The sequence below is a fragment of the Caretta caretta genome, chromosome 4 (assembly GCF_965140235.1).
Source record: "Caretta caretta isolate rCarCar2 chromosome 4, rCarCar1.hap1, whole genome shotgun sequence".
Taxonomy (NCBI): Eukaryota; Metazoa; Chordata; order Testudines; family Cheloniidae; genus Caretta; species Caretta caretta.
In genome coordinates, this window is record NC_134209.1 from 6,407,595 (window position 1) to 6,551,773 (window position 144,179).

Below are 144,179 nucleotides of genomic sequence, written 5' to 3' on the forward strand. Positions count from 1 at the left end.
GGTGGCAGTGACATCACAAGGGCCTTTTGCAGCGCTCAGCTGATTGGTGAAAGGAGGTTGGGAGGCGGTGACCTCACAGAGAGTCCACGACAACGGCCAGGGAGGACAGGCTGCAGGGCAGGGGGATCTCAGAGACCCCCGGGGCTTTGCTGCAGGGAGTCTCCTTCCTGAGGTGTCTCCTTGAGGACTGAGAGAGAATTCAGGGTCTCGTATATGAGCGCGAGGTGGAGCCTCTCTGGAGTTTTCTCCTTTCCCACTGCTCATTGAGCGAGAAGACAGACGTCCCTGTGGAGAAGGGAAGAGCCCCAGAGAAGTTTAGTACCGAGGCAGCCTGATCCGCCCGGTGCTGGCCAAATTCTCGGCACGGAAAACAGGAGGTTAAGGTGGGACAATTTTCCCCCAGCTTGGCCTTTGTCCCTTCGAGTCCTTGTGGTTTGTCTTTTTTGGTTTCCCTTTTCCTGCTTCCCTCCCTCCACTGGCAAGGAGGGGGTACTCTGTAGCCCTCATGGTGGGAGGCCTCCCAAAGAGATGGGACAGGAAGCGTGCTCTGAGAGTGATCCTCACCGGTGACCTGAGCCATCCCTGGGCCATCTGGGGAACCCTCAGCCCACCGCCAGAGTCTCCACGCTGATTGGCTGAGCAGGGGGTCTCGTGGCAGGGTGGAGATTCAGGACTTTGTTGTTCTCCTTTAAGGCCCAGCAAATAAGCCAGAACCAATCATCTGCTTGGTGAATTGTTCTCCTTCTCGCTGCTGATTGTCTCTGAGCCGTTCCTGGTTCTCGCTGGTGTTCTCCTGCTTCTAAAACACTTGCTGAAGAATCAGTGTGAATGGTTGTTGGTCTGTAGCTCATTGCAGATCCCTTTATTCTGATCATTCAGTGTGTGAAACTCCAGACTGATGGTTTGTTTGAAAGTGAGGACACCCGGGTCCTGTTCCCAACTCTATCCCGACAGGTTGTGTGATGGAAGACAAGGCCCTTCGCCTTTCTCAGCCTTTGTTTCTCCTTCTGTCAGTTGGGGAGAACAATCCTCTCACACCTGCCTCCCGGTGGGGGGAGACTGGGGAGCTGTGGTGACCTGTTTGAGAGCGTCACTTGGAGCAGTGTATCGCAGGAGGTGTCCTGTCGGGTTGAGTCATTCCAGAGGATGATGTCGTGCAGCAGAACCCCATTTTCCCAACCTGGCGTGACACAGCTTTGCATGTGAACCGAACCAAGGGTGCACACAGGTCCAGAAGCCGGCGATTTCTCCTTTGGCCGCTAGATGGCACTGCAGGCTCCCACTTCCCCCTTCTCCTGGTCAGCGCAATGGGGGTTAGTCTCCCCAAAAAGAACGCCCGTCTCGCTTTGAACGTTCCTTGATGTGCACCCTGTGGACTGTCGGGATACGTGTCCAAAAGTTGCAGGGCTTGTTTCATGGTCTCCACAACGACAATCTTTCTTCCTTTTTAGACGTGACGACCTTTTTGGTCAAGATCCTTGATTATTCGGGGACTTATCCCGGAAGACCCAAAGTATATGGGACATAAGACTTGTCTGGAAGGGCGCACAGGGCTAAATTGTTTTTCGCCATAGCAGGTGCCTTGTCGCAAGAATGACGTCCATCCCCCTTCCAAAGAAGCCCCAAATGAGCTGTTACCAGAATTGCCCTTCACCTTGGGGTACGCCCATTTGTTAGGGTTACTCTTCTGGTGGGGGGAGATTCTGCAATTCTGTCAATGTGCTGCTTGTGTCACTTGTGTTTTCCTATGGATCGCTACTCCTTCCTTCTGCAAGTTCCCTCCCAATGGAGCTACCCTGCAGGACCTCGGTTCCCCGGGGCTGGGGTCTTCCAGCCCCCACATGTGATGAACATGAACAGACACACAGGCACACACACATGAAGTTAGCATGTCAGAGAGGACTGGGTCATCAGCACTCGCAAGCTGACCTCTGATGTGTCCCGGGACTCAGTGGGCTGGATCGAACAGCAATTTAAAGCTGGTCCCCTCGTATGTCCTTGGACTCAGCGGGCTGGGCTGAGCAACAGCTAAATCTGCCACCCTCCTATGCCCCAGGTTCAGCACCTCCCTATCCCCACCTTCACCCCACAACCATTCTGCTAGTAACCCACTTGCTGAGCAAACCCCCGAGGATTTTTGGGGCTGCAGGGATCTTTAGCTTGGGTACAAGGAGCGTTGCTGCAGAGTGAATGGAGAAGCCAAAAACACCCATGGAGGTGGGGTGGGGGGCTAGCAAACTATAACTGATCACAGGAGGCAGGGTCAGGAGGCTATTCCTAGAGAGAGACAGAGGCACAGAAAGAGACAGATGGATCTCAGCACTCCTTGAAGCTGGAATCGATCAGGGTTCCCAGGTGGCCTTGGTCGCTGAGGGACCGGAGCGCTGGAGCCAGGCAGAGCCCCCAGCACAATCAGTCAGGAAAAGCGAATGAGGAGGACTTGTGGCACCTTAGAGATGAACCAATTTATCTGAGCATAAACTTTCATGGGCTAAAGCCCACTTCATCAGATGCATGCAGGGGAAATACAGCAGGAAGATATAGATATAGCGATACAGAGAAGATGAGAATATGGGGGTTGCCATAGCAACTTTTAATGAGACCAATCGATGAAGGTGTGTGACGTGGTGTGTGTGTGTGTCTGTGTGACATGTGTGTCGTTGTGTGTGTTTGTGTCTGTCTGTGTGACGTGTTGTGTGTCGTGTTGTGTGTCACGTTTTGTTTCATGTTGTGTGTGTGTGAGACCTGTTTGTGTGTGTGTGTTTGTGCGACATGCGATGTGTTGTCTGTGCGATGTGCACCGTGCAACATAGTGTGTGTGTGACGTGCAATGTTTATGTGTGTGACGTGCAACAGGCGACGTGTTGTGTATTCGATGTGCGGTGAGCAACGCGTGACGTGCCATGTGCTGAGTGTGCGTGCTACGTGCGATGTGTTGTGCCTGACATTTGAAGTGTTGTGTGTGTTACGTGCGACGCGCGACGTGTTGTGTACGCAGGTGTGACATGCGACATGCGACGTGTGATGTGCGAAGTGTTTGTGCGATGTGCGGCGTCCAATGTGTTGTGTGTGTCCGTGCGACGTGCAACATGCAATGTGTTGTATGTGTGACGTGTTGTGTGTCATGTGTGTGTTACGTGTTGTGTTTCGTGGTGTGTGTGTCTGTGTCTGTGTGAGACAGGTTCTGTGTCATGTTGTGTGTGTGTGAGAGATGTGTTTGTGTGTGTGACATGTTGTGTGTCATGTTTCTTTGTGTCTATCTGTGTATCATGTTGTGTGATGTGTTGAGTGTGTGTGTGTTGTTGTGTTTTTGGTGTCATGTGATGTGTTGTGTGTGATGTAGTGTGTGTGTGTGTGAGATGTGGTGTGTGTCATGTTGTGTGTGTTTGTGTCTGTCTGTGTGACATGTGTGTTTTATTGTGTGTGTGACATGTTGTGTGTAGTGTTTTGTGTCTGTGCGACGTACGGTGTGCTGTGTGTGTGACGTGTTGTGTGTGTGTCTATGTGTTGTGTTGTGTGTGTGATGTGTTGTGTGTGTGTGTATTGTAGGCCATTTTGTGTGTCATATTCAGTGTGTGTGTGGTGTTGTGTGTGTGCTGTCATGTTACGTGTTTTCTGTGACATGGTGTGTGCAGTGTGTGTGTGTTATGTTGTGTGTCATATTGTGTGTGTGATGTGTGTGTGACGTGTGTGTGTGTGTGTAACATGTTGTGTGACGTGTTGTATGTGTTGGGTGTCGTCTAGAGTGTTGTGTTGAGTGTGTGTGATGTTTTGTGTGTCATGTTGTGTGTGTGACTGTGATGTGTTGTTTATAAGGTTGTGTGCCTGTGTTGTGTTTTGTGTGTTGTGCTGTCTGTGTGACGTGGTGTGTGTCGTATTGTGCGTGTGTGAGATGAGTTTGTGAGTGTGACGTGCGACGTGCTGTGCGTGCTTGCGACGCACAATATGTTGTATGTCTGAAGTGCTATGTGCTGTGTGTATAACGTTCGATGCGACGTGTTGTGAGTGTGACGTGCGAAGTGTTGTGTGTGTCAATGCAATTATGTGATGTGCATCGTGCGACAGCTAACGTGTTGTGTGTGTGCGTGTGAGGTGCGATGTTTTGTGTGTGTGATGTGCATGAGCGTCGTGTTGCGTATGTGATGTGTTGTGTGTGTGTGCTACATGCGACGTCTTGTGCATCTGACATGCGATGTGTTGTGTCTGTGCGTGCGACACACACCACGTCACACACAACACGTCTCATGACACCACAACCACACAACACACACTCAACATGAGACACAAAACGGCACACAAGTCAACACACACACAATACGACACACAACACATCACAGACACACATCACAACACTCACCACACAGACACACACACAACATGACACACAACACGTCACACAACACTCTAGATGACACACAACACTCAACTCAAAACACAACACATTACACACACACTGAACACATGACTCTGGACGACACATAGCACACACACAAGACATCACACACACAGACGTGTCTCACACACACACGTGGGCAAACGTGGCTGGTTGCCGTCAGGGTCTGCGTCTCCCTGCGGGTCCAGGGGCCTGGCTGCAGCTCCCGCCCCAGCCCTCCCCCCGGGGGCGTTGGCTGCTGCCCCTTCCCGTGTCCCGGCCCCTCCGGCCTGGGTGTGTGGCTGGTGGCTGGTCTGTGGAAACGCCTGTGGGATGCGGCTTCCTTCGAGTTCCCAAAGGGTTGGTTGGAGTCGGGCACGAGTCTCCTTTCCCGTGCGAGAGATCCCGGCGTCACCTTTCCACCACGTCCTTGCCAAGGCTCCCTGCGCAGCTGAGCCGGGAGGGTTTTTTCACCTGTGTTTTTCTCCACCATCCTGCCTGCAGAGGGAGAGCTGCATTCGGGTCTCACTGTGGTGTGTCGGTCAAGGGGTCGGATTCTCACTCGGGGCGGGAGAGAGTGCGGAGAAGACCTTGGAAAGGTGAAGTCGGGGGCAGGACTTTTCAGGTGCCTGTTTTTGTGGGGGTTTGTTGAATGTTGTTTTTTGCTGAAATGGAGAGAAAGGTTGTTGGCTTTTCGGCCTGAAGGCTTGTTCTGTCCAGCAGCCCAAACTGCCAGCCTTGTTTCACCTCTTTAATGTTGGACAGGGACAGGGACACGTGAGCACCTTTGACTCTTTTGGAGCCCCTTGAGTCTATTGAAATGACCACAAAAGTTCCCACCCCCTGTGTGAGTAGCATGTGGGACTGAGCCTCTTTTTTCCTTTCTCCCCTCTCGGATGTCAGAAGCACCCTAGACAGGTGCATTGCTCCTTCCCCTTCACGTGGCATGATAGTGGGCACAGGCTGAGAGAAAACAACTATCCCAGGGCCAAGTGCAAACTGGGGAAGGTGACTGGTGGGGTCGGACTCTCCTTTGGGTTATTACAAACCCGGGGTTCCTGCATTTCCTCCAAAACAAAACCTGTTTTCTAAATCGCTTCTCTGCTAAGGCTGCGTCTACACGCCCCCTTGTGTCGGTAGAACGTATGTCGCTCAGGGGTGTGAAGAAGCCACCCCCCGAGTGAGACAAGTTACACCCACCTAAGTGCTGGTGTGGACAGTGCTCTGTCATTGATTTCCCTGCAGTAATAGGCTTCATCTCTCGCTCTGCAGAGCCAAGCCTCTCAAAGCCTTTCAAGGAATCCTCGGGTGCTTCAGGGGTGTCTGTGCTGAGGACAGCTGAATTAATGTGAACTGGCTGAGGCTTGGTTTTTCTCAGCTCAGGGCCCTGATTTATCTGGTGCTCTGGGTAGTTCCCCTGATCACACTTCCTCAGGCTCTTCCTTGAGAGGAGATTTATCATGGGAATTACGCGGAGAGGAATGATCCTGGGGAACTCAGTGCCGAGCCTCCCAAATCTGCACCTTTGTCTTTCTTTAATGAACAGATGGAAGAACAAAGCATTGTATTCAATCCTTGAAGTGTCCATCCCATTTCTGTGCAGATTGGACTTGAAAAGTTGTCCTTCTTCGTCTGTACACCACACGTGTCCATTTTAAATCAAAAGATGCATAATGAGCCATGGGCTACTTCCCTATGACACAGAAGGTCACAAACATGGTAGTGAAGAGGACAGATTACTAAGTAATCCCAGTGGTTTTCAGGCCTGTAGGATCACCTGGAAGGATTTTTCCTTCCTTTCAAAAGGGCAGAACCCAAACCCCATTCAGAAGATGCAGGGAATCTTACAGTAAATTCTTCCCACATGGTCCCCTTTGTAAAGCCAGTCTGTCAGAGCTTGCCTTAGCACAAGAAAATAACGCCAGGCAGTGGTAAGCACACAAACAAGACTTTATTTACGAGAGGGAAAAGGACTAGGCTAGGCTAGAGAAGGGGGGGATTAACAAAACTTGAACTCTGGAAGTGCTCCAGTCTCCCAAACAATTACACCCATGTTGATGTTGTCTCTCCCTTCTCTTGCAGGGACAGCAATGGACGGCTGCTGCTCTCTTGACATTGGACGTCAGGGAGGGACTCCATGATGGACACAGGAATGGGTGAGTAGACCTAACTAAAAACCGTCCCTATCCCTCTTTGCGTCGTCTCTGCCTGGATGTTAGACCCTGTCTACGCGGATTCAATCAGTGCGTGGGAGTGTGCTTCCCAACCCAAACTAATATAGCAAATGGCTAAAGGTCACCAGCTTCTTTTCCCAAGTCCAAGATGGCCACCTGACAGATAACCCAAAAGGTACGTGCCTTTCTTCCCTTCTTTTAGGAAAATTTGGCGGGGGCAAGCAGCATTTTACACAACCGGAGACTGGATTTGACCAATCAGGGTTCGTTGTGGGGCAGGGTGAAACACGCAGAAGGGGGTTGTATATCCCCTCTGAGAACTCCTCCCTGTGTCCTCTACCAATTGAAGTGGGCGTCAGCCCCGTAGGACCACCCCGAGAGGGGATTTGACCAAAGAAGGGAAGTGCTGCAGTGGAGTGACCTGCCTGCAACAGGATCCCGTGGTCCCTCTAAAACGTCCCCACACCACCCTCTAGCAGTTGGCGAGGGTTTCACTCCCACCTTAGGCCCAACAACACTTCAATGGTCACTGAATGAGGGGCCTGTGGAAAAAAATAGTACAATTGTGCAATTAAAGACTGTGTCAAAATGCACGTGCACAGTACTCAGACTCCCTGAATCCTGGCGTTTCCGAATTTTCCATTGCACAGTTTTGCAAACTTACTAATTGTTATTTTAATGCAGATTTTTATATATTTGTTGGGCATCTAAAGATATAAAAATACAGACATCAATTCATATCATTGTCTTGCAAACATCCCCATTTCATTGTTTGTTTTTAAAGAAAAAAGTACAGGACTAGGTTCTGGCAATTTCTGTATTGAGCTGTAAAGAAAGATATTTTTTAAGGGTTTGAACTGTTGAAACAGAGGCACAGAGATTGTCTCACACAGGGAGGATTGGTGATGCAGTGCACACTTTCCCAAGCCAGCAGAGTTGCTGGACCCCCTCTATTCCTGAGTCAACCTTTGCCAGAAGCAAGCAGACAGAAGGACAAAAGTAGCTCTCCATTTTAATAAAGGCTCTTGTAACTTCCTGGGTAAACTGGTCCCTTCCATTCTTTAGCTGACTATTACTCAGGCTCTTTTCTCACTGGCAAACTTGAATTTTGATTTTTCTACGTCATGGCCAGTCTTTATCGTCTCTCTTGTAAACCTGAATGTGCCAATCCCTGAGAGGACATGCTTTCTTGTTTTTTCCTGATTCGGCAATCATAGCTCTGGGGATTGAGCTCCCATTTAAGGTACTTTTAATGATGACCCCCAGTCCTTTATTTCATCTATCAGGATGTTCAAAGAGAGCAGCTACCCTTCACTGAACGCCACTGCTCTGACTTTGGATTCCCTTGTAGAATGTGTGGGGCTGGGGTAGTTGTCTCAGCTGGATTCTTAATCCAGAGGAAAGACGCTCTCTCCTGTTCAATCAAGATCAGGAATGGCACATAGATTTGGGAGAAAAAGTACATTTTACTTTTACTCTATTTTCTTATTTCTCAAAAGGAACAGTACAACAAAGATAAAAACCCCATTGTGAATAATCAATATCGGTATTGATGTATCTTGTCTGAAATGGGACAGCTGCTCTTCTACTCTCGGGATGGATGCCATATCAATAGATAAGATAAAAAGACAGGCCTAACTGAGAGACTGAACCCATATTAGAGCCAAATTCTGCTCCTCGGTTACATGAGTACGTCGCTTTCCGACTAGGGCCCAAATCTGTGTAAAGAAGAGTAAATTTGGTCCCGAGGGAATATCGAACAACTTCCAAACTGTTTAAGAAGGGTGGTTGAGTCTAAACTATAAAGACAGTTCCAAATATGGACCGCAGTTCAGGAAAGCAGCCTTATTCATCCGAGCATATGAATATTGTAAGAAAATTCTGAAAATGTGGATCTTAGATCATGGTCATAATTTAAAAAAATTAATTGACACAGCTGGACACCATTCACATTTGAAACATAAAGTAGCTTAAAACTGTCCTAGCTTGAAGTGGTTTGAAACTGCTTCAGGAAATGTGGTCCTCTTAGAAGTGTAGATGTGAGGTTGCATATATGGTAAAGCCATGTATACAGAATACATGTTGATTTTAATCTTACAAATTTCCTAAACACTAATTGCTTATTTTTAAATCCTAATAAGAGAAAAATTAAAATGATTTGTGCAAATAATTGAATTCTAAGGATTGTGTAACAACAAACACTTATTTTCTAGATCTACTGAGAGCTAGCTCTGAGAGAACAAAACAGTATTTTCAGCGTTTATGGTTCTTTACTGAAGCAGGTCTATTCTTTATCTAAGAACAGGAAAACAAAAGAATTCACAATATTGTTATCCCTTTTGACCTGAGCAATTAGTGACTATTTTGGGTCTTGTGAGTTGTTTCCATGAAGAGGGGAAATGGATGACGGAGTCAGGTACTTTTTTGACACAACCCTGCTTATTTACAAAGAATGTACCCAAAGTTCTATTTCCCTAACGACAGCAGGAATAGTTTCTTGGCTCACAATTCCTAGCCTCTTTCTATCCAGCAGTCTACCCTAAAGCTCTCTCTCTCTCTCTCTCTCAACTTTTTCTGAGATCACACTACAAATACTTCTCTGGGGCTCCTTTGTGCTTCTGCGGTGTCACACTCCCTCTCTTCCTCCCCACCGCCCCGAACCCCATCCCCCTGCATTTGCATTCAGACCCTAGTGAAAGCCCCGTCCACTGTATGGCTCAACTCCTATTCCAGCTTTACTTGATGGTGACTTCTATTAAGTCAGCCATCTATTCCACAAAAGAGCTTGATTGTTTTTACATTGATCCTGAATAAAGGACAACTGGTATGCCCACCAGCTTCAATAAGGCTTCCCCTTTCCCCAGCGTAACTACCTGTTTTCATGTTGTTTTTATAAATCTGTATCTTGTACACGTCTGCAAAACCCACAGCATTCTTTTATTTTTACTAACCTGAAACAGGATATTGAATGCATCATTTCAGTTACACCAATGTAAATCTGTGGTAATTCATTAGAATTATTCCATCTTTATCCTTGTGGCAAAATATGTTAGCACGTCACTAGAGAAAACATGACACTTTTTGATAATTGTTATTGTTGTCGGCACCCAGTGCCGAGAGGCTAAACAACAGCTGGGGTTGGTTCACTAACCGGTGTGCTACACCCAATAATCACAACAGGGTGGAGAAGCAGAAAAGTTTATTTGCAGCTGCAAAAAGGTCCAGGGAGAATAGAATCTCAAATGCTGCACACAGAGCAGGAAGTTACACAGGCTTTTATACATCCTTTTTCCCAGCATACCCTAAGTATCCATCTAGCCAGCCAATCCCGTTCCCAGCTAGTTCCCTTGTTCTCTGTATCATTTGTTAAACTATACATAAAGCTGCTTTATTCAGCATTGTGCTTCCATATCTGCCCTGTTTGGCCTTGTTTAGTTTCAGGCAATCTGACTCTGCAACATATTGTTGCAGATCCTCAACATAACTGCTGCGAGTGCCTCCAGGCCGGGGGGCCAAGGACACTTGGGCCTAGTGCGAGGGGGCTTCATCGTCACTCGTGGTCTTCCATCCCCTCAAGTTACTTAGTGGCCATGCCCCAGTGTCCCCAACAACTCCCTCCTTTGAGAACACTCAACAGCCTTGGCTCTGAGTTTTCTCACTTGGGCTACTTATTTCTTTACAATAGGACTTTGCATAAGCACTTTGTGATAGCCCTGAAGAGAATGACTTATTAACTTTTGCAAAAGGGCCCTAACACATGAGACTGCACAGCATAATACCAGTAATATAAGCAATACAGGAAAGAGAAGTCTCAATAACAGGCTAAATAAACCACCAAGCCGAGACGACAAACCCCAGCCTGAAAACAAGGTTTGCAACCAATCGCTCTCGGGGGCAGTATAGGCAACCTGTGCTCCGCCTCGGGCATGGGCCTCAGCCTGGGGACAGGGGAGTCGGAGCACATACCCAGTAATCAGTCTGGTTTGTTAAAATAGCAACATGGTGCGCAAGCAAAACAAAGGAGTTATGCTCCCGATATGCACAGTTTGGAAATAACAATACAGAGAATAACAATGTTACCCAATTAATTATCACCCGAGTCTTCCCAACCCAGGGTCTCCAGGACCTGGGTGGGCCCATTTTAGCGTTAAGCTGCCTGCTATTTGTGTCTTTTAAACAGTAGCTTCAGCCCGAGATCATCTGATGAAGTGAGCTGTAGCTCACGAAAGCTCATGCTCAAATAAATTGGTAAGTCTCTAAGGTGCCACAAGTACTCCTTTTCTTTTTGCGAATACAGACTAACACGGCTGTTACTCTGAAACCTGTCAACTAGATGAAGAGTCAGCAGGTTGGACGGTCCATTGTTCCGCTGACGAGGGGGCGGGTACTGCCTTCAGACGAGAGTGATGGATCCAGTTCTTGTGTCCCTCGGTCTTTGCCGCTGTATGGGAGATCAGCAGGACGGTACAGGGTCCTTTCCACTTTTCCTGGAGAGGCTCGTCTTTCCAGGTACGAACAAGCACAGAGTCACCGGGCTGTAAGCAGTGGACGGGAGAGTCCAAGGGGAGAGGCTGGGAATCCTTGGTATACCTGTGAAGAGACAAGAGAACAGCAGACAGGGAACACATATACTGTGACAAAAAACCATTACCCAACTCCCATTCCCCTGACAGAACTCGGGTGCCATTCATAGGCCATGCCCTTCCAAACATAATTTCAAAGAGACTAAGCCCTAATCTACCCTTTGGGAGAACACGGATACGAAGTAGGACAAGGGGCAAAGCATCAGGCCATCGCAGTGAGGCTTCTTGGCACACTTTTGAGAGATGCCGTTTAAGGGTCTGATTGGTACGCTCCACTACCCCACTGGCTTGCGGTCTCCAGGGCGTATGGAGTTTCCAGGGGATCTGTAAGGCATGTGAGATGCTTTGGATGATTTTTGACGTGAAATGTGTCCCGTTGTCAGATTCCATCCACTGGGGGAGTCCAAAGCGAGGAATGATCTCCTTAACAAACTTGAGGGCCACTGTTCTGGCAGTGCAATTACGGCATGGAAAGGCTTCTGGCCATCCGCTGAACCGATCCACTATGACAAGGAGATATTTGAACCCTGGGGTCCGGGGAAACTCAGTAAAGTCTATTTGCCACACTTGTCCGGGGCCCGGAGTGGGTTCCAGGGCAGCTGGTGGCACAGGATGTCCCGGTCGGGGATTATTCTTTTGGCAGACTAAGCAGTCCGCTTGTACCTGGGCAGCCAGGGGTTGGAGTCCGGAAGTGATAAAGTATTTTCCCATTAGCTGGATAAGTGCTTCCCTGCCAGCATGAGTGGTTTGATGTAGTTTCTGCAGCACCGGCTGGATCAGGCCCTTTGGTAAGAGGACCTTCCCTTCTGGGGAATGGAGCCATCCCTCCTTTTCCCGGAGACCAAGTTTGTCAGTTAGCTGTCTCTCCTCCCCAGAGTACTGAGGGGTTGGAAGCTCCCCTCCTGATGGGATAAGGGCATGCATATGGGCGTTCTCAGCCTGAGGGGATGGCAGGGTGGCAGCATGCTTAGCCTCTCTATCTGCCCGGGCGTTACCTCTGGCCACATCTTGATCCTCCCTTTGATGGGCTTTACAGTGTACCACCGCCACTTCCGAGGGAAGTTGTACGGCTTCTAGGAGCCAGAGGATTTGGGGCCCATACTTGACTGGGGAGCCTTGGGCTGTCAGCATTCCGCTTTGCTTCCATAGGCCAGCATGAGCATGCAGCACACCAAAAGCATACTTTGAATCAGTAAAAATGTTGACCCGCTTTCCTTTTGACAGTTCAAGTGCACGGGTCAGGGCTATTAGTTCGGCCAGCTGGGCAGAGGTCCCAGCAGGCAAACCTTCAGCTTCCACAGTGTCATGGAGGGTCACAACAGCATAACCCGCCCTCCTTTGCCCATCTATTACAGTACTGCTACCATCAGTGTACCACTCATAATCTGCATTTGGGACGGGTGCATCCTTTAAATCCGGACGGCTGGAGTACTGGGCATCTATGATCTCTAAACAGTCATGTTCCTGTTCCTCTGTTTCTGGCAAGAGGGTGGCTGGGTTAAGGGAGGGGCAAGGCTGTAAGGTGACTTCAGAGTTCTCTAACAGCTTTGCCTGGTACCGAGCAATCCGAGCCTGGGTGAGCCAAAGCCCTGCCTTTGTAGCCAATAAGGCTCGGACCATATGGGGAGTATAGATTTGCATAACCCCTCCCAATGTTAGCTTCTCCGCTTCCTCAAGCACTAGGGCAGTAGCTGCGACCGCCCATAAACATGCCGGCCAACCCTTTGCAACCTGATCCAGTTGCTTAGAAAAATAAGCCACGGGACGTCTCCATGCTCCTAACAGCTGTGTGAGCACTCCTAGGGCCACCCCCTTTCGTTCATGTACATACAACTGAAACGGCTTCGAGAGATCCGGCAGGCCCAGTACCAGAGCTTCCATCAATTTTCTTTTCAGGATTTTAAATGCCCTGTCAGCCTCTGGGGTCCAATAGAAGGGGTCATGATCTGCTCCTTTTACACTGTCGTACAGGGGTTTAGCCCACAGTCCAAACTCTGGGATCCATATCCTGCAAAAGCCTGCCATACCCAGAAATGCCCTGAGCCGGTTACGATTACTTGGGGTTGGATCTTGACAGATAGCTTCCTTTCTTTTTTTTTTTTTTTCGCTTGAAAGCTGTCGCTCCCCTTGCCTTAGCTGTAACCTGATTCCTCTTCACCTCAGACAACAGGGTTCTCAGGAGGATATTACAGTCATCTCAATCCGGCTTGTGACTACCGAGGCACCCCTCAAAGACTGAAATAAACCAGCTTGGGTTCATGGAGAATTCCCCAGCCTGTGTTTTAAAAGCTGCTAGGTCTATTGGATTGAATGGCACATGGGTGTAAACTTGCATAGTGGTAGCCTGACGTCCGTCTGCCCCTGGGCAAGCCACAACAGTCTTGGTAAGCAAAGGATAGAGTCCCACCGAGGGGGCAATCTCTGTAACCCGAGGCATCCTACCCTTATAAGGTGGGGGTTGGGGGCCGAAGGGGACATCGGCTCTGCCATTACAGTGGGGGTGGGGGTCTGGGGACTAACATTAGCTACTACCGAACCAGTCGGAGTCAAACTACAGCTCTGCAGAATTACAGCTCTGTTCTGTTTCTTCAAGCCATAAACGTTTGTGCATACAACTGTTCATTCCATTTACCCATTCACTGACAAAACAAAACTAATTGGAGGATCATGTTGTAATTAATTGATCCTCCTGGTGGCCACCGCTCCTGGTCCTCTAGTTGATATTGAGGCCAGTCAACTGTACAGAATCGTTTTAATTGGCTCTTAGTCATCGGATCCGCACCAAATACCTTCCAGATTGCTAGAATGCATTCTAGGGGCGTACACCGTGCCCTAACCCCCGAGCTCTGTCCCTGTCCCATACCTACAGGGTAACTCTGGGCATCCCCAGGATCCAACAGAGCATACAATCCGGATTTCAAAAGGTTCCTACCTTATCCAAGGGACCGGTTCCTCACCGTCGTCCGCAGCTGCTCCTCCCCCATGTCCAAGGGACCGGTTCCTCACCATCATCCACAACTACTTCTCCACTATATGAGTGCGTTGCACCGTCGTGCCCTCTGGGGTCGATCAAATCGCGTCTCCTCCGAGGCCCCCGATGAACTCACCAGTGCACGCTGGGCGTCGGTTCTCGCCGCAATCCTCGACCTCCAGGAGGGGTCCGGGCAAGGCTAAATAGCAGCCTCATCGCCCACCCAGGGATGCCAAAAGCTGTTGCCAGCACCCAGTGCCGAGAGGTTAAACAACAGCTGGGGTTGGTTCGTTACCCGGTGTGCTTCACCCAATAATCACAACGGGGTGGAGAAGGAGAAAAGTTTATTTGCAGCTGCAAAAAGGTCCAGGGAGAATAAGATCTCAGATCCTGCACACAGAGCAGGAAGTTACACAGGCTTTTATACATCCTTTTTCCCAGCATACCTATCCAATAGGAAGCTGCCCTAAGTATCCATATAGCCAGCCAATCCAGTTCCCAGCTAGTTCCCTTGTTCTCTGTATCATTTGTTAAACTATACATAAAGCTGCTTTATTCAGCATTGTTCTTCCATATCTGCCCTGTTTGGCTTTGTTTAGTTTCAGGCGGTCTGACTCTGCCACATATTGTTGCAGATCCTCAACATAACTGCTGCGAGTGCCTCCAGGCGGGGGGGCCAAGGACACTTGGGCCTAGTATGCAGAGCTGCTGCGAGTGCCTCCAGGCAGGAGGGGGGGCCAAGGACACCTGGGCCTAGTGCGAGGGGGCTTCATCGACACTCGTGGTCTTCCATCCCCTCGAGTTACCTAGTGGCCATGCCCCAGTGGCCCCAACAACTCCCCTGCTCAAAGCAGGACCAATCCCCAACTAAATCATCCCAGCCAGGGCTTTGTCAAGCCTGACCTTAAAAACTTCTAAGGAAGGAGATTCCACCACCTCCCTAGGGAACGCATTCTAGTGTTTCACCATCCTCCTAGTGAAAAAGTTTTTCCTAATATCCAACCTAAACCTCCCCCACTGCAATATGAGATCATTACTCCTTGTCCTGTCATCTGCTATCACTGAGAACAGTCTAGATCCATCCTCTTTGGAACCCCCTTTCAGGTAGTTGAAAGCAGCTATCAAATCCCCCCTCAGTCTTCTCTTCTGCAGGCTAAACAATCCCAGTTCCCTCAGCCTCTCCTCATAAGTCATGTGTTCCTGTCCCCTACTCATTTTTGTTGCCCTCCACTGGACTCTTTCCAATTTTTCCACCTTCTTCTTGTAGTGTGGGGCTCCAAACTGGACACAGTACTCCAGATCTCCAGAGTAGATATGTGGACAGAGTTGGCAATGGGTTTGTTGGAAGGATCGGTTCGTGGGTTAGTGTTTTTGTTGTGTGGTTGCTGGTGAGTATTTGCTTCAGGTTGGGGGGGCTGTCTGTAAGCGAGGACTGGCCTGTCTCCCAAGATCTGTGAGAGTGATGGGTCGTCCTTCAGAATAGGTTACAGATCCTTGATGCTGCGCTGGAGAGGTTTCAGTTGGGGGCTGAAGGTGACGGCTGGGGGCGTTCTGTTCCTTTCTTTGTTGGGCCTGTCCTGGAGTAGGTGACCTCTGGGTATTCTTCCCTTCAGCAGGTAGTTTTAAGATCACTTGATAGAGATCCTGTAGGTGTTTGTCTCTGTGCGAGGGGTTGGAGCAAATGAGGTTTTACCATAGAGCTCGGCTGTAGACAAAGGATTGTGTGGTGTGGTCTGGATGAAAGCTGGAGGCTCACCACACGATCCATCGTCTACAGCCGAGCTCTGCAATACAACCGCATTTGCTCCAACCCCTCAGATACAGACAAACACCTCCAGGATCTCTATCAAGCATTCTTACAACTACAATACCCACCTGCGGAAGTGAAGAAACAGATTGACAGAGCCAGAAGAGTACCCAGAAGTCACCTACTCCAGGACAGGCCCAACAAAGAAAATAACAGAATGCCACTAGCCATCACCTTCAGCCCCCAACTAAAACCTCTCCAGCTCATCATCAATGATCTACAACCTATCCTGAACGACGGCCCATCACTCTCACAGATCTTGCGAGACAGGCCAGCCCTTGCTTACAGACAGCCCCCCAACCTGAAGCAAATACTCACCAGCAACCACACACCACACAACAGAACCACTAACCCAGGAACCTATCCTTGCAACAAAGCCCGTTGCCAACTGTGCCCACATATCTGTTCAGGGGACACCATCATAGAGCCTAATCACATTAGTCACACTATCAGAGGCTCGATCACCTGCACATCTACCGATGTGATATATGCCATCATGTGCCAGCAATGCCTCTCTGCCATGTACATTGGTCAAACTGGACAGTCTGTACGTAAAAGAATCAATGGACACAAATCAGACGTCAAGAATTATAACATTCAAAAACCAGTCGGAGAACACTTCAATCTCTTTGGTCACTCGATTACAGACCTAAAAGTTGCAATTCTTCAACTAAAAAACTTCAAAAACAGACTCCAACCAGAGACTGCTGAATTGGAATTAATTTGCAAACTGGATACAATTAACTGAGGCTTGAATAGAGGCTGGGAGTGGAAGGGTCATTTCACAAAGTAAAATTATTTCCCCATGTTTATTTCTCCTCACCCCCACCCCCCACTGTTCCTCAGACTTTCTTGTCAGCTGCTGGAAATGGCCCACCTTGATTATCACTACAAAAGGTTTTTCCCCCCGTTCTCCTGCTGGTAATAGCTCACCTTAAGTGATCACTCTCGTTACCGTGTGTATGGTAACACCATTGTTTCATGTTCTCTCTGTATATAAATCTCCCTACTGTATTTTCCACTGAATGCATCCAATGAAGTGAGCTGTAGCTCACGAAAGCTTATGCTCAAAGAAATTTGCTAGTCTCTAAGGTGCCACAAGTACTCCTTTTCTTCAAGTGAGATGGTAATTCCTTAATTCCCTGGGTTACTTCCTGGCCACTTCTGTGACTTTAGTGCCATTATGAAAACTGTTCTCAAAATCTCTGGGTCCCCTTGCCCTACGCTGTGGTTATGAAAGCTCCTTCTCAGCTCCTTTTACTTTCCTGCTTTCCAGTTACTGTAAATAAACCATTAACACAATTCTTTTTGTTTCTTCCACATTCTTGTCTTAGTTCCAGTTGTTGTGGGCAGAGTCATGAGATGTGTTTGTGACACTCTACACCTTGGGGGAGCGTCTTATGCTTAGAAGAAGCACACGGGATCTTTTCAGGGGAAAAGGCAATACACCGCATTCCTTGAAAATACAACTCTTAGCATACGCATTTAATCACACACACACACACACACACACACACACACACACACACACACACACACACACACACACACACACGTCCTGCAGATGGTCTTACAGTTACCAGTTTGCTGTAGCTCTTGTCAATCTAACGGCCAGTTAGACTGAACACAAGCGAGGAGCTGAGCTCCGTCGGTCGCAAACCCATGCTCTGAGGCTTTGCAGGACTGAACCCAGAGTCTGATGGCAAAACACCCCAGCTTTAGACTTGTAAATTCCAACTTTCGTCTATGGATTTTGCAATGTCATTCTGTAATCGTTAGTCCTCAAGTGGGATTAATCTCCGGGTTTTCCGCTGTTATTGTTTGGTGGTTTTGTTGGCTTCCCATCCTTAGATCTTCTTTGTCTTGCATTCAGGGTGCCTGCCTCGCCGTTGAGGTCATAAATGCTGCTAACATGTTTAGCGTCGGATACGGTGGATGTTTTCTGATTGTCTCCTGCTGTTTCCAAGTCTCTCACGTCTTCTTGACCATCTGGACATTTGTGAGGCCTTTTCACAGACATCAGAATCTGGCTGATGCACCTTTACCAATGGCCGATGAGGCCGTTCCTTCCTGCTCTCAGAAAGGGTGGCAGGCAGAACATGGTCAAATCCTATCCTACATCAATCCATTCAATACATGGTTATCCCTTCTCTTTCATTATGCAAAATGCAAACATTGAATCCTCCTCCTCTAGGTGCCCTGTAACCCCCATATTCCTCACCTTGTATTGAATTGTGTTGTTACCTTGCACGGCATGGTTTCCATGTATCCGGGGAAAGGTTAGGAGATACCAGCAAGGAAGGTCAGCAACCCCCGGGTGGGGTGTGAAACAGCCCATCCACAGCCGTTGCCCAGCAAGGAAGCTCCCACTCAGTGATTCCCCTGCCTGAGGCCACAGCAAGGGAATTGCTGCACCGTGCTGGGAGATTGAGCAATGCCCCCCCCACGCTTCCCCCCCCCCAGACACGCCTGGACTGGGGCTTCCCAAGCACACGGGCTGAGGGGGCAAAACCCAAACCCAAACCCGGGGCCCACGCTTGGCCTTTCTCCTCCCCCCACCGACACTGCCAGCAAGAAGGACACTGAAGACTTGAGACTGCAACTGAGGGGACGGGCCCGGGCACACAGCACGTCGTACGTCACACACAAAATGTCGAATCTCGCACGCACAACTCCTCGCACGTCACACCCACAGAACATATCGCACGTCGCGCACACAGCACGTCGCACGTCGCACGTCGCACACACAAACACGTCTCACACACACACAAAACACGACACACAACCCGTCTCACAGACAGAAAACACCACACACACCACATCACACAAAACACGTCACATGACACCACAGACACAACACCACACACACACTTAACACGACACACAAAATGGCACACAACACACACAAGACGACAGACAACAGATCACACAACACACCACACAGACACACACACAGAACATGTCACACATCGCACCTCACACACAAAGGTCACATGTCGCACACAACACGCCGCACGACGCATGTCGTACACCGCACATCACAATTCGCATGCACACACAGCATGTCGCATGTCGCACGTCACAGTCACGCACACCACACAGCTCACGTCACACGTCTCACACACACAACACGTCGCACGTCGCACATCACACACACAAAGCCCCGTGCATCACACACAACGTCGTTCGTCACATGTCACATATCACACGCCCACACAGCACATCGCATATCGCAAATCAAACACACAGCACGTCGCGTTTCGCATATCTCACACACACAACACGTCCCACACACACAGCACGACACACAACACAATGTGTGTGAGACGTGTTTGTTTGCGTGTGATGTGTTGTGCATGTGTTGTCTGTCGTCTAGAGTGTTGTATTCAGTGTGTGTGGGACGTGTTGTGTGTTGTGGTGTGTGTGTGTGTCTGTGTGGTGTGTTGTGTGTGTGATGTATTGTGTGCAATGTTGTGTGTTTGTTTTGTGTTGTGTGCCGTTGGTGTGGTGTGTGTCGCATGCACAGAGACAACACATCTCACCTCACACGCACAGCACGTTGCACGTTCACATAGCACATCACACACACAGTACATTGCGCATCGCACATGTCACACACACAACACATCGCACACACACAAACACGTCTCACACACATGTGTTGTGTGTTGTGCTGTGTGTGTGTGCTGTGTTGTGTGTGTGTTGTGCAGTGTGTGTTGTGCTGTGTGTTTGTGTGCTGTGTGTCATCCAGAGTGTTGTGTTCCGTGTGTGTGTGATGTGTTGTGTTTCGTGTTGGGTGTGGTGTGGTGTGTGTGTGGTCTTTTGTGACGTGTTGTGTGTGTCATCTAGAGTGTTGTGTGACGTGTTGTGTGTGTGTCTGTGTGGTGAGTGGTGTGTTGTGTGTGTGTGATGGGTTGTGTGTCGTGTTGTGTGTCATGAGACATTTTGTGTGTGACATGGTGTGTGTCGCACGTACAGAAACAACACATCGTACGCCGCACGCCACACGCTGCACACACAACACGTCACACTTCGCTTGTCACACATTGGACATAGACACACAACACGTCGCACATCAGACACACACAACACGTTGCACGTTGCACACATACACACAAAACGTCGAACGTGGCACACACAACACGTCGCACGTCACGTCACTCCCAGCAAGTCACACTTCACACATGTCCCCCGCGTGTCACACGCGCACACACAGCACGTCGTATGTCATGCACAACACGTCGCGTGTAGCACGGACACACAACACGTCGCACGTAACACACACAAGATGTCACGTTTTGCACATCACACACAAAACATCGCATGTCACAGGCACATACACAACACGTCGCATGATGCACATTGCACATAGCACGGACACACACAACACGCTGCCCGTTGCACGCACGCACAGCACGTCACACTCAAAAACACATCTCACACCACACAACACGACACACACCACATCACACAGACACAAAAGCCTACACACATGTCACACACACAACACAGAATACGTCACACAGACAGACACAAACACACACATGACACACACCACGTCACGCACAACACATCACATGACACCAAAAACACACCACCACACACACACTCAACATGGCACACAACATGACAAAACACGTCACAGACAGACAGACACAAACACGACACACAATGTCACACACACACTACACAAAACACGTCTCACACACACACCACGTCACATGTCACCACAAACACAATACCACACACACAATCCACACAACACTCTAGACGACACACAACACCACACACAAGACATCACACACACACACACAACCCGTCACACACACACATATCACGACACACACATGACACAGAAAACGACTCACCCAGAAACACACACAACACGACACACACAGAAATACATCACACGTCCCACAAAACATGTTGCACATTGTCACACACACTCATGTAAGTATGTCGCACATTGCATGCCGCATGACACACACAAAAACCTGTCACACACAAACACACACACAACACACCACACACACAATGTCTCATGCACACACACACAAAACACACAACCCGTCTCACACATACACACACATAACACGACACACACAACACGTCACACACACAACACGACACACAACACGACACACAGACAGACACAAACACACATGACACAGAACTTGTCACGCACACAGAACACTACACAAAACACGTCTCACAAACACACACCATGTCATATGACACAACAAACACCACACACACAATCTACACAACTCTAGATGACACACAAAATGACACACGTCACACACACACAAAACGTCTCACACACACACAAAACACGACACACAACCCGTCTCACACACAAACATAACATGACAAACAGAACACGACACACACCATGACACACACAGAAACACATTTAATGTCCCACACAATACGTCACATGTTGCATAGATACATACAACACATTGCACGACACACACACAGAAACACATCATACACACAAAAACAAACAACGCGACACACAACAAGACACAAAACACATCAAACACACACAACATGTCACACATATACAAAAACGTTTCTCTCACACACAAGACGACACAGAACACATACAATACGACAAACATAACATGAAACACAACACACACAACATGACATACAACACGTTACACATACAACACATCGCATGTCACACGTTGCATGGACACACACAACACATCTCATGCCTCAAGCTGCACAAACACTTCACACATGGCACATCGCATGTTGCACGTCACACACACAACACGTCGAATGTCGGACACACAACATGTTGCACGTCGCACGCGCACACAGCACATCGCACATCGCGAATCAAACACACAATACGTCGCACGTCGGACAAGCACACACACAACGCGACACACAACACATCACACACACAACACGACACACACAACATGACACACAATATGTCACACACACACACACACACCACGTCACACACAACACATCACATGACACCACAAACACCTCACCACACACAAACACACACTCAACACGTTGCACAACACGACACACAACACATCTCACACACACACACACACACACACAACATGACACACAACACGTCACACAGACAGACACAAACACACATAACATGACACACAACACATCACACACACAACATTACACAAAACATGTTTTGAAGGGGGATGGACGTCATCCTTGCGACAAGGCACCTGCTATGGCCAAAAACACTTTCGCCCTGTGCGCCCTTCCAGACAAGTCTTATGTCCCAAATACTTTGGGTCTTCCGGGATAAGTCCCCGAATAATCAAGGATCTTGACCAAAAAGGTCGTCACGTCTAAAAAGGAAGAAAGATTGTCGTTGTGGAGACCATGAAACAAGCCCTGCAACTTCTGGACACGTATCCCGACAGCCCACAGGGTGCACGTCAAGGGACGTTCAAAGCGAGACGGGCGTTCTTTTTGGGGAGACTAACCCCCATTGCGCTGACCAGGAGAAGGGGGAAGTGGGAGCCTGCAGCGCCATCTAGCGGCCAAAGGAGAAATCGCCGGCTTCTGGACCTGTGTGCGCCCTTGGTTCGGTTCACATGCAAAGCTGTGTCACGCCAGGTTGGGAAAACGGGGTTCTGCTGCCCGACATCATCCTATGGAATGACTCAACCCGATAGGACACCTCCTACGATACACTGCTCCGAGTGACGCTCTCAAACAGGTCCCCACAGCTCCCCAGCCTCCCCCCACCGGGAGGCAGGTGTGAGAGGATTGTTCTCCCCAACTGACAGAGGGAGAAACGAAGGCTGAGAAAGGCGAAGGACCTCGTCTTCCATTACACAACCTGTCGGGATAGAGTTGGGAACAGGACCCGGGTGTCCTGACTTTCAAACGAACCATCAGTCTGGAGTTTCACACACTGAATGATCAGAATAAAGGGACCTGCAATAAGCTACAGACCAACAACCCCAATGACTCGAAGGGACAAAGGCCTAACTGGGGGAAAATTGTCCCACCTTAACCTCCTGTTTTCCGTGCCGAGAATTTGGCCAGCACCGGGCGGATCAGGCTGCCTCGGTACCCAACCTCTCCGGGGCTCTTCCCTTCTCCACAGGGACGTCTGTCTTCTCGCTCAATGAGCAGTGGGAAAGGAGAAAACTCCAGAGAGGCTCCACCTCGCGCTCACATACGAGACCCTGAATTCTCTCTCAGTCCTCAAGGAGACACCTCCAGAAGGAGACTCCCTGCAGCAAAGCCCCGGGGGTCTCTGAGATCCCCCTGCCCTGCAGCCTGTCCTCCCTGGCCGTTGTCGTGGACTCTCTGTGAGGTCACCGCCTCCCAACCTCCTTTCACCAATCAGCTGAGTGCTGCAAAAGGCCCTTGTGATGTCACTGTCACCCCCACCCCTGCCCTGCAGGGCTCATGTCCTGCCCCGAGCCGGCTCCTGTGCGTGTCTGAGCTGCTCCCCCTGGGTCACCCCCACACACTCAGTGGTCGTGCAAGGGTTCACGCAGGCCACACGTGGAACCATCAGAGGATGCTCAATGTGCCGCACTCGGTTTTGCAGAGGTTTGGAGACTTGAAGGCCAGAAGAGACTGTTAGATCATCTCATCTGGCCCCCCGACACATCACAGGCCTCCTGTATGGCGCAGTCGCGAGTTTTGGACCAAAGCAGACTCGAGAAAGGCATCTCATCAAGGGATGGAGGAAGCACCACTTCCCTTGGGAGTCTGGAGGAAACTGCTGCTGTGGGGGGCAGGGAATTGACCGCAAGGCCACACTTGTGAGTCTGTATCATAACACACATGCACAACAGTACTGCGCGAAGTATGTACACATCACCTTAACTCTGATGTTTCCTAACGTTTAAAGGCCTGGCCTCCAGGGTGTTCTTTGTGCTTACAGATCTATTTTGAGGAGAGATGCACTAATTTATTTCAGAGTGGTAGCCGTGTTAGTCTGTATCAGCAAGAACCCCCCAAAAACGAGGAGTACTTCTGGCACCTTAGATACTAACAAATGTATTTGGGCATAAACTTTCATGGGCTAAAACCCACTTCATCGGATGCATCCACTGGTGTTAAGGTTCCTTCCCCACTCTGAACTCTAGGGTACAGATGTGGGGACCTGCATGAAAACCTCCTAAGCTTACTCTTACCAGCTTAGGATAAAACTTCCCCAAGGTACAAACTATTTTACCCTTTGCCCTTGGACTTCCACTGCCACCACCCAACGTTTATCTGGGTTACTGGGAAAGCGTGGTTTGGAAACGTCTTTCCCCCCAAAATCCTCCCAACCCTTGCACCCCACTTCCTGGGGAAGGTTTGGTAAAAATCCTCACCAATTTGCATAGGTGACCACAGACCCAAACCCTTGGATCTTAGAACAATGAAAAAGCATTCAGTTTTCTTACAAGAAGACTTTTAATAGAAGTAAAAAGAATCACCTCTGTAAAATCAGGATGGTAGATATCTTACAGGGTAATTAGATTCAAACATAGAGAATCCCTCTACGCAAAACCTTAAGTTACAAAAAAGACACACAGACAGGAATATTCATTCTCTTCAGCACAGCTATTTTCTCAGCCATTTAAAGAAATCATAATCTGACACATACCTAGCTAGATTACTTACTAAATTCTAAGGGTATGTCTACACTACGAAATTAGGTCGAATTTATAGAAGTCGTTTTTTTAGAAATCCTTTTTAGATAGTTGATTTGTGTGGGTCCCCACACAAAATGCTCTAAGTGCATTAAGTGCATTCACTCGGCGGAGTGCTTCCACAGGACCGAGGCTAGCGTCGACTTCCGGAGCGTTGCACTGTGGGTGGCTATCCCGCAGTTCCCGCAGTCTCCGCTGCCCATTGGAATTCTGGGTTGAGATCCCAATGCCTGATGGGGCTAAAACATTGTCGCGGGTGGTTCTGGGTCCATATCGTCAGGACCCCGTTCCCTCCCTCCCTCTGTGAAAGCAACAGCACACAATCGTTTTGCGCCTTTTTTCTTGAGTTACCTGTGCGGACGCCATACCACGGCAAGCATGGAGCCCGCTCAGCTCACTTGGGCAATTAGGATCACATTAAATACCACACGCGTTACCCATCATGGTGCACCATGGTGCTAATGGGGCAGGTTCATGCAGTGGAACGCCGATTCTGGGCCCAGGAAACAACCACAGACTGGTGGGACCGCATAGTGTTGCAGGTCTGGGACGATTCCCAGTGGCTGCGAAACTTTTGCGTGCGTAAGGGCACTTTCATGGAACTTTGTGACTTGCTTTCCCCTGCCCTGAAGCGCAGGGGTTTTTGTAACCTTTAAGCTGGACCCCAAGAACGTCACTCTTGGTGCTGAATCCTTGCAGCTGCTCTTTTAATATCTAGCAACTGCCTGAGTCTCCACATGCTTGTTCTTTATTTCTGTCTTAATAAAATTTACATTTGTGAAGACCATGCTTGGATTTCTGTGTCTTTAGAGGTCCGTGCACATTTTTCAGTTAGGTTTCAGAGGAACAGCCGTGTTAGTCTGTATTCGCAAAAAGAAAAGGAGTGCTTGTGGCACTTTAGAGACTAACCAATTTATTTGAGCATGAGCTTTCGTGAGCTACATCCGATGAAGTGAGTTGTAGCTCACGAAAGCTCATGCTCAAATAAATTGGTTAGTCTCTAAGGTGCCACAAGTACTCCTTTTCATTTTTCAGTTAGTTGCTGGCAACAGCTGATTTCTTTTTCTTTTTCTTTTCCTTTTCTCAGCTCTTCCCCGGGGGTTGGGGAGGGGGGTGGAAGAGCTTGGGGGTACCCCACAGGAAAGAATTCCCGAATGTGCCTTCCTGGGCTCTCAGAGGGGTTCTGCATTTGGTGGCAGCATTTCCCAGCCCAAGGCCAGGGGGATCTGGAACCGAGGGAGTTTAATACAAGCCTGGAGTGGCCAGTATTAATGTGTAGAGACCTTGTGGATCCCGGCCTTCTGCGCTCGAAGTGCCAGTGGGGAATCCGCCTTGACAGCATCCCAGATGGGGAAGTTTCCCATGAGCCTGGCTCCCCAGACCAGGACAGACCAGCCCAGGGCAGGATCCAAAACCCAGTGATACTAACGCCCACAGTGACCCAACTGCAGCATGGGGCAACCTTCCCAGGCCCCAGAGCCTCGGAACCTCCTCTCCCCGCCAGAGGAGGAGACGCACCAAAAAGAGTTCCCAGAAATGATGTAAACAGCCGAGTGACCGGCAAAAGCAGAGAAAACAAAGGGGTTAGGTCATCATCTGCCTGTGCCTAGATCAGGGGGCTGGAGCCCGGACTCCTGGGTTCTCTCCCTTGCTCCGGGAGGGAAGTGGGGTCTAGGGGGTAGAGCAGGGGGCTGGGGCCCGGACTCCTGGGTTCTTTCCCTTGCTCCGGGAGGGAAGTGGGGTCTAGGGGGTAGAGTAGGGGGCTGGAGCCCGGACTCCTGGGTTCTCTCCCTTGCTCTGGGAGGGAAGTGGGGTCTAGGGGGTAGAGCAGGGGGCTGGGGCCCGGACTCCTGGGTTCTCTCCCTTGCTCCGGGAGGGAAGTGGGGTCTAGGGGGTAGAGCAGGGGGCTGGAGCCCGGACTCCTGGGTTCTCTCCCTTGCTCCGGGAGGGAAGTGGGGTCTAGGGGGTAGAGCAGGGGGCTGGGGCCCGGACTCCTCTCCCCATGCCCAGGGAGGTGCCGGGATGACCGTGTCTCACTCCCCCAAGGGGAGAGCGGCGGCGAGCGCTTCGTTCACCGGCCCCGCGGAGCGGTTCGAGCCCCTCGCCGGCCGGAGCAGCGGCCGAGCTCCGGGAGAGCGGCGAGAGCCCCGGCCCCGGGGCCCCCGGACCGACCGGAGCCCGAGCTGCCGCGGCCCGTCCCCCGCGGGCTGCGGGGCCCCTGGAGGCTCGGGGGGTCCCCGGCCGGGGGCGGGGCCCGGCCCGGGCTGTGACCCCCCCTCTCCCGCCGGCCCCCCCCGGGCTCCAGCCCCGGCCTCCATGGAACAGCGACCTCGGCCGGGGAGCGAGTCGCGGCTCCGGGCCGGGCAGCCCCGAGGCCACGGTCCCCGCCGCGCCGAACCCTCCGCCCGCCCTCTCCCGCTCGGACTGCCCCCCCCTCCGCCTGCCGGCCCCGCCCCCGCCGGGCTCTGCCCAGCGACTGGTGACGGCACCGGGCCTCCGCGTCGCGATTGGCGGGATGCTCGGGGGCAGGAGCTGGCTCCGCCCCCCGCGGCGTTCTCGGGTCCCGCGCTGCACCCGCCCCTCCTCTCCCGCTCGGACTTTCGCTTTCCCTTCGCCTGCCGGCCCCGCCGGGATCTGCCCAGCGACTGGTGACGAAACCGGGTCTCCGCGTCGCGATTGGCGGAATGCCCCCTCCCCAGCCAATCCCTGCAGGCCGGAGGCTCCCGGGGCAGGAGCGGGCTCCGCCCCCCGCGGCGTTCTCGGGTCCCGGGGCCGCGTCCGGCCGCGCTGCGGGGGGTCCGGGCCTGGCGCTGGCGCTGCGCCTCCTGCTGCCGCTGCTGGGGGCTGCAGCCCTGCCGGGGGCCCGATCCCGTGAGCATCGGGGGGGCAGGACGAGGGCAGCCGGGCTGGGGGGAGCTGGGTGCCGGGGGGGGGGCAGGACGGGGGCAGCCGGGCTGGGGGGAGCTGGGTGCCGGGGGGGGGGGCAGGACGGGGGCAGCCGGGCTGGGGGGAGCTGGGTGCCGGGGGGGGGGCAGGACGGGGGCAGCCGGGCTGGGGGGAGCTGGGTGCCGGGGGGGGGGGGCAGGACGGGGGCAGCCGGGCTGGGGGGAGCTGGGTGCCGGGGGGGGGGGGGCAGGACGGGGGCAGCCGGGCTGGGGGGAGCTGGGTGCCGGGGGGGGGGGGGCAGGACGGGGGCAGCCGGGCTGGGGGGAGCTGGGTGCCGGGGGGGGGCAGGACGGGGGCAGCCGGGCTGGGGGGAGCTGGGTGCCGGGGGGGGGGGCAGGACGGGGGCAGCCGGGCTGGGGGGAGCTGGGTGCTGGGGGGGGGGGGCGGTTCTGGGCTCTGCGTTCAGAGGTGTCGGGAGACCCCCCCCCGCCCCCCCCCGGCACTGAGCGGTCGCTGACAGGGATCAGTGACATTGCTATAGTGACCGGGGGGGGTCCTGGCCCCCTTGTGCCCGGCGCTGCCGGGGGCTGCGGGGACAATGTGCCGTGGGGGGCGGAGCGCCCCTGACCCGAGCGGTGACCCCGGCGTCTCCCGCCGACCGCCCCCAGCCGGGGGGTGCGGCCCCGCTCGGACCGGCACCCATGGGTGCTGCACCCGCCGACGAGCCCCGTGCGGCTCCCGCGCTGCGGGGCATCCCCGGGGCCAGGCGCTGCCCAGGCTGGGTCCCTGCCCGCGTCTCCGGGCCGGGCGGGGCGCTCAGACCCGCGTCCTGTGGGCAGAGCCGGGCTGAGGGTTAGCGGGGGAGTAAATTGACCCCCAGACAGACCAGGGTTCAGTGACGGGAAAAGGCTTCTCGGGTCTCTCGGACCTTTAATGGCTCCCAGACGGTTCCTCACGCCGGGTGTCACCCCAGGGCCTGGGACTCCCGCGTGCGGCTTGTCCTCGGCTCCGTCCAGCCGGGCTCCGTCAGCACCAGTCTCCTCGCACCCACCGTCCCCAATGGGTCCTGTCTGTCCTGGAAGCAGGTCCTTCGAGGCGTCATCCCAGGGAGGAGATGTCAGCCCCGCTCTCTCTCTGGCCGCGTGTTGGCGCCCCGGGGCGGGGGAGAGTTTGGAGCCCCTGGATCTGTGCGTTAGTCGGGTCTTCGTTTGGGCGAGGTGAGCTCCCGCGGCAGAGCCCAGAACAGCTGCTGCGTTTGTGCGGTTGGGGTCTCCTGAACCTGCCGGAGAAAGAGCTTCCGGATCCCTGCAGGGTGGGGTGAGGAGAGGGGAAGGCCCATCCTGCTTTTCCAGGCGTGGACTTGAATCTTCCTTGTGCCCCAGGAGGCAGCAGCTCAGGCCCTGGGGAGCTCAGCAGCCCGTATTGAGCTGGGTGAGGCAGCGGGGTGGTTTGGGGTTTGTTTGAAATGGTTTAAGGCACATTGGTGCTCTTGTGTCACCTCAGTAACAGGCTTGGTTTGACTTAAAGAGGGTTAGGCCCCAGTGCAGCCTGGCCCTACAGGATCATAGGACCATGGAAGACATGGGTTGGAAGAGACCTCAGGAGGTCATCTAATCCAACCCCCTGCTCAAAGCAGGACTAACCCCAACTAAATCATCCCAGCCAGGGCTTTGTCAAGCTGGACCTTAAAAACCTCTAAGGAGGGAGATTCCACCACCTCCCTAGGTAACCCATTCCAGTGCTTCACCACCCTCCTAGTGAAATAGTGTTTCCTAATATCCAACCTAGATCTCCCCCACTGCAACTTGAGACCATTGCTCCTTGTTGTGTCTTCTGCCACCACTGAGAACAGCTGAGCTCCTTCCTTTTTGGAACTCCCTTTCAGGTAGTTGAAGGCTGCTGTCAAATTCTCCCCTCACTCTTTTCTTCTGCAGACTAAATAACCCCAGTTCTCTCAGCCTCTCCTCATAAGTCATGTGCCCCAGCCCCCTAGTCATTTTCGTTGCCCTCCACTGGACTCTATCCAATTTGTTCACGTCCTTTGTTTAGTGGGGGGGGGGACCAAAACTGGCCGCAATACTCCAGATGTGGCCTCACCAGTGCCGCATAGAGGGGAATAATCTCTTCCCTCGATCTGCTGGCAATGCTCCTGCTAATGCAGCCCAGTATGCCGTTGGCCTTCTTGGCAACAAGGGCACACCGCTGACTCATCCCCAGCTTCCCATGCACTGTCATCCCCCGGTCCTTTTCTGGAGAATTGCCACTTAGCCAGTCGGTCCGCAGCCTGTTGCGGTGCATGGGATGCTTCCATCCTAAGTGCAGGACTCTGCACTTGTCCTTGTTGAACCTCATCAGATTTCTTTTGGCCCAATCCTCTAATTTGTCTTGGTCACTCTGGACCCTGTGCCTACCCTCCAGCATATCTACCTATCCCACTACCTTAGTGTCATCCACAAACTTTCTGACGGTGCAATCCATCCCATCATCCAGATCATTAATAAAGATGTTGAACAAAACCGGCCCCAGGACTGACCCCTGGGGCACTCTGCTTGATACCGGCTGCCAGCTAGACATCGAGCCGTTGATCCCTACTCGTTGAGCCCGACGATCTAGCTAGCTTTCTATCCACCTTATAGTCCATTCATCCAATCCATACTTCTTTAACTTGCTGACAAGAATACTGTGGGAGACCCTATCAAAAGCTTTGCTAAAGTCAAGGAATAACACGTCCACTGGTTTCCCCATATCCACAGAGCCAGTGCTCTCATCATAGAAGGCAATCAGGTTGGTCAGGCATGACTTGCTCTTGGTGAATCCATGTTGACTGTTCCTGATCAGCTTCCTCTCCTCCAAGTGCTTCAACATGGATTCCTTGAAGCTCTGCTCCATGATTTTTCCAGGGACTGAAGTGAGGCTGACAGGTCTGTAGTTCCCTGTATTCTTGTTCTTCCCTTTTTTAAAGATGGACACTATATTTACCTTTTTCCAGTCGTCTGGCACCTCATCCCAATGGCCTCAGGTTTTCAAGGATAATGGCCAATGACTCTGCAATCACATCAGCCAACTCTCTCGGCACCCTTGGAGGCACTAGATCCGACTCTATGGACTTGTGCATGTCCAGCTTTTCTAAATAGTCCTTAACCTGTTCTTTTCACCATTGAGGGCTTCTCACCTCCTCCCTATACTCTGCTGCCAAGTGCAGCAGTCTGGGAGCTGACCTTGTCTGTGAAGACGGACAGAAAAAGCATTGTGAGTACTTCAACTTTTTCTACATCATCTGTCACTAAGTTGCCTCCCCCATTCAGTAAGAGTCCCACACTTTCCCTGACCGCCTTCTTGTTGCTAACATACCTGTAGAAACCCGTCTTGTTACCCTTCACATCCCTTGCTAGCTGCAACTCCAATTGTGCTTTGGCCTTCCTGATTACACCCCTGCATGCTCGAGCAATATGGTTATACTCCTCCCTAGTCATCTAGTTTCCACTTCTTGTAAGCTTCCTTTTTGTATTTAAGTTTACCGAAGATTTTCACTGTGAAGCCAAGCTGGTCACCTGCCATATTTGCCATTCTTTCTGCACATCGGGATGGTTTCTTCCTGTGCCCTCAATAAGGCTTCTTTAAAATACAGCCAGCTCTCCTGGACTCCTTTCCCCTTCATATTAGCCTCTCAGGGGATCCTGCCCATCAATTCCCTGAGGGAGTCAAAATCTGCTTTTCTGAAATCCAGGGTCTGTATTCTGCTGCTCTTCTTTCTTCCTTTTGTCAGCATCCTGAACTTGACCATCTCATGGTCACTGCTGCCTAGGTTGCCACCCACTTCTACTTCCTCTACCAATTCTTCCTTGTTGGTGAGCAGGTCAAGAGGAGCAGGGCCCCTAGTTGGTTCCTCCAGCACTTGCACCAGGAAGTTGTTCCCAACACTCTCCAAAAACTTCCTGGATTGACTATGCACTGCTGTATTGCTCTCCCAGCAGATGTCAGGGTGATTGAAGTCCCCCATGAGAACCAGGGCCTGTGATCTGGAAACTTGTTAGTTGTCTGAAGAAAGCCTCGTCTACCTCATCCTCCTGGTCTGGTGGTCTATAGCACAAGCCCACCACGACATCACTCTTGTTGCTCTCTCCTCTAAACTTAACCTAACCATTAGAGAATGGAAAGTTACAGCAAGTCCATCTGGGTCTGTCCAGAACTTTCTCTTTTGTTCCAGTCCAGAAGCTTCTCCTCCCTCCAGCAGCCCACACTTAGCCCCAAGGGGCCCCTCCTTAGTCTTTTGTTCTTGTTTCTGCCAAACATTGTCATCTGGATTCGTCTTCGGCTCTTTGTTTTCCAGCTGGTCACAGCTGGTTGGCTTCCTGCAGAGAATGGGTCATCCATCGTCATTAGTTGCTTGGTGCCAAATGTCCAGGTAGTTGTCTTCTGGGACTCCCCATCAGCAGGGGCTCAGACCCCAGATAGTGAAGCATCAGTCACACCTGGATCTCTGCAGCGTAAACAGCCTTTTCCCCCACCTTGATAACCATGCAGCTTATAGGGGAAACTGAGGCACACACATTACAAATCATGGGGAGAGGTGATTGGTGGGTGATGCTGAGAAAGACCAGGTGATGATCGGAGCAGGGGAGTCCGCACCGGAGAGTTCAGAGAGCAGGGCTTGGTGAACCCAAGTCCAGTGCATGGCCCTTCTGGAGAGTCGGGGAGCTGACCCAGGGCGGCCAGGTGAATGCAGAGGGGAGGGTGAGGAGATGGGGAGCAGAGGGTCGGATGGGCCATCGCCTTGGAAGCTGAAGTTACTGAGGACGAGTGTGGGAAGCTGAGGAAAGGGAGGGAGAGCTGGGGTGGGGACCAGGGAGGGTGACTGAGGGGAGGAGCGGGGTGGATGGCAGACGACAGCAGCGTGGAGAGAGGAAAAGAGAGAAATTAGGTGCAGGGCCCTGTAAAAGAAGAGATGGAGTGAGGAGGGGAGAGGGAGTGGCTGGAAGCAGCAGGCGAGTGGGGAGCAAAGGCCGCTGCAGGGCAGTGTCAGAGGCAGGGAGCCAGATCTCTGAGAGGCAGGAGCGGGATCAGACTCTGATCCGTAGTGTCCCTGTTGCTCCCATCACTGCAGTGTCCAAGGGCAAGAGCCATAAAGGGGCTAAGGTGCCTAAATCCCAGAATCAGGCCCCCCAGTGTTCACAGTTGTGGGCCCCATGCTGCAGGCCAGTCAGCCTCACCTCAGTCCGTGGAAAAATCATGGAGCAGGCCCTCAAGGAATCAATTCTGAAGCACTTAGAGGAGAGGAAAGTGATCAGGAACAGTCAGCATGGATTCACCAAGGGCAAGTCATGCCTGATTAACCTAACTGCCTTTTATAATGAGATAACTGGCTCTGTGGATGAGGGGAAAGCAATGGACATGTTATTCCTTGACTTCAGCAAAGCTTTTGATACGGTCTCCCACAGTATCCTTGCCAGCAAGTTAAAGAAGCGTGGGCTGGATGAATTGACTATAAGGTGGACAGAAAGCTGGCTAGATCATCTGGCTCAATGGGTAGCGATCAATGGCTCCATGTCTTGTTGGCAGCCTGTATCAAGCGGAGTGCCCCAAGGGTCAGTCCTGGGGCCGGTTTTGTTCAATATCTTCATGAATGATCTGGAGGATGGTGTGGATTGCACCCTCAGCAAGTTTGCAGATGACACTAAACTGGGAGGAGTGGTAGATATGCTGGAGGGTAGGGATAGGATACAGAGTGACCAAGACAAATTAGAGGATTGGGCCAAAGGAAATCTGATGAGGTTCAACAAGGACAAATGCAGAGTCCTGCACTTAGGACGTAAGAATCTCATGCACTGGTACAGACTAGGGACCGAGTAGCTAGGAAGCAGTTCTGCAGAAAAGGACCTAAGGGTTACAGTGGACAAGAAGCTGGATATGAGTCAACAGTATGCCCTGCTTGGCAACAAGGGCAAATGGCATTTTGGGCTGTATAAGTAGGAGCATTGCCAGCAGGTCAAAGGACGTGATCATTCCCCTCTATTAGATATTGGTGAGGCCTCATCTGGAGTCCTGTGTCCAGTTTTGGGCCCCACACTACAAGAAGGATGTGGAAAAATTGGAAAGAGTCCAGCGGAGGGCAACAAAAATCATTAGGGGTCTGGAACACATGACTTATGAGGAGAGGCTGAGGGAACTCGGATTATTTAGTCTGCAGAAGAGAAGAATGAGGAGGGATTTGATAGCTGCTTTCAACTACCTGAAAGGGGGTTACAAGGAGGATGGATCTAGACTGTTCTCAGTGGTGGCAGATGACAGAACAAGGAGCAATGGTCTCAAATTGCAGTGGGGGAGGTCTAGGTTGGATATTAGGAAACACTTTCACTAGGAGGATGGTGAAGCACTGGAATGGGTTACCTAGGGAGGTGGTGGAATCTCCTTCCTTAGAGGTTTTTAAGGTCAGAAATCACATTGGGAAAGAAAGCTACTAGAGCCTCGGATAGTGCTTGGGGTGTGCTATAGACCACCGGGATCTGATTTGGATATGGATAGAGACCTCTTTAATGTTTTTAATGAAGTAAATACTAATGGGAACTGCGTGATCATGGGAGACTTTAACTTCCCAGATATAGACTGGAGGACGAGTGCTACTAATAATAACAGGGCTCAGATGTTCCTAGATGCGATAGCCGATCGATTCCTTCATCAAGTAGTTGCTGAACCGACAAGAGGGGGTGCCATTCTAGATTTGGTTTTGGTGAGGAGTGAGGACCTCATAGAAGAAATGGTTGTATTGGACAACCTTGGCTCGAGTGATCATGAGCTAATTCAGTTCAAACTGAACGGAAGGATTAACAAAAATAAATCTGCCACTAGGGTTTTTGATTTCAAAAGGGCTGACTTTCAAAAATTAAGGAAATTAGTTCGGCAAGTGGATTGGATTGAAGAATTTAGGGATCTAAAGGCAGAGGAGGCCTGGGATATCTTTAAATCAAAGCTGCACAAGCTATCGGAAGGCTGCATTCCAAGAAAGGGGAAGAAATTCATAGGCAGGAGTTGTAGACCAAGCTGGATGAGCAAGCATCTCAGAGAGGTGATTAAGAAAAAGGAGAAAGCATACAAGGAGTGGAAGATGGGAGGGATCAGCAAGAAAAGCTACCTTATTGAGGTCAGAACATAAAGGGATAAAGTGAGATGGACCTTGCAAAGAGAATTAAAACCAATAGTAAAAGGTTCTATAGCCATGTCAAGAAGAAGAAAACCAAGAAAGAAGAAGTGGGACCGCTAAGCACTGAGGATGGAGTGGAGGTCAAGGATAATCTAGGCATGGCCCAATATCTAAACAAATACTCTGCCTCAGTCTTTAATAAGGCTAATGAGGATCTTAGGGATAATGGTAGCATGACAAATGGGAAGGAGGATATGGAGGCAGATATTACCATATCTGAGGTAGAAGCGAAACTTGAACAGCTTAATGGGACTAACTCGGGGGTCCCAGATAATCTTCATCGAAGAATATTAAAGGAACTGGCACATGAAATTGCAAGCCCATTAGCAAGAATTTTTAATGAATCTGTAAACTCAGGGGTTGTACCATATGATAGGAGAATTGCTGACATAGTTGCTATTTTTAAGAAAAGAGAAAAAAACGTGATCTGGGTAACTACAGGCCTGTTAGTTTGACATCTGCAGTATGCAAGGTCTTGGAAAAAATTTTGAAGGAGAAAGTAGTTGAGGACATTGAGGTCAGTGGTAAATGGGACAAAATACAAGATGGTTTTACAAAAGGTAGATCATGCCAAACGAACCTGATCTCCTCCTTTGAGAAAGTAACAGATTTTTTAGATAAAGGAAACGCAGTGGATTTATTTGACCAAGATTTCAGGAAGACGTTTGATATGGTGCCACATGGGGAATTATAAGTTAAACTGGCAAAGATGGGGATCAATATGAAAATTGAAAGATGGATAAGGAAATGGTTAACAGGGAGATTATAGCGGGTCCTGCTGAAAGGTGAAATGTCAGGCTAGAGGGAGGTTACCAGTGGAGTTCCTCAGGGATCGGTTTTGGGACCAATCTTATTTAATCTTATTACTGATTTCGGCACAAAAAGTTTGAGTGTGCTAATAAAGTTTGCGGATGACACAAAGCTGGGAGGTATTGCCAATTTAGAGAAGGACCGGGATATCATACAGGAAGATCTGGATGATCTTGTAAACTGGAGTGATATTAATAGGATGAAATTTAATCGTGGGAAGTGTAAGGTCATGCATTTAGGGATTAATAACAAGAATTTTAGTTATAAGCTGGGAACACATCAATTAGAAGTAACGGAGGAGGGAAAGGACCTTGGAATACTGGTTGACCACAGGATGACTATGAGCCGCCAATGTGATATGGCCGTGAAAAAAGCTAATGCGGTTTGGGTGCACCAGGCGAGGTATTTCCAGTCGAGATAAGGAGGTTTTAGTACCATTATACAAGGCACTGGTGAGACCTCACCTGGAATACTGTGTGCAGTTCTGGTCTCCCATGTTTAAGAAGGATGAATTGAAACTCGAACAGGTACAGAGAAGGGCTACTAGGATGATCCGAGGAATGGAAAACCTGTCTTATGAAAGGAGACTCAAGGAGCTTGGCTTGTTTAGCCTAACCAAAAGAAGGCTGAGGGGAGATATGATTACTCTCTCTAAATATATCAGAGGGATAAATACCGGAGAGGGAGAGGAATTATTTAAGCTCAGTACCAATGTGGACCCAAGAACAAATGGCTATAAACTGGTCACTGGGAAGTTTAGACTTGAAATTAGATGAAGGTTTCGAACCATCAGAGGAGTGAAGTTCTGGAACAGCCTTCCAAGGGAAGCAGTGGGGGCAAAAGACCTATCTGGCTTCAAGATTAAACTCAATAAGTTTATGGAGGAGATGATATGATGGGATAACATGATTTTGGCTATTAATTGATCCTTGTCTACTAGTGGTAAATAGGCCCAGTGGCCTGTGATGGGATGTTGGGGGGGATCTGAGTTACTACAGAGAATTCTTTCCTGGGTATCTGGCTTGTGAGTCTTTCCCACATGTTCAGGGTTTAGCTGATTGCCATAATTGGGGTTGGGAAGGAATTTTCCTCCAGGGCAGATTGGCCGAGGCCCTGGGGTTTTTTCGCCTTCCTCTGCAGTGTGGGGCACGGGACACTTGGTGGAGGATTCTCTGCACCTTGAAGTCTTTAAACCGTGACTTGAGGACTTCAGTAGCTCAAATATAGGTGAGAGGTTTATTGCAGGAGTGGGTGGGTGAGATTCTGTGGCCTGCTTTGTGCCGGAGGTCAGACTAGATGATCATAATGGTCCCTTCTGACCTTAGAGTCTATGAGTCAAGCTTGACAAAGCCCTGGCTGGGATGATTTAGTTGGGGTTGGTCCTGTTTTGAGCTGGAGGTTGGACGAGATGACCTCTTGAAGTCCCTTCCACCCTGATATTCTATGAGCTCACACAACAGTGTGGGAGGAACCGAGTGATTTGGGCATCACCTGGGGGGTAGGAGACACCTGGTTTCAGGCTCTCTCTGCCTGTGCGGGAGACTGGATTTGAGCAAGGCTCTGCCACCTCACAGGGTGCCTTAGTCCCTGCGCTGTGGGGTACTCTGCTGTGGGGCCCCCTCCATCGCTCCTGTGGGAGCTATTCCACTGGGGAAAAGTAGAACTGGGCCAGAGAGCAGGGGCTTGAGAATGGCTCTGGAGCCGGGTGGTTGGAGACCCTGGGTCCAGTCCCCCTGCTCCACTGACTCTCTTTAATTAGTTAGCCAGGGAGAAGCAGCATCAGCAGCCCTGCTCGCCGGATCCGGCGTCTGATTGTGACTGAAGGGGAGTGAAATGGACAGTGGCTGGTGCACAGCCGGAGGAGCTGAGGGGAAGAAAAGGGGAGAGCTCTGTCCCCGTTAGATCCGTCTGTTCTTCAGCTCATACATAAGCCAGGTCAGGGCTGTCCCTGTTGTGTGTGTCCAGCGTCCAGCACGGGGGGCGGCCCTCTGGTCTGTAACTGGCCATTAGGAACTAGGGAGCAAGGCCCCGATCCTGCAGGCGCTGTGTGTCACGTTACTGAGGTGAGGGAAGGCTCCAGGAGGCTGTGAGAGTGAGTGAGGGTCCACACTGCGAGGCTGCAGGATCTGAGACTAAATAATCCCTGAGACATTGAGGAACTAACAGGACCAAATAAGTTACCAGCCTGCGTCAGCCTGCCCCCCCGCCTCCCCAGGTCCTGACCCCCCCCAGACGTGTGTGTAACTCCCCTGAGCCATGTCTGATGTCAGTGGGACACTCATGTGGGTGAAGGGATCAGGGATTCAGTCTCTGCATCATCAGGCGCTTTGGGAGCTATCGTCCTTCCCCATCCCCTTTGGCCCTGATCCTGCCTGTGGATCTGTGGGGCCGGGGGATCAGCCTGTGAACTCTGTGGGGCAGGGCCTGTGCAGTGACTGGCATGACAGGGGGCCCGATCCCTACAGGGGACCTGGTGTGCAGCCACAGCATGAATAAGTGAAGACCAAAGCAGACTGTGAAGAGTTACAAAGGGGATTACAGTGGACGAGAAGCTGGAGACGAGTCAGCAGTGTGCCCTTCTTGCCAAGAAGGCTAATGGCATATTGGGCTGCATTAGTAGGAGCGTTGCCAGCAGATCGAGGGAAGTGATCGTTCCCCTCTGTTCGGCACTGGTGAGGCCGCATCTGGAGTATTGTGTCCAGTTTTGATTCCCCATCTACAGAAAGGATTTGGACAAATTGGAAAGACTCCGGTGGAGGGTAACGAAAATGATTGGGGGCTGGGGCACATGACTTCTGAGGAGAGGCTGAGGGAACTGTGTTAATTTAGTGTGCAGAAGAGATGGGTGAGGCGGGATTTGATAGCAGCCCCAACTACCTGAAAGGGGGTTCCACAGAGGATGGAGGTAGGCTGTTCTCAGTGGTGGGAGATGACAGAACAAGGAGCAATGGTCTCATGTTGCAGTGGGGGAGGTCTAGGTTGGATATTAGGAAACATTATTTCACTAGGAGGGTGGTGAATCACTGGAATGGGTTACCTGGGGAGCTGGTGGAATCTCCTTCCTTAGAGATTTTTAAGGCCCGTCTTGACAAAGCCCTGGCTGGGATGATTTAGTTGGGTTTGGTCCTTCTGTGAGCAGGGGGTTGGACTAGATGACCTTGTGAGGTCTCTTCCAACCCTAATCTTCTATGAGTCTGTGATCTTACAAAACTGGGTGACTGGGCAACAAAATGGTAAATGAAATTCAGTGTGAATAAACGCAAAGTAATGTACACTGGAAAACATAATCCCAACTATACATATAAAGTGACAGGGCCTAAATTAGCTGTTACCATTCAGGAGAGATCTTAGAGTCATTGTGGATAGTTCTCTGAAAACATGCACTCAGTGTGCAGTTTCAGAGCGGTAGCCGTGTTAGTTTGTTTATGGAGGACACGTGTCTCAGTGGCTATTAGTCACGATGAGGCAGGGATGGTGTCCCTAGCCTCTGTTTGTCAGAAGCTGGGAATGGGGCGACAATCCCGGCATGATTCCTGTCTGTTCATTCCCTCTGGGGCACCTGGCACTGGCCACTGTCGGCAGACGGACACTGGGCTAGATGGACCTTTGGTCTGACCCCATCTGGCCGTTCTTATGTTCTGAATAAGTTATAGTAAATTGTGTGCACAGCCAGTGTCCTGGCTCCCACCTGTAGCTTGGACACATCCCCCTGCCCACCTTGCCTTCCCCAGCTTCAGCTCCTGCATCTCCCATCCCCCAGTCCTCCTGCCCCACACTGCACTCCAGCCCTGCCCCTCCTCCTGGGCCCCTTTCCTTCTTCACACTTCCCTGCACCCCCAATACACTCTCCCCATATACTCCCCTCCTCCTCACACATGCTCCAGCACCCTGTACGTCCCCACCCCTTCCCCTCCTCATTCCCCCTCCAGCCCTGCCTCCCTTTCTCCTCCTACCCCACCATCTCTTGCTCCCCGGTCAGGCTGGTCTGTGAGCCCTTCCCCAGGTCTCCCTCCCACAGGAGCGCTCCTGTGTATTGCCAGGGGCTCCCTGGCAGGGTCTGGTTGGATCTGACCTCCCTGCCCCCAATCTTTCCCCCCAGGCCTGCACTCCAGGCGCGTATTGGACACGGTGGTGTCGGAGCCCGGCCCGGGGCTTCCCTGGTACAGCCGTGTTGTGTACGTGGACGATCAGGTCAACTACGTCTACACCAGCGGAACGCAGAGGGTGGAGCCTGGCCCAGTGTGGATGGCGCAATACGAGGGTCCGGAGTTCTGGGCCGAGAGGACCTGGTGGGGACAGCGCTACCAGAAATGGTACAACTCGAGTCTGAACACCCTGGGTCAGCTCTACAACCAGAACGAAGGTGAGTGCGGGACACGACACGACCTAGGGACGCAGGGACATGGGGTGGGGGGTGCGGTTGATGTAAACAGGCTGAATGGACACGGGGATGCGTGTTGGGGATGGGGGGAAGGGACAGCCCTCAGGGGCATTTTCTCGCAGGAGTCAGTGTGAATGTGGGGGACAAAGGGACATGGGGCGGGGGGAGGGGCTGCAGGATGGAGGGTTCATGTGAAAGACATGTTTTGACACCCTCCAAAGTGGGACTCTCATACTGTCCCCTCCCCAAACACCCCAGATTTGTGCTACCAGTCCCACTTGCAGCTTCCTCTGCTGCCCTTCGGGTGACCCCCCCGCCCCTCGTGTGTGGTCATTTCCCGGGCAGAGCGGCAGAGGTGCGAAAGCCAGAAGTTCCCGTCAGACCCGGCTAGTCTGACCTCCTGGTCACCTAGGCCAGAGAATGGCACCCAGCGATTCCTGCACGGAGGGGTTTGTTCCTCTCGGCTACGACAGTGACGCTGTCAGACCCTAGAGCTAGAGCAGGGCTCTGGGACGTCTTGTCTCAATTCCCAGACACCGAGTGATGGGGAATCCCAGTATCGACAGCCCCAAGTGTTGAGACATCACGAGTCAGGCCCCCAAAATCCTGAGTTTGTCTTAAATGTCGTCAGTATTTTGGGAATAGTATTGGAGCTTATTTTTATTTGCCCTCTGGTCTGAGCCTTTAGGGGACACATTTCCGGGGTTTTCCCTGCTCCTAGAAGGACTAGAAGTTACTGCTGTAAGAAGAGAGCTGAGACTCTCCTCTAATCTCATGAGTCCAGGAACTAGGGATTTAATAAAACCATCCAGCATCATGAGATGCACAGTAAAGTCACAAGAGCAGGCAGTGCTGCATTCACCCAGCCCTGGGGAGAAGCTGCTCACCAGTGAGCCTCCTTCATTGTTCGCTTTGTCTTATTTCCAGAGTGAGTTTATCGAAGGTCAGATTCCTCTTCACTCCGCAGAGTGAGGGTCTGACATTGACTTGGGCTGGAGAGTTAGTGAGAGAATCAGCCCCTGCAACGTGCAGAGACTCCCGGGTTCCTTACTCCCGGCAGCACAAACCCCAGCCTGTGTCCACTGGTTGGAGCCCCTGGGGTCAGCCAGGTTCCCCTGCACACTATCGATAGATGTGTAAAGAGCCTTTCTTCCTGCTCAGCCTTATATATGGGGTGTAGCCCCTTGGCCAGGCCCCTGGATTGGGCCATCTCACTTAGCACGGGGATGATCCATAAGCGTTCAGTGCCTGTCACTGCTGAACTATTCCTGGCAGGTGAGGGTCTCTGATGTAATTGCTCTGCCCTTCCTGACAGGAATTTTCACTCGCCAGTCCCGTGATTCCCCTGTGTCAGTGGTACTGGCCTGTCACATTGGTCCTCACCCAGGAGTGTCCCCAACCCCTTGTTATAGCACCCCCCGGCCTGCCCGAATCCCTCCTGGCTCCCAGCACTGAGACAGCAGCAATGAGAACTAATTCCCATCCTCTCATGGACACCTGGGTTCCTGGTGGCGCTGCCCCATGGCTAAGCGACAGGGTGGAGGGTTGTCAAGTGTCTGCCCCCCTAGTGTGGGAGCCCCTTCTGTAGCTAGTTTAACCATCTCCTGACTAGTCTCACCCATTGGTCCCCGGCTGCTGAGACTCCAACCTGACCTGTTCACACGGACACTTGCCTCCCCAACGTTAAGAAAGGGGCTCCGCTCGCCTGCTCCTAACCCTGCGCTGGGGAGCTGCTGTTCTGTCCCCGCAGCCCCCTCCCGAACCACTGTCCTGACTGCCCCCTCCTGCCTTCCTCCCCCCATTTACCCCCTCCTCGCAGTCCTCGGGCTGCCAGGTCACCAGAGACTGTCCTGAGTCCTGCATCCTGGCCACCAACGCTGTTCCCCTCTCTAGCTGTGTCTGCCCCCAACACGCATATGGGGGAATTCGGAGTCTGGTCCCTCTGAGACCCCATCGGTGCCCCCACCCTGCTCATCCCTGTGGAGATCAGCATAGAGGAGAAGAGGGATGTGTGGGGCTGCTTGCTTCTCTCATTACTCTATCCCTTTTCCCCTCAGTTGTTTTTCTCACTTTTTGACTTCAGTTGACTGGAATAAATAGTTAGTTGGACTCTCATAGCAGAGTTTCTTCTGGTCCTGAAACTGGGCATGCCTCGGTCTCCGGGCTTCAAACCTGGGACCTTCTGCGGCGAGCCCATGCCTTTGAGTGACCGGCACTCTAGCTGTCTAAAGTGCATGGATGAGACTCCTCTTGCGGATCTCTGTCAGCTCTGCCACCAGTTCAGTCCACATGTGAAACAGGATAGGGAGGCCACGCTGAAGTTGTGACAGGTTTGGTCACAGAGACTCCCCTCGAGACTGTCACTCGATGTGCTGAGATACCAATGAAAACAACCCTCCTGCGAGAATAGGCTCCCCTCTACTCCTGTCTTGCTGAGTTAGACACACCAGTCATCTCCAGCACAGACACAGAGGTTGGGCCACAGAAACTGAATTTCACTCAGCCCTGGGGCTTCTCAGTTAACAGGGACTTTCCCAGCACCCAGTGTTCAGCCTTTCTGGGATCCTGAACCCCAAATAAATCCGTTTTACTCTGTATAAAGCTTATACAGGGTAAATTCATAAATTGTCCACCCTCTATAACACTGCTAGAGAGAGATGGAAAGCTGTTTGCTCACCAAGGTATTAATCACTTACTCTGGGTTTATTAATAAACAAAAGTGATTTTATTAAGTATAGAAAGTAGGATTTAAGTGGTTTCAGGTAATAACAGACAGAACAAAGTAAGTCACAAAAGCAAAATAAAACAAACTCGCAAATCTAAGCCTAATACATTAAGTAACTGATTACCGGAAATATCTCACCCTCAAAGAAGTTCCAATAAATTTCTTTCACAGACTAGACTCCTTCCTAGTCTGGGCCCAATCCTTTCCCCTGGTACAGTCTTTGTTAGATCCAGCAGACAACTCAGGTGGTAAGCAGGGGTTTTCTCATGACTGGCAGCCCCCTTTGTCCTGCTCCACCCCCTTTTATAGCTTTGGCACAAGGTGGAAACCTTTTGTCTCTCTGGGTCCCCACCTCTCCTGCTAAATGGAAAAGTATGAGATTTAAGATGGATTTCATTACCAGGTGATATGGTCACTGTAAGACCCCTAGTCTCCATTCTTCCTGGGTTGGCCCTCACATGCACAGGAAGGCTTGCAAGTATATGGAGCCATTCACAGTTCATTGACTCTGAAGCATCCTTAATGGTTTCCAATTAATATGTTTACATTAGTGATACAAGTTTATATCTTATTCTCCTAACTCCAGAGATGGAATTAATACATGCAAACAAATGGGATGAATACACTTAGTAGATTACAAGCTTTCAAATGATACCATACAAGAGACCTTTTGCATAAAGCATATTCCAGTTACATCATATTCACATTCATAAGCATATTTCCATAAAACACATGGAGTGCAACGTCACAGAAGTCCCTCCTGATGGAATCAGCACTCAAACCTTCTTCAGAGCTGAGCCAGTCAAACTTGGCACCGTGTACCTCAGTGTTGGTATGAAGAGCTGCTGCAGAGAGAGTCCATACAGGACTCTTGGCACCATTCCCCATGCCCAGTACCAAGAAAAAAACATAAGCAGCAGCTGCCTGAGAGGTTCCTCATCTCTAAGAATGGACAAGCATGGGGAGTGCCGGGGAGTGCGACCAGCGTCTGGCCACTCCTCTGCCCCTGCTCCGCGGCGATACCGTCGACTCCGCCCTGTCCACAGGCCCTGTGGAGTCCGGTGCCCGACCAGCCACCGGCACCAGAGGGGCAGAGAGGCACAGCAGGGTCGCAGTGCCGTCCGTCCCGGAGGGGTTTGCGGTGGCCAGGGACTGGCTGGCATGGTCCCTACCACCCTTGCTGGCAGTACAAGAGTTGGTGCCAGCAGTGGGGGAAGCAGAAGGGAGCATGTTGCCCCGAGCTCCCGTCTGGTACCAGGCCCCTTGCTCTCTGCTTATGTCGAAGCAGGCTTCCCCATCTCGGCCCGATCCCTGGATCCTCAGCACCGTCCCTTGGAGCCGACGGGTACCACACCCCCCTCGTCCCCACAAGATGACTCATCAACCAAGTTGGAGTTTGAATCTTGCACCCAACCGAGGGATTGGTACCAGTACCCCAGCAATCAGCCCTATGCAGTGGTGGATCCCGGGGTGGGGGTTCCTCCGATTGCCTGGCTCAGTGGGCAATGGCCCATGCAGATACAATGGCCTTTTCAGAACCCCTAGGGTTTTCCTCCACTGCCTGGCCTCCCGTCTAGGTGCTCCTACTCAATGGTGTCTGAGAGAAGGCTGCCTCCTCCTCCCCAGAAGAGGCAGGGATGGGTGTTTTGCCACCCCAGGACACTTCAAGGCTCACCAGGAGTTATGGAAGAAGGTGGCCTCAAACTTAGGGCTGAAAGTGGAGGTAGTTTAAAAAAAATCCTCCAACAGCTTTGTCAACATCTGGGCTGCAGTGGTCCTGTTGAAGGTAGCTCTGCCTTTCAATGAGGCCATAGTGGGTCCAGTTAAAACCCTATGGCAGACCCCTTCCTCACTGCCCCCCACGTCAAAGAAGGCAGATAGGAAGTACTATGTTTCCACCAAAGGGTAGGAGTACATATGTTCCCATCCCCCTCCCGGATCCTTGGTCGTCTCGGCAGCCAATGAGAGGGAAAGGCCAGGGTTATGAGGGGCCACCCCCAAGTCAAAAGACTAAAAAAAGCAGAACTATTTTGGTAGGAAAATGTATTCTACCAATGGTCTATAGCTCCACAGCGCCAGCCAACAGGCACTGCTGGGCAGATATGACTTTCATACCATGTTGAAATTTAAAGACTCGTTTCCCCAAGAGTCCAGGCAGAGGATTGTTGCTGTGGTGGAAGAAGAGAAGGCAGTGGCCAGGGCTTCCCCACAAGCCACCCTTGACAGAGTGAATGCGGCAGCCGGGGCTATGCCGTCACCAGTGGCCATGCAAAGGGGCTCCTGGCTTCAGTCCTCTGGCCTACAGACAAAGGTACAGCAGTCTCTTCAAGACCTTCTGTTTGAAGGGACTTTGCTCTTCTCAGAGCAAACGGATGCCAGACTCCACTGCCTGAAGGACTCCAGAGCCATCCTCAAGTCCTTGAATCTCCATGTCCCGGTGCCTTTGAGGAAACAGTTCAAACCCCAACAATCTGCCCACTTCCCAGGCCCGCCGCCTTGTCAAGACCTGTTCAAAAAGCAGAACAGCAGTTGTAGATGCAGACAGGTGCCCCCATCTGCCTCAGCCTCGCTGTTTGGCCCTCATGGATACTCAGAGGGTTCCAAGCAAAACTTTTGATGGGGCACCCAAGGGCATTACACCAGTCCACATACCCGATCCTGCCCCCCTTTTGTTTTTGGGCCATCTCTCCTGCTTCAGTTTGGCATGGTCCCTTATCACCACAGACCATTTGGTGCTGAGTACGGTGGAGGAGGGATTATACAAAGCAGTTTGTTTCCATTCCTCCCTCCTACCCCTCATCCGTGTCCCTCTTCAGGGACCCTTCTCATGAGCAACTTTTAGCCCAGGAGGTGCAAGCCCTTCTCTGGGTCGGAGCCATGAAGGATGGGTTCTGTCACAGAGATCCCCTTGGGACTGTCACTGATATACTGAAATCATCTCTGAGCCAGTTTTCCCTGCCAGCTTGGGAATTCCAGAACCCTGTCTTGTTGAGCCAGACATGCTAATCTGTTTACATAGACCCAGGGTCCGGGTCACGCTCCCAAAGCTGCAGGCTTTAGCTGAAAGCTGTTCTGCAGGTTACCTGTCTCCAGTGCCCAGACACCCAGTTCCCAATGGGATCCAAACCCCAGATAAATCTGTTTTACTCTGTATAATGCTTATACAGGGTAAATTCATAAATTGTCCGAACCCTATAACACTGATAGCGAGATATGCACAGCTGTTTGCTCCTCCAGGTATTAATCACCTACTCTGGGTTTATTAAAAAACAACAGTGATTTTATTAAGTATAAAAGGTAGGATTTAAGTGATTTCAAATAATAACAGACAGAACAAAATGAAACAAAACACGCAAGTCTAAGCCTAATACATTAAGAAACTGATTACAGGAAATATCTCACCCTCAAAGATGTTCCAATAAGTTTACTTCACAGACTGGACTCTTTCCTCGTCTGGGCCCAGTCCTTTTCCCCTGATACAGTCTTTGTTAGATCCAGCAGACATCTCAGGTGATAAGCAGGGGTTTTCTCATGACTGGCACCCCATTTTATAACTTTGGCACAAGGCGGGAATCTTGTGTGTCTCTGGGTCCCCACCCCTCCTGCTAAATGGAAAAGTACCAGATTTAAGATGGATTTCACGACCGGGTAACATGGTCACCTGTCTCTGAGACCTCAAGTCTCCATTCCTCCTGGAAAAAGAAAAGGAATACTTGTGGCACCTTAGAGACTAACCAATTTATTTGAGCATGAGCTTTCGTGAGCTACAGCTCACTTCATCGGATGCATATGCATCTGATGAAGTGAGCTGTAGCTCACGAAATCTCATGCTCAAATAAATTGGTTAGTCTCTAAGGTGCCACAAGTACTCCTTTTCTTTTTGCGAAGACAGACTAACACGGCTGTTACTCTGAAACCTGTCATTCCTCCTGGGTTGTCCCCCAGGTACACAGGAAGGCTTTCAGGTAGATAAACCATTTACCATCAATTGTACTAATTAATGGGAGCCATCAAGTTCCTAATGCCCCATTGACGGCCCTCACCTGGTGTGACTACAACTGTGATACAAGTTTATATCTTATTTCCCCAACTCCAGACATAGAAATAATACATGCAAACAAATAGGATGAACACACTCAGTAGATTACAAGCTTTCTAATGACATCATACAAGAGCCCTTTTGCGTAAAGCATATTCCAGATACATCATATTCACATTCATAAGCGTATTTCCATAAAGCATATGGAGAGCAAAATCACAATTAATTAATCCTGAGTGTCAAAGGGCGTCTCTGACCCATTCTAGCCCTGCAACACCTCAAAGGCTGAAGTTGTGCATTGTCTCCCTGGCCTCCATCATTCCTTCCCTGGATCCAGGGAACGGGTACGCTGCCCTCGATTTGAAAGATGCCTATTTCTACATCTCTATTTTCTGAGACCACAGAAGGTTTCTCAAGACTGTTGTGAACCAGGCTCATTACCAGTTTACCATCCTCCTGTTCATCCTGTCAGCAGCCAAATGGGTCTTTATGAAATGCATGGTAATAGTGGCAGCCTTCCTGAGAAGGTGAGGGGTGCAGGTGTATCCGTATCTCAGTGACTGGCTGGTCAAGGGCCAGTCCAAGTGCCAGGTAAAAGCCAGTATCCACCTCGTCCAAGCAACCTTTCGAGCACTGGGCCTGCTGATAAACGAGCAGAAGTTTATTGAAGCAGTGCTCTATTATACCCAGGCCAGGGCCTTCCTCCCAGAAGCCCACTTCCAGTCAGTGTCGTCACAGTTCAAGGCCCTCTCAGGCTGTTGGGTCACAAGGCCTTCTACATATACGTGGTGCGATATGCGAGGTTGCACCTCAGACCCCTTCAGGCTTGGCTGGCCTTGGTGTACTGGCCAAACAGCCATCATTTGGACTCGGTGCTCATGGTGCCTGCCCATCTCAGGCACCTCAGGACACAAGGTCGGTGGTCCCAGCAGGAAGTCTTGCTACGGATGAACATCAGAGAGCTCAGGGCGGTCCGCCTAGCACGTCAGGTGTTCTTCCCGCCCATCGCAAGCAAGGTGGTGCAAGTTCTTACAGAGAATATGGCAGCCATGTTTTACATCGACAGGCAGAGAGCGGCCCGCTCTTCTCCCCCCGTGTCAGGAGGCCATTTGCTTGTGGGAGTTCTGCATAAAGCACTTGAGCCACCTCGAAGCTTCTCACCTTTCGGGAGTCCAGAACGAGCTGGCACATCAGCTCTTCTCACCGTGAATGGTCCCTATGCCCCGACATAGCAAGGGCCATTTTCCAGTGGTGGGGTGCTCCCCTCGTAGAACTGTTCACAACCAGACAGGAAGGGGAAATGTCAGCAGTTCTGCTGTCTGCATGACTGCAACCTGGGCTCGCTCCCAGATGCCATCTTACTCCCTTGGAGAAAGCACCTGTTCTGCGCCTTCCCCCCCATTCCTTTTGTGCACAAGGTCTTGCTGAGGTCAGGGGCGAAGGTTATTTTGTAGCCTCAGCCTGGCCACGTCAGCACGAGTTTGGCTTATTTCTAGACCTGTTAGTAGCTACTCCAATGCTGCTCCTTCCCCTTCTGGACCTGATCTCGCAAGATCACGGCCAAATGCTCCATCTGCCTGACAGCTCCATGGTGAAGCCTGCAGAACTGGCCTGTGCGGAGCAGGTCTGCTAGGTCTTGCTAGGCAGTCGGAAACCATTTACCAGAGCTACTTACCTCCCCGAGTGGAAGCGTTTCTCCATTTGGTCGACCCAGCAAGGCCTCTCACGGGGGTGCCAGAACCTCCCTATGAGTGGGGGGCCACCGGTGCTGAAACTGTGACTCCGCATCTTCCCCTGATGCCCCTCCCATGCTCTGCCTCTTCTCTTGAGGCTCTGCCCCCTTCCCCCTGCTGCTGAAGGGGCAGGGCCATGGCCCCTCGGTCCCCCTGTTCCGGCACCCCTGCCTCTCACCGGCTGAGTCATCTCTCAGATGAAGCAGATTCTCCAGAACAGTCTGGGAACAGCCAGGTGTAGTGATTCCATCTGTTGAGGTGCACCTAGCCGCCATCTCTGCATTCGACCCCCAGGTGGGTGGGTGGGTGGTCAGTTTTTTCACATGAAATGTCCCTTCACTTCCTGAAAGGCTTTATCCGCGAATCAGCTCAGAGAATTTCATTGTGGATCACACTGTGTATTCACATATGGTACGAGCAGGCAGGTGTCCCACCACCCGCCTTCCTGGCGGCCCGTTCTATGAGAGCACGAGCTTCCTCAGTGGTGTTCATGGCCCAGGCTTGATCCAGGACATTTGTAAAGCAGCGACCTGGGCGTCAGGACACACTTTTTCTTCCAACGGCGCCATCACCCAGCAAGCTAGAGATGACGCTGGGTTTGGTTGGCCCACCTCTTACGGTACTGCAAGGGAGTCATCAAATGTGGCATGAACGTGTGCAAGCAGTTGAAGAAGAAAAAATGGTTACTAACCATTCTGTAACGCTTGGTCTTAGAGACGTGTTGCAAACGTCCATTCCACGAGCCACCATCCTCCTCCTCTGTTGGAGTTGCCGGCAAGAAGGAACTGAGAAGGTGCGGGGTCGACGGGTCCTCTTATACTGCGCCATGAGCGCATGGTACCAGAGGGCACGAGAGGCGACCTGACGGGTACCACTGAGAGAGAAATTCCTGGCGACTGTGTGCGGGGCCCGCACGCCTAGCGTGCAATGGACGTGTGCAACACATCTCTGAGAACAGCCGTCACAGGAAGGTTAGTAACCGGTTTTTGCCCAAGCCTGGGGCATGGTTCAGGGACACAGCTCAGTGGGCTCGGCTCTCACCTGTGGCTGTGACCCCAAGTGGTATTTTAATCCCTTGGCCGACGTTTTTCCAAACGTGATTCGTGATTTTTTGGGTGTCTGAGATTCAGCGGCCGGGTGCCCCCATGTTCTGATCAGGCCCCTTTAATGGGTCTCAGGTGGGCACCCAAAATCACTAGTCATTGCTGAAAATCTAGGCATTTACCTCTGTGTATCTAATGCATGATGGGGGAGGGGTGTAAATACTTGGGACCCTGTGTGGGGTATTTTTGTGCCCCCACATTCTGTCCTGTTTGCCAAGCGAGGGGTCTGATCCGTTCCCCACGCGTTTCAGTCTTCCTCGTGATCCTCACAGTGTTCTCTGTTCACCACAGCCTCCCTCCCTCTCTCCTAAATTCGCCTTCCTGTCCCCATCTCCCTTCCCTCCCCGCTAGTCTCCCTCCCTGCCTCCTGTCAGGCCGGGGGTGGCTGTATTAACTGAGTCTGCTCTTGGTTGTGTGCGAGATGGTGGCCGTTGTTGTGAAGATTAGCCTGGCTGTGGGAAAATGGTGGCCAGTTGAACTAAAGGCTGTCAATGGCCTGATCCTTACAGGGAATCACCTTGAGACAGTGGCCGTGTGAAAAAGAGGCCAAGCATCCAAAATTGGTGCTTTGCTGTTCCTAGATTGAGCTGGAGACACGGGGAAGATGGGGCAGGGAAACAGAGGGACCCTGGGGATTCTGTGTGGTCATTAAACCAGAGCAGAAGTTAGTGTGGGGGACAGATCTCCTGTACCCCTTCCCTACAGGAACATGCGGGTAATGTGAATGGAGGAGGTGGGGGACCAAGTCACCCTGAGGATCCTGCAAAATTAATACAACCAGAGCAGGAGAGAGTGGGGTATAGACACCCCGAACTCTCTCTCTTCTCCAGAATGACCCTGATTACCAGAACCGGGGGACTCCTCAGAGAGCAGAAGAGAGCTGGAGGGGATAGACCTCTGCAATATGGACTATATGGTGGATAGAAAATTGGTCCTTGGGCCGGTTTTGTTCAATATCTTCATAAATGATCTGGAGGATGGTGTGGATTGCACCCTCAGCAAGTTTGCAGATGACACTAAACTGGGAGGAGAGGTAGATACGCTGAAGGGTAGGGATACGATACAGAGGGACCTAGACAAATTGGAGGATTGGGCCAAAAGAAATCTGATGAGGTTCAACAAGGACAAGTGCAGAGTCCTGCACTTAGGACGGAAGAATCCCATGCATCGCTACAGACTAGGGACCGAATGGCTCGGCAGCAGTTCTTCAGAAAAGGACCTAGGGGTTACAGTGGACGAGAAGCTGGATATGAGTTAACAGTGTGCCCTTGTTGCCAAGAAGGCCAATGACATTTTGGGATGTATATGTAGGGGCATTGCCAGAAGATCGAGGGACGTGATCGTTCCCCTCTATTCGACATTGGTGAGGCCTCATCTGGAGTCCTCTGTCCAATTTTGGGCCCCACACTACAAGAAGGATGTGAACAAATTGGAAAGCATCCAGCGGAGGGCAACAAAAATGATTAGGGGACTGGAACACATGACTTATGAGGAGAGGCTGAGGGAACTGGGATTGTTTAGTCTGTGGAAGAGAAGAATGAGGGGGAATTTGATAGCTGCTTTCAACTACTTGAAAGGGGGTTCCAGAGAGGATGGTTCTAGACTATTCTCAGTGGTGGCAGATGACAGAACAAGGAGTAATGGTCTCAAATTGCAGTGGAGGAGGTTTAGGTTGGATATTAGGAAAAACTTTTTCACTAGGAGGATGGTGAAACACTGGAATGCGTTCCCTAGGGAGTTGGTGGAATCTCCTTCCCTAGAAGTTTTTAAGGTCAGGCTTGACAAAGCCCTGGCTAGGATGATTTAGTTGGGGATCGGTCCTGCTTTGAGCAGGGGGTTGGACTAGATGACCTCCTGAGGTCTCTTCCAACCCTGATATTCTATGATTCTATTAATATCCAGAGTACTCCCTCTGGGGTTGTGCCACCCTGCACCCCCTACAGGGAACATACAAGAACAAGCAGCAGTGAGGTGATCCTTGAAGGTTGTGAGCTCTCTATAGTGGGGGGTCTTTAGTGTACAAAGACCCAACAGATGGAGTGTGGGCCCCCTGCGGGTTTGGGTTCCCTCCTGAAAGGAGCTGGGAGGGTTTAGGACCCAGCAGCATAAGTGGGAACCCCATTTCTCAGGGGAGGGAGGGCCCAGTAGCAAGGGGAGGACCCAGTGGTCTACCTGCAATGGGGTCTTGGTGAGATTTCAGAGAGAGGCTGCTGCTGACCCTCAGCTGTGTTTCAGGGTTTCACATTATCCAGACGATATACGGCTGTGATCTCCGGGAAGACAACACCACTTGGGGGTTTTACCAGGATTCATATGACGGACGCGACTTTCTTACCTTCGATAAGGAGACCGTGACTTGGGTAGCAGCAGACATTGGGGCTCAGATCTCCAAGAGGAGATGGGATGCTGAAGTACTTGACAACCAGCGGTGGAAACGCTACCTGGAGGAGAAATGTATTCCCTGGCTAAGGAGTTCTCTAGAGTACGGGAAGGAGACTCTGCAGAGGAAAGGTAAGTTGGGGGACAAGCCCCACCCAAGAGGTCAATACAAGTTACATCTCCATTCCCCAGCCCCAGTTCCAAAATGGAGCAGGGGAGTAAGGGGCAATTCAGCGAACCTTGCACCAGGGATGGGTGGGGAAAGAACCCCTTCCCCACCAGCGCTGCTGGAAAAAAAGATAAGAAATTGAAAATGTTAAAAGCAGCTCACTGTAGAGAAGCTGATCAAATGAGCCCAAATTTGCAGCACACATTCTAGCTCTTCCCCTGGTGTGACACAGTAGTTATCAAGGCAATCTGCCAATGCGTGTGCATGTTAGAGTAATTTACTTAATTATGGAAGAGCCACCGCTTCTCTGGACACCAGCTTCATTCACCATGTAATTCTTCCTCATTCACTGTCTGCACCATCATATTTTCTTATGTTACCCCCAGCCCCTCTGTTCCACCATTGACGGTAGCTTTGTTCTTGTTGCCTTTGTCCAAACTTCTCCCACAGTCATTTATGTGCTTTCTTCCATGCCATCCCCTACATGTGGAATTGCCCTCCCCATACTAATCTGGAAGAAGGCACCCCTTGACCTTAAAGTTTTCCCCCTCAAGACCTACCTTTGCTGCAACACCCTCTTACTTATTCCTTGATTCTTTTATCAATAAGACATCTGATAATCACACTCAAATTTATCAGAGCTTTTTCAGTAAAGATTAATCAGCACAAACATAGAAGGGAAGAGGTTAAATGCTTTACCACTCCGACTCAGGAGGACAGTTGCAGCGTAGTCTGCTTCAAAATGTTAACTCGCTATTACCCACATATGTACCTTGTGTGTTACCATGTACACACATTTCCCAGATTAGTTAGCATCATTACACACCCTAATCTTTCCCTTCCCAAACAGTTTGCACTTGCTGTTCAAAGTTACTTGAAATTTGTACCCAGTTTTTTGCAACATACTAGTTACTTATTTCTCTCAGGAACCTCAGCAGAACATTATCTTGTCAATTGCCATCTTTACAAATGCCAAGAAGTAAAAGCCATACACAGCAGTCTAATGTATATTTCAGTGCCAACGGGCTGGGAAACTGATTTTTCAACATAAGAGTAAATGCATTTGAAATCCATAATATTGGGGTAAATAGATTTGGTAACAACCTACAAGAAATTAGCCAATTAATATTAGTTAATTTGAGGGGCAATTTAGCACTGTCACTTTTTGTTTAATGGGCCCTTTCCATCTTTAATTGGTCATTTTATCTAGTTCATTTTTTTGCTCCCTGGCCAGGGCAAGATTCTTCTCTCTTTCATATCCAGGGACTGAGAGGAGATGGGCACAAACCTAGCACATGATTGACACCTGTATCTGGAGCTTAGTGAAGCCTTTCAAGGTACTTGTGTCACTGTGGTTGAAAATAACTAACTTCAATTTCTTCTTTTTCCCAGTGCGCCCAACAGCTAGAGTGAGCGACAGGTCATCTCATGATGGCCTTATCACCCTCTCCTGTAAGGTCAGTGGGTTCTACCCCCGGGACATCACCGTGACCTGGCTGAGAAATGGGGAGAGCAGACAGCAAGAGACCTACTCTGAAGGCATCCTACCCAGTGGGGACGGGACCTACCAGACCTGGGTGACAATGGAGATTGATCCCAAGATCAAAGGCCATTATTCATGTCACGTGGAGCATGAAAGCCTATCAGAGCCACTCTCCGTCTCCTGGGGTAAGGCATTTGTGTGTGTGTCTCTTTTTTCCTTGTGGGAGAGGGGGAATCCATTAAACTCAACCCCTGAAAAATTCTCATTTGGATTTCTAGGCTGAAGCTGGAATTTCCTCAGGGTCTGTGAGGCCCTGTCCCCTTTGGCCCTGTCCCTCTGCATCAAGTTCTTGTGCTGGAGTTGGGACCCACAGTGCCTGGGGCTCATGTCTTGCTCTCCAGTTTTCTGCCTCTGGGGCTGTTCGATACATCTCAGCAATACACTGTCTCTGAAGGGAGAAGATTAGTAATCGGACATTAAGGCCTGAAGGGACCATTCTAATCATCTGCATAGCTCCTGCATAGCCCAGGGCAGGGGGGAATCACGCCAGGGACCCCAGCATCCAGTCTGGTCATCTGTGAGCAAACTAGAGCTCATCCTTCAGAAAGAGATGCCCATTCCAGATGTAAAGTCTCCAAGGGATGGAGAATTTACCACATCCCAGGGGAAGCTCAAATCTGCCCCTTATTTCCACACAGAATTGGTCTTGCTTCAGCTTGCAGCCCGGTGTCAGAGAAAAACACAGTTCTCACTCTCAGGTTGGGTGCAGCAAGTCAGATACACTTTATTATCTCAAGCAATTGCACAGAGGGAGAGAGTGCCCTAGGACACAGGGTTTCCCACACCTAGGCAGGTCTCTCTACAGATAAACAATTAGAGCAAGTATTTATACCTTTATTACAGACAATAATAAGCAACAGCTGCATATTGTTTATACATATTCCTTCATGATATCTCATTTTGCTCAATTTCTCTTATAGTCTACGTTCTATTCTTATCTAATACAAGGTCACAACAGCCTCTTTCACAGTTCTTTTCCACTCGCTTCGCACTATCCCCGCTTCTACAAATCTTGCGTTATTAAAGCTAGAGTTAGCCTGACTTCTGTTCATTTCAGAGGCCTGCATCCAAATTCCCTTTATATACTTCCACATCGGTCTCAACTTCATGCACTTGTGGTCCTGCCATGAGTGCAGGGGACGGGACTAGATGACCTCTCGAGGTCCCTTCCGGTCCCCTGATTCAGCAGGTTCTCAGAAACACGGCTCTATGGGCTCTTCATTCTTGCCCATGTGACCAGAGAGAGAGGTTTAATGTTGGGAGCAGCTTGTTTCTGTGCGCAGTGATGCTGGAAGGGAGGTATGGCCTTGGAATGGAGCGAGGAGGCAGATTAGAGCCCTGCATCACGGGGGAGAGACTCCTATGCCCCTAGCACAAGAAAGTCTAGGAATAATTTATTACAGATGGAGCTCCCTTCCAGCCATCTTTTTGCTTGGTTAATTGGGATGGGGAAAAATGCAGCATTTGGAAGTGCAAACGATTTCTGAGCGGGCAATGTGCACCGGGACTCTCGTCAGCAGACGGTTTCACATCACGATCCTGCTCCCACGTCCCTTGCCAATTTTTGTGTCATAACCCACATTTCCTTATTCTCTTCGAAATATTTTTCTTTTTGCTGTATTATCATGTGGCTCTTTCAGACAACAGGAGGAGCTGATTAATGAAACTGAAAGTGTATACAGAACGTGGGGTTTAACAGGTTTATATAAACCAAAAACAGTATTAATATTTCTATCCTCCCCTCTTCACTTCCTGCCCCCTCAAAAAACATGCATTGTGTCTGTAACTCCATTCATGGCAGGGAAATCCAGAGCTTTGAGGTCAGTTTCCAGTTTGGCACCAGATTCCCACAGTGGGACTGTTCCATTAGTCATGAAAGTCAGCATGGTCAAGGGGGGTTAGGGGCTGGGAGCCAGGACTCCTGGGTTCTGTCTCTGGAAGGGGAGTTGGGGTTAGGGGGTTAGAGCAGGAGGGGCTGAGAGCCAGGATTCCTGGGGTCGATTCCTGGCTCTTGCACTGCCTCACTGTGTGATCTTCAGCAAGTCTCCCCCCTTTCCCGTGTAGGGATGATACTGACATCCATGCTCTCCCACAGTTCTGAGGATTGGTTAATGTTATAAAAGTCTTCGAGTTTAAGTGCTAAATATTTATTATGACTTGAAGTGGTAGAGACTGTGTCCAGGACTTCCTATGGTGGGGTGCAATGCATGGTGGCTGCAGTGGAAGGGGTGGAGGGTTGCAGGACTCAGCCCTAACTTGGGGAGCTGACTGACGGATCCCTGCAGTGGGATGAAAGGGGGATTTTAGAGGTGGGGGGAGGGGGATTTTTCCCCATTGATCATTCTTTCCATTCCATTTCAGAACCAAATAATCTGATTCCCACTGTGGCTGGAGTTATCACTGCAGTTGTCCTGGTTGGTGCTATAGTCGGAGTAGTCGTCTGGAAAAAGAAACGCCCAGGTAAAGAGCCTGGGATGGGGGGATTCTCTGGACTTGCCGGGCCCTGCACACCCGCCTAAGGGCAACAGCAGTACAGGAGCCTGTGTCAGTCCGGTGTAACTGCCCCATTGCGGGACTGAGCTAATGACCCCCAATGGGAGCTGCTGGAAGGCCAGACCCAGAAACTGGGTGTGGGTTACAGTTTAGATGGGGCTAGGTTTTCCAAAGAGCTCAGCACCCAGTGCGCCGAGGTCTTTGGAAACAGTCTCATTGTGTCTTTCTCTCCTGCCAATTGTGAGCGCCTGGGACCTTGAGTCCATTACTGAGCTCCAGGGGGCTGTGCTGGGCCAGGGGCCTGGTTTCTGAGCTGTGGACACAGATCGGAGTCGGTTCCTGCCTTGGGAGCTGCATTCACTGAAATTTGCCTTCTCTCTGCAGGGAAGAAGGGAGACGGCTATGCTGTAGCTCAGGGTAAGTGACAAGAGACCCATCGCCTCTTTTCAAGTGGCCATCTCTGAACAGCCATCAGTATTTGCTTGTGGATTTTAGCCTGGAAGCACTGACAGGAGATCCTCGCTCCCACTCATAGGCCTTGTCTACACTGAGGATTTTAGGGAAATCTCCAACTATTGCTCTAGTACCATAGAATCGTAGGACTGGAAGGGACCTTGAGAGGACACCTCGTCCTGTTCCCTGCACTCATGGCAGGACTAGGTATTATCTAGACCATCCCTGAGTAACCTGCTCTTAAAACCCTCCAATGAGGGAGATTCCACAACCTCTCTAGGCAATTTATTCCAGTGCTTAACCACCTCTTCCAGTCCTCTCTCCCATCTTCCATGACTTTTCAGAGCTATTGACTCAGATATCTCCTCTGTCAGTTCCTTGACTATTCTAGGATACTTTTCATCAGGCCTTGGTGACTTGAAGACCTCTAACTTGTCTAAATAATTTTTAACTTGTTCTTTCCCTATTTTAGCCTCAGATTCTACCTCAATTTCACTGGTGTTCACTATGTTAGACATCCAGTCACTATGAAACGTTTGGGTGAAAACTGAAACAAAAAAGTCATTTAGCCCTTTTCCCATTTTCACATATTCTGTTATTGTCTTTCCTTCCTCATTGACTAATGGGCCTACCTTGTCCTTGATCTTCCTCTTGCTTCTAGTGTATTTGTAGAATGTTTTCTTGTTACCCTTTATGTCTCTAGCTAGTTTGATCTCGTTTTGCACCTTGGCCTTTCCAATTTTCCCCCTACATACTTGTGTTATTTGTTTACAGTTTTCCTTTGTAGTTTGATCTAGCTTCCACTTTGTGTAGGACACTCTTTTGATTTTTAGATCATTGAAGATCTCCTGGTTAAGCCAGTGTGGTCTCTTGCCATCCTTCATTTCTTTCCTGTGCAGTGGGATAATTTGCACTTGTGCTCTTGATAATGTCTCCTTGAGAACTTTTCAACTCTCCGGAACTGTTTTTCCCCTTAGACTTGCTTCCCATGGGATCTTACCTTAGTAAACTCAGGGAGCTGCTAAAGTCTGCCTTCTTGAAATCCATTATTTTATTGTGTTGTTTTCCCTCCTACCATTCTTTAGAATCATGAATTCTGTCATTTCATGATCACATTCACCCAAGCTTCCTTCCACTTTCAAATTCTCAACCAGTTCCTCCCTATTTGTCAAACCAAATCTAGAACAGCCTCTCCCCTTATAGCTTTCTCCACATTCTGAAAGAAAAATTGTCTCCAATACATTCCAAGAACTTGTTGGATAATCTGTGCCCTGCTGTGTTGTTTTCCCAGCAGAGGTCTTCTTCAGTAGTGTAGAGTGGCTGTAGACACATGTTCTCTAACCTTGCTCCGAGGAAGTCCTAGATGATACAAGGGTTAAAAACACCTGAACCCCATCTCCTCAATTGCTCCACCCCTGCTCTCTCTGGTGGAACTGCATGGCTTGCGGGCATGGGTCCCAATTTTAGTAGTGTAGACAAGGCGATAGTCAGGAATGTATATGGTGGTTTTGGGCTGAATTATTATCCCCCTAGAGCTGTGCTGTGTGTGGCTGAGTGTGACCCTGAAGGTGTCTGACCTGCTTTTAATGTTACACTTTTGACTTACCTGAAAGTTGGTTTGGTGCTTGTGAAATCTGGGCCTGATCCAAAGCCTGTTGAAGCCAATGGGAGTCTTTCCACTGACTTCAGATCAGCACCACTCTGTCGCCTCGATTACAACAAGTTCAAATCCCCTCCTCAATTGTCTCCTGTAATTATCTTTACCAACAGGACCAAGACTAAAAATTATGGGAAATATTTACATACGTTATTGACTGCATCTGAGGCCCTCTAATGTCTGGTATGAAGAGCCAGTATAAAGTGCACAGATCTGCCGGGCCCTGCTAGGGTGTAGTCATCCAGCTCTCTCTCTATGCTCTCAGGGGTCCCCCAGCAGGTAACGGAGGGGGTTTGAGAAGTGCCAACAAAACCTCCGCAGAGCACCACCCTACCTCCTGCAGCTGGCCCTCAGTCGTGCCTCCTTCCCTCCTCCTCGTTACTCCAGAACAACAGAAATTCACATGCAAGAGCTTTGTTAATGGGGAGTTAAGGTGGCAGGTGCTCAGCCCTGCCCTGGGCTCCCTGTGTCCTTTCAGAATGGGAGTGTTTAATTCCCAGAAGTCAAAGGTTTGCAAACCAGGATATGCAGAGATATTATGGCCAAATTCACAGCCATAAAAAACGCATCACAGACCATGAAATCTATAGAGATTTCACCGGGGAGACCAGCATTTCTCTAACTGGGGGTCCAGACCCAGAAGAGGGTTGTGGGGGGCGGAGGGGGTTTGCAAGGTTATTGGAGGGGATCACAGTATTGCCACCCTTACTTCCGTGCTGCCTTCAGAGCTGGGGAGCCAGAGAACGGTGGCTGCTGGCCAGGCACCCAGCCCTGAAGGCAGAGCCCCCCCCAGCAGCACCCTAAACGTAAGGGTGGCAATGCCGTGACCCATCGACAATAACCTTGCTGCCCCCCTCCCCCCAGCCCCTTTTTGGTCAGGACCCTACAGGTACAACACTGTGAAATTTCAGATTTAAATAGCTGAAATGATGAAAATGACAATTTTTTACATCCTGTGACTGAAATTGACCAAAACCGACCCTGAATTTGGTAAGGTCTTAATTATGATGCTTCCCACGCAACTCAAACTCTGCCCCAGTGGGTCTGGGAATAGGAACAGGAAGTAGACCAGCACCATGCCAAACCAAACTTGCCCTTGTCTGTGTGCCCAGCACCGCCCCAAATCTGCATTCCTCTTCATACCGTCCACATTGTTCGGTGCAGCGCCATTGATTAAGGCGGGAATTGCTGTTCATTGGCGGGGGGAGGGTAACATCTGTGGTCTGCGTGAGGGACCCCTCTGGGCACAGACCAAAGGAGGCAGAGTTGAGGTTGTTTAGCAGGAGTATCCTTAGCCCAGCATCTCCTGCTTTGCCCGCCGTTGAGTGTTGAGTAGTCTGGGCTCCCGTTCTGACGAGGCATGAAGAGCACAGAGCAGTGCTGTCCCCCTGCAGTGGTGACGTTTTTCGCACGTGAATAATGGAAATCCTGGGCAGCTGCCCTGTAGACTGATCTGTGCACCAACCAGCTCACTGCTCGGGAAGAGTCAGGTGATGACTGTTCCCTTTGGATAGGAGTCCCCGTATCTACTAACTACGCTGAAACCCTGCCTTGTGAGAGACGCTAATATACTCTCTCTTCTCCGCCTCCTCTGCACAGCAAACGACCAAGGATCTAGTGGTTCTGACCTATCTGCCAAGGGTAAGTGAGGGGGGCTCTAGCCTAGGGGTTCACTGCTCTCACTGAGGCCTCTGGAGAGAGAGACCTAGTCCAAGTCATTGGACCCTGAGTGTCCCTGGCCCGTCCCCTCTAGCAAACCAGCCCCAAGGAGCAGAACAGGGGAGTTTGGGATCTCTTATTTCCCTTTTATTCACACTGGGGGTGCAGGAACAGGTTTGCAGCCAAATCCCCCTTGTTTTTGCTGCGATGACTTTAGGTGTGAAAGACGCTAGTGAGAGGGATTTCTCTGTGGCTGCTGGTACAGCGTGGGCTGAGCTCAGCTTTTGCAAGGATAACTCCAGCTGCTTCAGAGAACAGTCTCCAGTGCACTGCAGGGAGGAAGCAGCAGGGACAGAGCCCAGCCCTTGGGGCTCCAGGAACCCGGGTCTCTGACCCTGGAGCTACAAGCTTTGTCAGCGGGGCTAGAGATTTTGTCCACTGAACCCTGCAGCCACTAGGGCGACCGCCCCGACCGCAGCGTGCACTGTCATTGCAAAACATGATGGCAGGTTCCCTTTGACAGACGTTGCCTGTGTTTAACTTCTGCAGCTTAACAGAGCCTGGTGGAGTCCGTGCCACGGCCTGAGGGGACCCCCGAGAGGAAGACGGATGAGCTCTGCTCTGTCTCCCTGCAAGAACCAGTCAACCCCTCCCTAGCTTTTCTCTGGCACTTGGAGCGTCCCGTGTGGGATTTCCGGCCTCGTCTCTCTGCTCACTGAACCATGTTTTGCTTTCCAGATGTCATAGTTTTCTGTAATAATGTTTTATTTGCACAAAATAATTTCCAACATTTTAATGGATAAAAACTCTGTTAGTCAGAGTTCAGTGTTTGCCCCATTCAGTGTGGGCACGCCGTCCTCTGGCTGCGCGGTGCGGTGAGCTAGGTCTGTCAGCAGTAACTGCTTGTGCGTCTGTGGTGGGGACGGCTTTTTTTTCTGTCGAATTTCATGATTATAACATGGTAAATGGCCGGGTCTACTCGCAGCTGGTCGCGCTGTTGCCATCATCAGCTGAGGACGTCTGTTGGACAGGAATAAGTGTCTGTGTTTAGTTTGTAAGTGCCTCTAACGTCCTTTTCACCATTCACAGAGCCATAGAAATGCTGGGCTAGAAGGGCCCTCAAGAGATCATCAAGTCCAGCCCCAATCTCAGGCAGCACCAAGTTAACCTAGACCATCCCTGACAGGTGTTTGTCCAACCTGTCCTTAAAAACCTCCAATGACGGGGATTCCACATCCTCTCAAGGCAACCTGTGTGACGAAGTGGGATATTTTCCTAATGTTGCATATGTATACGGTGTGCCTCGGTTTCCCCCGTGTACTGCATGTCTAACCCAGGTGGGAGGTGGGGTGTCTGTTGTTTTAGAAGACCAGGTGTGACCCAGTCTAGCAGCCTGGACCCCAGACCATGGCCTGGGCACTTTGTAACATAGCGACTGATGACCTGAAGGCCCATCCCAACTTGGAGCCAGCCAGTTATGGGCAGCGGAGAGAACAAAGAGCTGAAGAGAGAGTCACCTGGAGACCTGTTTGCCCGGGAAAGAAGACAGATGGAAGTGGGGCCTTGGAGGTGATATGGGGTGGGCCGCAGAAAGGAGGATTCACTTCTGGTCTGGGAACAAAGAGCGGCCTGAGCCCACCTGGATGGGGACAGACCCTGATGAACACCCCTGAGAAGGTCTTGTAATCTGCTCCAGACGTACAATAAACCCTTCTGTGCTGCGCTGGCTGAGAATCGCTGCAGGCTCAAGAGAGGCAGGCATGCTGGAGGCTCAGACGGGCGGTACTGGGAGGCGGAGGAGAAGCCTACAACTTAAACCCTGAGCAAAGAGTGTGACCTCATGTAGGCTCAATACTCTGAAAGGCCGGTTCCCATACGGAGCCAAGAGGGCACTGGCCTGTGAGTCTGTGACAACCTGTCCCACACTGAACTGTCCTTAGAGCTAGAGAGTTTTCCTAATGTCTAACCTAAATCCCCCGTCTCCTACTGTCAGTGCACCTGGAGAACACTTGATCACCGTCCTCTTCAGAGCAGCCCTTAATGCCGGGGTAGATAATTATTTTTTGTCAAGGTCCAAATTTCTTGGTCACGATATAGCCACGGTCCAGACTCAAGAGAAACATTTTTCACACCACAAGTGCCCTGTTCAACGACCGCCTGCAGTGCTGTGAAATGTGCCCAGGGCCTATATTGTTTATATTCTTAGTGCATTAAATGAAAAATAAAATCAAGCCATAGTATAGCCTGAAAATAACCTCCAAGAAAGATAATGAGGAGTCTGGTGGCACCTTAAAGACTAACCGATTTGTTTGGGCATAAGCTTTCATGGGCCCACGAAAGCTTATGCCCAAATAAATCGGTTAGTCTTCTTGGAGACCCCAGGGCATGGCCACTAGTTAAGTCGAGGGGACGGAAGGCAATAAGGGTCGAGGAAGTCTCCCTGCTGAAGGCCGAAGGGCTTCTTCTCAACGCCCCTTAATAGAATTTAGGCCTGGCTGGTTTGAGTAAGCTCTTTTGCTCTTAAAACAATGTTGCAGCCGCAGATAATGCCTTATAGTGTAAGGTTTGCTGACGCCAAGTTAAAGATAATAGGAGAGAGAACTACAAGGCCAGGCAGGACGTGCTGGTTGTTTAAGTTGCTAGGAATGCTTGTTAGCGGTTGCAGGAAGTATACATTGTTGTAACCCAGATAAGGAAGGCAGAGTATTTGTGTAAAGTTTTAATTGGCTGATGTGTAGTGCAGTAGCATTAAGGAATATAAAAGTGTGTGTAATGACCTGCTCTGGGTGCAGGATTTGAGATTCTATTCTCCCTACACTTTGTTTGCAGCTGCAAATAAACTTTTCTGCTTCTCCACCCCGTTGTGATTATTGAGTGACGCACACCGGGTAACGAACCCCTGCTGTTGTTTGGCCTCTGGGCACTGGGTGCTGGCAACAGTCTTTAAGGTGCCATCGGACTCCTCGTTGTTTTTGGGGATACAGGCTAACACGGCTCCCCCCGATACTTGTCTCCAAGAAAGATGTAATTTATCTGAAACGTTGAGAAAGTGTTTAGAAAAATGTCAAATAGATGCAACTATTAGCATTAAAATTACTTTCAGGCAACAGGTTTAAGTTTTGTGTGAGTTTTGTCAAATACGGTTATTGTAGGTGTATCTGCATAGAGAGAGAGAAACAGATTCAAAACTTTTTCAGCCGTTTGTGGTTTATTTACCATCAGTATCAGAGTTTGAAAGAAACACTTAGTACACCTGAACTCTTCATCATTTATGATTCAAGCCTTTCCACTAACAAACTCCCACCCACCACCACTCCCAGATCCTTCTCAGCACCGCTGCTGCCGAGCCACTTTGCCTCATTCTGTATTTGTGCATCTGGTTTTCCTTCCCTACGTGGCGCACCTCACATTGGTCTTTGTTGAATTTCATTTTGTCGTCTGTTGCCCAGTTCTCCAGTTTATCCAAGTCCCTCTGAATTTTAGCTCTATCCTCCAAAGTGCTGGCAACCTCCTTCCCCCCACCCCGCAGCTTTGTGTCATCTGCAGCATTGATCAGTCTGCTCTCTGAACCTACATCCAGGTCATTAATAACGATGTTAAACGCTGGAGCCAGAACAGATCCCTGGGGAACCCCACTTAAGACCTTCTCTTTTGCCCTCACAATTTACAGCTCTCTCCTCCCCCTCGGGGTGCAGTGACCCTCTACGGGTTAACAGGACCTTTTTCCAGTGAAAGAGCCTTTATCACACTGTGAATATTCTTAAACATGTACATGTATTTATTAGCTATCAACAGCTGATCAGCAGAATGCACTCACCGAGCATCTAATGCTCACCACTCCCAATAAGGCAGACAGACCTCTCCTAATGGCCAGTCAGCGTTGTGTCATCTGGGGCTCTGGCTTCTCCACAGTCTGGTCATGCAAGGGATAAAAATCCGAGCCGTTCTGGCCTTGAGCCGAATCCCCGAGTTACGTTCCAATGAGCTTGTTTTCTCACCCTCCGGATCGAGTTAAAATGAGAGTTCTTCTTACAATACCTTCTTCGCCAAGTGTTTTACTCAAAGCATGACTAGACGTCTCACCAGTCATAACCCCTCACGGGCTAAAGCAATTTCTCTAGCAACAGCAAAAGCAACTTATCAGCAGAAGCAACTTTTAACTCAGACTCCCACGGGCGCCCAGTCAGAGCCTTGCAGACACGCCAGGGCAGCGGGTCCGTCCTCCCTCCCGGTCCAGTCGCTCTGTGACATTCCTGGGTCTGTCCCGGGGAGTGATGCTGCAGCTGCCCCGGCATTCCTTGTCCCTGCGCTCAGGAGCACAGCAGGGCAGCTGCCTTGTTCCTTCCCCCGTCGTGGGGCTGCCTGGACCCACCGCAGGCTGGGGAGGGCGGCAGGTGAGAGGCACAGATGGCCTGGAGACCCCTCTCTGACCAGCCTCCACAGACTGGGCCAAGCCCCTCTGCCTGTCCCATGCAGCCTGCAGGGCTTGCTGGGTTTAACTCTCACCTCCGGGGTGAGACTGGATCGTACCACAGTGTAACGGGGACGTGCTGGTGGCTCCTCCCTGGGGAATTTGGGTGCTTGGTGCCCAGGGTTCATCTCTCCTGGTGGCAGAGAGCACAGGAGCAGCCAGTGCAAACTTTATAGCCTTCCCCTCTGCTCATGGGTGGCTGGGCTTAAAGATGCCTCTGAACCAGGCACCTTCACCCAAAAGGGAGCTGATTCCTGGCCCATTGCAGGGCGTGAACTGGCATCAAACAGCTCACTCTGGGCAGGGCCTTGTACCCTTCCCTACCCCTATTTCTCCAGAGTTGAAAGGTCAAAAATCCCCCTCAAATCTTCCTTTAAGAGATGATTAGCGTCTGAGCTGCGTGGACAGCGATTTGCACTAGTTGGTGTGGGGATGGGGGGGCCTGGTGTTGGTTGGGGAGCTCCCTGTCCATCTCCCCCACCCCGGAGCCCGCTCCAGGCTCATCCATACCCCCCTGCGGTCTCCCAGGAGCTGGGGCTGCCTCCTCTCAGCTCTTGCAGCTGCTGTGATCCGGTGTAGCTTCACTCTGTTGTGGCCGTGAGGACGACTGTGCCAGTGTCAGGCAGCCCAGGGGCTCTGGGTGAGGGAGCGGCTGACAGGGGATGTTTGATCTAGAACAGGAGTTCTCCAACTTCACTGCACCATGACCCCTTTCTGACAACAAAAACTATGACATGTCCCCAGGAGGGGGAGCTGAAGTCCAAGCCTGCCTGAGCCCCACTGCTCTGGGTCCCCACTGCTTCAGCCCCAGGCAGGGGTCCTGTAACCTGAGTCCATTCACCGAAGCCCTCAGGCATGTCTAAGCCAGCCTGGTGACCCCACTAAAATGGGTTCGCAGCCCACTTTGGGGTCCCAAACCACAGTTTGAGACCCATTGATCTAGAAAGTTAAAATGTTTTTACTGGTACCTAAGTAGCAGCTGCCCTTAATGATTTTATAAAAGAGAATGTTTTACATAGTCTGTTCTGATATGTCCGTAGTAGCCATTAAATACAAGAAACCATGTAAAAATAATCTTCTAAAATAACTAAATGAAATTTCAAAATTGTTATATTTTCTAAAATTATGATTTTTTTAATTCTCTCTAATTGGCAGTTTCAGAAATATTTGTTTTCATTCTGAATTGGATCAAAAGCAAATTTCAATATGTTAAAATTCCCCCTAAAATAGAAATTCCAGGATTTGACCAGCTCCCCCCATAATTCCTGCCTCCCAGCCCCCATTATAACACGGCTTTTGCCTTCATAATCACAGCCAATGCTGGTCAAACTGTAATGCAACTAAGACAGTTTAATAGCGCCTGACGAAGAAACCAGGGATAGTCTGTTCTGTGTTTGTACAGCGCCGAGCGCAGCGGGACCCTGGTACATGCCCATGGCCCCGATGGTAAACGCAGGATAAAGGACAGTTCTGTGGGCAGAGAGATCTGGAGTGCGGGGAGGGGGGTGTGACGCGTCCTGGAGCCAGCAGAGGGCAGCAGCGACCTCCTGGCAGACCTGTCCTCCAGCTCCTGTCTCCGGGGTCCTGGGTCCTGGTTCTGTCCCCAGCCTGTGCTGGAAAATGCACAAAGAGCAGGACTGACCTGCCTCTCCCGCAGTGTGATCCTCACACAGAGACTCCAGCTCCGGCCCAACAGCACTCACAGGGCAGCTGAATTTTCTGGGGGAAAATTGGCTAAATATAGGGTTCACAACCAATCATTTCTTAAAATGTCCCCTCGTGTCTCACTTTCCTAATCTAGCCTTTCTCAAAGGCCAGGTGAGCTGATCAGAATGGGGCCTTCTGTCCTTAACAGCACAGGATCTGGGGAAAGGTGCAAAGTTGAAATGTTAGTAACCACTTAAAAGCGGCCAAGAGTCCTGTGGCACCTCGTAGTCTAACAGACGTCCTGGAGCATGAGCTTTCGTGGGCGAATACCCCCGTCGTCGGAGGCACGGAGTGGAAATTTCCAGAGGCGGGTGTAAATATGAAGCAAGAATCAGGCTAGGGATAACAAGGCTGCACTTGCGCAAGTCTCTTCATGAGGTTGATGGATTTCCACTCCATGCGGCTAAATGCAGGGCCTCGCAGGGTGACAAGTATCATACTTTAGCCGTAGGGAGTGGAACTCCAGAGTCCTTATTAGCCTCCTTCAAATCCCTCCAAGGTGTCTGCAAAAAACCTGACGATGGTGAGGGTGCTGGTGTCCTGTCATCACAGCTTATCGTGCTGACCAGTGTTGTCTCATTGCTTCCTTGGGCTCCTCTGTCTGTCTCCATCTAGTGTTTCTTGTATTCGTGTCACGCCCCCTCTCCACCCGGTCACCTTCTTTAACGCCAGTCTGCTTACAGGTTTTGATGGACAGGTCTGGGTTCTTCTGGGTCCCGCCACCCATCCAGCAGGGTGTATCTTCTTTGTGTTTCCCTGTGAATGTATTTGGCGATGCCTCCTCCACCCTCACTCCTTCCTGGCAGGGTCCCCAGAGCGGCTTGGGAGGAAAATGCCAACCCCAGGGTAACCCCCACTTACCTGCCAGAAAGTTGGAGACTCCCAAGAAATCACACAAATACACAGAATATACTCAACACAGTAATTATATAAACCGGAGACAAATATAACATAACAGGGTGAAACACTATTCTTCATGCCCATGCTGACAATACCCGTGACTTTCCCCAGTCACGTGACCTGATGTAGCCAATGTAAGATCAGTGTCCCGTTGGTACGTGTGCTTTGTTGGGGCCCTTGATGACCTATGCCCACGATATCTTCCCTGCAGTGGTTTAGCAGGGTGGCTGACTGGGCTCAGTACAGCCCAAAGGACTCACAAGTGGGAGGAGGTGGTCAGGCCCTCCACAGGTTTACTATGCAGCCGGTGATAAAATCCCGAAACCCATACTCTCTGTCCTGAGGACACAGTTCAGGGAGTAGGGGGTCCCCAAAACAAATTCCTGGACTGACGAACTAAAAGATGGTGCACTCACAAACTCCATGAATGATCCTCAGGTTCAGAAATGACTCTGGTCACAGCAGAGGGGCTGATCTCTGCTGGCAGGGAGCCTCTTCAGGCAGGAATCAGGTGGCTTTGTCCCGGGATTTCAACTCACCACACAGGGGTGCAGGGCTCAAGGTGCAGATTACAGAACTGGACTAAACTCCAAACTGTCGTCTCCTAGCCCAGCGTCCAGGCACACTCCCGGCAGGCCAGCCCTGGACTAGCAGCCAGAGCAGAGCTGGCCCTGTGGTGACTGGTCTCCCCTAGGGAGCTGGGGGCGAACTCAGCCTGGCTGGGGAAGTTTCCCAGTAAAACTCTACAAACTGGGAGTCATCAGTGGAGAGGGAAAAGCCCAACAGAGGGATCTTGCTGTCAGGTCCCTAGAGGCCAGTTCTTGGGGGAACCCTGCATGCAGGCCTGGGACTCCCCAGCTGACCACACAGCCAGGCCTGCCCTTGCCTTGCCTGGCTCCAGACTGACTCCAAAAATGGCTTCTCCCCTTTCCTGAGCTCCCTGGGAAGGGCCTCTCTGAGTCTGCCTTGGCTCCCCCTCCCTGCCAGGGACAGTGCCCCTCCAGGAGCTGCCAGCAGGCAGAGCCTTGGGGGTTACACTGGTAAACAAACAAACAAACCACAAAGCAGAAAGCAAACCCATGACCTAGAGGGGAAGTGAAGGCATCTGTATGAAATCACTCTGTCACTGGGAGTCCTGAGGAAGTGGAACCGCACAGGACAGTTTGGGAAGAGCCAAAGGGAACGTTTGCTGGAGACCAGGGATGGGAAGAACTTGGAAGACTCAGCCCACAACACAGGGCAACAGGGAAACAGCCGGGGCAGACAGGGTGAATCCACTCACCGGAGCAGAGGGGTTGGAAAAACCAAAGAATCCCCACTGGGACAGATCCAGTGTGCTTGGTGACTGTGGGAAAAGCTTTGCTGGGACTTCAGCCCATATTACTCCGCACAGCAGACAATCCACACGGGAGAAAAACGCCATCGATGTGCCGAGTACAGGGAAAGCTTCGGTCGGAGCTCCCAGCTTATTTCACATCAGAGACAGCACACCGGAGGGAGACCCTGTGGATGCCCTGCCTGTGGGAAACGCTTCTCTCGCAGCACCGCCCTCATTAACCATCAGGGAATCCACAGAGGACTGAAGCCCTACAAATCCCCCAGTATGGGACGAGCTTTGCCCGGCACTCACAGCTTGTTGTACATCAGAGAATCCACACGGGAGAACAACCCTGTGGAGAAAGCTTCCAGTACAGTTCAAACCTTCTCACACATAAGAGAAAACACACGGGAGAGAAACCTTAAAAATGCCCTGAGTGTGGGGAAAGCTGCAGTGACAGCTTTAATAGGCATTGGAGGGTGACACTGGAGAGAAGCCCCTCAAATGCTGTGATATTTGGAAAAGCTTCAGGAAGAGCTCAGACCTTATTGCACATCAGAGAATACACACAGGAGAGAAACCCTGTAAATGCCTCCCTGAACTGTGGTAAAAAATTTCATTATAGCTCAGACCTCATTAAACATCAGAATCATAGAATCATAGAATATCAGGGTTGGAAGAGACCTCAGGAGGGCATCAAGTCCAACCCCCTGCTCAAAGCAGGACCAACACCAACTAAATCATCCCAAACAGGGCTTTGTCAAGCCGCACCTTAAAAACCTCTAAGGAGGGAGATTCCACCACCTCCCGAGGTAACCCATTCCAGTGCTTCACCACCCTCCTAGTGAACCTAGATCTCCCCCCCTGCAACTTGAGACCATTGCTCCTTGTTCTGTCTTCTGCCACCACTGAGAAGAGCCGAGCTCCATCCTCTTTGGAACCCCCCTTCAGGTAGTTGAAGGCTGCTCTCAAATCCCCCCTCACTCTTCTCTTCTGCAGACTAAATAACCCCAGTTCCCTCAGCCTCTCTTCATAAGTCATGTGCCCCAGCCCCCTAGTTATCTCCGTTGGCATTTGCTGGACTCTCTCCAATTTACCCACATCCTTTCTGTAGTGGGGTCCCCAAAAACTGGGCACAATACTTCAGATGTGGCCTCACCAGTGCTGAATAGAGGAGAATAATAATTTCCCTCCATCTGCTGGCAATGCTCCTACTAATTCAGCCCAATATGCTGTTGGCCTTCTTGGCAACAAGGGCGCACTGCGGACTCATCTCCAGCTTCTCGTCCACTGTAATCCCCAGGTCTTTTCTGCAGAACTGCTGCTTAGCCAGTCGGTCCCAAGCCTGTAGCAGTGCATGGGATTCTTCCATCCTAAGTACAGGACTCTGCACTTTTCCTTGTTGAAGCTCATCAGATTTCTTTCAGCCCAAACCTCCAATGTGCCTAGGTCACTGTGGACCCTATCCCTACCCTCCAGCATATCTACCTCTCCCCCCAGTTCAGTGTCATCCACAAACTTGCTGAGGGTGCAATGCAACCCAACATCCAGACAGATCATTAATGAAAATGTTGAACAAAACCAGCCCCAGGACCAGCCCCTGGGTCACTCACTTGATACCGGCTGCCAACTACACATCGAGCCATTGATCACTACACATTGAGCCCGATAATCTACCCAGCTTTCTGTCCACCTTATAGTCCATTCATCCTACCCATGCTTTTTATATTGTTGGCAAGAATACAGTCGGAGACCGTATCAAAAGCTTTGCAAAAGTCAAGGTATATCACATTCACCGCTTTCCCCATATCCACAGAGCCAGTTATCTCATCCTAGAAAGCAATCAGGTTGGTCAGGCATGATTTGCTCTTGGTGAATCCATGTTGACTGTTCCTGATCAGCTTCCTCTCGTCCAAGTGCTTCAAAATGGAGTTCTTGAGGACCTGCTCCATGATTTTTCCAGGGACTGAGGTGAGGCTGACCAGTCTGTAGTTCCCCCTATTCTCCTTCTTCCCTTTAAAAAGATGGGCACTATATTTGCCTTTTTCCAGTCGTCCAGGACCTCCCCCAATCGCCACGAGTTTTCAAAGATAATGGCCAATGGCTCTGCAATCACATCAACCAACTCCTTTAGCACTTTCGGATGCATTGCATCTGGCCCCATTGGCTTGTGCATGTCCAGCTTTTCTAAATAGTCCTTAACCTGTTCTTTCACCACAGAGGGCTGCTTACCTCCTCCCCACACTGTGCTCCCAGTGCAGCAGTCTGGGAGCTGACCTTGTCTGTGAAGACCGAGGCAAAAAAAGCATTCAGTACTTCAGCTTTTTTCACATCATTTCTCACTAGGTTGCCTCCCCATTCAGTAAGGGTCCCACACTTTCCCTGACCTTCTGCTTGCTAACATACCTGTAGAAGCCCTTCCTGTTCCCCTTCACATCCCTTGCTATTTGCAACTCCAACTATGCTTTGGCCTTCCTGTTAAGTCAATCTGGTCGCCTGACATATTTGCTATTCTTTCTGCACACAGGCAAGAAATCCTAAAAGTGCCCTGACTAGGGATTCGCCAAGTGAATATCATCTTTGCCATTTACCATGAACCTCAGAGCATCAGGCCAGGCTGGAGTGGCTGTTTAATGAGGATATGCAATGGTTATAAAGTAGAGAATAAATCACATTCCTGGAACAGAGTCGTGTAGGGCAAGAGGCTGAGATAAGATTCCCACATTGTGATGGGATTTGTTTATGATTTTTCAAGAACCTCTGACTGTCCTCTGATCGACTCCTCCATCAACACAATTTGTCAGTTCAGGCCATAGTCAAGGAGCACTTGCTAACACTAAGCTCCGACATAGCAGCATTCACAAGTAATGGTCTCTATCATCTCCCCTTGGCTTGGAGACACTGTTCCTTTCTGGCAGACAAACATCTGGCCTCAGTTACTTACAGCTTTGTCACCCCTCAGCGGGGTTGCAGCAATGTGATCTGCCTGGCCATGAAACCATCAATGCCGGGGGACCTTCAGCTACTACAGAACACTGCAGTGCATCTCCTCTGCAACACAAGCTCCTGTGAGCATATCACGCCTGTCCTCCACTCCCTGCATGGCCTGCCCACCGAATGTCAAATTATGTTCAAGATCTTGGTCCTTGTCTCCTGGGTGCTCCATGGCCTCAGCCGAGGTTATATAAAAACTCCCTAAAGCTCTGTGATGAAGACCACAGACAGCAACTTGCATTGCAACTCAAGCACCATGAAACAGGCCACAATGACTGTAATGTTTATTTGTGCAGGAGAGAGAACTGTCTTTGTGGCCGGGCTCAGGTGGTGCAATGAACTCCCCCAGGAACTAAGGATCATCACCAACCTGACCATCATTTACTCCTAGTGCTTGGACTTTGCTTTCTCTAGTATAAATACCTATCAACACGTTCACTTATCGCAACAAACATAGCAGAACTCTTCCACTGCACACGCTTCTCCCCCAGAAAGGATTAAATGTGACAGAAGGTTGCTTATCACACGACTGAAAGGTGATCAGATACTGTGGGGAGGAACATGGTATGAGCACCGATAGAGAAGAGAAGAGACTTTTGCTGCCATGCAGCTACAATTTTATTATCTTATTCTCTGTGACTTTTCATTTAGACTGGGCAGTAAATTATTTAATAAAATGGATACATTCAGGAGCAATAATGGTCTCCACTAGGTTTGAAATGCAATGTCCTGACCTAGGCTGAGTGGGGATGATGGTTTACTTGTGAGTTTCTTGCTTTGCACGAGGAGGAATAACATGGGTCTGAGTTTCTCAGAATCATTCATCTGCAGAGTAGAAGAATGCAAAAATGGGCCTTCCTGGGGTGAGACGGGACCTTCAGGAAAGTCTCTTGACATGTTTCTTTTAAATTACAGGGTCTAGGAGGGCTCTGCTGTTTATTCCCTACAGGTACCATGCATTCCTAGATCTAGACGGGTTATCTAGATGACCGAGGTGCTGACTGTTCCCCGTAGAGTTACACACTGCCACTATCATGGGTCTGTAGTCTCCTTTATGATACATGTCTCCTCCACAAAGCCCTGGACTAAGAATGTGAAATCCATGACCCCATTTCTTGTACCTACTCCACAGGGTCGGGGGATTAATCCGCAGACATTCAGAATCCAGATGCATTAACTACAATATATTTCTTTTCTGATTAGCTTTCTACTTCCTTTTTTTATACAGGCACTTATCAGAAAAAATATCAAAATGTTCACTTCAGAATCATGACAGAGAAAAGATATTGAATCTAATTCCCTAGTATCTCAAAATACCTGATCAACCTAAATATTGTCACAGGCAGATTACAGAAAGTCTTGAAAGCCAGCAGCATCTGTCTGCAGCCTGAGATTTCAGGTATTATTGCTCACAAGCTAGATGCCCTTCCAGCCTGGGCTCAACCCTTCTCCCCCCAGTTCAGTTCTTGCTTCCAGGTGCTTTTCAGTGTCTCTTTGGGTGGGGAGGCACAGGAAAACCACGAGGATGTCACTCCCCTGCCTTATATAGCTCTTGTGTATGGTGGGAACCTTTTGTCTTCCAGTGGAAAAACACTGGCATTCAAAAGCGGGGGGAGGGTCCAGTACCAGGTGACTCGGACCCAGGTCTCTGCAGGGCTATGGCAGCCATTACTCTCAAGCTGTCTGGAGCATCCACAGGAAGACTAAGCCCTTCACAGTCCATTGTCTTTGCTAATGGGCCATCAGCCTGTCTGGCTTGTCACTGTTGTACCTGCAGGTCTAGTTGTGGGTGACACCCAAAGTAAACCATTGGAAATACAGATACGTGGTCAATATTTCTAACTTCAGATACAGAAATGATACAGTCACACAAACTGGATAATCACATTCAACAAATCGTAACCTTTTCAATGATATCTTCCATGAGCCATTCTGCATAAAGTACATCTCAGTTATGCCAGATCCATATCATAAGCATATTTCCATAAATAATATGGAGTGTAACATTACACAGTCAATCTGGTTTACATTTGCACATATCCCCAATATGGAACACTGGCTGTTGGCATTTATTCCGTGATATTAATCATTTCTATGATTTCGAGGATAGGATGAAAATTTAAAATGATCTGGACAAACTGGAGAAATGGTCAGTGGTAAACAGGATGAAATTCAATAAGGACAAATACAAAGGACTCCTCTTAGGAAGGAACAATCAGCCACACACATACAGAATGGGAAATGACGGCCTAGGAAGGAATGCTGCGGAAAGGGATCTAGGGGTCATAGTGGACCACAAGCTAAATATGAGTCAGCAGCGTGACACTGTTGCAAAAAAAGGGAACGTCATTCTGGGCTGTATTAGTAGGAGTGTCATAAGCAAGACACGGGAAGTAATTCTTCCACTCTACCCTGTGCGGATTAGCCCTCAACTGGAGCATCGTGTCCAGTTCGGGGCACCACATTGCAGGAAAGATGTGGACAAATTGGAAATGGTCCAGAGAACAGTGACAAAAATGATTAAAGGTCTAGAAAACATGAGCTGTGAGGGAAGATTGAAAGAATTGGGTTGGTTTAGTCTGAAAAAGAGAAGACTGAGAGGGGACATGAGAACAGTTTTCAAGTGCATAAAAGGTTGTTACAAGGAGGAGGGAAAAAATTATTCTCCTTAACCTCTGATGATAAGACAAGAAGCAATGGGCTTAAATTGCAGCAAGGGAGGTTTAGGTTGGACATTAGGAAAAATTCCCTAACTGTCAGGGTGGTGAAGCACTGGAATAAATTGCCTAGGGAGGTTCTGGAATCTCCATCATTGGAGATTTTTAAGAGCAGGTTAGACAAACGCCTGTCGGGGATGTTATAGATGGTGCTGGACCTGCCATGAGTGCAGGGGACTGGACTTGATGACCTCTCGAGGTTCCTTCCAGAGCTATGATTCTATGATTCTATATATTAATGATATAATATTAGCTATATAATATAAATAATAACTTTACTTCCTGGAAAAACAATGAGGATCCTTGCGGCACCTTAAAGACTAACACATTTATTAGAGCATAAGTTTTTGTGGGCTTCAGCCCACTTCTTTGGATACAGAAACGCAAGCTGGAGTTTGGCAGGGGAATAAATATATGCTTACAGAGATGGGTGTGAAGCATTACTGTGCAGAGGCCAATACAATCAGGGGGGATGTGGCCCATTACTAACTGTTGATGAGAAGCTGTGAATACCAGAAAAGGGAGAAAATCTTTTGTAGTGAGCCAGCCATTCCCAGTCTTTATTCAGGCCGAGTGCGATACAATCAAACTTGCCAATGTATTCCAGCTCAGCAGTTTCACACAGAAGTCTGGTTTTGAAGGGTTTTTTTTAAGAATGGCAACTTTCAAGTTTGTCACTGAGTGTCCAGGGAGTTTGAAGTGCTCTCCCACCGGTTTGTGAAAGTTCCCATTCTTGATGTCAGATTTGTCTCCATTTATTCTTTTGCATAGAGACTGTCCGGTTTGGCCAATGTACGTGGCAGAGGGGCATTGCTGGCACATGATGGCATATATGACATCAGGTGAATGAGCCCCTGATGGTGTGGCTGATGTGGTTAGGTCCTGTGATGATGTCACTTGAGTAGATATAGGGACAGAGTTGGCAACGGGGTTTATTGCAGGGGATGGTTCTTGGATTGGTGTTTCTGTGGTGTGGTGTGTAGTTGCTGGTGAGTATTTGCCTCAAGTTGTGGGGCTGTCTGTAAGCGAGGACTGGCCAAGGTTTTTGAGAGTGAGGGATCGTCTTCCAGGATAGGTTGTAGATCCTTGATGACGCACTGGGAGAGGTTTTAGCTGGAGGCTGAAGGTGATGGCTCGTGGCGTTCTGTTATTTTCCTTGTTGGGCCTGTCCTGTAGTAGGTGATTTCTGGGTACCTATCTGGCTCTGTCAATCTGTTTCCTCACTTCCCCAGGTAGGTATTGTAGTTTTAAGTATGCTTGAAAGAGATCCTGAAGGTGTCTGTCCCTGTCTGAGGGATTGGAGCAAATGTGGTTGTATCTTAGGGTTTGGTTGTGGATGATGGAACGTGCTCTGTGTTCTGGATGAAAGCCGGAGGCATGTAGGTAAGCATAGCGGTCAGTAAGTTTCTAGTAACAAGGGTGGTGTTTATGTGTCCATCACTTGTTTGCATGGTAGTGTCCAGGAAGTGGATCTCTTGTGTGGATTGGTCCAGGCTGAGGTTGATGGTGGGATGGAAATTGTTGAAGTCCCAGGGGAATTTTTCAAGGGCCTCCTTCCTGTGGGTCCATATGATGACATCATCAACGTAGCGCAAGTAGATTAGGGGCGTTAGGGGACGAGAGATGAGGAAGCGTTGTTCTAAGTCAGCCATAAAAATGTTGGCATCCTGTGGGGCCATGCGGGTACCCATAGCAGTGCCGCTGATTTGAATGGACAAATCGTCCCCAAATGTGAAATAGTTATGGGTGACGACAAAGTCACAAAGTTCAGCCACCAGGCTTGCCGTGACATTAGCGGAGATACTGTTCCTGACAGCTTCTCGTCCATCTTTGTGTGGAATGATGGTGTGGAGGCTTCTACATCCATAGTGGCCAGGATGGTGTTTTCAGGAAGATCACCGATGGATTGTAGTTTCCTCAGGAAGTCAGTGGTGTCTCGAAGGTAGCTGGGAGTGCTGGTAGCGTAGGGCCTGAGGAGGGAGTCTACATAGCCAGACAATCCTGCTGTCAGGGTGCCAATGCCTGAGATGATGGGGCGTCCAGGATTTCCAGGTTTATGGATCTTGGGAAGCGGATAGAATACCCCTGGTCGGGGCTCTAGGGGTGTGTCTGTGTGGATTTGTTCCTGTGTATCTTTAGGGAGTTTCTTGAGCAGATGGTGTAGTCTCTTTTGGTACTCCTCAGTGGGATCAGAGGATAGTGGCCTGTAAAATGTGTTTGTTGTCTTGTGGCCTCCTGTTCAGAATCCAATCTGTTCATGATGACGACATCACCTCCTTGGTTACTTCCTGGCTCTCCCATAACCCCACAGCTCCCCAACTCAGGGCCATCCCTCCCACATCCTCTCTTCTTCACCTTGTCACGCTGCAGATATCCTGGGTTCCCCACATCCCTGATTAAAAATCTGGCGCAGCAGTCACTCTCCTGTCCAGGAAGGAGGGGTTGGGTAAGAGCCTGGGGGTGTCAGGGAGGGCAGCAGCTTTGGGACTGGCAGACCCCTGCCAGGGAGCAGAGCTGAGGTGAGGAGGGGCCATTGGTGCAGAGTCACTTTCCTGCCCAGCCCCAGCTCTTTCCCAAACGTCTCTCCACTCACCTGGAGTCTGCAGCTCAGGAGCTGGTGTTGGCAGAGCCTGGGGCTGCCCGAGGGGCTGGTTCCAGCCCCCGCCCGGAGAACCTCCCCCCGGCCGGGCACAGAGGGGCGCTAGGGAAGGGCGCTCCCTGCTCACACCCCACGGGGGAGCAGCAGCGGCTCAGCCCGGTTCCTGGATCACATTAAAGCAGAAGTTCTCAACCCGCAGCCCGTGGGCTGCTTGTGGCCCAGTCTACACACGACGGCAACCCATGTGACATCCCCGGGCCATACAGGTAATACTGTATACAGACCACAATGGGAAATGGGTTGAAAACCAGGGCAATAAAGGCAGCAGGGGTGTCCTCTGACCCAGGAAGTTCAACCTCTGATCTGCTGAGCAGCACGAGGGATGGGCTCCTACGAGGCTCGTCCCAAGACTGCTCCCTGGCACCATTTGCTACCAGTAGCAGATATTGGCACCTAGATCCTCCCTTTTGCTCTGCTGTCAGCATTTGCTACATCCCACCCACCCATCCCCGTCTCCTGGACTTCAGACAGCAAATCCTCACAGAGCGGGGTCTGCCTCTCCCAAGGTGCTGCCCGTCACCTTTGTCCATCTCCTGGCGCTCATGATGTGGTGCCGGGGGCTGGCAATAGCCGCTGGGTGCCATAATACGCAGACACACGGCGGGACTAAGGGACAGGGCCGTTGTTCGTGTGGTGGGTGCCGGAGATTTCAAGTCCACATGCATCTGCAGGGCCCCCAGCTGCCATTAACTGTGTTCAGTGTCGTGGGACTGATGGAGGAATGAGCTGGATCAGCTTGGCAAAGAAGGGAGTTGGGCACGGATCTGCCGTCTCCCATGAACAACAGACCTCCTTCCGCTGGGCAAGGGGGCAGCACCTTGCGGGTTAAACCTCCAGCACAGGGCAGAGCCGGCATGTTTATTGTAACAGCAGCTAGGGAAAGAGGAAAAGCAACAGAGAAAGTCCTTTGGCTCACAAGGTGATCTGTGCCCTGAGCCTTTAGCTCCCTTTACAGCTTCAAGCAATCACTCTCATGGGAGGCAACTAGCCCAGAGGAGGCTACAGAGACATTTCATGATGCATAGAGATAAGGCATTTGTGGTGACATTGTTAACCGCATGGGTTCAGACCAAATATTGCAAAAGTCCATTAATTTGGCAGTGTTGTTTGTGCTTTGGGTGTTCAATTCTCTTCTCTAAGGGGCGGACAGCGCTGTATTTTGGCATGACACACACGGCAACGGCTGGCAGGACAGGGGGTGTTTCCCCTCCACTCCTGCACCAGCTCTGGGGCACCATCTTCCTAAATAGCAACACTACAAATCTTCCTGGTTTACCCATTGCCTTTCTGAACAAGACCCTTCCCTGCCTCTCTGGAACACACCTCAAGGTAAAATCCTCCAATACGAGAACACCCAAACTCCCTCCCAGATACCGCACGCCAAACCTCCTGCTGCACCTTAACCCCCGTCCCGTCCCTGGCCCCATCCCGGAGCCCACCCCACCCGCTGGAGCTGCACCCCCTCCCACACTCCAATCCCCTGCCCTGGCCCTGAGCCTGCTCTTCTACTCCAAGCCTCCAGGAGCCCCACAACATCTAATAGCCCACAGGAGAGTTAATCTGGCTCTTTCTGCACTCTGTTATTTGTTAATTTTTTTCAATCAATTGGTGTTATTTATTTTTTAAGTGTCCAACTCTACTAAAAAAAAGTCAGTCTGGAATATTTCCATCAATATGTAACGTTCTCCAGAGCATCAATTCCTAATAAAATCAAAACTGCAACATATTTCAGTCCTTTCTTTGCTTACAGCACATTCATTTCCCACCCTTCCACCTTGGTGGATTCACGGCACCTTCACGCCCCTATTTCCTTTCCTGTTTCGGGGGTTACACAGTGGCATCTTCTCTGCCTGTTCCAGAAAATCTCTCCCCGTCCGCCACCCACCCAACAGCGCGGATCTCCCTGAAGCACCTGGCACAGAGCTGTCCATCTGCAGCTCCCCAGCGTATAGTCCAGAGCTGCTGGCTCCTCTCCAGGGAAAGGTTCCTGCGCCAGGGAAGCAGAGGGTGAGGTGGGTCTCTCAGAACCACAGAAGGAACCACAAACACCTGAGTGTCCACACTCGCCTTGGGAGCAAAGGTTCCCATCTTCATTGCAGAAAACAAAGCAGAAGCCCCTGTCACCACCGACCTGTCCAGGCCACCCCACGTGAATACCGGTGACCTTGCCAGGTCGACCAACCAGGCCTTGCAGCACCATGAAGAAATAGCCCAGGCCTTTGATAAGCTGTAAGAGCTGGTGCCGGGGGCAAGGATTAGGCACATGAGTCCCACAATGCCACTCAGGAGCCTCAGACAGGCAAAGCCATCAGGAAGTTCCTGTGCATGGAGAACCTTCACGCCCCCGCTGAGCAGCACCCCTCTGGAGCAGCACACGCGTCCCCAGCCGTCGATCCAGCTGCACTGCACTGGTTAGCTACACGCCTGAGCCTCTCGCATGTGGGAAGCTCCCGCCTGGCGCTGGCCACGTGCAGGGACATCCTTAGGGAAAACAGCACCCTGGGCAAACCTGTATTTTGGCACCCCCGTCTGCAGATGCCTGCCAAGGCTCCCCTTCTCCCCCCAGCCCACCCTGCCTCTACCCCCCCATTGCCCCCAACTCCCTTCTGTGACCTCGCACTCCAGGCCCACCCTGCTTCTTGCCTCTTAACCACAGCACGTCCCTGACCACGGCACCCACCCGGAGGGCCGGTCTTGCCCCGCAGTGACTCACGTCTGGATGCCACGGTGACGGGCCCTAGGGGAAACCCCACAGCGGTCACGTTGACTCCCCCAGCCAGTGCCCCAGGGACCCCTCGTCTGGTCGCTGAGCAGGACAGCCAAGACGATGGAGCAGGCGTTCGGCCGCGCTCCGACAGGGCGAGGGGGCTCTGGGGCAGGTGTCCCTCTCCTGCACCTCCCAACCTCTCCCACTCAGCCGCGCATCCAGCTCCTCTGCCAGAGCCCAGAGGGTCGCAGCCCAAGGGGGGCGCTGTGACAGGAGGGCACCAGAGGGCTGTGGTGGCCGGGGCGCACGGTGACCTGAGAGCCCCAGAAAGGGGGGGAAGGAACCGGACGTGGCTGGATAGACTCACACTGGTGTGGGGATACCGGGAGGGGGCAGTGACATGCGGGCTCCAGAAGGGCAGATTTCTCCCACCCCAATGCTGAGCATCACCAATGGTCAAGTGCCCCTCCCCCGGCCCAGAGCAGGGGGTGATTGGGGGAGGGGGGGTTAACACGCTCCAGCGCAATGGAGGGAGCTAGGGTGGGTGGTGATGGTGGAAGGTTGACTCCCGAAATCTCCCCAACCCCCTGCACTAGCCTGTCCCTTTGGGCTGAGTAAGAAAAAGGGGGAGCCCCTGAGAGCTGGGGAGCATGGGGACCTGTCGGGTCAGAGTGTGGCCTGCAGCAGGGGACCCTGAAAACTGGGAGAATTGCAGCAGGAGGCTGAGAACTGGGAGGCTTGGACCTGTGGGGCAGAGGGAAGGGGCCTCCTGGGAGCTGTGTGGACATGGCCGGGGGCTGGGAGCTCTGGGTATAGGGAGGAGTCCCCCTGGCTCTGGGGGCACAGAGAGGGGCCTCCTGGGAGTTGGGTGGGCTGGGACCTAGAGGCACGGGGGGGGCCCTGGAAGCTGAGTGGGTGTGAGCTGGAGCACAGGGAGAGGTCCCCTGGGAGCGGGGGTGGGCTAGAAGCTGGGGGACTGGATCGGGACCCTCCAAAATTTACTGGTCTCTCTGCCCGGCAGTTTTAGTTCCCAGTCCCTTCCCTTCCCCTCCCCTCGCTTCCCAACCTGGAAGAGTCTGGCAACTTCCCGCTCCTGTTGGCTGGCCACATTCATCTTCCATTGGGCCCATGGAAAGAGGAACGGCAGGGCTGGGACCATCTGGGGTGGTGGTGGGAGGGGAAGGGGGGTGTGGCGGGTTCACTTGTAGAGCCCCCCTTGGGACTGTCACTTGATTCCTGAGCTACCACGGAGCCTAACCCTTCTGCCAGCCTGGGCACCCCTTGACTCTGCCTTGCTGAGCCAGACCCTGCAGGCCCCCTCCAGCACAGACTCTAGGGCCACACCCTCTGCCGAATTCAGACACGGAGAATCCCTCAGCCCTGGGGCGGCTCAGTTAACAGGGTCTTGCCCCAGCACCCAGTGCAGCGCCTTCCTGGGAGCCTGAACCCCAGATAAACTCCTCTCACCCTGCATAAGTTGTACGCAGTGTGAGTTCATATTATTCGCCCTCTTTCTCCTTGTAAAGAGAGATCTGCACAGACTGCTCTCCCCCCAGGGACCAATGACTTACACTGGGATTATTAATGAACAAAAGTGATTTTATTAAGTATAAAAGGTAGGATTTCAGTGTTTATAAGAGATAACAGACAGAACAAAGGAAGTTACTAAGTAAAATAAAACAAACACAAGGCTAAACCTAATACACTAAGAAACTGGCTCCATGTAATATCTCACCCTCAAAGATGTTCCAATGAGCTTTTTTTCCACAGACTGGACGCATTTCTAGTCCGGTCCCAATCCTTCCCTGTTTAGTTTATGTTAGTTCCAGCAGACATCCTGGATGGTGAACAGGGGCTTTCTGCTGACTGGCCGCAGCTTCCCTCCTGTTTCACCCCCTTATATAGATTTGGCAAAAGGCGGGAGTCCTTATTTCAGCTTGACCCTCCCAGTTCCTTATGGAAAAGTACCTGGTTTAAGATGGATTCCAGTATCAGGTGACATGGTCACACGTCCCTGTGAGACCCCAGTCTCCATAGGTTATGGGCTAGCCCACACATCCGCAGGAAGGCTTACAGGAAAACAAAACCATTCACAACTAGTTCTAGTTAACTGGAGCCATCCAGTTCCTGAAATACCATTAATGGTCCTCCCTTCGCCTGACGACATTAGTAATCCACATTTACACCTCATATTTCTAACTTCAGACATGGAAATGACACATGCATACAAATAGGATGAACTCATTCAGTCGATGAGAACTTTTTCAATGATCTGTCACAAGAGGCAGTTTGCATAAAGCATATTCCAGTTACGTCATATTCATACTCGTGAGCACATTTCCGTACAGAATACGGAGTGCAGCGTCACAGGGAGACCCGGCTCGCAGGGGCAGAGGGCAGGGGCAGAACTTGGAGCCAGGCTGGGAGGGACACCCTGGGAGTGGGGAGCAGGGGGGCTCTGCTCAGGAGCAGGGAAGCAGACGCTCTTGCCACGCCAGGCTGCACCCCGCAGGCAGCCTCTGCACCACGGTGCCCCCTGGCTACAGCACTCTCGGCAGGGGCCCACACTGCCCTGCCCTAAGACTGGCCCTGGCCACATGCTTCTTGGGGCCAAGGGGAACTCTCGTGTCAGGACTCCACCCCTGCAGCTCCGGGCTGAGCGCTGCACAGGTCTCCAGGAACCTACACTTCAACCTCCCCACGTCCGGTTCCCATAGCCGTTCCTCCCAGCTCTGCAGCACTCTCCTACTCCTCCAGCCCATGCTAGTCGGCCAAGCCCAGACGTGGCACTCCACCCAGGGAAGCCACTCCAGGAAAATGTCATGCAGAGGTAACTGCCCAATTTCCTCCTCCTCCGCCACCAGCCATACATCCAGGGCATCACTGGGGGTGCCTCCCAACCAGTCCAAAGCCGTCTGGCTGTGTGACTGCCATGACACGTGGAGCAGCCTGTTTGTATCAATGACTGTGGGGATCGCACCACTCAGTGGTGTTTCCTGCATGCTGCCTGGCAGCTACCTAAGTTTCCTCTAAGCTGCGCGGCTGTGCAGCAGGCTATCAAGGCCGTGCAGGCGGGGAGAGGTGCCTCTCCCTTGGCCCCGGGCTGCTGCACAGAGAGAGGGCTGGGGGGACTCCTCACTCCCCGCTGCAGCCTGTACCCCTCATCCCTGGATCCACCCCAGAGCCTGCACCCCCACCAGAAGCCCTCACTCCGTGCACCCCAACCCTCTGTCCCAGTCCTGAGACCCCTCCTGCACCCCAAACCCCTCAGTCCTAACCCCACCCCAGAGCCCACACCCCCAGAACTCTAACCCTCTGCCCCAGTCCTGAGCCCCCTCCTTATGTGGGCTGCATCCACACAACACAGATACTACCTGAAAGCCCCTGAGGATGTCACATGAGCCACAGCTGTGTGCTGATTGGGCTGCAAGTGGCCCACAGGCCACGGGTTCAGAACCACTGAGCTAAACCTTCCAGATCTAGGAATGCATGATACCTGCAGGGAATAAACAGCAGAGCCCTGCTAGACTCTGTAATTTAAAAGAAATATGTCAAGAGACTTCCCTGACGGTCCCATCTCACCCCATGAAGGCCCATTCTCACATTCTTCCCCTCTGCAGATGAATGAATCTGAGAAATCCAGACCCATGTTATTCCTCCTCCTTCACAGCAGGAAAGTCACAAATAAACCGTCACCCCAAGGCCAAGCTCAGGACATTGCATTTCAAACCTCATCGAGACCATTACTGCTCCTGAATGTGTCCATTTTATTAAATAACGTGCTATTGAGTAGAAATGAAAAGTTGGACCCTACCCCTATGCTGGATAGACAAACTGGAGGACTGGGCCAAAGGAAATCTGATGAGGTTCAACAAGGACAAGTGCAGAGTCCTGCACTTAGGACGGAAGAATCCCATGCACCGCTACAGGCTGGGGACCGACTGGCTAAGCAGCAGTTCTGCAGAAAAGGACCTGGGGATTACAGTGGACGAGAAGCTGGACATGAAGGCTAACAGCAAGAAGGCTAACGGCCTATTGGGCTGCATTAGTCGGAGCATTGCCAGCAGATCGAGGGAAATGATTCTTCCCCTTTCTTCGGCACTGGTGAGGACACACCTGGAGTACTGTGTCCAGTTTTGGGCCCCCCACTACAGAAAGGATGTGGACAAATTGGAGAGAGTCCAACAGAGGGCAGCAGACATGATTAGGGGGCTGAAGCACATGACTTATGAGGAGAGGCTGAGGGAACTGGGGTTATTTAGTCTGCAGAAGAGAAGAGTGAGGGGGGATTTGAGAGCAGCCTTCAACGACCTGAAGAGGATGGAGCTCGGCTGTTCTCAGTGGTGGCAGAGGACAGAACAAGGAGCAATGGTCTCCAGTTGCAGTGGGGGAGGTCGAGGTTGGATGTTAGGAAACACTAGTTCACTAGGAGGGTGGTGAAGCACTGGGATGGGTTCCCTCGGGAGGTGGTGGAATCTCCCTCCTTCGAGGTGTTTAAGGCCCGGCTTGACCAAGCCCTGGCTGGGATGATTTAGTTGGGCTTGGCCCTGCTTCGAGCAGGGGGTTGGAGTCTCAGTTCCCTCTCAGCCGCGCGCTCGCACACCAGCGATGAAGGGCCACGCAGCAGGGGCCTGGAGAGGAGAGGGGTAGACGGGAGGGGAGCCAGCTGGGGATGAAGGGCTGCCAGGCCTCTCTCCTGGCCTCAGAGCTCCCTCTTGCCAGCGCCTGGCACGGGGAGAGAGGCCCCTTCTCCCCGGAGCACCGTGCTGCTGGTGGGGAGAGGGCTTGGGGGAGTCCTCTGGACTGAGCCCCCGCGCAGCATCTTTGGGCCCAGGGCTATTCGAGTTTGTGGCCCCCAGGCTCCAGGCTGTGGTGAAAAATGCAGGGTTCAGAGCGCAGGAGGGGCTGCAGGTTGAGGCAGGGGGGTGGGTGCGGAAGGTGGTGAGGGGGCCGACTGGGGGTGCGGGCTCTGGGGCAGGGCTGGGGATGAGAGGTTTGGAATGTGGGAGGGGGCTCAGGGCAGGAAGTTGGGGTGGGGGTCTGGGAGGAGTTAGGGTGTGGGAGGGGGCTCAGGAAGGAGGTTGGGGTGGGGTGGGCTCTGAGAGGGAGTTAGGGTGCAGGAGGGGGCTCAGGGCGGGAGGTTTGGGTGGGGGTGGGGCTCTGGGAGAGAGTTAGGGTGTGGGAGGGGGTTCAAGGCAGGAGTGTTGGGGTAGGGGTGGGGGTCTGGGAGGGAGTTAGGGTGAGGGAGGGGGCTCAGGGCAGGAAGTGGAGGTGGGGGTCTGGGAGGGAGTTAGGGTGTGGGAGGGGGCTCAGGGCAGGAGGTTGGTGAGGGAGTGGGGGTCTGGGAGAGAGTTAGGGTGCAGGAGGGGGCTCAGGGCAGGAGGTTCGTGAGGGAGTGGGGGTCTGGTAGGGAGTTAGGGTGCAGGAGGGGGCTCAGGGCAGGAGGTTGGGGTGGGGGTCTGGGAGAGAGTTAGGGTGCGGGAGGGGGCTCAGGCAGGAGGTTGGGTTGGGGGTCTGGGAGGGAGTTAGGGTGCGGGAGGGGGCTCAGGGCAGGAGGTTTGGGTGAGAGTGGGGGTCTGGGAGGGAGTTAGGGTGTGGGAGGGGGCTCAGGGCAGGAGATTGGGGTGGGGGTCTGGGAGGGAGTTAGGGTGCGGGAGGGGGCTCAGGGCAGGAGGTTGGGGTGGGGGTATGGGGTTTGAAAGGGAGTTAGGGTGCAGGAGGTGGCTCAGGGCTGGGGCGTGAGGTGCGGGGTGCTTGCCTGGGGCAGCTCCCATTTGGGGGCGCACTGGGGTTGAGGCAGGCTCCTTGCCTGCCCTGGCCCTGCGCTGCTCCTCCCGGAGTGACCCTGCAGCTGCCGGCACGGCACGGATGTCCCTGGCTGCGGCCCCGGGGGGGGAAGGTTGCTCCTTGCGCTGTCCTGCGTCTGCCTGCAGGCACCGCCCCCACAGATCCCATTGGCTGCGGTTCCCGGCCAATGGGAGCTGTGGGGGTGGAGCCTGCAGGCGAGGGCAGCGGATGGGCGGAGCTTCCAGGCGCTCACAGCTCCAGCTCCGCCCAGCACGGTGGGGGAGGGACAGCAGTGCACGAAGCCGCCTCCCTGCTCCCCGCTAGGAAGGGCCGGACACAGGGACGTTAGTGGCCGCAGTCCAGGGTCCCGGGCTAAGGGGGCCCCACCAAAAGATCTGCACTTCTGGCAGCCTGGAGATCTTTTTGCGGAGTCCCCCTTAGCCAGGGCTGCAGCCCCTAGAGCCCCTGCATTAATCCTGCCCTGTCTGCACCCCAAACTCCTCATCCCCAGCCCCACCCCAGAGCCTGCAGCCCCCACACCTCCCAGCCACTGGGTCTCATGGTTTATAAAATTGCTATATGCAAAAATCCAAATAGTGAAAATTAATTCCCGGGTCCTGCAGACACTTAAATAGACACAGAGCTTTACTCGAGAAACAGTCCCGTGGTTTAAAGTTCAGTGAGTGTTTGCAGCGTCAGGGACTCCATGTATTTTTATTAAGAACTTGTCATGTAGTGGCATAAAATCTGTCACTTCAACAGTGAAACAATTTTGTTTTAACAATAAAAAGTTATTTAAACTCTCAGTAATTTACAATAGCAATTTTTTTATACTGGCCAAAGTTTTCAAAAAGTGGAGCCCAATATTAGGCTCTTCAGCCTGCCTTTAGCCATCTAAGGGAGGGGTTTTCGAGAATGCTCAGAGCACAAGCCCTGTTGACTTCAAACTGCAAAACCTGATGCTTGAAGCATTTCAGCTCTTTACTTGTGGAAGTACAGTGTCCTGGCCAGAAATCCTCTCACTCTTCCACGTCACTTTTCACCAGTAGATCTCAAAGCTCTTGACCAAGGAGGCGCAGAGCACAGGCTTCTTGATTTTCAATTCTGCGTCTGTATAGTCTCATACTAGGGGATATTAATGAGGCCTTGGGCTTGTCTTTTTCAGCACAGATGAGCATTTTAAGTGTGAAACTTCTCAGTAGAAAAATATTGACATAAAATCCGAAATTTTATTAACACTTAGGAAACGAAAAAAACAAACAAGTAGAAAACATCCACTTTGACAATTAAAGACCATAAAATGGAAGAGAAGAAATAGCAATATGTAGATAAGAAATTTGATGTAAATTTTTAAAAAAAACCTATATTTAATTGTCAAAATTTAAATAAAAATTTTAGTTGTGATTTTTAGCCACCCTAAGAAGGGGAGCTCCCAAAGGGTGCTGATGAAAATGTGGTCAGGTAGGAGAAACACCAAAACAAAACCAAGACCTGTTGTTTGAAAACACAAGAACATAAGAACATAAGAACCTGGTCAGACCAAAGGTCCATCCAGCCCAGTATCCTGTCTACCGACAGTGGCCAATGCCAGGTGCCCCAGAGGGAGTGAACCTAACAGGTGATGATCAAGTGATCTCTCTCCTGCCATCCAGATCCACTCTCTGACAAACAGAGGATAGGGACACCAGTCCTTACCCATCCTGGCTAATAGCCATTAATGGACTTAACCTCCATGAAATTATCCAGTTCTCTTTTAAACCCCGTTATAGTCCTAGCCTTCACAACCTCCTCAGGGAAGGAGTTCCACAGGTTGACTGTGCGCTGAGTGAAGAAGAACTTCCTTTTATTTGTTTTAAACCGGCTGCCCATTAATTTTATTTGGTGGCCCCTAGTTCTTATATTATGGGAACAAGTAAATAACTTTTCCTTATTCATCTTCTCCACACCACTCATGATTTTATAGACCTCTATCATATCCCCCGTTAGTCTCCTCTTTTCCAAGCCAAAAAGTCCTAGCCTCTTTAATCTCTCCTCATACGGGACCAGTTCCAAACTCCTAATCATTTTAGTTGTCCTTTTCTGAACCTTTTCTAATGCTAGTATATCTTTTTTGAGATGAGGGGTCCACATCTGTACGCAGTATTCAAGATGTGGACGTACCATGGATTTATATAAGGGCAATAAGATATTCTCCGTCTTATTCTCTATCCCTTTTTTAATGATTCCTAACATCCAGTTTGCTTTTTTGACTGCCGCTGCGCACTGCATGGACGTCTTCAGAGAATTATCCACGATGACTCCAAGATCTTTCTCCTGGTTAGTTGTAGCTAAATTAGCCCCCATCATATTGTATGTATAGTTGGGGTTATTTTTTCCAATGTGCATTACTTTATATTTAGCCACATTACATTTCATTTGCCATTTTGTTGCCCAATCACTTAGTTTTGTGAGATCTTTTTGAAGTTCTTCACAGTCTGCTTTGGTCTTAACTATCTTGAGCAGTTTCGTATCACCTGCAAACTTTGCCACCTCACTGTTTACCCCTTTCTCCAGATTGTTTATGTATAAGTTGAATAGGATTGGTCCTAGGACTGACCCGTGGGGAACACCACTGGTTACCCCTCTCCATTCTGGAAATTTACCATTTATTCCTACCCTTTGTTCCCTGTCTTTTAACCAGTTCTCAATCCATGAAAGGGTCTTCCCTCTTATCCCATGGCAACTTAATTTACGTAAGAGCCTTTGGTGCGGCTTCAGAGTGATAGCCGTGTTAGTCTGTTTCAGCAGAAAGAACGAGGAGGACTTGTGGCACCTTAGAGACTAACCAATTTATTTGAGCATAAGCTTTCATGGGCTAAAGCCCACTTCATCAGACGCATGCAGTGGAAAATACAGCAGGAAGATATATAGATATATATACACACAGAGCATGAGAAAATGGGGGTTGCCATTCTAACTCTTAAGGAGACCAATCGATAAAGGTATCACAACAAAAGTGTTTTTTTCTCCTGCTGCTAACAGCCCACCTTCATCGATTGGTCTCGTTAAGAGATGCTATGGCGACCCCTATTTTCTCGTCTTCTCTGTATCAATATATCTATATCTTCCTGCTGTATTTTCCCCTGCATGCATCTGATGAAGTGGGCTTTAGCCCATGAAAGTTTATGCTCAGATAAACTGGTTCGTCTCTAAGGTGCCACAAGTCCTCCTCATTCGCTTTTCCTGACTGATTGTGCTGGGGGCTCTGCCTGGCTCCAGCGCTCTGGTCCCTCAGCGACCAAGGCTACCTGGGAACTCTGATCGAATCCAGCTTCAAGGAGTGCTGAGATCCATCTGTCTCTTTCTGTGCCTCTGTCTCTCTCTAGGCATAGCCTCCTGACCCTGCCTCCTGTGATCAGTTATAGTTTGCTAGCCCACCCAACCCCACCTCCATGGGTGGTTTTGGCTTCTCCATTCACTCTGCAGCAACGCTCCTTGTACCCAAGCTAAAGATCCCTGCAGCCCCAAAAGTCCTCGGGGGTTTGCTCATCAAGTGGGTTACTAGCAGAATGGTTGTGGGGTGAAGGCGGGGATAGGGATGTGCTGAACCTGGGGCATAGGGGGGTGGCAGATTAAGGTGTTGCTCAGCCCAGCCAGCTGAGTCCAAGGACATAGGAGGGGACCAGCTTTAAATTGTTGTTCAATCCAGCCCACTGAGTCCCGGGACACATCAGGGGTCAGCTTGTGACTGCTGATGACCCAGTCCTCTCTGACATGCAATGTTCATGTGTGTGTGCCTGTGTGTCTGTTCATGTTCATCACATCTGGGGGCTGGAAGACCGCAGCCCTGGGGAACCGAGGTCCTGCAGGGTAGCTCCATTGGGAGGGAACTTGCAGAAGGAAGGAGTAGTGATCCATAGGAAAACACAAGTGACAAAAGCAGCACATTGACAGAATTGCAGAATCTCCCCCCCCCACCAGAAGAGTAACCCTAACAAATGGGCGTACCCCAAGGTAAAGGGCAATTCTGGTAACAGCTCATTTGTGGCTTTTTTGGAAGGGGGATGGACGTCATTCTTGGGACAAGTCACCTGCTATGGCAAAAAACACTTTAGCCCTGTGCGCCCTTCCAGACAAGTCTTATGTCCCAAATACTTTGGGGCCAGTTTTGTTTAATATCTTCACTAATGATCTGGAGGATGGTGTGGATTGCACCCTCAGCAAGTTTGCAGATGACACTAAACTGGGAGGAGAGGTAGATACACTGGAGGGTAGGGATACGATACAAAGGGCCCTAGACAAATTAGACGATTGGGCCAAAAGAAATCTGATGAGGTTCAACAAGGAGAAGTGCAGAGTCCTGCACTTAGGATGGTAGAATCCCATGCACCGCTACAGACTAGGGACCGAATGGCTAGGCAGCAGTTCTTCAGAAAAGGACCTAGGGGTTACAGTGGACGAGAAGCTGGATATGAGTCAACAGTGTGCCCTTGTTGCCAAGAAGGCCAATGGCATTTTGGGATGTATAAGTAGGGGCATTGCCAGCAGATCGAGGGACGTGATCATTCCCCTCTATTCGACACTGGTGAGGCCTCATCTGGAGTACTGTGTCCAGTTTTGGGCCCCACACTACAAGAAGGGTGTGTAAAAATTGGAAAGAGTCCAGCGGAGGGCAACAAAAGTGATTAGGGGACTGGAACACATGACTTATGAGGACAGGATGAGGGAACTGGGATTGTTTAGTCTGAGGAAGAGAAGAAGGAAGGGGGATTTGATAGCTACTTTCAACTACCTGCCAGGGGGGTCCAAAGAGGATGGATATAGACTGTTCTCAGTGGTAGCAGATGACAGAACGAGGAGTAATGGTCTCAAGTTGCAGTGGGGGAGGTTTAGGTTGGATATTAGGAAAAACTTTTTCACTAGGAGGGTGGTGAAACACTGGAATGCGTTACCTAGGGAGGTGGTGGAATCTCCTGCCTCAGAAGTCTTTAAGGTCAGGCTTGACAAAGCCCTGCCTGGGATGATTTAGTTGGGGATAGGTCCTGCTTTGAGCAGGGGGTTGGACTAGATGACGTCCTGAGGTCCCTTCAAACCCTGATATTCTGTGATTCTGTAATCAGTCTGGAGTTTCACATACTGAATGATCAGAATAAAGGGACCTGCAATGAGCTACAGACCAACAACCATTCACACTGATTCTTCAGCAAGTGTTTTAGAAGCACGAGAACACCAGCGAGAACCAGGAACGGCTCAGAGACAATCAGCAGCGAGAAGGAGAACAATTCACCAAGCAGATGATTGGTTCTGTCTTATTTGCTGGGCCTTAAACGAGAACAACAAAGTCCTGAATCTCCTCCCTGCCACGAGACCCCCTGCTCAGCCAATCAGCGTGGAGACTCTGGCAGTGGGCAGAGGGTTCCCCAGATGGCCCAGGGATGGCTCAGATCACCGGTGAGGATCACTCTCAGAGCACGCTTCCTGTCCCATCTCTTTGGGAGGCCTCCAACCATGAGGGCTACAGAGCAGCCCCCTCCTCGCCAGTGGACGGAGGGAAGCAGAAAAAGGAAAACCAAAAAAGACAAACCCCAAGGACTCGAAGGGACAAAGGCCTAACTGGGGTAAAATTGTCCCACCTTAACCTCCTGTTTTCCATGCCGAGAATTTGGCCAGCACCAGGTGGATCAGGCTGCCTAGGTACCAAACCTCTCCGGGGCTCTTCCCTTCTCCACAGGGACGTCTGTCTTCTCGCTCAATGAGCAGTGGGAAAGGAGAAAACTCCAGAGAGGCTCCACCTCGCGCTCACATACGAGACCCTGAATTTTCTCTCAGTCCTCAAGGAGACACCTCAAGAAGGAGACTCCCTGCAGCAAAGCCCCGGGGGTCTCTGAGATCCCCCTGCCCTGCAGCCTGTCCTCCCTGGCCGTTGTCGTGGACTCTCTGTGAGGTCACCGCCTCCCAACCGCCTTTCACCAATCAGCTGAGTGCTGCAAAAGGCCCTTGTGATGTCACTGCCACCCCCACCCCTGCCCTGCAGGGCTCATGTCCTGCCCCGAGCCGGCTCCTGTGCGTGTTTGAGCTGCTCCCCCTGGGTCACCCCCACACACTCAGTGGTCGTGCAAGGGTTCACGCAGGCCACACGTGGAACCATCAGAGGATGCTCAATGTGCCACACTCGGTTTTGCAGAAATTTGGAGACTTGAAGGCCAGAAGAGACTCTTAGATCATCTCATCTGGCCCCCTACACATCACAGGCCTCCTGCATGGCGCAGTCGCGAGTTGTCATAAATATAAAGGGAAGGATAAACCCCTTTAAAATCCCTCCTGGTCAGAGGAAAAATCCTCTCACCTGTAAAGGGTTAAGAAGCTAAAGGTAACCTCACTGGCACCTGACCAAAATGACCAATGAGGAGACAAGATACTTTCAAAAGCTGGGAGGAGGGAGAAAACCAAAGGGTCTGTGTCTGTCTGTGTGATGCTTTTGCCGGAGACAGAACAGGAATGGAGTCTTAGAACTTAGTAAGTAATCTAGCTAGGTATGTGTTAGATTATGATTTCTTTAAATGGCTGAGAAAATAGCTGTGCTGAATAGAATGACTATTCCTGTCCGTGTGTTTTTTTTGTGACTTAAGGTTTTGCGTAGAGGGATTCTCTATGTTTGAATCTAATTACCCTGTAAGATATCTACCATCCTGATTTTACAGAGGTGATTCCTTTTTACTTCTATTAAAAGTCTTCTTGTAAGAAAACGGAATGCTTTTTCATTGTTCTCAGATCCAAGGGTTTGGGTCTGTGGTCACCTATGCAAATTGGTGAGGATTTTTACCAAACCTTCCCCAGGAAGTGGGGTGCAAGCGTTGGGAGGATTTGGGGGGGAAAGACGTGTCCAAACTACGTTTTCTCAGGAACCCAGATAAAGTTTGGTGGTGGCAGTGGAAGTTCAGGGGCAAAAGGGTAAAATAGTTTGTACCTTGGGGAAGTTTTAACCTAAGCTGGTAAAAGTAAGCTTAGGAGGTTTTCATGCAGGTCCCCACATCTGTACCGTAGAATTCAGAGTGGGGAAGAAACCTTGACAGGAGTGTGGGAGGGGGCAGGGGGTTGAGGGATGCGGGGCGGCTTACCTCGGGATGGGGGGCTCCCCAGCTCCCACCAGCATAGCCCTGCAGCTCCTAGGTAGCAGAGGGGTTGGAGGGGGGGGTGTCTCCACACCACTCTGCCTGTGCCTGCAGGCCCTGCCCCCCGCAGCTCCCATTGGCTGAGGTTCCTGGCCAATGGGAACTGTGCCCACCCCCCAGGACCAGCAGGGGTCCCACTCCCAGGCTGCGCACTGCAGCCCCCTCCCCCAGCACCAGTGGGGTCCCGGGCCTCCTCCCCCAGCACCTGGGATGCCCCCGATCTGCCCCTCCTAGTACACACTTAGTAGATTACAAGCTTTCTAATGATATGTTACATGGGGCATTTAGCATAAAGCATATTCCAGGCATGTTATGTTCCTGTTCATAAGCATATTTTCATAAAGCATATGAGTGGAACGTCACAACGGCCTTACAGAGAGTAAAGTTACCATGAGCTGTGGGTTTAGGGAACCCCGGGGAGCAGACCAGGCTCCCTGCAGTGCAGGAATCACTTCATGGGGCGAGGGGTGCTGCGTGGAGTTTACAACATGGCCACTGCGGTCACTGTTGCAGGGAATGGGGTATTGCGGGACAGCTGCTGGAGGATGGTTAGGGTAGATGTAGGCCAATGCCATCTGGAGAGGTGGTTTTACTGCATCACCGTAAGGGAGCAATTACATTGGCCAAAGAGAAATTTGAGTGCAGAGCTGGGCACAGCGAGGTGAATGCAAGGCCATGTATGCCAGCCGAACTGTGGTGTTGACAGGCCTAAGGGGCTTGGTTGCTTGAGGCACAGCTAGCCATGCCATGGTGTAGGGGCCACTACCAGCTGTTCTGCCCACACTACCCTTGGGGAGGAGAGGCCTGGCCCGTCCCTCCTCTCCTCTCTGCTCCCTCAGGACCGGCAGGAAACCCAGCCAGTCCCAATGGGAGGCGAGGGCAATAGAGCAATGACTGCAGCACTAGGAGAGCCTGGCAAAGAGCAGCCACCAGGGGCTGTCGCCAAGGGACCCACCGAGGGATGTCCCTGTATGGTGACAAACCCCAGAACTGCACGGCAAATCTTGCCTTGCCGAGAGGCCCTGTCTCTCCCCCTTTCCCCCCTCCCCACACATGTCCCAGCCCCAGGCTCTGCACGGGCTGGACCTGGTCCCAGAGGAGTCGGTTATGGGGCCTCCGCGGCCAGATGGTCTATGTCCTTATCCCATTGCTGGGCCAAGCCAGCATCTCTGCCCCCTGCCACCCTGCCCTCCCCACAACTGCTCCTGGCTGGGCTAGCTGCTGCTGGTTCCTCGGCCCCTCAGGTGCACCGTCAGCCTGGCCTTGGAGATACCCAAGCTCTGGAAAATCCAGTGACAGCTCCTGAGTCTAGCTGGGACCAGGAGCCACCCAGGAGAGCTTGGGGCCAGCTGCCCCCAGTCTGCAGAGTGGGGCTGGCCATGCCCTGGGCTCCCCTGGTCTGAGGTGCTGGCCCCAAGGGCATCACAGTTACTTTGGTAAATGCACCCTGCTGCCCTGGTGAGCGAATTTTGGGAGAAGGAGGTGATTTTGTGGGGCCCCCTCTAGGGCTTTGGGTGCCTCCCCCAGCCATGTGCTGCAGGAGTAGCAGAGACCAGTGGCTGGTGCCAAGGCCTGTGCAGAGCAGCTGCTCTCTGATGGAGCGGGGAGGTGGCCTCTGCCTTCTCTGCGCCCATTTAACAGAACACTGAGGCACGGTGGGGGTCGGCCAAATCCTGTAGGGGATGAGGATGTGAGTGCTTTAAATGTCAGTGTTAGCCTCCAGGGCCTGGTCCCCACAACAGGCCCAATGGCCTCAACGATCAAACCTGGGGCCTCAAAAGATGCAGCTCATTATGATTTTAAGGGGAGCTGAAAGGGTTGGGGTCTGCTCTGGGCCCTGCCTTAACGGGGAAGGGGGCACTGAGTGCCCTGTATGGGCCACCCCACAGCCAGAGGCCGATTAAGGTTTCCTGGGGCCCTGGGCCAGAACAAGTGCGGGGCTCTTCCCCACCCCTTCCAACTGTGGTCCTGCCCCCATTCTGCCTGTGGCCCTGCCCGTGGCCCCACCCCTTTCTGCCCCTTCCCCAGGGCCCTGCCCCTGTTCCAGACGGCCTCCCCCCACCCCCGCTTGCCCCATATTGGAGAAGCTGAGGCCGGGGCAGGCAGCAAGAGGTTTTCCAGCCCCGGGGCTGCAACACGGGGTGGGCTCAGGGGGCACTAGGGGCTTCTCCGGCCCTCCCCCCACGGCTTCCGCCAGGGAGTGGGATCAGAATGTGGGGGCTTTCCTCGCCCTGCCTGCCTGGCAACCCCTGGGCACAGGCTCAGTGGCTAATCTGCCATTGCCCCCGGCACTTCACCCTGGGTTGGGGATGAGACCTGCCCCCGGAGGTACCCGCTCTGCTGGTTCAGCCCTGGCAGGGTTTGGACTGGGAGCGGGATCTCTGAACAGCTGCTTGCCATGAGGGGTGCTAGGGTCTTTGTGTGAAATCAGCTGTCGGGGGGGCTCAGCCCTGCAGGATGGGCACTTGTGTCCCAGAAGCCAGCACGATGAGCGGCACCGACAGGGTCCCACAGCAAAGGGGTGAATGTGCCCCTGAGACTGAGCTCCCCTCTCCGGGGCTGCCCCGGCAGGGCACTGGATGAAGATAGAGGCTTGAGGGCAGGATAGCCCTGCCCTTGCCCTGCCAGCGCTGCCGGCCCTCGGGGCTCAGGGGATTGGCTCAGGGCTGCCAAGCCACTAAACACACACCCCACCCCTCAGTTCCTGCAGTTTTGTTTCACTAGTGTTGGGGACCCTGGGGCATGGCCACTAGGTAACTCGAGGGGATGGAAGACCACGAGTGTCGATGAAGCCCCCTCGCACGAGGCCCAGGTGTCCTTGCCCCCCCCCTCCCGCCTGGAGGCACTCGCAGCAGCTCTGCGTAGTAGGCCCAAGTGTCCTTGGCCCCCCGGCCTGGAGGCACTCGCAGCAGTTATGCTGAGGATCTGCAACAATATGGTGCAGAGTCAGACTGCCTGAAACTAAACAAGGCCAAACAGGGCATATATGGAAGAACAATGCTGAATAAAGCAGCTTTATGTATAGGTTAACAAATGATACAGAGAACAAGGGAACTAGCTGGGAACGGGATTGGCTGGCTAGATGGATACTTAGGGTATGCTGGGAAAAAGGATGTATAAAAGCCTGTGTAACTTCCTTCTCTGGGTGCAGGATTTGAGATTCTATTCTCCCTGGATCTTTTTGCAGCTGCAAATAAACTTTTCTGCTTCTCCACCCCGTTGTGATGATTGGGTGTAGCACACCAGGTAGCGAACCAACCCCAGCTGTTGTTTAGCCTCTTGGCACTGCATGCCGGCAACAATAACAATTATCAAAAAGTGTCATGTTTTCTCTAGTGACGTGCTAACATATTTTGCCACCAGGATAAATATGGAATAATTCTAATGAATTACCACAGATTTACATTGGTGTAACTGAAATTATGCATTCAATATCCTGTTTCAGGTTAGTAAAAATAAAAGAATGCTGTGGGTTTTGCGGACGTGTACAAGATACAGATTTATAAAAACAACATGAAAACAGGTAGTTATGCTGGGGAAAGCGGAAGCCTTTTTGAAGCTGGTGAGCATACCAGTTGTCCTTTCTTCAGAATCAATGTAAAAACAATCAAGCTCTTTTGTGGAATAGATGGCTGACTTAATAGAAGTCAACATCAAGTAAAGCTGGAATAGGAGTTGAGCCATACAGTGGAAGGGGCTTTCACTAGGGTCTGAATGCAAATGCAGGAGGATGGGATTCGGGGTGGGGGGGGGGAGGAAGAGAGGGAGTGTGACACTGCAGAAGCACAAAGGAGCCCCAGAGAAGTTTTTGTAGTGTGATCTCAGAAAAAGTTGAGAGAGAGAGAGAGAGAGCTTTAGGGTAGACTGCTGGATAGAAAGAGGCTTGGAATTGTGAGCCAAGAAACTATTCCTGCTGTCGTTAGGGAAATAGAACTTTGGGTACATTCTTTGTAAATAAGCAGGATTGTGTCAAAAAAATACCTGACTCCATCATCCATTTCTCCCCCTAATGGAAACAACTCACAAGACCCAAAATAGTCACTAATTGCTCAGGTCAAAAGGGATAACAATATTGTGAATGCTTTTGTTTTCCTGTTCTTAGATAAAGAATAGACCTGCTTCAGTAAAGAACCATAAACACTGAAAATACTGTTTTGTTCTCTCAGAGCTAGCTCTCAGTAGATCTAGAAAATAAGAGTGTTTGTTGTTACACAATCCTTAGAATTCAATTATTTGCACAAATCATTTTAATTTTTCTCTGATTAGGATTTAAAAATAAGCAATTAGATAGTCTGTATAGTGTTTAGGAAATTTGTAGGATTAAAATCAGCATGTATTCTGTATACATGGCTTTACCATATATGCAACCTCACATCTACACTTGTAAGAGGACCACATTTCCTGAAGCAGTTTCAAACCACTTCAAGCTAGGACAGTTTTAAGCTACTTTATGTTTTAAATGTGAATGGTGTCCAGCTGTGTCAATTAATTTTTTTAAATTATGACCATGATCTAAGATCCACATTTTCAGAATTTTCTTACATCATTCATATGCTCGGATGAATAAGGCTGCTTTCCTGAACTGCGGTCCATATTTGGAACTGTCTTTATAGTTTAGACTCAACCACGCTTCTTAAACAGTTTGGAAGTTGTTCGATACTCCCTCGGGACCAGATTTAATCTTCTTTACACAGATTTGTGCCCTAGTCGGGGAGCGACGTACTCATGTAACTGAGGAGCAGAATTTGGCCCTAATATGGGTTCAGTGTCTCAGTTAGGCCTGTCTTTTTATCTTATCTATTGATATGGCATCCATCCCGAGAGTAGAAGAGCAGCTGTCCCATTTCAGACAAGATACATCAATACCTATATTGATTATTCACAATGGGGTTTTTATCTTTGTTGTACTGTTCCTTTTGAGAAATAAGAAATAGAGTAAAAGTAAAATGTACTTTTTCTCCCAAATCTATGTGCCATTCCTGATCTTGATTGAACAGGAGAGAGCGTCTTCCCTCTGAATTAAGAATCCAGCTGAGACAACTACCCCAGCCCCACACATTCTACAAGGGAATCCAAAGTCAGAGCAGTGGCATTCAGTGAAGGGTAGCACCTCTCTTTGAACATCCTGATAGATGAAATAAAGGACTGGGAGTCATCATTAAAAGTACCTTAAATGGGAGCTCAATCCCCAGAGCTATGATTGCCGAACCAGGAAAAAACAAGAAAGTATGTCCTCTCAGGGATTGGCACATTCAAGTTTACAAGAGAGACGATAAAGACTGGCCATGACGTAGAAAAATCAAAATTCAAGTTTGCCAGTAAGAAAAGAGCCTGAGTAATAGTCAGCTAAAGAATGGAAGGGACCAGTTTACCCAGGAAGTTACAAGAGCCTTTATTAAAATGGAGAGCTACTTTTGTCCTTCTGTCTGCTTGCTTCTGGCAAAGGTTGACTCAGGAATAGAGGGGGAATCTCTTGGGGTCCAGCAATTCTGCTGGCTTGGGAAAGTGTGCACTGCATCACCCACTCCTCCCTGTGTGAGACAATCTCTGGGCCTCTGTTTCAACAGTTCAAAACCCTTAAAAATATCTTTCTTTACAGCTCAATACAGAAATTGCCAGAACCTAGTCCTGTACTTTTTTCTTTAAAAACAAACAATGAAATGGGGATGTTTGCAAGACAATGATATGAATCGATGTCTGTATTTTTATATCTTTAGACGCCCAACAAATATATAAATATCTGCATTAAAATAACAATTAGTAAGTTTGCAAAACTGAGCAATGGAAAGTTCGGAAACGCTAGGATTCAGGGAGTCTGAGTACTGTGCACGTGCATTTTGACACAGTCTTTAATTGCACAATTGTACTATTTTTTTCCACAGTCCCCTCATTCAGTGACCATTGAAGTGTTGTTGGGCCTAAGGTGGGAGTGAAACCCTCGCCAACTGCTAAAGGGTGGTGTGGGGACGTTTTAGAGGGACCACGGGATCCTGTTGCGGGCAGGTCACTCCACTGCAGCATTTCCCTTCTTTGGTCAAATCCCCTCTCGGGGTGGTCCTACGGGGCTGACGCCCACTTCAATTGGTAGAGGACACAGGGAGGAGTTCTCAGGGGATATACAACCCCCTTCTGCGTGGGTCACCCTGCCCCGCAACGTCCCCTGATTGGTCAAATCCAGTCTTTGGGTGTGTAAAATGCTGCTTGCCCCTGCCAAATTTTCCTAAAAGAAGGGAAGAAAGGCATGTACCTTTTGGGTTATCTGTCAGGTGGCCATCTTGGACTTGGGAAAAGAAGCTGGTGACCTTTAGCCATTGGCTATATTAGTTTGGGTTGGGAAGCACACTCCCACGCGTGGATTGAATCCGCGTAGATAGGTCTAACATCCAGGCAGAGACGACGCAAAGAGGGATAGGGAGGGTTTTTAGTGAGGTCTACTCACCTATTCCTGTGTCCATCATGGAGTCCCTCCCTGACGTCCAATGTCAAGAGAGCAGCAGCCATCCATCGCTGTCCCTGCAAGAGAAGGGAGAGAGAACATCAGCATGATCTCCTGGGTGTAATTGTTGGGGAGACTGGAGCACTTCCAGAGTTCAAGTTTTGTTAATCCCCCCCTTCTCTAGCCTAGCCTAGTCCTTTTCCCTCTCGTAAATAAAGTCTTGTTTGTGTGTTTACCACTGCCTGGCGTTATTTTCTTGTGCTAAGGCATTCTCTGACGGACTGGCTTTACAAAGAGGACCATGTGGGAAGAATGTATTGTAAGGTTCCCTGCAGCTTGTGAATGGGGTTTGGGTTCTGCCATTTTTAAAGGAAGGAAAAATCCTTCCAGGTGATCCTACGGGGCTGAAACCCACTGTGATTACTTAGTAATCTGTCCTCTTCACTACCATGTTTGTGACCCTCTGTGTCATAGGGAAGTAGCCCATGGCTCATTATGCATCTTTTGATTTAAAATGGACACGTATGGTGTACAGACAAAGAAGGACAACTTTTCAAGTCCAGTGTGCACAGAAATGGGATGGACACTTCAAGGATTGAATACAATGCTTTGATCTTCCATCTGTTCATTAAAGAAAGACAAAGGTGCAGATTTGGGAGGCTCATCACTGACTTCCCCAGGATCATTCCTCTCTGCGTAATTCCCATGATAAATCTCCTCTCAAGGAAGAGCCTGAGGAAGTGTGATCAGGGGAACTACCCAGAGCACCAGATAAATCAGGGCCCTGAGCTGAGAAAAACCAAGCCTCAGCCAGTTCACATTAATTCAGCTGTCCTCAGCACAGACACCCCTGAAGCACCCGAGGATTCCTTGAAAGGCTTTGAGAGGCTTGGCTCTGCAGAGCGAGAGATGAAGCCTATTACTGCAGGGAAATCAATGACAGAGCACTGTCCACACCAGCACTTAGGTCGGTGTAACTTGTCTCACTCGGGGGGTGGCTTCTTCACTCCCCTGAGCGACATACGTTCTACCGACACAAGGGGGAGTGTAGATGCAGCCTTAGCAGAGAAGCGATTTAGAAAACAGGTTTTGTTTTGGAGGAAATGCAGGAACCCCGGGTTTGTAATAACCCAAAGGAGAGTCCGACCCCACCAGTCACCTTCCCCACTTTGCACTTGGCCCTGGGATAGTTGTTTTCTCTCAGCCTCTGCCCACTATCATGCCATGTGAAGGGGAAGGAGCCATGCACCTGTCTAGGGTGCTTCTGACATCCGAGAGGGGAGAAAGGAAAAAAGACGCTCAGTCCCACATGCTACTCACACAGGGGGTGGGAACTTTTGTGGTCATTTCAATAGACTCAAGGGGCTCCAAAAGAGTCAAAGGTGCTCACGTGTCCCTGTCCCTGTCCAACATTAAAGAGGTGAAACAAGGCTGGCAGTTTGGGCTGCCGGACAGAACAAGCCTTCAGGCCGAAAAGCCAACAACCTTTCTCTCCATTTCAGCAAAAAACAACATTCAACAAACCCCCACAAAAACAGGCACCTGAAAAGTCCTGCCCCCGACTTCACCTTTCCAAGGTCTTCTCCGCACTCTCTCCCGCCCCGAGTGAGAATCCGACCCCTTGACCAACACACCACAGTGAGACCCGAATGCAGCTCTCCCTCTGCAGGCAGGATGGTGGAGAAAAACACAGGTGAAAAAACCCTCCCGGCTCAGCTGCGCAGGGAGCCTTGGCAAGGACGTGGTGGAAAGGTGACGCCGGGATCTCTCGCACGGGAAAGGAGACTCGTGCCCGAGTCCAACCAACCCTTTGGGAACTCGAAGGAAGCCGCATCCCACAGGCGTTTCCACAGACCAGCCACCAGCCCCACACCCAGGCCGGAGGGGCCGGGACACGGGAAGGGGCAGCAGCCAACGCCCCCGGGGGGAGGGCTGGGGCGGGAGCTGCAGCCAGGCCCCTGGACCCGCAGGGAGACGCAGACCCTGACGGCAACCAGCCACGTTTGCCCACGTGTGTGTGTGAGACACGTTTGTGTGTGTGTGATGTCTTCTGTGTGTGCTGTGTGTCGGCCAGAGTGTTGCGTTCAGTGTGTGTGTGATGTGTTGTGTTTTGTGGTGTCTCGTGTGTGTGTAGTGTTGTGTGTCATGTTGTGTGTCATCTAGAGTGTTGTGTGACGTGTTGAGTGTCGTGTTCTGTGTGTGTCTGTGTGGGGAGTGGTGTGTTGTGCATGTGTGTGATGTGTTGTGTGCATGTGTTGAGTTTTGTGCCGTTTTGTGTGTCATGTTGAATGTGTTGTGTGTGGTTGTGGTGTCATGAGACGTGTTGTGTGTGACGCACGCACAGACACAACCCATCACATGGCGCACACAGAACATGTCGCATGTCACACACATGTTGCACGCACACACACAGCACATCGCATGTCACACGCACAACACATCGTGTGTAGCACGCACACACAACACGTGGCACATCACATAGACAACACGTAGCACATTGTACATTGCACACACACACACATAACACATCTCCTGTCGCACAATGCACATCGCACATAGCACGGACACACACAAGACTTTGCACGTCGCACTCACAACACATCGCATGTCAAACGTCATACACACAGCACATCGCACTTCACACACACAACACGTTGCGCGTCGCACGCACAGCATGTTGCACTTCACACTCACAAATACGTCTCACACACGCACAACACAACACACACCACGTCACACAGACAGAAAATGCTACATGTCACACACACACAAAGACACACAACACATCACACACACTCAACACAACACTCTAGACGACACACAACACGCACAGAATGCAACACACAACACGACACACACACACTACACAAACCACGTCACGCAAAACATGTAACATGACACCACACACACACACCACATACACACTGAACACGACACAGAAAATGGCCCACAACACAACACACACACACATTACACACAACACATCACACACACCACACCACAAACACACACACACAACACGCCTCACATCACACCGCACGTCGAACAGACACGAAACACTACACACGTCACACACACAATACCACACACAACATCACACAGACAGACACAAACACACACAACATGACACACACCACATCTCACACACACACACACCACGTCACCCACAACACATCACGACACCCAAAATACAACACCACACACACACTCAACACGGCACACAACATGACACACAACACGTCACACAGAGAGACACAAAGAAACATGACACACAACATGTCACACACACAACACTACACAAAACACGTCTCACACACATACACCACATCACATGTCACCACAAACACACCACCACACACACAATCCACACAACACTCTAGACGACACACAACACACACATAACACGACACACAACATGTCACACACAGACACAACCCGTCACACACACACACACATCACAATACACACAACATGATATACAAAATGACTCACACAGACAGAAAGAAAGAAACATGACACGCAATACATCACACACACACAACACTACACAAAACACGTCTCACACACACACACCACGTCACATTTCACCACAAACACACCACCACACACACAATCCACACAACACTCTAGACAACACACAACACACACATAACACAACAGACAACCCGTCACACACAGACACAACCCGTCACACACACACATATCACAATGCACACAACACGACACACAAAACGACTCACACACACAACACGACACACACAGAAACACATTGCACGTCCCACACAACACGTCACAGTTTGCATGTTGCACGGATACACAGAACATGTCGCACACATGCATGTCGCACGTTGCACGTCGCACGACACACACACAAAAGCATGTCTCTCAAACACACACAACGCAACACACAACACATCACAAACACAAAAACATCTCATGCACACACACACAAGACACACAACCTGTCTCACACACACACACACATAACACGACACACACAATATGACACACAACACGTCACACAAACACTACACGACACACATGTCAGACACACACAAACACACACAACATGACACAGAACATGACACACACACAGAACACTACACAAAACACATCACACACATGCCACATCATATGACACTACAAACACAGCACCACACACACAATGCACACAACTCTAGATGACACAAAACACGACACACAACACATCACACACACACACAACACGGCACACACACACAAAAGTCTCACACACAACACGACACACAACCCGTCTCACACACACACAACACAACACAACACACACACAACATGACACATACAGAAACAAATCGCATGTCCCGCACAACACGTCACACGTTGCATGGATACACACAACACATCGCAAGCACACATGCACGCAAGTCGCACAACACACACAGAGAAATACGTCACACACACAAACAATGCGACACACAACATGTCACAAACACAAACATGTATCTCACACACAAAAAACACGACACAGAACCCGTCTCACACAGACACACAGACATACACTACACGAAAAACAACGTGTAACACACACAACATGACACACAACACCTCACATATACAACACATTGCATGTCGCTTGTCGCACGTCGCACTGACACACACAACTCATCCCACGTCGCACAAATACTTCGCACATCACACGTAGCATGTCACACATCACACCTACACACATAACCCGTCACACAACGCACGTCACACACAAACATGTCGAATGTCAGACACACAACACATCGCAAGCACACTCGGCACACTGGACGTCGAAGACACAATACGTCGCGTGTCGCACGTCACACACAAAAATGTCGCACGTTCCACACACATGTTGCACGTCGCACATCGCACATACATGTTGCACGTGGCATGTCGCACAAACACACACACACAACGCAAGCAGGTCTCTCGTAAACAAACACCATGAAACACAACACGTCACACACACACAACATGACACAACACATCACACAGACAGACACAAACACACACAACATGACACACATGTCACACACAAACCCCCACACACCACATCACACCCAACACGTCACATGACACCACAAACACAACACCACACACACACACTCAACACATCACACAACACGTCACACACACAACACGACACACAACATGTCACACAGATAGACACAAACACACACAAGACGTCATACACACAACACTACACAAAACACATCTCAAAAACACACACGCACACACCATGTCACATGATACCACAAACACAACATCACACACACACTCAACACGGCAAACAAGAAGACGCACATGTGAAGTGCGACGTGCAACGTCTTCTGTTTGCGTGTGCTATGTGCAACATGCAACGTGCAACGTTTTTTGTGTCTGAAGTGTGATGTGCAACGTGTTGTGTGTCCGACGTGCCATGTTTTGTGTGTGTGATGTGCGATGCAGGACGCATTGTGTATGTGACGTGCGATGTGCTCCGGGTGGGGTCTGTGTGTGTTTCTGCACAAGCTGATTGCGATGTCCCGGAGGCCAACAGCAAAGAGGGTTCGGCGTCAGCTCTCTTGCCCTGCCGTCAGTCTGCCACCGGGCTGGGGGGACAGCGGCTGGGGACCCCAGGAGCTGCTGAGAGACGCGGAGGATCCCTCGGGAGGGAGAAGACGACGGGAGAATCAGACTCTTCCAGCAACGAGCCACATTTGCCCAGTGCTGACGCTGTCAGGCCTCCGCATTTTGGGCCAGAAACCAACAGCCAAATCGAGCTGGAAAATTGAAGCACTTGCAAATGGCCCTTCTAGCGTCTCACCAGACCGTCGGCGACCCTCTGGGGGTGAGCTGTGGGCTCCCGAGAGGTAGAATCCAGGGCCTGCCTCTTCGCTTCCCACGGCCAGGTATGTTCAGCCCCCAACAATTAGGGGAAGAACAGGGAGATGAAAAGCCAAAGAAAGTTTCAAGAGTTCTCCTTCCTGGCTGAGCTGGGGGCGCTGTCCAGGTCACGGATGGTCACTCTGGGGAGGGATGTGGGTCTGGTCCACTTTGAAGGCGGTTGATCTGGGGAAGGATGTGGGTCTCAGATATCTGGAGGATTGGCCCAGAGCCCAGTCTTGTGGGGCAATAGCTGGTGGTCCTCATCCGCGTCTGTCTGCCTCTCTTCTGCCAGAGAAGGCAAGCCAGGCGAGTATGAAGAATGATGCTGTCAATAAAATGGAATCAAGTTGTGGATGTTTTTTCTTTTAAAAAATATTTTCACACTTTTCAATCGGCCCCTGGTAGTTCCTAGGAGAAATGTGAAGGATGAGATCTTGGAACAGTTCCCTCTTTGTGGGAGCAACAGCTGGCTGGGGTTTTGGCTGCTCAGGCTTTTGTTCCCTGGTTTTACCCACTGTGGTTACTTTTGCATGGATTTCATGTACCTGTGTGTAAGTTTTTGCCCAAAGGCACACAGCTGTACAGGTTTTATCTACAATCTTTACAAGTTGAAGCTGCAGATGGAGGGAGCTCCCAGCTATGGCAGCCTTAAGGGGGTGGGCGGCTAGAAGCTGGGGGACTGGATTGGGACCCCCCAACACTTACTGCTCTCTCTGCCCTGCAGTTTTAGTCCCCCCACATTAGCCTGATTATCACAACAAAATTTTGTTTCTCCTGCTGCTAACAGCCCACCTTCATCGATTGGTCTCGTTAAGGGTTGTTATGGCAACCCCCATTTTCTCGTCTTCTCTGTATCACTATATCTATATCTTCCTGATATATTTTCCCCTGCATGCATCTGATGAAGTGGGCTTTAGCCCATGAAAGCTTATGCTGAGATAAATTGGTTCGTCTCTAAGGTGCCACAAGTCCTCCTCATTCGCTTTTCCTGACTGATTGTGCTGGGGGCTCTGCCTGGCTCCAGCGCTCCGGTCCCTCAGCTACCAAGGCCACCCGGTAACCCTGATCGATTCCAGCTTCAAGGAGTGCTAAGATCCATCTGTCTCTTTCTGTGCCTCTGTCTCTCTCTAGGAATAGCTTCCTGACCCTGCCTCCTGTGATCAGTTATAGTTTGCTAGCGTCCCACCCCACCTCCATGGGTGTTTTTGGCTTCTCCATTAACTCTGCAGCAACGCTCCTTGTACCCAAGCTAAAGATCCCTGCAGCCCCAAAAATCCTCGGGGGTTTGCTCAGCAAGTGGGTTACTAGCAGAATGGTTGTGGGGTGAAGGCGGGGATAGGGAGGTGCTGAACCTGGGGGCAGAGGAGGGTGGCAGATTAAAGTGTTGCTCAGCCCAGCCCACTGAGTCCAAGGACATATGAGGGGACCAGCATTAAATTGCTGTTCGATCCAGCCCACTGAGTCCCGGGACACACCAGGGGTCAGCTTGCGAGTGCTGATGACCCAGTCCTCTCGGACACGCTATGTTCATGTGTGTGTGCCTGTGTGTCTGTTCGTGTTCATCACATTTGGGGGCTGGAAGACCCCAGCCCTGGGGAACCGAGGTCCTGCAGGGTAGCTCCATTGGGAGGGAACTTGCAGAAGGAAGGAGTAGCGATCCATAGGAAAACACAAGTGACAAAAGCAGCACATTGACAGAATTGCAGAATCTCCCCCCACCAGAAGAGGAATCCTAACAAATGGGCGCACCCCAAGGTAAAGGGCAATTCTGGTAACAGCTCATCTGGGGCTTGTTTGGAAGGGGGATGGACGTCATTCTTGCGACAAAGAACCTGCTATGGCCAAAAACACTTTAGCCCTGTGCGCCCTTCCAGACAAGTCTTATGTCCCAAATATTTTGGTTTTCCGGGATAAGTCCCTGAATAATCAAGGATCTTGACCAAAAAGGTCGTCACGTCTAAAAAGGAAGAAAGATTGTCGTTGTGGAGACCATGAAACAAGCCCTGCAACTTCTGGACACGTATTCCGACAGTCCACAGGGGGCACATCAAGGGACGTTCAAAGCGAGACGGGCGTTCTTTTTGGGGAGACTAACCCCCTTTGCGCTGACCAGGAGAAGGGGGAAGTGGGAGCCTACAGTGCCATCTAGCGGCCAAAGGAGAAATCGCCGGCTTCTGGACCTGTGTGCGCCCTTGGTTCGGTTCACATGCAAAGCTGTGTCACGCCAGGTTGGGAAAACGGGCTTCTGCTGCCCGACATCATCCTCTGGAATGACTCAACCCGACAGGACACGTCCTACGATACACTGCTCCGAGTGACGCTCTCAAACAGGTCCCCACAGCTCCCCAGTCTCCCCCCACCGGGAGGCAGGTGTGAGAGGATTGTTCTCCCCAACTGACAGAGGGAGAAACAAAGGCTGAGAAAGGTGAAGGGCCTCGTCTTCCATCAATGAGCAGTGGGAAAGGAGAAAACTCCCGAGAGGCTCCACCTCGCGCTCACATACGAGACCCTGAATTCTCTCTCAGTTTTTCATGCAGGTCCCCACATCTGTACCCTAGAGTTCAGAGTGGGGGAGGAACCTTGACAAATGCTTGATACAGATCCTGTCGGTGTTTGTCTCTGTCTGAGGGATTGGAGCAAATGCAGTTGTATCTTAGAACTTGGCTGTAGACAACGGATCGTGTGATGTGGTCTGTATGAAAGCTGGAGGCATGTAGGTAAGTATAGCGGTCCAAGATAGGGTGGTGTTTATGTGACCATCACTTATTAGCACTCTAGTGTCCAGGAAGTAGGTGTCCTGTGTGGCCTCTCCTTCTGCACCTCCACCCCCACCAACATGATACAGTTCTGTGGTGACTTGGAATCCGACTTTCCACGTCTCCGACGGAAGGAATATTTCCAACACACCTCTGAACAACACACTAATCCACAGAGACCTTCTGACCAACACGACAAAAAGAAGGATTCTGCCTGAAGGTCGAAACAGCCAGACTGGACTTCAACTTGAGTGCCTCAGCCGACAAGCACGGGCTGAAGTGGTGGAAAAGCAGCATCACTTGGCCCATAACCTCATCTGTGCCGAACACAACACCGTCCATGGCCTCAGGAACAACTCTGACATCCGAATCAAAAAGGCTGACAAAGGAGGTGCTGTCGTCTTCATGAATAGGTTGGAATATGAACAAGAGGCTGCTCGGCAGGTCTCCAACTCCACATTCTCCAGCCCATTCCCCTCTGATCCCACTCAGGTGACCAAGAGAAACTGCACCATCTGCTCAAGAAACTCCCTGAAAAAGCACAAGAACAAATGTGCACAGACCTGCCCCTGGAACCCCGACCAGGGGTCTTCTATCTGCTACCCGAGATCCATATACCGGGAAATCCTGGACGCCCCGTCATCTCAGGCATTGGCTGGGGTGCTGGTCGCTCAGGGCCGGAGGAGAGAGTCGACACAGCCAGATACTCCTGCTGTCAGGATGCCAATGCCTGAGAGGATTTCATCACAGTCTCTGACGAGGGGGTTCAGGCTCCAGTGCTCTGCTCTGTTTTCCCAGCCCTGTGCAGGGGGTTGTTTCCAGTTTCAGAAATGGGGCAATGTTCACACACTCCCAATGGGTCTTTGCATGAATCAGGCCCTAAGCCAGGGGCAGGCAAACTTTGGCCTGATGCCAAATCGGGTTTCAGAAATTGTACGGAGGGACAGTTAGGGGAGGCTGTGCCTCCTCAAACAGCAAGACATGGCCCGGCCCCCACCCCCATCTGACCCCCGCTTCTCGCCCCCGGACGGCCGCCCCGGGCCTCCGGCCCCATCCAACCCCTCTGTTCCCTGAGGGGCTCCAGATCCCCCTGCTCCTAACAGCCCCACACTGCCCCATCCAACCCCCCCCCTTCCTGTCTGTCCCCCGGACCTTCTGCCCCATCCAACCACCCCTTCTCCCTGATCGCCCCGGGACCTCCTGCTGCCATTCAACCCCCTGTTCCCCGCCCTCTCACTGCCCTGCCCCATCCGCCCCCCAGCCCCTGACCCCCCCGAACTCCCCTGCCCTCTACCCCTCCCTCCCCTGCTCCCTGCCCCCTGACCGCGCTGCCTGGAGCCCCAGGACCAGCCGCCGGGCCGCACCGCACAGAGCCCCGGGGTCGGCCAGGCTCGTCGCCCCGCTGCCCGGAGCATGGGCCGGCGGCGCCGGGAGCGGAGGCTGCGGGGGGGGAAAGGCAGGGGCGCGGCCGGGGGCTCTCCAGAACGGCTCAGAGCCCCCGGCCCCCCTTCTGCCCCCCCCGCTCCCCACATGTCGCAGCCACCCCACCCAGCTGAGACACCCCACCCCACAGACCCCTCCCCTCCCTACAGCCCCCCACAGCCATGCTGTGTCCCCCTGGGGGCTGCCATGGTGCTGCCCCTCCCAACCCAACCCAACCCAACAGCCGCAGCCATGCCATTGACCCAAGTCCCCGATCCAGGTCCCCTATAGCCTCTCCCTCCCCCACATCCCTGCCAGACCCAGTCCCCATCCCGACAACCCAATCGCCCCCTGTCCACAACCCCCCTCTCCTCCTCCCACAGCACCAATCCATCCCCTACCCTCCCACAGCTCGCACCACACAGACCCCTCCACCTCCCAGCTGGGCCCCCTCCCCGCCCCCTGCCACCCCACCCACCCCATCAGACACCCGCCCCCGCTGGTCCACCAGGGTTTCCCCAAGACCCACCAACAGCTGTGAATGGTGTGGGGGAGAAGGTGTTGGTATTTGGTTGTGTATTGGGATTTTGTGTATGTGTCGAGGCTTGTGGGGGCTTTGTGCTGGGAGAGAAGTTGATCCCTGATTTGGGGCCAGGGCTTCTCTGACTCGGGGTCCTATGAAGGGAGCCAGCCAGTCAGGCCGTGGCACAGGAGCCAGCAAACAGGGCTGTAAACAGGGGAGTCTGAGGGGGAGTTTGTCTTGTGGTGCTTGTTTGGGGTTTGTTGTTGCTGTGGGGGGTGGGGTTTGGGTGTTTCCCAGGTGAACAGGATTTAGGTGGGAAGGCGATGACAGACACAGAGGCAGCGGTGGGAGTGACTCATGTCGTGGAAGACACAATGGAGATGACTGGCTGTGGAAGCTGCCGTATGTCCATGATCCTGGAGGGGGGACCTGGTAAGAGTTTTGTCTGCATGAAATGCCGTCTGCTTGAGCTGATGGAGGAGAAGATCTGAGGTTTGGAGATGCAGGTGGAAAGTCTGGTTGAGTTTAGAAAGGGGTTTGAGCAGATGATGGAGCAAAGACATGAGGTATCTGAAGGGAAAAGCTCAGACTTGCAGATGGAAGCAGGACTGAGGAATTCTGAGGGGAGACTGCTGGGTGAGGGAAGTGGTCAGTGGAAGCATGTGACTACAAGAACCAGGCAGAGGAAAAGACGGGCTCGTGAAGGAGAAATAGAGCTCAGGAATAGGTTTTGAGAGTTGGAAAATGAAGAAGGGGCTCAACAGGTAGTCACTGAAGGTGGAGGGGCAAGGAGGAAGAGAAGAGTGGCTAGTCCTATAGGAAAAGGGGAAGAGTCAATGGAGACTACACCAAATATGAGCCCCAGGAGGATACAGGATGGGTAGAAGAGGATTACAAGGGAGAATAGGAATGGAAAGAACTTGCAGCCAGAGGGAAGAGGGGATAGACTGGAGAACAGCATCGTCACCAGGGAAAGGCAGGGCTATGTGATCGGGGACTCTTTACTGAGAAGACTAGACAGGCCTGTAACCTGAGCTGATCTAGAGAATAGAAGGGTGTGCTGTCTTCCAGGTGCTAAGATACGGGATGTAGATGTGAGGTTGAAAAGGATCCTAAAGGGAGCGGGAAGGAACCCCCTAATTATCCTTCATGTGGGAACAAATGATACAGCTAGATTCTCGCTGGAAAAGATTAAGGGAGACTGCTAGGCTGGGGAAGACGCTTAAGGAAATCGAGGCTCAGGTGATCTGTAGTGGGATTTTGCCTGTTCCTGGAGAAGGGCAACAAAGGCGTGACAAGATTATGACTATCAACAGATGGCTCAGGCGGTGGTGCTAGAAGGAGGGCTTTGGGATGTATGGCCACTGGGAGGCATTCATGGACAGAGGACAGTTCTCTCGGGATGGACTTCATCTGAGTAGGGAAGGAAACAGACTTCTAGGATGGAGGCTGGCACAACTGATTAAGAGAGCTTTAATCTAGGAATCTGGGGGAGATGATTGGTTGGGGAATGTCCAGGTAATCTCCATGCCGGATTTTAGCCTTGAGAGGGAAGAAAAGAAAGTAAGAAAGGATACAGCCGTGGGTAGGGGAATGGCTATAAGGAGGAAGGGCAGTGTGGATACCAGTCTAGTAGGTTCTGCTGGCTGTAGAATGACCGTGCCTCATTGGGTAAAGAAGGTGAGGGAGGCCAAACAGCAAAAATGAAGATGTTTGTACACCAATGCGAGGAGCCTTGGTAACAAAATGGAGGAACTAGAGGTACTGGTGCAGGAAGTGAAACCAGATATTCTCGGGATAACAGAAACAGGGTGGAATAGTCATCATGACTGGACTACGGGTATTGAAGGGTATGTGCTCTTTAGGAAAGACCGAAATAAAGGTCAAGGTGGTGGAGTAGGATTGTCTATCAACGAGGAGGTCGAATGTAAAGAAATCAGCGATGGAATGGAGAAGACAGAGTCCGTCTGGGCAAAAATGACATTGCGGAAGAAAACGACTCGAGCCTCCCCTGGGATAGTGCTTGGAGTCTGCTAGAGACCGCCGGGATCTCATGTGGATATGGATCGAGCCCTCTTTAATGTTTTAATGAAGTAAATACTCATGGAAACTGCGTGATCATGGGAGACGTCGCACGCGCGCACAACACGACACACAACCCGTCACACACACACAAATCACACATAACACATCACACACTGAACAAAACACTCAAGACAGCACACACACAACCACGTCTCACACACACATGACACACAACGTCTCACACACAGAGACACGTCTCTCACACACGCCGACACACATGCAAGGCACACGACGGCTCTCACACACGTCCACACACAAACACACGACACATAATGTCGCACACATGCCGACACACACACACATGCCGACACACGATACTGACACACATGAAACCGACAAACACACGACACAGACGACTGACACACACACACACACACACACACACGACGTCTCACACACACACACACACATGACGTCTCACACACACACACAACTTCTCTCACATAGGCCCACACATGACACGCCCACACAACACACACCCACACACGCCAACACAACGCACGCAGAACACACGCCCACACACACGACACATGCACAACACACAACACACCACACGACACGCCCCCCCCACAAAACACAACACAACACACAACACAACACACGACCACGCCCACACACCACATACAACACAACACACGACCACGCCGAAAGACACACACCACACACAACTCACACCCACGCCCACACACACACACACCCACACCCACACCCACCTGCTGACTCACGACGACTCACAAACAGCGAGACGGCAAACACACTGACACACACGACGTCTCACACGCCCACGACACGACACCGACACGTCACACGACACACAAGACGGCAGAGGACACGACACCGAAATCCCACCCCGGAGACGACCCCCCGCGGAGGCGAGAGCGGAGCGGGGACGGTCGGGGGAACTCGGTCTCTGGGCGGCGCGTGGGGCCGGTGTGGGCGGGAGGGAAGAGGGCGGCAGGGCCGAGGGCGAGATTCCCAGCCCCCGTCGAGCGCTGGGGAGCGAGGGCTCCGGCTCGGCTCTTGCAGCGGCTCTGGCGAGGAATGGTGCCGGAGCTCTCGCCGGAGGGGAACGCGGCCGGAGGGGCCTGAGCCGCTTGGGCCTCTTTCCAAGGAGGCGGAACCAGGCCTCCGCTCTCTGCCCGCTGCAGACCCGGCTGCCAGGTCGGCGCTTCCAGTTCCTCGTCCGCACTCGCCGGCTTCTCGTGTGTTCGCCAACTCGCTCTCTCCTCTGCTCTCCTGGTGCCGTCTCCCTTTGTAGGACCCGGGTAGGTGTGCATTCCCACAGGTGAGGTCTCGGGAGAGATGGAGAAGTCGGAGCGGAGGAAAATCATGCAGGGCAGTAGAAAGGCTGCTGAAAGTACCTGAAGAGACAAAGGGAATGAGAAGGGGGAAGTCCAGACTAAGACAGGAGTCTAGTCTGTAAAGAGAAACAACGGGAAGTCTAAGCTACAGAAACTCTTCAAGTTGCCAAAAGACATTTAGGATGGGAAATGACTTCTTGAATCCAGTCTCTTTAAGATCTTAGGCTTAGTATGTGTGCGTATTTGTATTTGCTTAACAATCCGCCTTCTTCTGTTTGCTATCCCTTATAATCACTGAAAATCTGCCTTTTCTAGTGAAACTATTTTTTGTTTATTATTATTATTAATAAACTCAATTTGTGCAACGGGTGCTCTGGGAGGAAAAGCTTTGTGCATTACTCCAAGGGGCCGCCCGGTGTCACTGTTGCTCCATGAGGGAAATGATTTGAGCATGACCTGAATTGGCCACCCACTGTCACTGTTGGGCCAGGAGGTAAATGATTTGTGCATTACCCTGAGTGGCCACCCGGTGTCACTGTTGCTCCATGAGGGAAATGCTTTGTGCAGTACCTGGATTAGCCACCCGGTGTCACTGTTGCTCCACGAGGGAAATTGTTGGTGCATGACCCTGAGTGGTGTGAAGGAAAAGTTAGCCTGGGTGACTCCATTTTGGTTTGAGGCCCACCATTGTCTAAAAGCAAGCACATCATGCACCAGGAGGAGTGTTTCTTAGATACTGCATTCCTGTGAAAATCCTCCCCCCCCCCCCCCCCGCCCTTGTCTCCAGCCTGTTTTATCTCCCGGTTTCTGTTCTTTGTCTGTTCCTAACTCCCTGCCTCCTGGCCTTGCTGTGGGCCTCCCATCCTGATAAGAAAAGTTCCTGGTGCATTGCTTTAGGACCATGTAATGTAGCTGAAGTCACGGTTTAGCACGGGGAATGTACCTAGCCGGGATAGGTGGTAGCTAAGGGAAGGGTTTGTCTATTGGCTAATTTTTGGGAACCCTGCCGTTGTGGACTTGTTCGTGTGCCTCAGCCTAGACTCGAACTGTGCGTGACCTAGCGGGTATAATTCGCAGCAGCTTGTGTGCGTGACCTGTAAGGTAGAATTTGTAACAGTGGCCACCCACTGTCACTGTTGCTCAATGATGGAAATGGTTTGTGCATGACCTGAATTGGCCACACACATCACTGTTGCTCTGGGGGAGGATTGTTTGTGTGTTACTCCTGAGTGGCCACATTGTGTCACTCTTCCTATATGAGGGGAATGCTTTGTGCATTACCCTATGTAGCCACCCAAGACAACACACACATCACACACAAAACATCACACACACACAACACGACAGACGACACACACAGAGAGAACACATCACACATACAGAAACACGTCTCTCACACACACACAACACAGGACACCGACACACACAAACAACATGACACACAAATAAAATGACACACAAAACAGCACACAACACGACACACAAAAATCACACACAACACACGACACCGACACATAAACACACACACACACGAGATGATGCACAAAAGGGCAGAAAACGTGACACAGAAATCACAGACGACACCGACACCCACACACAATACAACACACAACACCTCACATGACACACAAAACGGCACACGTGACACACACACAACACGATGCACAAAACATCACACACAAAATATCACACACCCACACACAACACGACACACACACAGACAACATGACACAAGACACACAAAACGGCATACGACACGAGACACAAAAATCTCACACAACACGACACCGAGACACACCACATGCCCACAAAACGGCACACAAACGACACACACCGTCACATGCACACAACACGGCATACAACATGGCACACACACACTCAACATGGACCACAACACGCACACATAAACACGTCTCACACACACAAAACGACACACAAGTCACACACACAACACGTCACACGACACATGCAACACGACACACACAACACGTCACACAGCAGAAGGTTTCATCGAGGAGGAGGATGTCCCGGGGTCCCCGGGCGATGCTCTGGGACTGCTCCCCAGGAAGCCAGGCAGGACTCTGGGGAAGTCTCCTCTCGGGGAGCAGCCTGTCTGCAGGACACACAGCTCCCCCGGCTCCACCTTCCTGGCTCTGACCTCGGAGCCTTCAGCCTCCTCTGCCCCTCCCTGCGCTTCCCACAGCCAGTCCGCCCAGGCGGGGTCCTGGGGGGGCAGAGGGTCCTGCCCCCCAACTCCGCAGTCAGACGGGACTCTCAGCCAGCCAGGAAAACAGAGGTTTATTAGACGACAGGGACATGGTCTAACACAAGCTTGTAGGTGCAGAGAACAGGACCCCTCAGCCGGGTCCATTTTGGGGGGCAGTGAGCCAGACAACCCCGTCTGCCCTTCACTCCACGTCTCCAGCCAGCCCCCAACTGAAACTCCCCCCAGCCCCTCCTCCTCTGGGCTTTGTCCCTGTCCTCGGCCAGGAGGGCACCCGATTCCTTTGTTCCCTTCAGCTCTCACCTCACAGGGTGGAAGGGCCCAGGCCATCAGGTGCCAGGAAAGAGGGTGTCGGCCATTCTCTGTGTCCAGACCCCTGCACACATCTGCCCTCCAGAGCTCTGCAACGATCATACACCCTTACCCCACCCCCTAGATCCTTAAGAACTGCATAGGGGAAACTGAGGCACCCCCACACAATTCAGAGGAAACATGAAGTCCCGTTTCATCACAGATGACTCCAGGAGGTGAGTTGCTTGCTATCCTACCATGTTTTTCTCTGTCTCTCCTCTAGTATGTTGGCCATCACACACACTCTGTCTCTGTCTCTGTCTCTCTCTCTCTCTCCTCTCCTCTCCCGGTGCCAACGATGACCAGGCCCCGGGTGCCTGGGCCCCAGTGCCCCGCCTGTGCTCCATCTCTTCCTGTATCTGCCTCGCCCCTTCTCCCAGCCCACACTGCCCACCGCTGCCTGGATGATTTCCCCCTCTCCTCCATTGCACCCCCCTCTGTGGGGTCCCTGCCACTCACCGTCTGCCTCCTCTCCTCCACCCCCTCCCCCGCTTCCCCACGGGTCACTCTGGGGGCCGGTTTTCTTCACCATCTTCGTGCATGATCTGGAGGATGGGCTGGATTGCACCCTCAGCAAGTTCGCAGATGACACTCAGCTGGGCGGAGAGGGAGATACGCTGGAGGGTCGGGATAGGGTTCAGAGTGACCCAGACCAATTAGAGGATTGGGCCAAAAGAAATCTGATGAGGTTCAGCAAGGACAAGTGCTGAGCCCTGCACTTAGGAGAGAAGAATCCCATGCATTGCCCCAAGTATGTGAATCCCATGCACCGCCCCGAACCGACCCTCCCGGAGCATCCTCAATTCCATGAAACAGCTGTTCTGGGGTGGGCAGGAAGTGCTGGGAAGGAGGGTGGGGAGTTGCTCAGTGGGGGTGTGTCTCTCTGGGTGGGGTCTGTGTGTGTTTATGCACAAGCTGATTGTGATGTCACGGAGGCCAACAGCAAAGAGTGTTCGGCGTCAGCATTCTTGCCCTGCCGTCAGTCTGCCAACTGGCTTGGTTGACAACGGCTGGTGACCCAAGGAGCTGCTGAGAGACGCGGACCATCCCTCTGTCAGCAACTTCTTGAATCAGCTATTTCCACAGGTGTTTGAGGAACAAAAGGATGAGTTTTTACAGAAGGTAATTCCCAGATTCTTTCCCTGCTCATTAGATCGCACACGACAGGTCGGCGCCTCCTTCTCCTCGGGACGGGTGGGGGCGGGTGTGGCAACAGGCAGGTCTCAGCGTTCCCTTTTGATTTGAAAGTGGCCATCTCTCAGGTCTCCTCCTGCTTCAGCCTGTCAGGTTCTTTGGAGGCAGATTTAGGTGATTTTATCTTTCAGCAGACTAGTCGGGGGGAATTTCCAGGGATCGAACCAAAAGGGAAGATAACAAAACTCGTGTAGAATTTAGATTGAGATCTCCATCAATAGTCTTTCCCTTGGAGTTGCCCCTAATGCACTCCTTGCCTTCAAGTTGGGAATAGAAACCCTTTGTCTCCTGTCATGACTGCCAAAGAAATGTGTATTGAGAGAATATCGATCTCAGAATTTACAGGATTGAAATGCACATAAATGAGCTCAAATAATGCAGAAGAAATGAATCTTAGATATTGAAAGTGATACAGCTCCACTCCCATCCCCTGGCTGTCATCTTGGTAGCTCTCTCAGAAAGAATCTCATGGCGATAGATCTCAAAACTCTCTACAAATTCTACTCTACCCCCTTGGGCTAGAGAAAAGAGATGTGTCGATCCCCCCCACCCCCCGCAATTCCTTTCCAGGGAAGGGGTTTCAATCAACTGTCGCCTACAGTTGTCATGGGTCTCGCTGTGATTTCTTTGTCCTTGTTTTGGAGGCCTAACTTCTGACTGGATGTTGGAAATAATATGGGTCATTCTTCATTTCAAGTTGACTGATTCTTTCCCCCATGCTAATACATTCCAGATTTTCAAATAGTTGAGAAGAAGTCAACATATTTGCAGCTGCTAATTCATCCTTCCAGACCCTCAAACCCTCGAGATGACAATCTTTTCTTCCTTTTCCTGGCTTCTCTGGGAACAGAGCTTTCTTGGTTTTCAGCTTGGCCCGATCTGTTCCCAGAGTCCCAACATTCTGTGCACAAAGGAGTGGGGTTAAGAAGGAAGCATTTTTGCAACTAGGCCCAGGCAATGACCAAAGAACATAGAAACTGACCTTTTGCTCTTTCTATCCCTAGCCTCTGTTTGCCAGGTGCCAGGAATGAGCAACAGGAATGGATCGCTTGATGATTCCCTGTTCATTCCTTCTGGGGCACTCAGCACTAGCTACTGTCAGAAGACAGCGTACTGGGCTCAGTGGACCTTTGGTTTGACCCAGTCTGGGCGGTCTTGTGTTGCATATCTTCTTGGTTGCAGCAACCAGTCCTGGCTATTAGAGGAGCAGATGGCTTCAAAAGACCACTCTCGTGGATCTGGGAATCCTGGGCAAACTAATTCCCTTCCTTTCGAGAAGGACAGAAAAACCCATTTCCTCCTTCTTTCTATTCCAGGCTTCGTTCCTTTTTCCAAAGACTCACCTCTCGGGAGCACAGAGAGATCCACGTGCACAAAGTGCTCGTCCAACCTGCAGCCATTGAGGCATGCTCTGGCCTCAGCCCCCAAGAACAGGCCTTGCCAGAGAACCCCCAGGGAAGAAAATGCTCATGGACCATCATAAAAAGACTCTGTGTCTGTTGCCAATCCCACAACTCGATGGCAGAGAGCAGTGAGGAGAGAACAGCTTCCTCTCCAAGAAGGTGGACACACTTGTCCCTGAAGAAGAAAGCAGCGGAGACCCAGGTGGAGGGAGAGGAGGTGAAGCTGCAGGAGACGACAGACAAAGTCGAAGTGGATCTTACAGGTGAGATGGTTCAATCCACATGGTTCACGAGGAGCATGTGAGGAACACTCACACCAGTCACTCGACAAGCCTTCGACATCAGGGCCATCTCATGGGACAGTGATGGGTACCTCCGGCTCTGGAATCCATTTAGAGGGTGGCAGAGGTCCATGGCTGAGGTGGGGAGAGCTGACAATGTCAGGTCACCCCCCTCTGGGGATCTGGCACGGTGGGGTGGGGACTACTAACATTGTTCCAGGCTGGAAGGAGAAGAGAGAGGCTGGACGTTGGAGGAAATCCTTTCTTTTCTCCTGGATTGGGTCCCTTTCCTCAGGAAAATGCTCCAGAGGTCTCAGCAGGTCACAGCTGGGAACTGTACCAGAGCTGAGTCATTCCTTCTTGGGGGGTTCAATGCAAAAGGAGGACAGGTGCCCATCACTGACAGGAAAGAGGTACAAGGGGAGGGGAAGAGTAGACGACCCCATTGAAAAGAAACTGGCCCCGAGGGAAGAGGAAGCCTCGTGTGGTCAAAGCCCCCAGCTAGGAGTCAGGAGAGCGGGGAGTTCTCTGCTGAGCTCTGCCAACAACCTTCAGTCTGACCCTGGGCAATTCGCTTCAGGGCTCTGGGCCCAACTTCCATCCTCTGTAAACAAAATGTTAAGAATGTTTCTTTCTGCTGCAGGGACGAAGAAGGAGCCGTCTGACACGAAGGGGAAGTGGGAAAAAGGAAGCCCAGAAGAGCAGGAAGAAGAGCGCACTCCCAGCCCCTCATTAACAAGCAGCTCCCATATGACGATGGTAATGATGCTGTGTGGCCGTGCTCATGGAAAGCATTCCTTGCTGTGTGTAGGAATATCTACCAGGGGCTGAAAAGAAACACTCATCAAGGGTGATCAACTCCAGCCAGCCTTTATCTGGGTTGCTTGAATGAGGCCCGCTTTGACAAAGGGGTTTAGACACCTAAAGAAGTCCAGAGGTGCTTTGTGGGACTGGCAGAAGTGCCTGACTCAGGTGCCCAATTCTGATGCACTTTCCATGGCACACAGGCACGACTGAAAATCAGACCAGGCCCATCCCTGCCCTGGTCGGGGGAACCCACATATCTCCTGGCTGTGGGGTTCTGGCCCATCTCGTGGCACCAGGACCACTTGGAGACACAGAGAAAAGGAGTCTGCTCTAGAGCCTTAGCTAACAGCCTCTTGGCTTTTCGCTCCTGTGGTCGAGGCTCCTGCACTAAGCTCCAGAGGTCCCAGGTTCCCTCTCGCCTGCCAACATCTGGGCTCTGTCCGAGTTACAAAAGCCTCTAGACACCTTTGTAACTCTTCCTCTTCAGGACAGAGCACCCTGCAGCGCATACAAAAGGCTGCAATTCTGGGAGCTTCTGACCCGCCGGGGGTCTGGAGTATGGAGGCGAGTGTGCCACTCCGCTGTGCTCTACTGCATCCTAGGATATCAGGGTTGGAAGGGACCTCAAGAGGTCATCCAGTCCACCCCCTTGCTCAAAGCAGGACCAAACCCCAATTTTTACCCGAGATCTCGAAATGGTCCCCTCAAGGATTGAACTCACAACCCTGGGTTTAGCGAATGCTCAAACCACTGAGCTACCCCTCAGCTGTTGGCAACCAGGACAGACGGTGCTAATCCAGCGCCATGCAGGCCAGTTGCAATAATCCCCAGGGGTTCCCCTGAGACACCAGGGCAAAGGCCTCCAGCACCCCAAGCCCTGGGTTGAGGTGACCCTGGAACCAGGCCCCCTGGAGTAACATTGTGCCCAGTGAGTTCTCACCCCCAGGGCTCTGGCCCCCGAGGCCCACGCTTTGGGCTTCTCTTCAGCCAGGCAAACTTGCTTCTTCAGTCTCAGTTACTTTCTGTCCTGACGGCGATTCCTGCCTGTTTTCTGGCAGCCCCACAGGCTGCTAGGTGGGGAAGGAAGAGGGTGTTTCCGTTTGGGCCCTATTCTCAGTCCCTTCCTCGCAGACACTGTGGGCTGCCAGAGTTGCTGAGCCAATCTCCTCAGGCGCTCGGGGTGGGATGGGACATGGGGCAGGTTCTCCAGTGACCCCTCGGCGACACTCAAGGAGCAACTCGAATGGGCTTTGCAGGACATTGAGGCTTTCTCAGCAAAAGCGGGGTTTCCTGCGAGGAGGGGCTAGCGAGGGAGGAAACGGGGTGGCCCTTGGGGTCCCAGCACTGCCCCAGAGGCTCCCGTCTCTTCTCAGGGGAGGGGGCCAGAGAGGGGACAAAAGGCTAAGGAAACCTTAGCACCTGGGGAGGCTTTTGAAGAAAAGGGCTCAGCCGGAGTCTCCACGCTCCCTCGGCACTGCCAGCCTCCCCCGGGGACAGACTGTTCCAGGGCAGCTGCCCGAGGGAAATACTCAATCCCAACAGGCTTTGTCCCTGTTCTTTGCAGACCCCCAGGGAGCACCCTTCCTCAGCCCCGCTCCATGCCCTGCTGATGGCAGCCGTGAAGGGTCTGACAACACCCACCCTGCAGAGATTTAGAGCCGCAGAGGAAGAGCTGAGGGCCATCGTAGCTCTCCACGGAGACAAGATGGAGAGAGTAAGAGACTCCCGCAATGGGGCAGGGGGACGCTGCGCAGAGAGGGGGATGGGAGAAGTTCCTCTCCTCGGAAACCATTCCTGGGACACTGGCATGGGATTGGAAGGTTGGCTCAGCCCCTTGCCATTCATCGCTTGGCCACGGGGATAGGCGACATTCAAGCCCTTCTCCAAAGACCGCCTGCACGTGGCGCGGAAGTGCAGACTTATTCCCTTCCTGGGCTTTGGCTTTCCTGGAAACGCTGAGACTAATCAATGAACAGAATCCTCAGCCTGAACTTCCTCCCCAACCTGCCTGTTCCTAGGGTTTCCTGCAGGTCATCCCTGTCTCTGCCCAAGTTCCTTCTTTCCAACAGGTCCCAGCGGGAAGTTAACAAATGGCCCCTCAATCAGCAGATTGATTTGTGCAGGGCTCTAACTCCTGCTAGCAGAACAGGTCAACAGAATCCAGCCACCCACCTTGGAGCTTCTGCTCCTTGTTCGAGAGAGGAAAGAGCAATGACCAGTTCCTCACGGAAGAGTCCTAGGGGGTGGCTTGTCCCTTCAGGGTCTGTTTCCCTGTGTTGCAAACTCTGCAGCAGGAGCCTGAAAGCCTGGCCCTATGGACTTGGGCTCCCAGGGCTGGCACTGAGGGGCCAAAACAGCAATGCAGACTCTTCTGGGCTGGGGCTGGAACTTGATCTCTGAAGCCTGGGGAGGAGGGTGGCTTCAGAGCCTGGGCTCCAGCCCAAGTCACCTTGTCTGCACTGCTCTTCTAAGTGCCATAGCATGAATCCGAGGTTAGAGACTGGGGACTTAGGAGACTGGGGCCAGGAGCTGGCTAGCCCCACCCAACTAGCCCTGCCTCCCATCTCTGCCATGGGCTCTGGGATACATCGGTAGAACCAGCTGGGTCTGGAGCAGTGCTTCTCAACCTGTGGCCCGGTCAGCACAGAGCTGCACCCCTTTGGGACATCCTCAGGGACAAACAGGTCGGATTCGATGTGTCCCACAATGGAACCTAGGTTGAGAACCACTGGTCTGGAGGAACGGATTGTGCAAGAAAGAGCTAAAAGGAAGTTGCAGAGATGGAGGAAAGGCTCCTGGAGGGAAGCCCTTGAGAGCGGGGCTGAGAGCCGTTTGCTACGGCAGGGAAGGCTCTGGGACATCAGGAGAGTTAGGACTGTGCGCACTCTAAGGTTTTGTGCGTGTTTTTGAGCTTGAAGGTGCTAACCCAGACCTCAGGAAGACTGGGGTTCCTGGACTTGTCAAAGGCTCTTAGGGAGCAGCCAAGATGGGCAACCGAGGTCAGAGGAGGCTTGCAGGGCTGCCAGGAGGGCTTCCCTGTGAGGAGGCCACTCATTGATAAATCCATCCCTCAACTTTCTGGCATTCTTCCAGGTTGGAGACGTCGTGGGAGGGATCTTAATCTGGCTTGACAACAGCTGTGATCCCAGAGCCAGAAGAGCAGTGCTCAGGGCCATGGCCTTGCTGGCTCGCTCCCACCCCCAGGACGTGGTTCTAACCTGTGTGGCTCACACGCTCTCATTGCACAGGTAGGGAGCTGCTTTGTTATCTCCTCAGTCCAGTAGTTCTCTTCCTGCTCCTACTGACAGGCCACAGGCTGGGAGGGGTCCGTGGGGCTCACACAGTTGGAGGAGTTTCCTGCTGTGCAGAGAGCTGTCCACGCTTACGAAGAAGAGATGGCCAGGCCCAGCCACTGCGGAGCCAACCCCTCCTCCTACACTCCCCGGGATGGAGACATGCCACTTTTCTGGAGAATTCCAACATTGTCCTGATTTCTATGGGTCACCCCACTTCCTCTCAGATCCAGTACAGGGCCAATCAATGATTTGGGGGCTCACTCAACATCCCTGGCTCATGAGGTCTGGCTGCTCCTTACTGCAGGAGAGAAGGCAGAGATGGAAAAGGCCCATGAGGCCCACCTGTCTATCCCCTGGAGACCAGTGCAGGATTCTTACCTGTCGTCAGACCCCCCAGTTATTCCATGGCTGAGGAATTGGTGACAAAATGCAGTCATCCTTATGGAACGGTGGGGCAGAGGTCAATCTCTTAAGACAGACATTTCCAGCCCTTATTGATGCAAAAGAAAATAAAATCAAATCAACAAAAAAATCATCCCCACATGACCAGATCCTAAATGCAGTGCAGCAAGCAGACAGCCAGCATTAATAGCTCTGAGAAGGGGGAGTGCCTCTTTCCACCTCAATAGATTGTTAACTTTCAGTCCTGCTGGTTATTGCTGATCACTTGGAAGGGTCAGCCAGCTGAGGGGTTTGTAACACAACCCCCATGTGCCTTGGGGCCATGAAAGCCAACTGAACCCTAGCCAGAGGTCAAAAGTCCAGCTTTCCTTGGCATCTTCTGCAATGCAGTTCTGCACAGACCTGAGAGAAATTTGTGTCACACTGCAGAGCAAATTGAAGAGCGGCAGGAAAGAAATGGAACTTCTTACCCAATTCAGTTATCAGAGGAATACAGTGTTGGTTTTCAGATTTCTTTGAGTGTTTGATTTGTAAACCTTTCTGAATTTCAGAATCAGGTCTGAATTTCTTGGAACAGCCACAGTGCTTTCCAGGGGCTGTGCTCAGAAGTTACAGAAACTCGGCAGCATTGGCACAGTTCAGTCAAGCTTCCGGAAGACCTTGCTTCCAGGCCATTTGCCCTTGAGTTGTCCAACCTAGGTCTCAATGTCCTAGGGCTTCACCACCACGTCCGACCTTCCTCACCAAACTTGGAAGTCAAATGACTGGAAGTCTTTTGGATCCATCTGCAGTCTTCCTCTGCAGATGCCTGTGGGGACAAGCAGGACTTAGATCCGCAAGAATGGAGGAGGGGGATTTCAGTCCTACTTTCCTTCCATCTCTGTCACATGGGGCTTTACAATCTCCTCTTCCAAGCTCTTGAATCTTCTCAGATCAGGGCATGTGCTGACTCACTCTCTGACCCTGTCCACCACACTGCAGTAGAATTGAGCTGCTAAGAGACACTTGGCCAAACGCTGGGTCTCCGTTATAGCCCCAAACAGCCAGAGGAACTCCAATGATGTCAGGCAAGTTTCTCAGGACTGACCCAAGTGTAACAGAGCAGAATTTTGCACAGTCTGCGGGTCACAGTTTGGTGGTCATTCTGTGGTCAGTACATGCTCACTGTCTTGGAAAGAGTGGGTTAGCTTTAGAAACAAGAACCCATTCGGGGAAAGGAATAAATTCAACTTTCTCTGAAGGGACTTGCCCTGCCTTAGCCTCCCTGCACCAGTGTCTGTCTCCTCTGGTATTCCAAGCCTCTCCCTGGGGAGGGCAAGAGATGGCCAAGCAGGAAAGCTCTGACGTGTGTTTCTGAATTTGCAGATGTGCCATTGAGTTGTGGAAGGCCTTGGGTGAAGAACCACAGCTCACCAGGGAGGTGCTGCAGCAGCTGCTGGACAAGCTCCAGCAGAGACGCCAGGAGGAGAAGAGCAGCCATGTGTCTCTGGCTGTAAGTGAGATTTGAGATGTCACCTTGCGAACCCGCCACCACAGGGAAGATGGTGCATCTGTGTGTGTGTGCGAGTTTCACCTCTTCTTACCTTCAGGCCATGGCTCCACCACACATTGAAGCCGACCTAACTTAAATGGGCAGACAGCCGCCACAGCGATTCCATCCCTGGTGTGTGTCCGCACTTTGCTGCTCGTGTCGGCAGTGCCCGTCCTCCCCAGAAGGGCTTGTCTTGATTGTAGGGTCAGGGTGGGGCATTGTGGGAAGGCTCCTGAAAGCCAGTTGAGGAAAGCGACGCGGTGTCTGGTCTGACGCTGCATCGACCTGACTGCATCGACCTGGACTCTCTGCCACGTGTGGAGGTGGAGTGACGAATTTGGCACCGAGGGGCAGTTCTGATGATGGGAAGGAAATTCCATCCTTAGGGGGATGCAGAGTGAGCGGCCTTGCGTTGACCTCACTCTGGAGTGTAGACCAGGCCTTAGTGTGTCCTCGCCACTTCCAATCAAACCAAAGAGGGGTAGTAAAGTTTCCCCCAGGTCAAAGTTACACATCTGAAGTGGTTTATCTGCTGGTACCCTGGCTCAGTTGTCTTCTGCTCCAGATGGCCCTTTAGTGAACAGGTGCAGTTCAGGTGTCTCTTGGAAGTCTCCAGGTTTCTGGCTCTGTAAACTGTGGCTAGAAATCTTCCCAACATGGCATCCTGAGAAGTCCAGTACTTTTGACTGGGCCAGAAACACTGGGCCTAGGAGAACGGATCTCCTCAGGATGGTTTCAGCCCTTCCAGTCATGGCTGGAAAGCCAAAGCACAGGCTCTGCACCAGAAAGAGAAATAATGGGGAATAACAGGTTTCAGAGGAACAGCCGTGTTAGTCTGTATTCGCAAAAAGAAAAGGAGTACTTGTGGCACCTTAGAGACTAACCAATTTATTTGAGCATGAGCTTTCGTGAGCTACAGCTCACTTCATCAGATGTATACCGTGGAAACTGCAGCAGACTTTAAATACACACAGAGAATATGAAACAATACCTCCTCCCACCCCACTGTCCTGCTGGTAATAGCTTATCTAAAGTGAGACTGGGAGTGGCTAAGTCATTATGCAAGGTAGCCTGTTTCCTCTTGTTTTTTCCTACCCCCCCCCCCAGATGTTCTGGTTTAACTTGGATTTAAACTTGGAGAGTGGTCAGTTTAGATGAGCTATTACCAGCAGGAGAGTGAGTTTGTGTGTGTATGGGGGTGGGGGGGGATGTGAGAAAACCTGGATCTATGCAGGAAATAGCCCGACTTGATTATGTAAAGAGTTGTCACTTTGGATGGGCTAGCACCAGCAGGAGAGTGAATTTGTGTGGGGGGGTGGAGGGTGAGAAAACCTGGATTTGTGCTGGAAATGGCCCACCTGTTGATCACTTTAGATAAGCTATTACCAGCAGGACAGTGGGGTGGGAGGAGGTATTGTTTCATATTCTCTGTGTGTATTTAAAGTCTGCTGCAGTTTCCACGGTATACATCTGATGAAGTGAGCTGTAGCTCACGAAAGCTCATGCTCAAATAAATTGGTTAGTCTCTAAGGTGCCACAAGTCCTCCTTTTCTTAATGGGGAATAACGTCATCCAGACTCTTCTCATCTTTCCATCCTGCTTCCGTTCCAGGAATGGGGGAAGGTTCAGGAGCCTCCAAATGTCCCCACCCCTCTCAGAAGCCAATACTCTTTTGTAATACGCTGGAGAGGAAAGGAGACATGACAAAGGGACAATAGCGAATGGCAATGGGGACAGGTGGCAGATTGGGAGAGCTGAGTGAAATTCTTTCCCCCCTCCAGGCAATGAAGACCATTTATGAGCTCCTTTTCCTACGGGGATACCGAGAAGCCATCCTGCAAATGTATCCCCAGCTGCTCATTCTCTGCGTCAGGCAAGTGCAGTACGTGATGGATCAGCACTTGCCAGGGACCTACATGGCCAGGCAGACATCCAGCCCCGAGGAGGGATGCAGCTGCCTCAGTCTCCTAAGGTAATGACTGAAAGGAAAAGGAAGAACAGATTTGTTGGGCTAAACACATGGGGGCTGTTCATGGCCATCAGTTGTTCGGGTGCTGTCGTTAGCCCAGGCTCAGTTGGGAGCAGGTCTCTCTTGAGGGAAAAGGGTTGAGAGTCGTGCATTCTTGTGAGTCACACTCGCTCATCTGACGCCGTCCACAGCCCAGCTGCTTTCCCTACACACTCAGGCAGCAGCCATGTTTGTGCATCCATCCACGTCTGCCACCCGCCAAAGGGTCAGTGCGTTCATCAGTGCCTGCTGAGCAAATCCGTGGGCCTCTCTCCCCGAACGCGGACAGACCCACACCGGCAGCACATGGGTACAGGCCCCGCAGGACGTCAGCCTCACAGGCAGACAGGAGGAAGAGGGACCAGTTCATCTGGTTCTGTGGGCACAGTTAGGGGCTTCCATCTGCACGGGAAAGAGAGAGCGCCAGAAGACACCTCAGGTGGCGTAAACTGATGGAGCTTTGCTCGATTCCACCAACAAAGGATCTGGACCCACATGCCCGCTTGAGTCCTGTTACCTGTCACAGTAAAGAATCAAGTATTCAACCATTGGGAGTGATGACACCAACCATTTGAAGAAGCTACAGTGTCCCTAACTGGTTCCAAAGTCAGTGAAACTGCAGTGTAGACAGGGTATCACACTGGATCGATCCTTGGGGACGCTAGCTACTGCTGAGCATGCTGGGTGTCTCAGGACTTGTGCAGATTTGCCATGCTTGGGGCTGATCTCATTGCTTGACTCTCTGTTTGTTTGTTTGTTTTTGTCTTTAGCACTTCAGTGGAGGCTGTGAAGACGCTTTTCTCCATGCCCGGCTACTGGAAGGAATTTGCCAGCATCCAGTTTCATCGGGGTTGGGACATGATAGCCTCCCGATATCACTACTCGCAGGGGGTTGGCCTGATTGCAAGGTAGGAGCTCAACGTTTCCTCTTCTTTGGGTCTCTCTTGGGAATGGGATTTCCGTGTGAAATAGTCCTCAGTTCCAGGCTGCCAGCTCAGCCCAGCAACTGGAGCTGAACGCTCTCTCCCCCTTGAGAATCAAAAGGGACTTTCTGTTCCATGTTCCAGAGCCATGATCGAGTTTGAGAACCCTCAGCTCCCTGCAGTTTTCAGAGAGGCAATCACCATCGTCCAGAGTGGGAAGGAGGAGGAGCAGAGAACTATCGCCCTGGCTTTCTGCACTGAGGTGAGATTCATGAGTTGACAGGCAGAAGTGGGCTTTCTGGAGAGCAGCTCAGGACAGGAAGCTCTAGGCTACATTGTCAGCAGCTTAGCAGCCCTACCGCCAGCTAGCTCCTCTCCGCACATGGATGGATGCGGGGCATGGCAAAGAGAGGGAGGGAGAGACATGGTGAGATTGCTCCTGGCTGGATGTGCCTAGATGGGGTTATGGGACAAGAAGCCATGTTTCTCCAGTGCCCCAAGGCCATGCTTCTCTCCTCACCTTTTCCTGGGGTTCTGCTTTTCTTCTGCCCCACGGCTCTCTCCATGGCACTCAATGAGGTCTGGAGATTCCCCTTTCCCTGGGGGCTTATTTGTGACTTGTGCATTAGTCTAAATTTGGGGAAGGAACCAACTGAAACAGCAGCAATTGGCTCCCTACTCACCAGAGACTTTGCATAGGAGGAAGTGGCCCTTTGGTAAAGACGACTGTCCAGGGAACAGACCCCACAATAAGACCTCTGCTCCTCAACCTGATCTTCATTTGGCTCTTGCCAGTTTCTCCAGAGTCCTTCCATTGACACCATCCTGACAAGATCAGCCCTCCAGGCACAGCTCATGGACTGGACCAAAGATGCAAATTCCATCATACGGAGGCTCAGTCTGCGAGGCCTTGGCAGTATTGTGTTCCAGCCAGAAAAGGTGAGAGCCGGGGATTGCCCAGGGGACCCAGGAAGCCAATGTCCATCAAATAGCTCAGAAATGAGAGGGAGAGCCACACACAAGCCTTCTTGTTTAAAACACAGCCCTCAAATGGTGGAGGTGCTTTCGGAACAAATCAAGGCATGCCATGCTCCCTGCTCCTGTGAGCTGAGCCCTGATTGCAGATGGGATGCAATGGGGGAGGCGGGGTGAGCAAAGACAAAGGTGACAGTGAGCAACTGGCACAGAGTGACAGGAGAATGACTTTCTGCCCCGTTGGGGGGCTGTGCCCTCCGTGGTTTATCATCGATGGCAGTGGTCCATCATGTGCTCCAGGTTGTCACCTGGGATAGTAATGAGCTGCCTTCTTCATTCCGGCAGGTGCAATTCTTACGGGCCCAGCTGCCAGCAATCCTGGCCATGTTTTGTGACAGGGATGGAAGGCGTGTCATGGAGGCCATGCATAAAGCTGCAGACATCATCCACCTCCTCAACAGGGAGGGGCTTGGCTCCATCTCCCAGGACATTGCTGTCAGCCTTCGCCCCTTCATTGATGACGTAAGGCTTGGAACCCGCAGAAGAAGCCCATTCCCCCGCTCCAGCTGTCTGTGATGCCCTTGTCTCTCTCTCCCCATCCCCTTCCTCCCGCCCCTCAGGCCTGCCATGGAGCCGCCAAGGAGTGCCCCCGCCATGGGTGGGGAATCTCCTGCTGAGCCACCTCCCTGTCAGAGCTCTTCTCTCCAAAGCTCAGCCTCAGTGCCATGCTCCCAGCCCCTGCTGCAGCCTGGCCTGGGGGAGAGGGGGCCTGGCACTGGGCAGATGACCAGCTGCCTGGAGAACACAGGCCCCCAAAGAGGTGGAGATTCTCAGCAGGAAAGAGGTGGGTCGGGAATGGCCCGGCTCTCAGGGGCACCCAAGAGCCAAAGAAATGCTGTCTTTTGGAGCAGCCAGTCCCTGCCAGGCTCCAGCAGCTACTTCTCCCCTTCCCCACACCAGTCTCCAGCAGCCTGCCTGCCCTCTCCCCTCATCTTCTCGGGTTCTAGGATTCTGTGCTCTCCAGACAGAAACTGCCTCTGGGACACCCTGGGCTGCACTGTCCCGCACAGGGTCTCAGGCCCTGCACAAGATGTCCATGGCGCTGGCCTGGTGGCCTCCCTGCTCCCGCCAGCCCAGGTAGTTCACACAGGGGGACCGGAGCAGCGTGCGCATCACCACTCAGTGGCGTTCTGCTCTGATGCTGCCTGGCTTTAACCGGGGGTCCCCACCCCCTGTGTGTCATTGCCAGGAGAAGGGCAGTGTGCGCTCAGCTGCCATTGTACTGCTTGGCAACGTGGTGAGCAGGGTGCAGGACCCCGACAAACCCTTCTTGCAGCAGGAAATCATCCACTGCTTGCTCCCCCTGCTGCTGCACCTTGAAGACCAGGAGGAGAGTGTGAAACTGGTAACTGCCACGGTCGTTATTGCCTAAAGAGCAAAGAGCCAGTATCTCCTGGGGCCCCCACTCCAGTCATCGCCAGAGTCCCTTGCCCAAGCAGAGTCTTCTCCTCCCTGCTTCACTCCATGCTGGAGCCAAGTGCCTCATCCATCCTCACAGCACACAGCACAATTGGGAAGAAAAGCCTTCTTCTGGGAAAGAGGTGGGGCATAGCGTAGCGGAGCCGGAAGTCCTGCTACTGGCCCCGGCATGGCCCAGGGCCTGCGTCCCCCTGAAGTGCAGGGCCCCCCAAAGCACGGGGCCCTGGGCAACCACCCCAAACCATCCAAAGGACAGGACGGTTCTGGCTCTCTCCAGCCAACTCTCCCTTTCCTCTCCTCAGCACACTCCTGTGGAGAACAAATGACAGGAATCTCCACTGGCAGGAAAAGCAGGAGAACAAGGGACGGGGAAGGTTCCATGTCCCCCAGACTATCCCTCTCTCAGGGAGAACCCTCTTGGTCTCCTCTTCTCTTGCAGTCATGTAAACTGACGCTCTTCCGCTGCGCAGTGTTCCTCAGGTGGGCTCATTTGAAGACCCTCTCCCACAGCTTGGCCTGGGATGGCTCCTCACAGCTCTTGAAGTGTGTCTGGATCTGCTTGGTAGGTGAATTCCTTGTGCCTTGAGAGGGGTGAATGGGGACTTGAGGAAGACCTTTCTAACCCTACACCCTGAGTACCCATCCGCTTCCGTCGGGCTGCAGGACTCTGTTCCAGGCTCTCTGCTGGCTCATTTCGGCAGGACTTACAATCCATTCACATTGTTGACATTTTTCTCCACAATTCTCCGACCTTCAAACTTTTGTCTGTTCAAATGAAAGCTGAGGTTCTGGAGAACACAATAGGGACTTCAGAGGGGTGCTGCTCTGGTGTATGGGTTCATATTGGCGGTTGCCATGGCCTGGCTATATGCTTTGTCTTTCCTGGACTATTCGCTGTGGGAAGAACATGTCATTTGTATATTGTGCATTTCTTCCTTCTTTCTTCCTAGATGCAGAACAACGAGAGCCACATCCCCAAATTCCTGTTCCAGGCCTTACAGTACCTGGAAAGCTCACAGACAACAATAAGACATTCAGCAGCCCGATTCATTGGTAAGCAGAGCAAATTCACTTGATCTTTTCTCAATGCTTCCTTCAGAGCCCTTTTCTGGACGGCTGCTCTGTTCCCTCCAACAGCACCAGAATCCTAAAACGGGGTGTGTGTGTGAGTGTGTGTGTGTGCATGTGTGTGTGAATAAACATGTATTCCAAGATGAAGGGAGCAACTTAGCTGAATCGACTGCACCAACTTCCCCCGCCCACAACAATTCTTTGGCTGCGCCTAGGGGAAACCAGCAGGATGTGAATTCAGTCTCCTTTGGAAATCAGCCTCTCAGTAACTTCTGGGCATCTGATGCTTTCTCGAATATGCTTTGTGAACAGATGTAAGGAATGTCTGGAATTTCCCAAAGGTGTCTTGGGAGAATGGCTGCATCATGAGCAGTTTTCAGGAAAGGATCTGAAAAGCCATGAGAGCCATTGTATTCATTGTTTGTCTAGGAAATACTATCCACCATTACTGTGATTTGTTGTCTGAAACAGTGAATGAAGATGGCATCTCCCGCCTGTATGAAGGTAAGGAAATACCTCTGTGTGTTTGGGCCTCTGGGGGAAGCACAGGGGTGCAGCACAGGGCCTGAACACAGCTTTGAATGTGTCCCTCTCAGTCTAAGGACAGCGTTGAAGGAAGAAGGATGGTCACGTGAGCTTTCATCGTGGTCCCACAATCTGTGCATGGGAGCAGGGGAATTCCATCCCGAGCTCCTAGTGTAGACATAGCCTTAGAGCTGTGTGGGGAGACTGTCTTCATGAAGGTCAGAAAGTCTCTAAAGGAAGGCCTGACCGAATTGAAAAGGGCTGTTGGTATTAAGGATGATGATGATGATGATGATGATGACGATTCCCCTCTGTAGGGAAAGATTCATCACCTGCCCTCCCTGGAATGGAGTGATTGCAGGCCAGGGACCTTCACTCCGAGATTGGTTATCAGCTCCTAGGAAATCCCATGAGGGCACATGGGTAACACTTTTCCCTGTGAGCTCTTCAGGAATGAAGGCACAGGGCCACAAAGGATTTCAGGAGACGTTAGGAGCCGAAATCCCTTTGTGGATCTCGGCCTAAATGTTGTATGGTTTAATGTGGCTGCCGCTGTCACTTTCCTGTTCCATCCAAAGAACAAGTGCCCCCAATCGTCTGTGTGTGTGGGTGTGTGGAGGAGTGTCTGCCAGCAGAGGGGGAAGTTAGGCAAGAATGGGGTCTCCTCTCTGTCCAGGGCTATTTTGGGAGGAGCGGAGTTGTTGTTCTTGTGCCCTTAGACTCTTGGGGAGCTAATAGCAGGGGGCAATGGCCATCGGAAGTGGAGGTTTCCTAGGTACCAGTCACATCAGCATCACGGGGTTTTCAACCCATTTCCTCTTGGTTTCAGCTTTTCACGAAGTGCCTTTATCAGACAGGACCACGTGGTACATCCTCAACAGATATTATAAATGGTTGCAGAAGCTTGGAAATCTCGTGTCGGGTTCTGCATTTGACTAGGCAACCGGGACCGACACAGACGAGCTCTTTGTCCTGCTATGGTAAATACAACAGACGCTTCTCAACTTTTTGGTGTCCCTGGCCTCTGTTTGCCAGAAGCTGGGAATGCGGGACAGGGGACTGATGACTAGATGATTGCCTGTCCCTTCATTCCCTCTGGGGCACCTGGCATTGGCCACTGTCGGAAGACAGGATACTGGGCTAGATGGACCTTTGCTGTGGCCTTTCTTATGTCCTTATGTTTGGAACCGGGGCTGAACAACGAGGTGGATATCAGCAGATGACCCAAAATTATGTCGATTAGTCGGGCCTAGAGAAGACTTGGAAGAAGTTGAAAGGGATCAAAGAAAGCCATGTCACTGGGCAGCCCCATGGCAGATGAAAACCAGCGCTGACCAAGGCAGGGCCATACACATGGAAAGCAGTGAGGTGAACGACTCCTCCATAGCGCTGGTGTCAGAGGCCAAAGCACGGCTGGTTGGACCCAGTGGTTGGAGCAGTGGCGCTGGGGCCTCGTGCTCAGAGTGGTGGAGGCCGAGCCGAGGGGAGCCAAGGGTTGGAGCCGGAGTCAGCAGTCAAGAGCAGGATTGGAACAGGCTGGGGAATAGGGCAAGGGCCGGATTAACGATCCCCGGCCAATGGGAGCTGTGGGGGGGCAGAGCCTACAGGCAGGATCAGCCTCCGGGACAGAGGTTCCCGGTGTGGTGCTCGTCGTGGTGACGTGGCTGGCGGGGATGAGGAACGGCAGCGTGCGGAGCCTCCTCGCCCCCACCCCAGCCAGGCAGAGCCGGCCCGGCCGCAACGCAGCACGCAGGGGTTTAGTGGCTGCAGCCTGGGCCCCCCTTAGCCCTACTCCTTTCCTGAGTGCACCATTGCCCCACTTCTGCCCCATTCCCACACACTGGTACAGGGCAGAACCCCGGAGCTGATCTCTGAAATCTCTCTCACTAGAAGGAAGTCACTGCAAAGGCAGGACAACCCCACCTTTGGGCACCATGGAGGACATCTCATCCCACTGCACAGAGCCCTACATTCACACAGCTTCTCGCATGTGGTTCCCTCACTCATCAGAGCCAGGTGGAGAGAGGAAAAATTCTCCCAGACTCCCTTTTACCATTGCCAGCCCAAAGGGTAGCAGAGGTTGCGGGGGGTTGGGTGCTCTCTTTAAGAAATGCCAGCTCTCAGGGAAGTTGCCAATGAGCATCAGCAAAGTGGGGTGGGGTTGTGCTGTGGAAAACTACCCTGCTTGAAGGTTTTGTTCTTCTCATTTGTGTTCCTGCCCTTTCTCCCTCTTCCAGACATCGAGAGGCCAACAGGAGCCAATTGAGCCCACCACTGATCCCATCTCTTGTGAGATGGCAAAGCAGCTTTGCATGGGAAGGAGGAGACAGAAGAGGCCGAGCAGCATGTGCCGGGCTGAACCAGCCACACAGAACCCCATAGTCTAGGTGGAGAAAGCCAAGCCCCACCCCAGCCCTGCCGGACATGCTCCAACTGGAGCATCAGTGTGTAAGCGAGCAGCTCAGACCGCTGAAAATGGAGGATGCACACTGTAGGCTCCAGTCCAGAAGCAGCTCAAGCCCCTGACTGCAGAGCTCTGAGGCGCCGAGACCCAGCCACGTCCCTGGGGGCCTGCAGACATGCAAGGGAGATCGGAGACTCTGGGAGTTTCCCACGCCGGGAACCCAGAGACCCCCAGCCCATGGCCTAGAGACATCTCCAAGGAAGTAACCTGGGTGAACTAGCCATTGTCATCCGCAGTGCTGGATCCCCACTGACTCAATGGCACTGAAGGGCAGCTATACAGACTCCGGCCGTTGGGCCACACAGCATTGAGGGAGAGAGTAGCCATATTGTCCATTGCCATCGGGCCACACGGGCGTAAGAGACAGGATAGACATATGGACTCTGAGCGTTGAGCCACACAGCCCCGACGGAGAGGGCGGCCGCACGGACTCTGGTCGCTGGGCCACGCAGCCCCGACGGAGCGGGCGGCCGCACGGACTCTGGTCGCTGGGCCACGCAGCCCCGACGGAGAGGGAGGCCGCACGGACTCTGGTCGTTGGGCCACACAGCCCCGACGGAGAGGGCGGCCGCACGGACTCTGGTCGCTGGGCCACGCAGCCCCGACGGAGCGGGCGGCCGCACGGACTCTGGTCGCTGGGCCACGCAGCCCCGACGGAGAGGGAGGCCGCACGGACTCTGGTCGTTGGGCCACACAGCCCCGACGGAGAGGGCGGCCGCACGGACTCTGGTCGCTGGGCCACACAGCCCCGACGGAGAGGGCGGCCGCACGGACTCTGGTCGCTGGGCCACACAGCCCCGACGGAGAGGGCGGCCGCACGGACTCTGGGTGTTGGGACACACACGCTGCGTGGGAGGGCAGCCATTTTGACACTGGGCATTTGGCCAAACTACCCTGAGGCTTAGGGAAGTTATTTGATGTCAGCCATGGGACCTCGCCCCTTCACTCCTCAGACATCGCTCATCTGTCACCATGAGACCGACCCCATGACAGAAGACTTTTGGGGTCAAGATGCAAACGGGAGTCGAAACAAGGAGTGGCATGTGACCCCTCTAAGAGATCCTCCCACTCCTTTACCAATCTGGGGGTGTTTTATCTCCATGCACCTGCCTCAGGAATGGATTTGAGCAATTGGGGAATGTTCTGGGGCAGAGTGACCCATCCGGAAGTGGGTCATGTGACCCTCCAAGAGCTCCTCCCACTTGGGGTGGGCCTCAGCCCCTTAGGACCCACCAGAGAGGGGATTTCACCAAACATTTTAAGTGCCATGGTGGGGTGACCTGCCCGCAAGAGGGGTCCATCACCCCTCCATGAAATCCCCGCACCGTCCTCTGCTAATCAGTCAGGGTTTCACACACACGCTTTAGGCCATCCCAGAAGGGAAACGTAACGATCAGACTAGGCAGTGCCCGAAGGTCTAGGCCAGAAGCCGCCGATCTCTGGAGCTCCATGTTTGCGAGGCTGGCAGCATCGTCCTGGAAGTCGCAACACAACACTGCGGGGAAGAGCCCATCTCGTTCCAAGGATGTCTTTTGAAGAAACCGTGGCCTAGACCTTCGGGCTATACCTCTTCTGGATTGGTACACGTTTCCCTTCTGAGATGGCGTAAAGTGGGAGTGAAACCCTCGCCAACTGCTAGAGGGTGGTGTGGGGACGTTTTAGAGGGACCACGGGATTCCTGTTGCGGGCAGGTCACTCCACTGCAGCACTTCTCTTCTTTGGTCAAATCCCCTCTCGGGGTGGTCCTACGGGGCTGACGCCCACTTCAATTGGTAGAGGACACAGGGAGGAGTTCTCAGAGGGGATATACAACCCCCTTCTGCGTGGGTCACCCTGCCCCGCAACCTTCCCTGATTGGTCAAATCCAGTCTCCGGGTGTGTAAAATGCTGGTTGCCCCTGCCAAATTTTCCTAAAAGAAGCGAAGAAAGGCATGTACCTTTTGGGTTATCTGTCAGGTGGCCATCTTGGACTTGGGAAAAGAAGCTGGTGACCTTTAGCCATTTCCTCTATTAGTTTGGGTTGGGGAGCACACTCCCACGCACGGATTGAATCCGCGTAGATAGGGTCTAACATCCAGGCAGAGACGACGCAAAGAGGGATAGGGAGGGTTTTTAGTTAGGTCTACTCGCCCGTTCCTGTGTCCATCATGGAGTCCCTCCCTGACGTCCAATGTCAAGAGAGCAGCAGCCGTCCATCGCTGTCCCTGCAAGAGAAGGGAGAGAGAACATCAACCTGACCTCCTGGGTGTAATTGTTTGGGAGACTGGAGCACTTCCAGAGTTCAAGTTTTGTTAATCCACCCCTTCTCTAGCCTAGCCTAGTCCTTTTCCCTCTCGTAAATAAAGTCTTGTTTGTGTGCTTACCACTGCCTGGCGTTATTTTCTTGTGCTAAGGCAAGTTCTGACAGACTGGCTTTACAAAGGGGACCATGTGGGAAGAATTTACTGTCAGGTTCCCTGCATCTTCTGAATGGGGTTTGGGTTCTGCCCTTTTGAAAGGAAGGAAAATCCTTCCAGGTGATCCTACGGGGCTGAAACCCACTGGGATTACTTAGTAATCTGTCCTCTTCACTTCCATGTTTGTGACCCTCTGTGTCATAGGGAAGTAGCCCATGGCTCATTATGCATCTTTGGATTTAAAATGGACACGTGTGGTGTACAGATGAAGAAGGACAACTTTTCAAGTCCACTGTGCACAGAAATGGGATGGACACTTCAAGGATTGAATACAATGCTTTGATCTTCCATCTGTTCATTAAAGAAAGACAAAGGTGCAGATTTGGGAGGCTCGGCACTGAGTTCCCCAGGATCATTCCTCTCCGCGTAATTCCCATGATAAATCTCCTCTCAAGGAGGAGCCTGAGGAAGTGTGATCAGGGGAACTACCCAGAGCACCAGATAAATCAGGGCCCTGAGCTGAGAAAAACCAAGCCTTGGAAAGAGGCCCAAGCAGCTCAGCCGTCTTGTCCTCTGCCGTCTTGTGTGTGTGTCGCGTGTCAGTGTCGCGTGTGATTTCGGTGTCGTGTTGTCTGCCGTCTTGTGTGTCGTGTGACGTGTCCTATGTCGTGTCGTGGGCGTGTGAGACGTCGTGTGTGTGTATGTGAGACGTCGTGTGTCTCGGTGTCGGTGTCGTGGGCGTGTGAGACGTCGTGTGTGTGTGAGACGTTGTGTGTCGTGTGTGTCGGTGTCGTGTATGTATGTGAGATGTGTGTCATGTGTGTGAGATGTGTGTGTGCAAGACGTGTGTGTCATGTGTGTCAGTGTCGTGCGTCGTGTGTCGTGTGTGTGCCGGCGTGTTTGAGACGTTGTGAGTCGGCGGGTGTCGGTGTGTGTGGTGTGTGTGTGTGGGCATGTGTCGTGTGTGTGCGGGCGTGTGTTGTGCGTGTGTGGGCATGTGGTGTGTGGGCGTGTGTGTGAGACGTCATGTGTGTGTGTGAGATGTCGTGTGTCGTGTGTGTGTGCGTCAGTCGTCCTGTGTGGTGCGTGTCAGTGTAGTGTGCGTCGGTGTCATGTGTGTCAGTGTCGTGTGTCGGCGTGTGGGTATGGTCCGTGTGTGTCGGCACGTGTGTGTGTGACGTCGTGTGTGTGTGTGTCGGCATGTGAGAGACATCATGTGTTGGCATGCGTGTGTGGGTGTGTGTGTGTTATGTTTGTTGGCGTGTGTGAGAGATGTCGTGTCCCGTGAGCGAGCGCGTGAGTGTGTGTCGGCACGTATGAGAGCCGTCGTGTGCCTTGCGTGTGTGTGTCGGCATGTGTGAGAGACGTGTTTCTGTGTGTGAGGCATTGTGTGTCATGTGGTGTTGTGTGTGTGTGTGAGACGTGGTTGTGTGTGTGTTTTCTTGAGTGTTTTGTTGGTGTGTGATGTGTTGTGTGTCAGTGTTGTGTGTGATTTTTGTGTGTGTAACGGGTTGTGTGTCGTGTTGTGCGCGTGCGACGCGCACTGTGTTGTGTGTGCGACGCGTGACGCGCTGTCTACAATGTGCGACAGGCTGTGTGCAATGTGTTGTGTGTATAACATGCAACGTGGGGTCTACAACCCGCGACGTGCGATGCACGAGCAACACTCAACGTGCTGTGTGCTACGTGTTGTGCGTGTGACATGTAAAGTGTGACGTGTTGTGCGTGACGTGTGACGTGCTGTGTGTTCAACGTGCAACATGTCAGTGTCGTGTGTGTGTGTCTCAGTGTCATGTGTGCCAATTTGTGTCATGTGTCGTGTTGTGTGCATCGTATGTCTGTGACATGTAGTGTGTGCGTGCGCACGACGTGTTGTGCATGTGCATGTGCGTAGTGTGACGTGTGTGATGTGATACGTGCGACAAGCGACAAACTGTGTGCAACGTGCTGTGTGTCGTTGAATGTATGTGAGACATGCTGTAGGTCGTGTTGAGTGTGAGACGTGTTGTGGGTCGCACTGAGTGTGTGATTGTGACATGTGGGTCGTGTTGTGTTGAGTGTGACATGTTGTGGGTCATTTTGTGTTGAGTGTGTGTGTGTGTGAGATGTTGTGGGTCGTGTGTGTGATGTTTTGTGTGTGATGCTTTCCGTGTCATGTTGTGTGTGTGTCTGTGTCGTGTGTTATTTTTGTGTGCCGTTTTGTGTCACCGTGTGTGTGTGACGTGTGTGCGTCCGCGCGTTCGACGTATTGTGCGTGTCCGTGTGGGAAGTGCGAAGTGGGATGGGTCAACTTGCCGCCCCCTTCCCCAACACTTTAGCCCCCTGTCGTAAACATGACCCTCCCCCCTCCCCAGGGTGCTACTGACACTAAAACGACCTAAAAGACCCCCGACTGATCACTATTGGCTGCACCCCATTGCCACTCGCACTTCTATGCTGCTGCTGGCCAAACCCTCCCCCAAAATCTAAACCCCACCCCCTACCCGGAACCCAACTGGAACCCTGACCCCATAACCTGCCCCCCAACTCGAAACCCCTGAACCAAAACTGTAGCCCAACCCTCACCCCAACCCGAACCTCCAGCTCTGAACCCAGACCCCCGAAGCCTGACACCGCTTTAAGCCAGAGCTGAGTTCCCCATTCCCACCCTGGGCAACAACAGTGCAAACCACACCCTCCTGCCCCCCGCCCAGGGATCCTGCTTCTTACCTGGTTTCAGGGCGTCCGCAGGACCCCGCAGCTTCGCCTCCCCGCCTGTTCCACCCACCGCCTGTGCTTCCCCGGAGGGATCTCCAGACTGTCAATGCTGCCCGGAGCTTCCCTTCCCTGCCAGGCCTGAGCAACCAGCGCTTGTAACCAGGCCACTCACAGCCTCCCCGCGGGGAGCGTATGGACACAAACCGGCTGGAGAGCAGTTAGGGCAGGAATCCCTGGAGACTCGGGGAGCATCTTCAGTGGATGAGGGTGACACACCCCACAGGAGCTGAATTGCCACTCGGGTCTAAGTCGTGCCGTGTGGATGGGGCAGCACGGTTGGGAGGCTCTGTTTGCTGTGGTGGATCCACTGGGGGTTGATGTCGTGGGGGTTGAGTGAAGACCCACTAAATTGACAGCAGAGCGCTCTCCAGTCACCATTGGGACTGCGCCGGGAATGGCAGGAGGAAGGGAAGTCGACCGAAGAGCATCTCCCGTCGACCCAGCCCAGTGTAGACACAGCAGTAAGTCGACCAAAGCGACGTCAAATCCAGCTCTGTTATTCACACAGCAGGAGCAGCGTAACTTAGGACGACTTCCTGCGGTAGGATAGAGTCATAAATAGAAAGAGAAGGCTAACCACCTTCAAATCCCTCCTGGCCAGAGGAAAAACCCTCTAACCTGTAAAGTGTTAAGAAGCTAGGAGAACCTCGCTGGCACCTGACCAAAATGACCAATGAGGAAACAAAATACTTCAAAAGCTGGCGGGAGGGAGAAACAAAGGGTCTGTGTCTGTCTGTGTGGTGCTTTTGCCGGGGACAGAACAGGAATGGCATCTTAGAACTTAGTAAGTAATCTAGCTCGGTATGCGTTAGATTCTGATTCCTTTAAATGGATGAGAAAATAAGCTGTGCTGAATGGAATGGATATTCCTGTTTTTGTGTCTTTTTGTAACTTAAGGTTTTGCCTAGAGGGATTCTCGATGTTTTGAATCTAATTACCCTGTAAGGTATTTACCATCCTGAGTTTACAGAGGTGATTCTTTTTAGTTTTTCTTCTATTAAAATTTTTCTTTTCAGAAACTGAATGCTTTTTTATTGTTCTTAAGATCCAAGGGTCTGGGTCTGAGGTCACCTATGCAAATTGGTGAGGATTTTTACCAAACCTTTCCCAGGAAGGGGGGTGCAATGTTTTGGTGAGAATTTTTGGGGGAAAGACGTTTCCAAACGGCTCTTTCCTAATAAAAAACCCGGTTACAATTTTGGTGGTAGCAGCGAAAGTCCAAGGGCAAAAGGTAAAATAGTTTGTACCTTGGGGACGTTTTAACCTAAGCTGGTAAAAGTAAGCTGAGGAGGTTTTCATGCAGGTCCCCACATCTGTACCCTGGCGTTCAGAGTGGGGAAGGAACCTTGACAGATAGACACAGTGTGAGGCCTGAGTTTCCCCTGCAGTCTGGATGCTCAAACACCGGCTTGGCAACACAAGTCAGCAAGCCCAGGCCACATAGAGACAGGCTCAGTGTGCAGCGTGGACAGACCCTCCGACAACCCCAGTATTGTCAAAAGAGGAAATCCTGCCTGTGTTTTGACTTGCTGGTAGAAGAGCCGAGTGACATTGGAGCTCACTGAGCTTCACTGACCAACGCAGCGCTCCAGCACCTGAGCTCTCGGGCTCCCTGCTGAAAGAAAAGCTGAAGGAGCGACCAAGGTCAAAGAGAGGTGCTCGTCTTTGGCCCAGGGCAGGGAGTCCCACCCTCAAAGCGAGAACATTTCTCTCTTTGTCTGTCTGTGTTGGGGCAGGAGTGATAACACGTCTCCTGCATTGGCTATTTCAGAGAGTAGTTTCTGACTGTCTTCTCAAAGACAGGGTGCGAAACAGGCCTCAAACCTGACTGAGCGGAAACAAGAACGATGCAGCTCGACGGAGCCAGCTGAGACTTGAGATGTGCCCCTTTGCTCGAGAGAGGGAATGACCTGTGAGGGGACTGGAAACCTGACGGGCCAATTCTTAACTTGCACTCTCTCCGCATCTTTCCTCTGAGTGCCGTCACGGTAGCTTCAATGCTCCAGCACCGGGCGCCCTGCCAGCTCTGGGCCCGACAAGCTTTCCTTGGGATTGGATTCTGGAGAGCAGGGGGGCAGGGAAGCAACAGGTGCATGTGGCTCCGTGGTGAGGTTTTCCTTGCAAGATGTGTGTGTGAGTCTGTGTGTGTGGGAAGCACTGAGTGTGGCTCTCTCCCTGAACCCACAGAGGGCGAGGGTGGCGGGAGCGAGACAGTAGAAGTATAAAGGGGCAAGGGCGGGCGTAACGATGATGACTGTGTTGTGTTTCATTCCTTAGATGTGGGGCCACCACCTTTCTCTTGAGCCTTGTCGTATCCCAGGGGTAAAACTCACCATCTGTCCAGCTACAAGGGCGTGTTTGTGTTCATTCCTGCGAGCCACACAGGGGTTTGATGTTGCAGCTTCCAATGCTCTGGCTCTGCCGGGAGAAGGGGCAATTCAGGCCATCCCTGAGCTGAGGGAGGGAGATGAAATAAGATGGGTCCCAAAGATTGATCCCTGAGGAACTCCACTGGTAACCTCCCTCCAGCCTGACAGTTCAGCTTTCAGCAGGACCCGCTATAATCTCCCTGTTAACCATTTCCCTATCCATCTTTCAATTTTCATATTGATCCCCATCTTTGCCAGTTTAACTAATAATTCCCCATGTGGCACCATATCAAACATCTTCCTGAAATCTTGGTCAATTAGATCCACTGCGTTTCCTTTGTCTAAAAAATCTGTTACTTTCTCAAAGAAGGAGATCAGGTTGGTTTGGCATGATCTACCTTTTGTAAAACCATCTTGTATTTTGTCCCATTTACCATTGACCTCAATGTCCTTAACTACTTTCTCCTTCAAAATTTTTCCAAGACCTTGCATACTACAGATGTCGAACTAACAGGCCTGTAGTTACCCGGATCACTTTTTTCCCCCCCTTTCTTAAAAATAGCAACTATGTTCGCAATTCTCCAGTCAAACGGTACAACCCCTGAGTTGACAGATTCATTACAAATTCTTGCTCTTGGGCTTGCAATGTCATGTGCCAGTTCCTTTAATATTCTTGGATGAAGATTATCTGGGCCCCCCGATTTAGTCCCATTAAGCTGTTTGAGTTTCGCTTCTACCTCAGATATGGTAATATCTACCTCCATCTTCTCCTTCCCATTTGTCATGCTACCGTATCCCTAAGATCCTCATTAGCCTTATTAAAGACTGAGGCAAAGTATTTGTTTTGATATTGGGCCATGCCTAGATTATCCTTGACCTCCACTCCATCCTCAGTGCTTACCGGTCCCACTTCTTTTTTCTTGGTTTTCTTCTTATTGACATGGTGATAGAACCTTTTACAATTGGTTTTAATTCTATTTGCAAGGTCCTTCTCACTTTATCCCTTCATGTTCTGACCTGAAGAGGGTAGCTTTCCTTGCTGATCCCTCCCATCTTCCACTCCCTGTATGCTTTCTCCTTTTTCTTAATCACCTCTCCGAGATGCTTGCTCATCCAGCTTGGTCTACAACTCCTGCCTATGAATTTTTCCCCCTTTCTTGGGATGCAGGCTTCTGATAGCTTCTGCAGCTTTGATTTAAAGTAATCCCAGGACTCCTCTGACTTTAGATCCCTAAAGTTCTTCAGTCCAATCTACTTGCCTAACTAATTTCCTTAATTTTTCAAAGTCAGCCCTTTTGAAATGAAAAACCCTAGTTGCAGATTTATTTTTTGTTGATCCTTCCGTTCAGTTTGAACTGAATTAGCTCATGATCGCTCGAACCAAGATTGTCCCCTCCAACCATTTCTTCTAGGAGGTACTCACTTCTCACCAAAACCAAATCTAGAATGGCACCCCCTCTTGTCGGTTCAGCAACTACTTGATGAAGGAATCCATCAGCTATCACATCTAGGAACATCTGAGCCCGATTATTATTACTAGCACTCATCCTCCAGTCTATATCTGGGAGGTTAACGTCTCCCATGATCACTCAGTTTCCATGAGTATTTACTTCATTAAAAACATTAAAGAGGGCTCGATCCATATCCACATTAGATCCCGGCGGTCTCTAGCACACTCCAAGCACTATCCCAGGGGAGTCTCGAGTCGTTTTCTTCCCCAATGTCCTTTTTGCCCAGACGGACTCTGTCTTATCCATTCCATCGCTGATTTCTTTACATTCTACCTCCTCATTGATAGACAATGCTACTCCACCACCTTTACCTTTATTTCGGTCTTTCCTAAACAGCACATACCCTTCAATACCCGTAGTCCAGTCACGACGACTATTTCACCCTGTTTCTGTTATCCCGAGAATATCTGGTTTCACTTCCTGCACCAGTACCTCTAGTTCCTCCATTTTGTTACCAAGGCTCCTCGCATTAGTGTACAAACATCTTCATTTTTGCTGTTTGGCCTCGCTCACATTCTTTACCCAATGAGGCACGGTCATTCTACAGTCAGCAGAACCTATTAGACTGGTATCCACACTGACCTTCCTCCTTATAGCCATTCTCCTACCCACCGCTGTATCCTTTCTTACTTTGTTTTCTTCCCTCTCAAGGCTAAAATCTGGCGTGGAGATTACCTGGACATCCCCTAAGCAACCATCTCCCCCAGATTCCTAGTTTAAAGCTCTCTTAATCAGTTGTGCCAGCCTCCATCCTAGAAGTCTGTTTCCTTCCCTACTCAGATGAAGTCCATCCCGAGAGAACTGTCCTCTGTCCAGGAATGCCTCCCAGTGGCCATACATCCCAAAGCCCTCCTTCTAGCACCACTGCCTGAGCCATCTGTTGACAGTCATAATCTTGTCACGCCTTTGTTGACCTTCTCCAGGAATAGGCAAAATCCCACCACAGATCACCTGAGCCTCGATTTCCTTAAGCGTCTTCCCCAGCCTAGCACAGTCTCCCTTAATCCTTTCCAGCGAGAATCTAGCTGTATCATTTGTTCCCACATGAAGGATAATTAGGGGATTCTTTCCCGTTCCCTTTAGGATCCTTTTCAACCTCAGATCTACATCCCGTATCTTAGCACCTGGAAGACAGCACACCCTTCTATTCTCTGGATCAGCTCTGGTTACAGGCCTGTCTAGTCTTCTCAGTAAAGAGTCCCCAATCACGTAGCCCTGCCTTTGCCTGGTGACGATGCTATTCTCCAGTCTATCCCCTCTTCCCTCTGGCTGCAAGTTCTTTCCATTCCTATTCTCCCTTGTAATCCTCTTCAACCCATCCTGTATCCTCCTGGGGCTCATATTTGGTGTAGTCTCCATTGACTCTTCCCCTTTTCCTATAGGACTAGCCACTCTTCTCTTCCTCCTTGCCCCTCCACCTTCAGTGACTACCTGTTGAGCCCCTTCTTCATTTTCCAACTCTCAAAAACTATTCCTGAACTCTATTTCTCCTTCACTAGCCCGTCTTTTCCTCTGCCTGGTTTTTTTTTAGTTACATGCTTCCACTGACCACTTCCCTCACCCAGCAGTCTCCCCTCAGAATTCCCCAGTCCTGCTTCCATCTGCAAGT

General features: G+C 51.5%; 1 protein-coding gene across 5 annotated transcripts; it reads left to right on the forward strand.

Annotated features, from left to right (window-relative positions):
- Positions 1-27,236: 27,236 nt before the first annotated feature.
- LOC142071821 (class I histocompatibility antigen, F10 alpha chain-like) lies at positions 27,237-62,906 on the forward strand. 5 transcript variants are annotated; one of them, XM_075127386.1, is made up of 7 exons: positions 27,237-27,438; positions 39,561-39,824; positions 51,678-51,953; positions 53,383-53,658; positions 55,895-55,993; positions 56,411-56,443; positions 60,345-62,906. In XM_075127386.1, the coding sequence occupies exons 1-7, from the start codon at positions 27,252-27,254 to the stop codon at positions 60,347-60,349; spliced, it is 1,140 nt and encodes a 379-aa protein (XP_074983487.1). In that variant the 5' UTR covers positions 27,237-27,251; the 3' UTR covers positions 60,350-62,906. The 5 variants fall into 5 exon arrangements, with proteins under 5 accessions (XP_074983487.1, XP_074983486.1, XP_074983490.1 ...); XM_075127385.1 differs by lacking the exon at positions 60,345-62,906 and adding an exon at positions 59,736-60,322; XM_075127387.1 differs by lacking the exons at positions 27,237-27,438; positions 60,345-62,906 and adding exons at positions 28,498-28,670; positions 59,736-60,324.
- The last annotated feature ends 81,273 nt before the right edge of the window (positions 62,907-144,179 follow it).

Coding starts and splice junctions, on each gene's coding strand:
- LOC142071821 (XM_075127385.1), top strand. CDS start 27,252: ATGCCCCCTCCCCAGCCAATCCCTGCAGGCCGGAGGCTCCCGGGGCAG. Junction 53,659..55,894: donor GCCACTCTCCGTCTCCTGGG/GTAAGGCATTTG, acceptor ATTCCATTTCAG/AACCAAATAATCTGATTCCC. Junction 56,444..59,735: donor CGGCTATGCTGTAGCTCAGG/GTAAGTGACAAG, acceptor TCCTCTGCACAG/CAAACGACCAAGGATCTAGT.